The sequence below is a fragment of the Mesoplodon densirostris genome, chromosome 7, assembly GCF_025265405.1.
Source record: "Mesoplodon densirostris isolate mMesDen1 chromosome 7, mMesDen1 primary haplotype, whole genome shotgun sequence".
NCBI lineage: Eukaryota > Metazoa > Chordata > Mammalia > Artiodactyla > Ziphiidae > Mesoplodon > Mesoplodon densirostris.
Window position 1 is genome coordinate 24,953,328 of NC_082667.1, and position 144,179 is coordinate 25,097,506.

Consider the following 144,179-nt stretch of genomic DNA (forward strand, 5'->3'; position numbering starts at 1 on the left):
GAGACAGGACTATAAACTAAAGACACTGATTTTACTGCCTGGATGCCAAACTGAATATGTGTATGGACCACAGGTCTTTTTTTTTTAAGCCCTGGCTGGCAAATCCACTTCCTGCTCCTCCTATGCAGCCCACCTTGGTCCCTATGCAGCCATCAGTTCCTATCAAAGCAGAGTTCCAAGGCCCTCTAAGTATGGGAGTTCTGGCCACTGGCTATTTGTAATTTTGCCCTATGAAATCTTTGTGTCTCCTGAGTTTGCACATTGACTCTGGCATTATATTCTTAAACTATAAAGTCCTCCCCTTTATGCCCATTCAGAAAGCCTAAGCACACAAGACTAGTTAGTCTGAGAAATAGCCAGTTTACTCTATGGAAGTCTGATCCTCTCACCGTCCAAGAGCCATGGACCACTAAAAAGATGCCTCGGATGTCAGAGAGTCCAAATGCCAGTCCTCCCTCTATTCCTAACATCCATTTGACTTTAGGAAAGGCCTGTCTTTTCTTTGGATTTAAGTTTTCTCCTTTATTAAAAAAGAGAAGCTGTCTAGACAATCAGCCCTATCTCTTTCAGCTATAAATTCTATGTTTTGCAATGGCAAGGCTGATGATCTGAGAATCTGTGCCTGCCAGAAGGGCTTAAAAATAATAGTACCTAACATTCAAGTACTTTACATATATTAACTCATTTAATCCTCTCTAGAACCCTATGAGGAAGGTATTATAATGATGACCCCAATTTTTCAGACGGGGTAAAAGTCAGAGAGGTTGAGCAGCTTGCCCTGTGTTACACAGTAGTGGTGGAGTGGGGGTAGGAACTCAGGCAGTCTGGCTCTAAGTGCTTGTAACCATGGATACAGGATAACAGGCAGATTGGAGGACTCAGCTTCCCTCTTCTTTGCTTGCTTAGGAGGAAGTGTGAGAATCGCAGTTTACCTCAACAGCATGTACAAAGAGCCAAGACAAAAGGTAGACAGCACCCCCTCTATCACCTGCTGGATTTCCCTGCATTATTCAGCGCACACATCACCATAGACAAACACAAGCACTTCATGGCAATGGTGTAAATTAGGATGATTCTGGCAGTGAAGCCTAAAATCATTAAAAAATAAACTGATCAGCTTGGGATCTCTTTGCCACCTACTGACCTATCAGTGCATTGATGTGGTTTGGGGGAAACAGTCAAATGATATTAGACGAGGGAACACAAGAGGCCAGGCAAAGAGAGCTACTTTCAAGACTAGTTTAGAAAAATAAGCTGTCTCCAGGGGTCTTCCAAACAAAGCCACTGAGGTGCTAACTGCCCTATTCTGGACTCCTCGCTTTAGCCTCCTCAAAAGCAAGTGCCTTTCACTGAGCCCAACACCAGTCCCGCAAGATCTTCGCCGAGGAAAAGACAACATGCTTGATCATTTTTAAAGTACATCCGGTAAGAACCGCAAGACTCTCTACCAGGAAAGTTCTTGCCAATTCACTGAAGAAAGGTAGTGATGAAAATTTATCCTATCTGGAGTCTAAGCTCATAGCGTGAGGGCCCAAGATCCTGAATTGGGCCTCTTTTCAACGCTTAATTGCTGTAGAACAGTTTCGTTAAACGGAGTGTTGTTTATTTCTGTGCCCTTCGGGTTTTTCCATCATTAATCCTTTTGGAGCAGGGTGGGGCTGGGCTGGGAACACCACAATATAACTCTGGTTGCAGCTGTCCTTATGCAACCCAACACATCCACAAGTTAAAAACTACCTTTTGGGGGAAACCAACACAACTGTGCTGTTTTATGCAGCTTTAGGCTGCTAGTGGTCATTGATAGGTACTACCACCAACTTGGAAAAAGCCCTATATATTGATACTTTCTTTGACCTTATCAACCAAATGGCCATGTGGCATACATGCTATCATACTGAATGAAATACCTTTCTTCTCCTGAGCTAAAAGTACACTGTAATAAGAAGCTGTAGGTTCTTTGCTACCATGTCATTGATTTACCTCCTGTACTTTGTCAACTCAGGAGAGCTATGAATCACCCTGCTTCCCTTTCCAGCTAACGAAACAGGTTCCTTTTGATACAATCTCTTCTTTATCTAGATTTATTTGTTCTGAATCCTGATGAATTCTTAGGGCATGACTTCTTATCAAAGGCGGCTCTCCCTCAGTGTTTAATGATAATTTTTATTTCAAGCTCTTCCTGACTAGTGTGTTTGCCCTTTCTCAAGGTTTTCTACTCCTAGGAATACCTGAGTCACATGTTGTTAGACTGCCAGCACTCATCAGTCACAGGCGGGGGTCACTCCCACGGGTCACTGAACAGTGTTAAAATTCTGATGTCTTTTAGGAGTTGGGCTCAGAGATAATCTCTTATCTTTATTCTTTCTTTCCTCTCTTCATATTCATTAATTTTAATTCCCAGGTATGCAATAGGACATCATTTAGCCACTAGTTGAGGAATTACCACGTGTCTGGCACTTCTGCCTGGGTGCTGGAGATAGTTTAAAAAAACATGGTCTGCTTTTAGCAAGTTCACAATATGGTGAATAAGAAAGGTCATGATTAGACAAAGCAAGAAGGGCTCTAAGGAAAGATCCACAAGGCATTTATAGGTGTGCAGAGGACTGTTTGACTCCACCTGGAAGATCCCAGAAGAATACATCAAAGAGCCAAGAATTGATGCTTGCCTGAACTTTACTTTAAAAGGCAAGTAGTGGTCATTTCGGGGGAATCCAAAAAACAGATGGATCTATGTGGATGCAGCAGAGGGACATAATTAAGGGAGAAGCTGGAGAGTCATGGCCAGATCATGAAGGGCTTTGTCCCTTAGGCTAAGAAATTTTAACTTTATCTTAAAAAGGAGCCACGAAGGAAAGAGACAGCAGGATTGTAACACAGAATGGTATTATGAAAGGACAATATCCCTGCTAAGTTCATGATAAGATTCTGTGTCCCCATGTGCTTCATCTGGCATTGCTTCTTGGCCCCAGGGACAGCATACAGAGCATGTGGCGACTAGTCAGGACTTACCACCAGTTCATGACATCAGTCTACCTCTCCAAGAGTCTTGTAGCAATGACCTTCCTCAGGCTCGCAGACAGAGCTGTGCTTGTTCTGTAGTCTGGTCTGCAGAGGGTTACAGGATAGTGATTATCCTGGAAGCCTTCCTGGAACAAGATCTCTTTGCATAAGGTCATGAAATGAGGGATCCAGGTGGCAGAGAGCCGTTGTAGATGGGAAGACAGGGGATGCACAGAGGCAGAGACACAGGTCAGCAAGCCCCACGTGTGACATGTGAAATACAGAGGCGTAGGGGAAGAGGTAGGAAACGTGGTGAAAGGGATCAGATCTGTTGGCTCCCTTTGTCCCACGACCACATTGCTGCACAGAACATTACACATGTCCAAGTTGGAGCAGCTAAGGTAGAAGGAACTAGAGTAAAGGGTCTCAGCACAAATGCGAGGCACTAGCAAATCAGTAAAACCAGTCACATAGTTTGCTTGCTCTTGCTTCCAATCTGTTCTCCATTGCCCAAGAGCAGCCTGCCTGTCATATCAGGTTAGACGTTCTCCCTTTGAAATTATGCATTCACAGATCTTAAGGAAGCTTTTAGATAGAAATGTCATTACTTAAAAAAAAAAAAGTAATGCCCTAATCATCTCCTATTTTCGCTTCTATCCGTAGCATAGCTCATGTGCACTAATGTACTTAAGGCTCACCAGAGGACTTGGGAACTGATGAGGAAAACAATTTGACTCCTAATGGTCCTGGACAGATCACCCCCCGCCCCACCCCTGGACACTGGCTTTTTAAATTGTCCATGAGAGGTTTTGGGTAAAGTGAATTAATAAATAACAGAACTTTATGAGTACATGCAATTTTAGGTTTATCTGACTTCATGCACTGGCCTCCCTGCTCCACAACCCATAATCTTTTCCCTCATATATATGTTTTATGATGGATTTTTCAAGAATTTAAATGAAAAGTTTAAAACTTTCACTCAAGCTAAGGTTCCTTAATTGCATTAGTAATTTCATTGGCCAGGATGTGTTACAGGGACAAAAGCAGTTTCAAAATTGCTGGCTCAGTCTCGTTGCCTGCAAATAACTCTCAGCCTAGCAAAGAAGACGGTTTTGGTGGTGTGACTGTCTCCAAAGATACACTTATGCTAGTATGTAATTCCCCTATTCTCCCCCTTACCCCCACCCTGCCCCAACTGGACCATATTTTCTATTTCCCAGCTATAAGAAAACAGGTTCTGGATACTGTACAATGAACATAGGTTCAGTATGCTTAATGCTATAGTATTTCCACAAATATATACATTAGTGAGGATTTTGTAAGCACTGTTTAAAATTATCTGAAGGGTATTTTCTAGGTGACTTTCTCCTTTTCATAAAGCAAAAGCCCTTTTGAAACAATGACATCACTCCCTACTTCATGTGTTCTAATTTCAGGTTTTCATGAATTTCAAAAAAATGATGGAGGCCACCATTGTTTTACATTTGTTTGAGCAGGCTCCACGGCAACACAAGAGCCAATCACGCTTTGCTGTTAAACTTTACTAAACAAAGACATGAAAATGGGGGCTACTGAGACAGAACTTCCCCATGAGTCAGTAGCCAGCCAAAGATCTCATGGTTCCAACTAATTAGCCCACAGCCTTTCATATCTAGTTCTGCTTTTTGAGTATCTTTTAAGAGTCTAATTTCTGGCCAGGAACTGAGAAAGCGGGGTAGATTCTACTTCTGTAGGATCCATAGTGGTGCTAGCCAAGATACCCCGTGTTAACAGGGGAAGAAAAACTGGCTGAGCCCCAGAATCTCAAAAAAGAGAACTCGTTCTCCTCAGACCCCATTCTCCTCTCTCCCCGCTGAGGTTCCAAAGGGAAACAATATATGAGCAGAGAGCAAGGCCAGGCAAAGAAAGACATACTGTTAACGGGACTCCTGACTCAAGACTCTCCTGGTGAGCTGGCTTGAACTATAAGCACTCTTGCCAGAGGGACAGTTCTTAAATGTAGTCGCACATAGGTGTCACCCAGGGAGGTTTGGTTTTGTTCTGAACTGCAGTGTCAAGTCTCATCTCAGACTTATTTCCAGGGGTGGGGGCCAGGATTCTGTATTTTAAAAAGCATGGCATATTGGCATGTCTTCTCCTGCCCCCATCACCACTGGCATTAGGGGACCACTAATCTGAGTTGGAAGGTGTAAGGCCAGTAGTGTGCTGAAACTGGCTTGTACCAGCTCACAGAAGCCGACTGTTGAATTTTCAGGAATTTTGCAAACCCTTATCAAAAGTTAATTATATAAGCTTACTATTCAATAAATTATATCAAAAACAAAGCTAATATGCAAAGCTCATCATGTCCTAATCACTTACTACATTTTACTATTATCTATGTTCTTGAGGTTCTTACATCTGTTGTATATGCACTGGTGGGAAATGCTATATAATGGTGCATGGCCATGCATCTCTTCCCAACTCCATGTTCAGTGACAACACATTGGTGGTTTGAGATCAGAACATTTATATCATGGGAAATCAGCAAATGCTAAAAAATTGGGGCTTGATCTATTGTTGTCTATAGACTTAAAGTGATGGAAAAATATAAATAATGCAGATTAAACTTTAAAAGATGTCATGCCTGTAGCTGGTACATTGTGAATAGCACAAAATTTGAGGAAATGTTCTTTAAATATTTGAAAATTGTCTGATTTTAGAAAGGATGCTACTCTCTTCATTAACAAGTGAAATCCCAAAATATGACACCTTTGTTGTTTTAACTATCATCTTACTCTTTCATGTAAAGAAAAACATCAACCAACATTCATGTCAGGAATCAGACTTATTCATCAACTGCAATCATAGCTTGGCTACAGATACAAGGCTTCCATAAAATCAATGAAAGCATTCTTTGAGAATTGGTGAGCTATAAAAAATTTACAATAGAGTATTGTACATTCTATTGTGTGTGACTTGTATATTTTACTGAATTCTTACTGTATTTATAATATACTGTTTAATAGTATTGTATATTCCATTAAATTTGCAAATTGTATACATTACTTTTTGTATATTAGTAGAATTTCTAATAGACTTACATTTGATTATATATGTATATACATTTGTTTTCCAGAGAGCTGGTTGTTAAAACATTTACCAGCACACCACTGCCTAACCCAAGAACAAAAACAGGTTGAACAGCTTCTATGCCTTCTACCCTCCTATAGGTCCACGCCCTTATCTCAGCTCTTCAGTTTACCATTCCCCTGTCAAGAAAAACACAAAGAATTGTACAAGAACACAAATCAAAAGGAAAAGAGATTTTCCTGAAGATGCAAAGCACATAATTGAATCTGCCTAATCCAGCCTTTCCTAAGGAGGCTGTCTTCCAAGTAGGGACAGCTTTAGGCTGATCTGACCACACATGCCATGTGGAAAAAATAAAGAGAATCCTAACAGGTGGCAGGCAGTCTTGGCACCATAGCCTAATAAATGTCCTCCCCCTTGAATCCACATCAGTGGCTCCTTGGGAGCAGAGGAGAGGTGGGTAGAGGCGTCAAAGTAGTGAATAAGGAGTCTGATCTTTTGTCAAATTTGGAACATGTTTGGGGTACATAAGGGTCAGTGAGCATCTCCACCTTTCACCAAGCAAAGTGTACACGAATATTGTCATTGCTTATGATTTAAACATATCTTTCTAAAGGTGAAATAAAATGCAATTACCAAACCAAGATGTATAGAAATTTTAAAAATTTTGTTGCGTGGTAATCTTGTTTGAAACTTTAGGCCAATGCCAATAGCCAACACTAACTACTAAGGAGCTTCCTTTAGCGCTGGAAAAAAAAAATTGCAATGAAACTTTAAAGTTTTAACAAAATTTGTCCCTAATCAAATCAGATCTCTGACTGTCCATGTTACTGGTGTGTCCTAGTTCATGAATCTATTCAATATTATGAGTACTTTTACATTTGTCAGTCTTATCCTCTCTCCAACTTCTTAATTTTTCTTTAAAAACTAAAGAAGCAAAAGTCCACCAAATATCTGTTATTTTTATCTGAGTACCATGTGGTAGAAACTTCTACTAAAGAGCCATCCTCCAGGGCCTCCCTGGTGGCGCAGTGGTTGAGAGTCCGCCTGCCGATGCAGGGGATACGGGTTCGTGCCCCGGTCTGGGAGGATCCCATATGCCGCGGAGCAGCTGGGCCCGTGAGCCATGGCCGCTGGGCGTCCGCATCCGGAGCCTGTGCTCCGCAACGGGAGAGGCCACGACAGTGAGAGGCCCGCGTACCGCAAAAAAAAAAAAAAAAAAAAAAAAAGCCATCCTCCAACTAAAGTGTAATTTTTCAATTATGAAAAAACACAACTGATGCAGATAAGGAGTCTTCCGGTAAATTCCTTTTGAATGTCTTATGGTATTGCAAATATAAACGCACAAAAAGACTTCTCTAACCTCCTAATAAAAGGTGAGTCAATGCTACCATCATAAAAATGTTCACATATTTACCCACCATAAAAGGGAAACTGGCCTCAGAACATCTTAGAGAAAACACAACATTATGGGCTAGTCCTGACAAATGCTAATACTTCTACTTAATCGGCATGTTCTTGAAACCTAGGCACAGAACTGCTCCAACAAGATTCCTCAGGTCCTTAAAAAAGGAATGTGTTTGGTGAAGGTTAAACTGACACATTTAGAGGCTGCGAAAGATGAAGAGTGGGAGAAACCCAATCAGCCTGGCATCCTACAAGGTATGAGCCTTGTGTTATATTTTACAAACTAATAACTGCATTGGTGATAGTAAGGATGAGGGTGGAGGAGCAATACACTTCAAAGAAAAACATATTCAAGACATTTGCAAAACAATCTGGGGAAAATTGAGGAGATATTTCTACTTACCAAGCTCTGGTATCTGTATAGAAAGAACATGTACTTTCAACCACAGAGACATTTATTAAATTAAAATTTATTAGACATTTCTTTTTCCATAGCTCATTATCTCATAGCAAAACTAAAGAACTTTTTGGTCATCACCCAATAACTTGCCCTTTAAGTGAGAACACTGAGGTGTTTTCCTGTTGGACCCTTAATTATTAATCCACACCAGTTACCACCTCTTCGTGAATCAGAAGGCTAAAGGAATATATAATTCATTAATATTAAAATCTAGAGGACATTAGATTTCTGTGGCTTTAGCTACAGACTTATTTCTGTAATATTCTTATTTCTATAGTCCTGTAGCAGGTGCTACCGAGAAGTTCAGCAAGGTGTTTTCACTACATTAATAGAGAGGCATTTCCCCAACTCATAAGTCTTTTTAATGTGCTAACCTCCAGGATTTCCTATTAAATTGATGTTTTTAAAAGAAGAATCTCTTGTGAGGCTCTGGGACCAACCTGCTTGTCTGAATCCTGTCATCGTCGCTTGTTAGCTGTGTAATCTTAGACAAGTTACTTAACATGTCTTTTGTGAAATGCTGATAATACTAATACCTTTCTTACGAGGTTATGATGAAAACTTCTGAGTTAATAATACATCTAAAACATGGAGAACAGTGCCTGAAACCCACTAAGTTAGCTATTACTATTGTATTATTATGTTTTCATGGTCAGCATATGTATAGTTTGAAGAAAAGGTCTGTATCTACTTAGTGGGAACGAAGTTAACTCGAAAATTATATTGAAATACCTACCTAGAAAATAAGAGTACTGTAGAGAATTTCTCAAATGATACTTTAAAAACATTAATTTATTTTACCAGTTTTTCCATTTTTAAGGCTTTTTAGGAAGCTATTCCCAATATTTTCCAAAGTTGTGATGACTCATTCAGGAAACAAAACATACAAAAGCCCCGTGACCCCACTGAATATCAAGTTTCCAATTTTGCCTAATTCATAGGCTCATATACTCTCACCTGCAAGGAATAATGACTTTAAGCATTCTCTGAAAAATGACTGAAATTGAAATTTTAAAAGGACAGAGTTTGCTCTCAGGAACACTTACATCTATACATCTTAGCATCTATTTCCATTCTTCTAAAGTTGCATCAAAGCATAGGTATAAAGAGAATACCTGTAAACTCAACATCATATTCTAATTATTTAATTAACAGGTACTTAATTAACAGGTTGAGATAAGATACATTCTTATTAATTCATCAATAATTAATAGATGATTTGGCATCAAAATGGAATGCCCACAAATTATTTACTAAGTAATGAAACCTAGTTAACAGTGGTGGCTGTGTAGCACGGCAAGAGCTACATGTGCTCACTGCTGAGTAAAGTTGGCTTCCACTTCACAAGCATTCGTTCTCAACTAATAAATTTAAAGAACTAGCTTGATATTTAGCATTAGAAATACCGAATGGTAAAAGTAAAACTTGATTTTTACCTGCTCCTATAATTTTGCTCAGCTGGAGAACTCAAAAGATAGGATCCTGATTCTCTGAAAATAAATTCGACGGATAGTCCCTTGAGAAGCAAAACAATGGGTGTGAAGATTACCTAAAGAAGTGGCTGTCCTGGCAGATGACTTATTCTATTAACAAAATGCATTTGCACACACAAGACACCTTCAAAAAAGTAGGGCCTGGAGAAGAGGTAGGAGAGTGGAGGTATGAAACACATTTCCATCATACAAAGCATGACTGTTTCTTCCAAACTCAGCCTCTTTCTTTAGGCATGATGAGCTGGCAAAGAATATTTTCTTTGTGAGCAGTAGGGTGTAAAGCTCTCTCTGCCCATGCAACTTGCCACTAGGTAGCTTTCCTCCCAACTAAGTTTCTAAGCTTTGTTGGGATTAAAGTTATTATAGTAATAGGTACAGGTACTGAGTCAAGGTCATGGAAAATGAACTGCTGAGCTTGTATGACAAGTGCTAAATATTTGGTTACTAAAATTAGAGAAACCAGAAACCATAAGGAGCTGGTTATAACCAGTAATGTAAAAACCTGGTTCAAATGTTACCTCCTCTGTGACGCTGTCCTCTCAGCCCAGGTCCTATGCAGACTCTGATTACTGCAACTCTGAATTGCATTTATCTGTAGTTTAAGCTGCTTGAGGGTTAAGGGCCATTACTATGAATCCTCAGTGCCGACACACAGTAGATGCTCACCATTGTTGAATGAATAATATCTCAACATCTTCTTTTGTTTCACATTTTAATCAATGTTTCACCTAACAGGGGAATTTACTTGAAATAATTCCTACCCACAAAGTAGATCTAACATAGACTGCTACCCCTTACTAAGATGTCTTATCATTTGGAGTTATCCCAAATTACAAGATCACATTTTATTTCCCAGCCTGTCTGGTTGGGTTGTTGTGCCAGCCACTAATTAATTTCTCGGATTCAATTGTACCCTTCAATGCCTGCTCTGAACTTCTGCACTGATCGATGATTCTTCTAAGCATTTCTCCTTTACAGCAAGCACAGTAAGTTTCTCAGAAGGCGCCTGGGAGACATTGCCAATTCTAGCTCCTGCCAGACTGCTCAGTGGGCGTAGAACACACAGTGATGCTTTGCCCCTGCCTTGTGCCCAGAATGGCAGCCCCAGCTCAGCCTGATGACCACCTTCCCACATGGCCCTCCCCACACAAACAGCAGGTGCTCCAGGCCTCCCACCCGCAGTGGCACTGTGACCCTCTCAGCTGAGGCTGACCCGCGCCCTGGTGGGTGGCTTCATATTTCCCTGGCGACTGCAGACAGATCTGTCCTGGGCAATGCAATGAACTTCTCTGACACCCAGTGGGCTGCAAATATTGGATGCTGACTGATAAGGTGGTCAATATAGAAGGCTTGACCCTGGGATACAGCTGTCAAGATAGAAGCCTGGAGCTTCCAAAATAAAAACTGAGGTAATTAATTACCTTTGGCTCTGAACTCGGACCAAAGATATTTATTAAAGTAAAATGTCCTATATCATGTTTTTTATCCTTAGAGAAACCAAGCCCCTAATTTTTTTAAGCTTCTATTTTCCTAAGCCTTCTATTTGGAGGTAGAAGTTACAACACTTAACTTCAGCATTGCAGGTTAATAGTTGTCCATAATGAAAACAAAAATTCCTCAGCACTTTCTGCATCAATCACCAGAAAGGCACAAAGCGAACTACTACACTACAGAGAAATATGAGTTAAGAGTGGCCATGTAGTAGACACATTTTATTATTGAAGAACAGGACCTTCCAATTATTGCAAGTAGAAAATGCTATCTGTTAGTACAGAACTATACCTGCAGCAATAACACAACCTAGAAAGTTATATACTGCAGTGTGGTGAGCTTGAATTTTGGCACTTGCAAAGACCTAGGTTCAAATCCCAGTTGTGACACTTCTGAGCTGTGTGCCTTTGGCCAAATAACATAATCCCTGAGTTTCTTTCCTTATCCTGTCTTGTGATGATGGTTATAAAGTAAGATATACCTACCTTATAAAATTGAGAAGATTAAACAAGGTAAGCAACCATTAGTGTGATTAATTTTCCCTCCTGTTTCCTCATTTTATAGGTAAGAGAATACTGAGGCACAGAGATAAAGTTTTTACCAAAAGCACAGTAATTTACAGATAAAGTTGAAACTAGGCTTAAAATACTCTTGATTTAAGCATGCAAACTTGGGAAATGAACTATGTACTAAAGACCAGTAGCTCCATTAGATAAGGATAGTAATTTATTAAGTAAATAATAAATTATAGCTGCCTGACAAATGCCATAAGAAGTGTAGAACAAGTGCAATTTACGTGATTAAAAATTTAACATATTCATATAATACTTTATGCTTTATAAAGTGCTATGACTAATATAATTTAATCGGACCACAGTAGCCTTATCTTTAAAAGACCTATTTTTTTAGTTATAGGAGTAGTAATTTCATAGACTAAGGAATTTCAGAAAAAATAAATTACTTTAGGTGTGAATAAAGGAAAATCATGACTAATAATTTTGCTAATAATTTCTCAACTTTTAATAAAAGCCCAAGTTTCTCTTAACTGTATATATCATATATAGAAGAGGTTAAATTAGAGGTTTAAAAAGTAGCCACTTTGCTAGGAAGAATAAGGTTGCTTGGATTTGTTGCAAAAAATATAAGTAAGTAAATGTGAAAGTAAACTTTGTATGGTCAAAGAAATAAAAGACTGCCACTAACAGAGGCAAATGGTTTTTCAAAATACATCTTTGTACCCTACAATTTCAATTCAATGGTGTCTTCAATATTACAAGTCTAGACAAACCACACCTTCCTTCAGTTCTCCCCGTCCCCATCTCTTGAAATCAACAGACACTAGAAAATAAATTTTAAAAATTCACAAAACTATTTCAAATGATTAGAAAACTGTTGTGTTTCCCATTTACAAAAAGTTTAAATGTTTCCTGAAATATACCACTTGCTGTACATAACTTACCAGAATCTTAACCTTTTGTACACTGGTGATGGGGGCCATGGAGGGTGGTGTTTTGGACTGGGAAACTGCATCATTGTTGCTGCATTATCCTATAGCACACACCCACCCCACATATTCATAATATACACAGCAAATGAACATGTCGAATATTCTTAAGTTTCTCCCTTCTTTAAAGCCCCTGACCTGGTACAGAATCTAATCAATGGACACTTTCATTATAGCAAAAGCTTCCACCTGGTCCTGCTGACGGCTGTCCTCTCCATTTTGACCTACCTTGCATATTGTGGCCAGATTAACCTGAAAGTAATTCTGCCCTGTTACTTCCTTTTTCAAAAGTCAACAAAAGTTTCCCATTAATAACATCACATTTAAAATAATGGTTAATTCTTACCAGCAATACGCCTGGTCCTTTCATTTCCTCACTGCACCTGAGAAAAAGTCCATCATGATGCAATGAGTAATAAGGACAAATTTTCCTTGAAAACTGAGAATTGTCAGTTTTATTTTTCTCCCACACTCTAACTACAATATATTAACTCACAGCACCACCTATCTTTCAATAAAAGGTTAGGAAACTAGTTTTACTTTCAGCATAATGCCCCAATATCTGGCCTGTACAATTTTGTGTGAAATTAAGTTTAAATGCAGGAAGGAAAAAAAAAAATCTAAAAATAGAAGTTCCATTTGACATGTATATAAAACACTTATACCAGTATGTATCAATTTCTTAGTAATGCTTCAAACAAAGGAGTCTGGCCAGCAGTATACTGAAGATATTAATCTGCCACAAAATAGTCAGTGAACAAACTGTGCCTGAGGATGTTAACTCGAAGTCACAATCAGGGAGAAGTAGGGCCGTTTTGACTTATAAATTCTAATATTCATTGATATTTTCATGCCCAAGTGTTAACTAGAATGTGTGTTGCCTTTTCCTTAGAAGTCTTCCCAACATTTTGGTCATTTTCCGTGTTTAAATAAGAAAAAAAAAGGTATAAAATTTCATTTTCACATGCTCTCAGTGTGATCCCTATCAGTACTACAAGTAAGTATAAATTTATAACGTGGAAGACAGCTTGCTCATACAGCACACAGTTCACCTCTGTTTAAGGATCCCAGTCAAGACACCATACCCCTTTCTCAAATCAGTGTTATTCTATGACCTCGTGTTGCAACAGAACTATTTTTAGAAATGATGATTTTCTTACATAAACCTAAGCAGTATAGAAATATTATAGAAAATATTTTTTGGTCAGAATGAATGGGCATTTGTACCAACAGCTGAGAAGTCAAACCATGAAAAGTCAAACCATGAGAGGCAACTGATTATATGAAAAGCCTGGCTGTGATGTCCATGAAGAATTAAAATGTCTTGAATTTACAGAGCATTTCTCTTGTGTAGTCCATGTCAGCTCTGTAAGGCAGGCAGGGGCGGGTATCACCGCCCATTTCACCTACAGGGAAACAGATGCACTACAGTTTAAGCATGTCAGTCCGTTGGAAAAACAGAACTCCAAGCCAAGGGTGATTTACAGCTGTCTCACGTTCTATTCCTCAGATTTAAAAATTAGAAAAAAAAATACTAATTTCAGTTAAAACGGATTGAAAATAATTTAACTCATGAAAGTTATTTTGAAAACAGCATTTGGTTACAATTTTCAGTAATATGACAAAAGTTTTGAAGACTATTTTTAAAGAACAGCTTGTCAAAACTAATTGGATTAAGCAACTTCTTAGCAATTGATATACTGGGGCTCTAATTATTTTAGAAAGCTCTTTTGTTAGAGCATAAGTAGTTCATCATGTCATAGCATACAACTTGTATCACATAGTCTTTCTTCTGGTGATTCTCATCAGCAGAGAGTAACACGACTCTGTGACTAGTTAATTAAATCACCATCCAATTCCAGTTACAGTTAGCTTGTCAGTCGTAGCAGAGTTGTTAAAAGAGAGAAATAAGCTCTCCTAACCTTTACAACAATTAGTCAAATTTTCATATTATCAATGGAATAAAAAGGATAGTTCTCACCTGCTTCACAGGCCTTCTATTCTTTCTGAAGTTTTACATTTCACATCCATTTTTTCCTAATGTCATATTACAGTTGACCCTTGAAGGAGTTTGAACTGTGCATGTCCACTTAGACGTGGAGTTTTTTCAATAAACGCCTAGTATAGTACTACCTGATCCCCGGTTGATTGAATGCCCAGATGCAGAACCATGGATATGAGAACCAACTGTAAACTTAAACGCAGACTTTCAACTGCTTGGGATCAGCTCCCCTCACCCTCACAAGGGTTAACTGTGATTTTAAATTCCTTCTCTCCTCCTGCAGAATCCCTTTTAAGCTATTCCAGGGAAATTACTAATATACTTCCAGGTACTAAACTTCTGTGTCATAACATTTAAAATACAATAGAAATTTTTATATTTTCTCATATTTTATTGCACAGTATAAACTTGATTAAAATGCACTAAGTAACAACATGTGTTTAAATCAACACTAACATAAAATGTTAGGTAGGAAATAGCATAACTTACTTTAATATATTCCAACTCAGTATGAAGGTGAGCAGCTTATTTCTGAAGGTTCAGATATTTTAACTGTAGTTTATTATCAAAGCAAACAAAATATTTTGGTCTCTTTCTTCACCTTTGATTCTTTTTAATTCTTCTTTAGTTTACAGTGTCATAGAAGTGTAAAATAAGACTGATAGAAACCACTCTAAAACATATGGCTTTATATACATAAAAAATTCAATAATGTTGCTACAACCCCTATAGAGTGATTCTTATTTATCTACTAGTATCCAGAATAAACTTCTGTACATATTAAATTGTTCAAGTATATCTAGAGCAGTGCTTATAAAAGTGACGTCCCACTGCTACATTAATGGGCATCTCTTTGAAGACCACTTCTAATTTCAACACAATTAAGGTAGAGTTCTAAAATTTTTTGATTTTACAACTTATCATACATCCTTGAATATTCTAAAATGCTCCAATGAGCCAAACATCTAATTTAATTTACATCTAGCTGAACATCCCTTTTGTACAACACCAGTGGTTAAATTAAAAATGCATCTGACTGACCAAATGTTCTCTTCCTTTCATTAGTTACAGTTTGTTATTTATTTATATAACTCTGAACCCAAACTGAAAATGAAGACAACTCAGGTCAAACTCTTTCACCCTAAATAAACATTTCATTCACTTCACACTTAAATACCTAATTGTTTTCCTATAGTGTATGTTTCTCAGTAACAACGATACAATTAACTAAGCCAAAGACCAACGTCTCATCTTTGAGGATTAGGCAAGTCGAATAGGATTCTCCAGGTTTGCTTTAAAACTTTCCAGAAACCTGGTAGCCAGTTCATCATCTACCACTCGGCTGTCACTGGACATTGTGACCGTTATGAGCTGGTGCTGCTGAAGTTTGGCATTACCCTCTTCATCCTGAGTGAGCTTCAGCACAGGTCGGAATCTCCCAACAGCCAAAATGCAGGCCTGAGGGGGGTTGATCACTGCAGTAAATTCATCGATGCCAAACATCCCCAAGTTGGAAATACTAAGGGAAAACAAAAAGCTCTGAAGATGGCATGTCCTTGATCAAAGAACCCTTTTCCTGAGTCATATATTTTTACTTTATTAAAAAACTGTGCCATAGAACCTTATTCCAAGTTACTCAAAGACCAAAGACAAAGAATACCATTTACAGTAGGATCAAAAAAACAAGTATAAACACACAAATATTGTATCTAATGTAAACATTTATTCAGCATTGAACTCGAAATCCTAGGCAGAGGAATATGGCAAGGAAAAGAAATAGAAGGTATGAAGACTAGAAAAAAGAAATAAAACTTTATTATTCACAGATGAACTGATTGTGTACAAAGAAAATCTAAGCCTCTATAGATAAACTAGTAAGATTAATAAATGAATTTAGCTAAGTCACTAGATAATAAGTCAATATAAAAATTTATATCTATATACAAGTTGCTTTCATTAGAAAATAATACCATTTACAATAGTATACAAAATATCTAGGATTAAATCTAATGAAACATATATAAGACCTCTAAACAAAAAATTATAAAACACAACTGAAAGAAATCAAAGAACGAGTAAACAATGGTTTATACCATGCTCATTCACTGGAAGACTCAACGTTATAAGGATGTCAATTCTCCTTAAATTTAAATTGATCAAACAATTCAATGCAATCCCAATAAAAATCTGAGCAAGATTAGTGTGTGTGTGTGTGTGTGTGTGTGTGTGTATGAAAAATGACAAGCTGATTCTAAAATTTATTTGGAAGTGCAAAGCCAGGAAAGACAATCTTGATGGTGAACAAATTTGGAAGACTTTCATTATCATATATCAAAAGTTATAGTTTGCTGGTATTAAGCAAGGGAAGGACAAACAGGTCAATTGGAAAGGAGAGAGAATACAGAAAAGGACCAAACACACTTGGTTACCTTCTCAATGCTACAGAGAAGTAGTAATCTTTTCAATAATTGAGGCTTAGTCCATTAATTATCCACAAAGGGAAAAAAAGAGAATCATGACCTTTACCTCCATATCAAAGATGAAATCTAATTTCAGATGAATTGCAACCTACATGTGAAAAGTTACAAAGCTTCTGAAGATAACACAGAAGAATAACTTCATGACTCTGGGATAGACAATAATTCCTAGCAGAAAACAAAGAGTACTAACTATAAAGAAAAATACTGATAAATAGAATTTTATTAAAATTCAGAACTCCTGTTCATTAAAAAACACCATCAAGAAAGTTTCAAAGGCAAGGTAAAAAGTGGGAAAGGTATTTCAAATAATATATATCCTATAAAAGTCTGTGTATCAGGAAAAAGGAACTACTGTAAAACATTTTTAAAAACAGACACAAGACTTCAACAGGTATTTTATCCGATGAGTTACCCAGATGGCTGACAAGTAAATGAAACTAGTTACCAGATACCCAAATGGCTGACAGCTAAATGAAAACAGTATTCAACATCATTAATTTGCATTCCTCTGACCACAAAGAGTACCACTACACACACCAAGATTCATTAAAATTTAAAACCTAACAATATTAAGAGTTAACAAGAACATGAAGCAACGGGAATTCTTCATAGACTGCTGATGGAAGAAAAAAATGGTAGAACCATTTTGAAAAACTATCTGGCAGGATCTACTAAAGCTATAAACCCAGCAATTCTACTTTCAGGTCTTTACAACAAAAATATGTGCATATAGTCACCATAAGATACTAACAAAAATGTTCATGAGCACCAAACTGTAAACAACACAAATGCCCAACAGTGAAATGGACACTAGCATATTTATACAGCATACTACAGAATACTATAATGCAATAATAAATAAATGACTGCTTCACACAACAACATGCATGGTTCATCTCACAGACATTAATGTTGAGCAAAAGAAGTCAGACACTGAAAAATATGTATTTATGTAAAGATCAAAGTTGGCAAACCAAAGAACTTTGGTGTTAATTTTCAGAATCATGGCTACCCTCAAGGGGGTGAGAATTAGGAAAGGCAAAGGGAGGCTTATGGGATGCAGATAATATTCATTATCTTGCTTTGGTTGGTTACACAGCTTTCTTCACTTTATAAAACATTCCAGCTACACTCCGTGTACTGTACTGTAAGTTATACTTAAAACAAAAATAGAGCTGATAATAACTCAAGAGTTTATGTGTTAATATTTTACCCCAAAGGACCTTAAAATTAATCACAAGTAGAAAAAAAATAGTTGACGTTTATAAATCTATTGTATGTCAGACCCTGAATGTCATTCTATGAACATCTAAATGGGTTAACTAGCTAACCCTGATGGCTTCCTACTAGCTTTGATTCATATGAAAGACTAACTAGTCTGAAGAACATTTTCACATATTCTCTTGTCTAAATAAAGTATGATATTTAGCTTAAATTTTTAAAGAAATTCTTCAGAAAATAAATGAAAACAGGTTAACAAGGACTTCATAAGTCTTATGTCTGATGTTACAAATAATTAAGTTTAAATTTTACCTAAAAGATCCTCCTTGGTATTCTTCAGGTAACAATTTTCCATCTCTAGCTTTCTTTGATAGAGCCTGAGAAAAATACAAACAGAGCATGACAACCAACACTACATTATATGGCTGATCTTGTCACTTAAAAATATTTTTATAGGGTACACTCTCATCTTTGATATGCCTTGACCTGACTTTATAAGAGACTATATATACATACGTATGTATATATATATATTTTAAAATTATATATATAAAATTTTCTCTAACACACTTAAAAAAATGAGTAAGTTAGAGCACAGATAATCCAAGAAGCTATACACATGTGAATCAGAACTCTAGAAAAATCATTTCCCTTTAAAAATTCTTCAAATATTGGAATTACCTTGTACACTATGCAGAATATTTCAGTGTTTTTTATATATACAGTGAAATTTTCCATTTTGCCTATAAAATTTTTTCTTGTAAGACAAAGTATTAGAAGAACCCTTCTTGTTACTCTAGTAGCTTTTAAATAAATTATTCAACGGCAACAATCTCACAACCAACATGTCGATTTTCATTTCAGTGTTTGCTTCTTTTTCACCCATAACATATATATAACTTCAAACAGTTGTTAAAAAAAACAGAACTTTATAGTTACTTTTCAATATTATATGCATCGTCTGTATTGTTAGTCTTTACAACTGATTTTTAAATGTCTGTTTAACATTCTAAATACTGCATCTGCCACAATTTAGTCATTTTCCTAGTGTTGTAATTTGGTTCATTTGTTTCTTTTGGATTCCTTCATATAAATTCTCAGAAATGGAATTACAAAGCCCTCGAAAATGAACTTTTTTTTTTTTGTTCTTGATCCTATAGCTAAAACATTTCCTGTGAGCTAGTCTACCCTGCTACAAGGAATGTAAAAATGTAGTAATTTCATAACACCTTTGACAAAACTGATGTCTAAAAACTTACAGAGGGAAAGACAGATAACACTCTGAGAGCTATATGAGGAAAAGTAGTTGAGTTTCCCTCTATTTGCAATTAACCACACATCTTAATTTTTATTTTTCAATGCTTCAAAAGCAAGGGGTCAGAGACTGAGTCATTACATACGAAAAATTAATGAAGAATTACTTTATGAGGGGGAGAGTAGAGATAAGCTACTGTCATTGGGTAGATGATATAAATCTGGGGTTTACTTAATATTCTGTATTGTATAGCTAACAAAGGTACAATTACAATCCCCACTGAAAACTACTTAATTTTGAACCATAGATGATTTAATTTTTGAAAAATAAAACATTCTTTAAAAATCAAAAAATGATCTCAACATATCACTGTGACTTACTGCCAAATGAATCAATTACAGATTTATATTATTTGGATATAGTTACTCATAAAACTATTTAGATCCAGAATGAAAAAAAAAAGAGATGAATTTAGACTTGTATAGTCCTTGGAATATTAGTAGAGAGGACAATCTACAAATGCATTTCTCCTGCCTTAAGCAATATAACTTCACATGATTTGAACACGCACATATCACATGAACTCTAAAAGGCATCTCTCTAAAGGCAGATGATTGTAACACATCCTGATGAGTTACCAGGCTACAACAAATAAAAAACATATTCATAAAAAAAAAAACCAACAGATGATAAACACACGTAATACACTTTAAGAAAATCTCTATAGACCCAAAACATCAGCAGGATATTCCTGTCAATGAACTCCTAAGAGTGTGGAATAAGAATAGATTCTGATGAGGATAACTGGTTATGAAAGTAACTAATTCTCACTGGTATTTCCTGGGAATGTGAACTTAAAAATCAAAGCTTGTGTTTTCTGAACCATCCAGTTGACAAGACATAATACAAGCTGACTAGCAAATATTTCTAAAATATATCACATGCCTTACTAATATATTCAAAAAATTTACTGGGTATTAAGGAGCTAAACTTTGCCTCTGCCTCTTAAAAGCTGGCCTACTATTGAAGCTGGCCTACTGCCTGTGTTCCGCCTATTCAATGTGATGTTTTTGGTGAGAGCTGACTCTTCCATATTGGACCCCAGGAAAAAGAAAGCGTTTTTGCTTCTGGAATACCAAGTACTTCTAGTGGTCTCGACTGCAGAGAGGAAATTAATAAGCTTTTAAGAATAAAATGCTGTGAAAAGTGAGGTCTGTCCATTACCACACTGATAGAGATATAGTTTCAGCTTTAACTTTAAAATTTATCTAAAATACCATCTCTAGAGTTGCATTATAGACTTTGGGAAACAAAGCAGCCAACTTGAACACAGCTGGCCCTAACTTATACGCATGTTATTTCTGAATTTTTAAATGTTAAATGTTCTTAAAATGGGTTGTACCTGGATAAAAGCTTAAAAGTCTATATACGTAATTGATAAGCACTTGGCAATACCAAAAATATATATTATGCGCACACACACACACCTATCTCACAGTGTGGCAGAGTATGCTAACCTACCTTCACAGAGTCAGCAATCTCTGGCAGACCCTTAGCAGCAGCATCTTTGATGACTGGTGTAATTAACCCTTTATCTGTTGCCACAGCCACTGAAATGTCAATAAAGGGCAGTTGCTTTGGGCTCTCTCCATCCCAGCTTACATTAACACTCGGCATTTGCTAGAAAGCAGAAGTAGGGAAAAATGTTGCTAAAGAAGTAGCTTTAGACCAAAGTTGTTACGGAAAAATAACTAACATTATTATGTAGTTTTGAAAGTGAATATAGCTAGACTGAAGGAAATAAATAAAACTTTGAGTTGAAAAAAGTGGTTTGGACCTCTATATTAAATATCTTTTATGCTTGGGAAGAATAATTAAACATACCATCTTTTTTGAAGCAAGCTTGAGGAAATTCTGATGATGTACACATGTTTTGATCTCTTTATATCATGGTTAAGAAAAGGGCTTCCTTTGTTAAACCTAATTGCTAGGAAGTATTTAACGTTTGTTAACCTTCCTGTCTCATATGATGACCGACATGACCTTGAGGAGAAGAGGGGAGGGCAGAGGGGTAGTGACATCCAACCACATTACTTCTATGGCATGAGGATGCCTGACTTTCTAGTGCAGCCCTGGGAAATATTAGCAGGCCCTTAATAAATGACTGCCCTATTTAAGAGAGATTTCTTAGGCTTCATAAACATATGCTATATACTATATATGAGCATGTATATATTTAATATACATACAACTACACCGAGGATGAAAAAAACCAGAGGAGATGACTAAATGCCTGGAAACAGTGTGTATTGATAACATTGCCAGACATCACCGGAGAAAACGATGCTGAAAAACAGAAATCAAAAACTGATTTCTCTTCTCAAAAATTCACTGCTTTCTGCAGAGTAAGATCCAAGCCTCCCAGCATGTCATTTAAGCATGGCAATCCACAATTTGATTCCATCCAATCTAATTTTACTCCTGACCACTCCCCTAAGATGAATTTCCACTTTACTCAGGCTTCTCAGTCTTATGCTACACTCATTTCTATTTCACCACTGTTCAACTGCAATTTTCACTTCTTCTTTCAAGGCTTAACTCTTTCATTCAACAATGCCACTATGTCAAAATAATAAAGTCCCAATCTCCTAGAAGATTTTAAATTCTTCATGGACAATGAAGTAAAAGAAGAAAAGAAAAGAAAACAAACAAACCCTCACAAATGAAGAATGTCTGGCAAATAAATTTAATTAGAAAGTTATGTAACAAAAACCTCTAGGATAGGGCCTCCCTGGTGGCGCAAGTGGTTGAGAGTCCGCCTGCCGATGCAGGGGATACGGGTTCGTGCCCCGGTCTGGGAGGATCCCATATGCCGCGGAGTGGCTGGGCCCGTGAGCCATGGCCGCTGAGCCTGCGCGTCCGGAGCCTGCGCGTCCGGAGCCTGTGCTCCGCAACGGGGGAGGCCACAACAGTGAGAGGCCTGCATACCGCAAAAAAAAAAAAAAAACCTCTAGGATAAAGCCTAAATTGTATTCAAAGGAAAATTCATCTTAAACTTTCTTATTAATAAAAAATAATTATAATGAATTACACATTCAAGTTTTCTAACAAGATATTTCTAACCAAAATAAACCTAGGGAAATGAAGGAGGGAACACATAATGAAACAATGTAAAAGGAGTGATAAAGCTAATATGCAATAATAGAAGTGAGAGAGTTCAGAATAAACCCAGGCATTGAGGACATTAAAATAATTATAAGAAACAAATTCAAATAACTCTAGGCTAATAAGTTTAGAAATCCAGGTGAGATGAACGATTTCCTGGGAATATGTAAATTTCTAAAATTGATTCAAGAAAAAGCTGAGGGCCTCCCTGGTGGCGCAAGTGGTTGAGAGTCTGCCTGCCGATGCAGGGGATACGGGTTCGTGCCCCGGTCTGGGAGGATCCCATATGCCGCGGAGCGGCTGGGCCCATGAGCCATGGCCGCTGAGCCTGCGCGTCCGGAGCCTGCGCGTCCGGAGCCTGTGCTCCGCAACGGGGGAGGCCACAACAGTGAGAGGCCCGCATACCGCAAAAAAAAAAAAAAAAAAAAAAAAAAAAAAAAAAAAGAAAAAGCTGAAAACCAAACAGCTTGATAATTATAGGGGAAAAAAATGGGAAAGCTGCCAAAGCCCCTTCCTCAAAATAGAACTAGGCTCTGATATTTTTACTGGTGAATTCTATAAAACTTCAAGAAATACAAATCTTTGTAATACTGAAACAAGCACAGAGAAAGGAAAGGGAAAAATACAACCAAATTCATTTTATGAAGCAAATGATTTAGAAAAAAGAAAAGCCTGAAAAAGTGAGCACACAGTTTAAATTACACTTACTTACGGTTTCTGATACAAAATCGTAAAACGAAATCTTAACAAGTAGTTAATGGACCACTAGAGACTCACTTGAAGAAGGCAAGAATGATTCATGAGAAGACCGTTAATATAAATCAAAATATTATTTGGTCAAAAAAGAAAAACCATATGAACATTGAGATACCAAATGACTGAAAAGGCATGCCTTTAAAATTATCTATAGCTGTACTCTCCAAGAACTAAAAATAAATTCCTTATAAAAATACTTTAAATACAGCACTTAGTAAGCAGTGATGCAGAAAATAGCGTAGTTATAGAAAGAAGGCATGACAGCAAATGGTGCTGAGCAGGGATTCAGGAAGCCTGGGCTTTGGATTTACATCTCCAGTCGGACACCTCGCTGAACTGCAGGCTCTGATGTTCACCTGCCTTCCTGCCACCCCACTGGGATACTATGAGGCTTCCTGAACTTAACTTGTCCAAAACTGAAGTCTAGATTCCCTGCCTCAAACCTGCTCCTCTCCCACTCTTAGTACCTGGGAAATTCCATTCCTCCCACTGCTTGGACCAAAACCCTTGTCCTTCTTTCTCTCACATTCCACATCCAATCCACCAGCTAACCCTGGTGGTTCTGCCTTTGAAATGTAACCATTTCCACCCTTGCCTCTCCACAAGCTGAGTTCCACACAACGCAGCAGCAGGCTCTCCTTTTTCTTTTTAAAGTTTTAAGTCAGATCATGTTAATCCTTTGCTCAAAACCCTTCAAAGACTTCCTTCTCATTCGTAATAAAATTCCTCCTCCTTCCCATGGTCACCAAGGCCTCGTGTACTTCGGGACCCCCTTAGCCCCTCTCCCTCTTCTTTTATGTTTAATCTCATCTCTTACCCTCCTACTCTCACTAATTCCACTCCAGGCACACTTCATCCCCAGCACCATGTCTCTGGGTGACACGATCCACTCCTCACAGCCTCTGTGTTTGCTGTTCCCTCTGCCTGGAGCATCTTCTACCACATCTCTACATGGTTTTCTCCCTCTCTTTCCACAGGCCTTGTCTCAGTTATCATCCTGCCAGAGAAGCCTTCCTTGGCTAACTTTTGAAAAGAACACCTCTAGTTCTTCTGTTCCCTTAACCTGCTTTCTTTTTCTCCTCAGCACTTTCACTATCTGACATATATATTTGTTTGCCTCTCCCAACTAGAAATATAAGCCCCATGAGAGCATAAAATATGTAGGCTTTTGCTCACTACTATATCTCTAGTATTTAACACATGCTAGGGGATCAATTAGTATTTGTGGAATAAATGGTCTTTATTCTGCTGTAATTAGTTGTAAGCCTTTGTGATTCTCAGTTTCTCCATCTGCAAAACTGAGTGAGATTAAAAAACAGAATATTTTTAGCATTAAAATTATAAAGTTTTTTTCACTTAAAAATAAGGATTCTAGTTATTACATAAAATCCCAATTTGTGAGACTACTTTGGAAGCCAAAATTATCTGGGGTTTGCTACTTACTTTAAGGGTAACAGCTGCTGCCTTGATGATAAAATCGTTTACTGATACTTTGATGTCATCTGAAAGAAAAACAAGTGTATTAAAATTAGTGTTCATAATAAAACTTTTAAATTAACCATTATGATTTCAAACTTTTAAATTATGGACTGCACTGACAAACAATGATAAAAAATATTACAGGTTTTGTTCGCTTAGTCATGGTTCCTCTGAGTAGAAAAACTTGCATTACATGAGGTCCTGGATAAATAATATTAACCACGAATATAAAAGTTTTCTCCTGATCCTGATTACAGTTCTTTTAAACTGCTCAGATATCATACACAAAAACTTAAAAGATACATGACAACCATAATCAGAAAGAAAAGATCCAAGTCCCATGTCTTGAAAAAGACAAATGGTCTGTCCATGGCATAGTCAGGAAGTTTACAAGATGATTCATTTTTTTTCCACATCCTTTTCAAACGTCCATATTCTGTGTATTCTTTATAATACATGGATTATATTAGAACAGTGGTAGCTGTAGTCACTTTAAAGAAACAAACATAGATATATATATAGAGAGGGGATGTTCAGAAATTTCTTTTTACTAACAAAGTGTACAATGAAAAAATTTAAGATCACTGCATTAAGTAAGAGCTGCTTTTTAACTTAACAAAACAGGATATAGCAAATGCCAAAGATGAAGCAATGCTGGCGTGGGTCTTAATGCAATGCATAAAATGAGGTTCTCTGTCTAGTTTTATGGTGAATCCATTTAAATCAATTTTTTTCCAGTATAATGTTTTAAGATAAAGCTGGGGTCTCCTCCCTTCCCAAAGAGCTGATCTTAATGAAGGCATTTTGTTTATACCTCTGCTTTTCCCAGTGCATATGAAAGTGTTGAAAATGTAAACTACATTTGATTCTTTATTGCAAGGGCTTCTATAAAAAGACTTTAAGATCGGTATCTAGTCAGTTGATGGTATGTGGCAGGATACACAAATCCTGTTACTCTACTATGATGGAATTTTACATGAATGATATCTCATTCCAAAGGCATGCTAAGATTTCAGAAAGGGATTAGATGTATTACCATAAACCTAAACACCGTCAAACTGTCATGGTAACTGTCAGCTGCTCTTCTAATACACAGCTCTTACAATTCAGATTTCCAGAGACACAAACATTTTTGTTTGTTTAAAACTCCTTTGGGAGCAGAAAAACAAACAGATTTCCAGTGCTTAGAGACTTAATGATACCCACATACAGAAAATTTGGTCTGCATAAATTCAAACACGCAGACAGAATATTTTATGAGCACACTGTGCTTACCTCTCATGCCTCTCTCAGCCTCCTTCTCACTTTACCTACTATCCATAGGTGTCCACAATGAAGACTTCCCAAACCATTTACCAGCTGATGATTTCCAAATCTACTGCCCAAGTCCATAGTCCCCACTTAAAATTCCCTGCCCTCATCATACTCCTACATTTGACCACTTTCTTCATCTTGAAACACATTCTCTTTCTGACTTCTGTGTCACAGACTCTCCTAGTTTTATTCCACTCTCTGCTTACTTACTTTCAGTCCCTTTCTCTCAATGTTGACATCTCCCTAGGTGAGAACTTTCAGTTTGATACCATTTATATGATAATGATTCCTCCAAATTCTATCTTGAATCCTGGTGTATCTGGAGCTTCAGACTCATACACCCTCTTTCTCACATGACATTTTCTACTTACGTGTCTGATAGGCATCCCAAATCTAATATGTGCAAAGGAGGTTTTTTTCAAGTTCCTTTATTTTTAAATAAAATTTAAAACATACAGAAAAGGTTTTTTTTGCTTTTTTTTTTTTATTGTGGACATTTTCAAACATACAGAAAGACCACTGGTAACATTTATTAAGAAGAGAGTAGGAAATACATTGTCAGGGAATATCAAATATTCTCCTTTGCATATTGTTACAAAACAAAGTGTGGAACATACTTATAGAATGTTATATATTATAACCTTTAATGTGGGCCCTATGAAGACTCATCAAAAAATCCCTAATTGAAAGGACATACCAAACCTGGTCCATGCAAAGATACTACACTAATCCATACCTCCAATGAAATAGTACTGTTTCCTGCCTCATGAGAGGAAGGAACCAGGAAAAATTTTCCCACAATAACCTCTATATCATAACTAGCAAGTATGATTTGAAACCTGTAAGGGGAGCTTCCACGGTTAACTTTTTGAACATTGATCACTCTGTCTAAAATAGCTTTCCATTTAGTTCCTTGGACTATTAAAATCTGTCAGGTTTGAAAGCCTGTACCTATACTGATTTTTCAGTTCTGCTTTCACTTAGGATGTAGAAAGCCGTAAGAGAAAGTTGTGCCCATCCAAATAGGGTGGGAGGAAAAGCAACATAAACTACAAAATCATAACTTTCTTGAGCTTATTAGGGAGCTGAGGTTACATCTAAGCTTTACAATTATGTCTAACATTTATAATTAGAGTTCCAAGGAGAAAACACATGAAGCAGAAGATATAGTTAAAAATAACTGTATCTGGGAGTTTTCCAAAATTAATGAAAGACAACAAACCACAAATCCAAGAAGCTGAGAGAAACCCAGATAGGATAAATGCAATAGGGAAAAAACAAAAAACAAAACATGTTAGGCATATAATAGTCAAGCTGCTATTGGAGAAAATCTTGAAGGCAACCAGAGAGAAAGAAAACATCATATACAGGGAAACACAGATTAAGAATGGCAGCAGGTATTCTGCAAGTCAGAAGATAATGGAATGGTATCTTTAAGTAAAAATACTGGGGGAAAAAACCTGTTTACTCAAAATTCTATACCCAGCAAAAATATCTTTCAAAAATGAAGGAGACACACCCATTAGAATGACTACTATCAAAATCACAGAAATAAAAAGTGTTAGTGAGGATACAGAGCAACTGGGACCCTTGTGCACGGATGATAAGAATGTAAAATGATGCAGCCACAACAGAAAACAGTATGTTAGTTCCTCAAAAAGTTAGAGTTAGAATTACCATATGATTCAGCAGTAACACTTCTGGGGATATAACCAAAAGATCTGAAAGTAGAGATGCAAAGAGATATTTGTATATCCATGTTCACAGCAGCGTATTCATAAAAATCAAAAGGTGGAAGAAACCAAGTGTCCACTGACAGATAAATGAATACATAGAATGTGGTATATACATAAAATGGAATATCATTCAGTCTTAAAATGGAAGAAAATTCTAACATATGCTCATTGTGAATGAACCTTGAGAACAATATGCTAAGTGAAATAAGCCTGTCACAAAAGGACAAGTACTGTATGATTCCACTCAAATGAGATACAGAGTGGTCAAATTCATACAGACAGAGAGTAAAATAGTGGCTGCTAGAGGCTGAGGGGAAAGGGGAACAGGGAGTTACTGTTTAACAGGTACAGTGCTTCAGTTTTACACAATGAAGAGTTTTGTGAATATGCATGGTGGCAATGGCTGCACAACAATATGAATGTACTTAATACCCCAGAACTGTATACGTAAAAATGGTTAAGATGGTAAATTTTATGTTACGCATATCTTACCAGAATTCATAATTCAAGGTATGGAAAAAAAATGAAGGAGAAATAGACTTTTCCAGACAAAAACTGAAAGAATTTTTTGCCAGCCAACCTGTACCAAAAGAAACATTAAGAAAGTTCTTCAGGCAGAAGTATGATAGCAGATAGCTAGCACTCTGGTTCTGTACAAAGAAATGAAGAATGACAAAACTGGTAAAAATACATACAAGTATAAAAAGACATTTTTCCCCTCATTTTTAAAACTTTAAAATATAGTTGATTTGCTAAAGTAAAAAAAAAATTATACATATATTCTGCTGACATCATATGTAGAAGTAAAGCATAAGAATAACAGCATAAAGGATGAGGGAGGGAATACAGGCATACTGTAAGGTGCTTACATTATACATGAGGTAGTGCAATAAAAATATGAAGGTAGATGTGATAAAGAATTATACTGTAAACCCTAAAGGAACCACAAAAATAAATAAACACGAATAAATAAATAAATAATGAGGGAGAGGAGAGAGAGTAAAAAGAGAGAAATAAAATGGAATCATAAATAAACAAGTAATCCAAAATGAGATAAGAAACAGGAAAAACAGGAAGAATGATGGGACAAAAACAAAGGACAATAAATGGTACGAAAGAAAATTTTACAAAGGAAAAACAAAGAACAAATCATTAAATGTGAATAGTTTAAATCTTAATAAAAAGACAGAAACCACAGGATTGGATTAAAAAAGTGAGAACCGATTATATGCTGTCTGCAAGGAACCATCTAAATACAGGCATACCTCATTTTATCGTGCTTTGCTTTACTGCCCTTTGCAGATATTGTGGTGTTTGTTTTTTTTTTTAACAAATTGAAGGTTTGTGGCAACCCTGCTTCAAGGAAGTCTACTGGTGCCATTTTCTCAACAGCATTTGCTCACTTCATGTCTCTGTGTCATATTTTGGTGATTCTCTCAATATTTCAAACTTTTTCATTATTACTATATTTGTTATGGTGATCTGAGATCAGTGATCTTTGATGTTACTATTGTAATTGTTTCGGGGTGCCACGAACCACACACATAGAAGAAAGTGAACTTAATTGATAAATATTTGCGTGTGTTCTGACTACTCCACTGACTGTTCCCCTGTCTCTCCCCCTTTCCTCAGGTCTCTTTATTCCCTGAGATTCAACAATGTTGAAATTAGGCCAATTAATAACCATACAATGGCCTCTAAGTGCTCAAGTGAAAGGAAGAGTCACACATCTCTCACTTTAAATCAAGAGCAAAAAGTGATCAAGCTTCGTGAGGAAGGCATGTTGAAAGACAAGGTAGGCCGAAGGCTAGGCCTCTAGTGCTGAACAATTAGCCAAGTTGCAAATGAATGCAAAGGAAAAGTTCTTGAAGGAAATTAAAAGTGCTGCTCCAGAGAACACATGAATGATAAGAAAGCAAAACAGCCTTATTGCTGATAGGAAGAAAGTTTGAGTAGTCTGGATAGAAGATCAAACCAGCCACAACATTCCCTTAAGCCAAAGCCCAATCCAGAGCGAGGCCCTAACTCTTCAATTCTGTGAAGGCTGAGAGAGGTGAGGAAGCTGCAGAGGAAAGTCTGAAGCCAGCAGAGGTTGGTTCATGAGGTTTAAGGAAACAGCCATCTCTATAACATAAAGGTGCAGGGTGAAGCAGCAAGTGCTGGTGTAGAAGCTGTAGCAAGTTATCCAGAGGATCTAGCTAAGAACATTAAGGAAGATGGCTACATTAAACCACAGATTTTCAATGTAGATGAAACAGCCTTCTATTGAAAGATGTCATCTAAGACTTCATAGCTAGAGAAGAGTCAGTGCTGGACTCAAAACTTCAAAGGATAGGCTGACTCTCTGGTTAGGCAGCTGGTGACTTTAAGTTGAAGCCAGGGCTCATTTACCATTCCGAAAATCCTAGGGCCCTTAAGAATTATGCTAAATCTACTCTGTCTGTGCTCTATAAATGGAACAAAAAAGCCTGTATGACAGCATACAGTTTACATACTGTTTACAGAACAGTTTACTGAATATTTTAAGCTCCCTGTGGAGACCTACTGCTCAGAAAAAAAGATGCATTTTAAAATATGATTGCTCGCTGACAAGGCACCACGTCACCCAAGAGCTCTGACGGAGATGTACAACAAGATTAATGTTGTTTTCATGCCTGCTAACAATCAATTATGCAGCCCGTGGATCAAACATAATTTGGACTTTCAAGTCCTTGTAAGAAATACATTTCATACGGCTACAGCTGCCATATATAGTGATTCCTCTGATGGACTCGGGCAAAGTAGGTTGAAAAACTTTGGAAAGGATTCACTACTCTAGCTGCCATTAAGAACATTTGTAATTCACAGAAAGAGGTCAAAATATCAACATTAGCAGGAGTTTGGAAGTTGATTCCAATCCTCATGAATGACTTTGAGGGTTCAAGACTTCAGTGGAGGAAGTAACTGCAGATGTGGTAGAAACAGCAAGAAAACTAGAAGTAGAACCTGAAGATATGACTGAATTGCTGTAATCTCATGATAAAACTTGAACAGATGAGGAGTTGCTTTTTATTGATAAGGAAGGAAAGTGGTTTCTTGAGATGGAATCTACTGGTGAAGATGCTGTGAAGACTGTAGAAATGACAACAAAGGATTCAGAATATTACATAAACTTAGTTGATAAGCAGCAGCAGGGTTTGAGAAGACTGACTCCGCTTTTGAAAAAAGCTCCACTGTAGACAAAATGCTATCAAACAGCATCGCTGCTACATAGAGTCGTTTGTGAGAGGAGAGTCAGTCAATCAATGCAGCAAACTTCAATGCTGTCTTATTCTTTTAAAAATGCCCACAGCCACCCCACCCTTCAGCAACTCCCACCCTGATCAGTCCACAGCACTCAACATCAAGGCAAGACCCTCCACCAGCTGAAGGCTCAGATGGTGGTTAGCATTTTCAGCAATAAAGTATTGTTAGACATAATGCTACTGCACACTTAACAGACTATAGTATAGCGTAACATTACTTTTATATACACAGGAAAATCCCCCCCAAAAAAGTGTGACTTGCTTTATTGAAATATTTGCTTTATTGTGGTGGTCTGGAACTGAACTCATGATATCTGTGAGGTATAAAGATACACATACATTCAGAGTAAAAAGATCTAAAAAGACATAACATAAAAACATGAATCAGAGAAATCTGGAATGCCTATACAAATATCAGGCAAAGGAGGTTTGAGGCTAAGGAATAGTATACCAGGAACAGACAGGACATTACATGATGGGTCTATTCACCAAGAAAACATAAAAATCCTAAATGTGTATATGCCTAATAACAGACCTTCAAAATACATGAAGCAAAAACTGATAAAAACTAAGAGAGGAAACAGACAAATCTACAATTATAATTAGGGATTTTAATGCTCCTCTATCAAGAATTAATAAAACAAAGAGGAAATCAGTAAGTTTACAGAAGGTAAGAAAAATAGTATCAACCAACTTCACCTAACCAACATTCATAAAACACTCCTCAAAAGTAGACCACACGTTCTTTTCAAGGACACTAACCTTTGTGCTCCATTGCCTGTGCTTAGTCGTGCTGGCTCTGCACCTTTGTAAAAGAATACTGCCTATAGCCTGAAATATACATAATAGCCCTTTCTTTTTTTTTTTTTCCATTTTTTTTATTAGTTTCTGCTTTATAACAAAGTGAATCAGTCATACATATACATCTGTTCCCACATCCCCTCCCTCATGCATCTAATAGCCTTTTCTTAATGCTCTGCCCACAGAGGCTTGAACTTTTAAAGGTGTAACACTTTTTCATTCACATAGAGATAAAAAGTTGCAGAGCAGAAACCAATTGCTTTGTTGGAGGTTTACAGAAACATTGTGACCAGACCCACCCTGGCACTGTAAGAACAAAGGATTCCAGCACCAAAAAGACTGCAACAACCAGTCACATCCTCTACCCTTTTAGTATAAAAGAAGCCTGAATTCTAACTCGGGTAAGATGGTTCTTTGGGACACAGTCTGCCATCTTCTTGGTCTGCTGGCTTTCTGAATAAAGTGCTATTACTTGCCCTAACATCTCTTCTCTCAATTTATTGGCCTGTTGTGCAGTGAGCAGTATGAGCTTGGACCAGGTAACATTATGACTACAAAATAAGTCTCAACAAACTTAAAAAGATTTAAATCATACAAAGTGTGCTCTCTAAACACAGTGGAGTTAAACTAGAAATCATAAAAGAAAGAAAACCGAAAAGTCCCTAAATATTTGGAAATTAAACTTATACTTCTAAATAACTGATTAATTAAAGAAGAAATCACAAGGGAAATTCGAAAACATCTTCAATTGAGTAGGAAGGAAAATAAAACATGCCAAAATTTATGGGATACAAGCTGAAGCACTGCTTAAAGGGAACTTAAAAGTATCATATGCTTATGTTAGAAATAAAGTTTATTATATTATATTGACATCAATTTTCACCTTAAGAAACTCGGGGAAAAAAGGGCAAATTAAACCCAAAGCAAATAGAAAAAATGAAATAATAAAGATGAGTGTAAAAATTAATAAAAACAAAACTATAGAAATAGAAAAAGTTAGTAAAATCAAATAACTGATTCTTTGAAGAGATCAATAAAATTGATAAACCTCTAGCCAGACTGACCAAGAAAGTTAGAAGACAATTTACTCATATAAAAAATGGTAATCTCACTTCATTTACAGTCATCCCTCCATATCTGAGGGGAACTGGTTTCAGGACACCACTTGGATACCAAAATCCAAGAATGTTCAAGTCCCTTGCATGAAATGGTGTAGTATTTGCATATAGCCTTCATGCATCCTCCCGTAAACTTTAAATCTCTAGAATACTGGTAATACTTAATATGATGTAAATGCTATGTGAACAGTTACCAGTGCATGGCAAATTCAGGTTCTGCTTTTTGGAACTTTCAGGAATTTAAAAAATATATGGTTGGTTTAATTCACAGATGCAGAAGCTGTGAATATGAACGGCCAACTGTATACATAGATGTTAAATGTATAATAAGGTAATATGATCAACTTAATGCCAATAAATTTGATAACTTAGAAGACATAAACAAATTCCTTGAAAAACGCAAACTACCAAAGGTCATTCAGGAAAAAATAATAACTCTTAATCTATTTTAAAAGTTGAGGGCCTCCCTGGTGGCGCAGTGGTTAAGAGTCCGCCTGCCGATGCAGGGGATACGGGTTCGTGCCCCGGTCTGGGAGGATCCCATATGCCGCGGAGCGGCTGGGCCCGTGAGCCATGGCCGCTGGGCCTGCGCATCCGGAGCCTGTGCTCCGCAACGGGAGAGGCCACAACAGTGAGAGGCCCACATACCGCAAAAATCAAAAAAAAAAAAAAAAAAAAAAAAAAAAGTTGAATTTGTAGTTAAAAATCCCCATAAAGAAAACGGCAGCCCTAAAAAACTTCATTGGTAAATTCTACCGAACAATTAAAAAACAAGTAAAACCAATTCTACTCAAACTCTTCCAGAAAATAAAGGAGTAAGAAACATTTCCCAACTTATTCTGTGATAACAAACCCAGTAAAAAAAAAACTCAATAAAAGAAAAACGACAGATCAGTATTTCTCATGTGCACAGGTGTAAAGATTCTTAGCTAAATTTTAGAAAATGGGATCAAGCAATATATGAGAAAATTTTTAATGATTAAATGAATTTTAATCTCACTTACTAATGAGGAATCACTCATGTAAACAAAGGTGATTCAACATTTGAAATCAACCAATGTAATTCATCATATTAACAAGGAAAGAAAAGATTATTTCACAGGATACACAAAAAGTATTTTAAAAAACTTAACATCCATTCATGCTTAAAATTCTTGGCAAATTAGGAATACAAATTTCTTCAACATGAAGAAGGGAATCTTCCAAAAAATCAACAGCTAACATTAAAGACTGAATGCTTTCCCCCAAGATCAAGAACAAGGCAAGAATGTTTGCTTTTATCACATACTGATCACTGTAACAGAGGTCCTAGACAGTGCAATAAGGCAAGAAAATGAAATAAAGCCATACAGATTGGAAAGAAAAAAGTAAAACATCAGATCATTCTAAAAATTTATATGTCTCTTAGCAACCTTAGTTTTAATAGATTTGGAGAAGGAACATTACAAATTTAATAACATGAAAGTACATTTTGAAGAGGAACTAAAAATTAAAATGTATAAAGAGTGATATCTAAGATATATTTACAATCTAAAACATTCTTAAATCAGTTTAGGATTTTATGCTTTCTAAAATGTTAAGAACTGCTTCTTCACATATCATACCAAAATGTATGACGTATTCAATACTATGGAACCAATTTATTTCTTATAGGAAAAGAGAACCAATTCTCTTCTAGTGCTAAAATATGCACAGATGATGAAACTGACGGAAAAAGCTACACAATGTGCATTTCATAAATAAAGGATCTCATAATAGTTAGTTTAGCATGTGTATTACATTAAATAAACTCAACTTTACTAACCTCTGACCAGATTTTGCCTAACCTTTAAAACAGCTCCAAGGTCACAGTCAGTAGTAGCATATGCATGAGGTACAGTACGTTTAGATTCAGTTAACCTCTTGGCAATAACTCTTCTAATATTGCTAGTAGGGATTTCAGTGAACGTGCCCTGCAAAGAATAACATGTCTATTAAACCATAAATAGAATTGGAAAAAACAAGCAAACAAACTGTAACTGAAATCTAGTCTCAATGACCTAACTTATGAAAATAAAGATTAATACAGTAAAACTGTTATGAAAAATTCTTAGTATAAGAAGAAATATAAGAAATCTGAGGAATTTTAACTTTATAGCATATGACTGTAGAAAAAAAGCAGAAAAATTCATGTTTCAGTTGTGAATGGAACGTCTATGTTACCATGTTTAAGATGATTAAAAAGAAATGTACCGGGCTTCCCTGGTGGCGCAGTGGTTGAGAGTCCGCCTGCCGATGCAGGGGACATGGGTTCGTGCCCTGGTCCGGGAAGATCCCACGTGCCGCGGAGCGGCTGGGCCCGTGAGCCATGGCCGTTGGGCCTGTGCGTCCGGAGCCTGTGCTCCGCAACGGGAGAGGCCACAACAGTGAGACGCCCGCATACCGCAAAAAAAAAAAAAAAAAAAAAAAAAAAAGAAATGTACCAAATCATGAATAAACCCCTCACGGGTGTGCTTACTGAGATATCACCTACAAGCCTGTAAGTAGCTTCTGTTACAAACATCACTTCTTAATAAAACTCAAAGCAATCAATAAATCAACAATTACAGGCAATTTTTACTTATAAAAATGGCATACATGAGAAAAAGGTAATCCAAAATACTAGATAATCTGCCAAATTATTTCTATCTTGGTTTGTAATTAAAAATAAAAAATCACATGAGCATCTTATTTCCAAGAAACTCATAAACTATGAACAGGATAATAAAATCTTCCTGTAACTTTACTGTAGCTTTTCCATTCTGTTCCTTGAACCTCTAACAAAAACATGATGGACCTTAAATTTCGTCTAATTCCTTCTTTGTCCTTCACTCCATTCTGGGACTGGATTACGATCACTTAGGATAATACAAATCAGCCAAAAGTACAGCTGACTTCTTTTTTTATAAATGCTTTCTGTGGGAATTAAACATCTTATGTTAGCAAAATACTTGATCAAATAAAATAAATGCTGTCTACATACTGTAAGAATTTTAAAGGTTTATCTTTCAAATTTGAATAACTTACTTTTTAAAGAAATAAGATCTGATTACTCATAAACTTTTGTGTATGTAGCCACAAATCATTAATCTACATTTAAAAAATCTGTTTCTCATGAAACTTGTACTGTTTTTAATTCTTTTAAAATACTATATTGGAATATATTTCTCCATCAGAAAAAGCAGTGTAGGTTTATTTATTTATTTATTTCAGTGCCCACTCAGCTTTAAACAAACCTGATTATCCTGCATTTCTTCTGATGGGAAGCAAATGACATAAAAGGTACTAAGAAAGGGAGACAGAGGTAAAATGGAGTAATTTGAAAACAAAAAAGGGCTATTATATGTATCCAAGAAGGAAAGAATGATTAGCTATACAATCTCTATAGTTCTTCACAGTAAGACTATCAACTCCCTTAGTCAAAAAATAAAACATATCCACAAAAGGGAGCTGGTGTCAGCTACCAATTATTAGTATCACACCCAAGAAAAAAAAAGACATGAAAAGTATCACGATTATAGAGCATATATACATGGCACTGACATTGTGGAACTTGTGGCAAATTTAAATTGAATCATAATTCTATTTGGAAGTTAGCACTGTACAAACAAATCTGGTTTATGGAAATGTGCAAAACAAAACATTTAGCGAATTTCTGTCTTCATCACTTTGAGCTACTACTATAATGGACTGGTAAAAGAACTCATGAAACATAGAGTAATGGTTCTTATTTCCTCTCTCACTTAAACCTGAAAAATAAAAATCTACTCAGATGACATTACCGCTACATTAGGCTGTCCAGGAGTTGATACTGGAGGGATCATTGGCCGGGGATAAGATGGCCTGGCTGTGGCCGGTGGGGGTAAAGACGCTGTGGGAATGGTTGGCAGGGCTGGGGTGGGTCTGGATTCAGTGATCTTGCCCATCTGTTTCAACTGGACCAGTTTGAGAGCATCCCTGGAGATAAGAAGGGAGTTAGATACCATGATTAGCAACCAGGAATATAAGAACTTTCAGAAAATGGAGGCCAGATGTGAAGGGGAAATGAAGAAATATACTAATGTCAAGGCTATAACGCAAAACGATTTGAGCTAGACAAGAAAATCTTGTCTCTTACCTGTTCTACTGATTCATATTTATCCAATGGCTACAATATTTGCACATTTTAAAAACAAAACAACAAACAGATTTTATCAAAGCATTGGGTGTAGACAGTTATTTTTTAAAGGAAAATCAGTCTTTTTTTCTGGGGGCGGTGTCTTTTGGTAGATGAGCAATTCATAAATTAAGCCATACCCTTATTCATGGTATTTGTGAAATAATTTTCATATAGCATTCAGAAAGTGTCAAGCTTACTGTACCTATGACTTTCATTAGAATATTTACTAAAGCATTGTTTATCCTGGTGCAAATTAGCTTGTTTATGGCCAGAAAATCATACCTCAAATGCTATCAGCACAATCTAATGTAATAAACCTAACCCATAGCAGCATTTGGAATGAAAAATAACTAAACAAGTAACAGACTTGCCTTTGTATTACTCTGCAAAACAAAGGTGTCTTTGTTTATTAAAAGGATATAATTAGGCTACTATTCAAACTCTCAATCCATTCGAAGTTACAGTGGTATAAAGTCATGTACTTCCTTAAACAAAACAGCTTTTTCAAAAATTTTAATCTGACAATTCTAAAGTACTTAAAAATGTTTTATATTAAAAATGTTTTAAATCTAAAAATTTTTCAAATGAAAAAGGTTTTACATAATCTAAAAACAACTTCAGGGTAACACAAATCTAAAGGCAAATCATATTTTTAAAATTTCTTAAACACAGTTAATGATTTGATATTATCACATACCAGGCAGAACTCTGAGATGGCCCCAATATTCCTGTTCCTGGTGTACATACCCCATATAATCTCTCTTGAGTGTGGGTGGGCCTGTGAATATGATGGATGTCACTCCCATGATTAGGTGACATTACATGACAAAGGTGATGGATTTTGTAGACATAATTAAGGTCCCAAAGCAGTTGACACTGAGTTAATCAAAAGGCAAACTATCCTGAAAGGGTCAGACATATCAGATAAGTTCTTTAAAAGGAACAGGGAATTCCTAAAAGAAGAAATTTGAACGGCGATTCTCCTGCTTGCATTGGAGAAGCAAACAGGCATTTATGAACTGTCTATGGAGGTGACCTCGTGGCAAAGACCTGAAGGAGGCCTCCAGGAGGTGATAGCAATCCTTGGATGACAGCAAGCAAGAAAACAGGGCACAGAGTCCTACTACCCCAAGGAACTGAATTCTGCCAACAACCATGTGAACCTGGAAGAGTGCTCCAACCTTCAGATGAGACCCTAGACCTGGCTGACACCTTGATTTCAGCCTTGTGAGACCATGAGCTGGAAACCCAGCCGTGATGGACCAGGACTTCTGACCCACAGCACTGTTAGATAATAAGTGGGTATTGCTTTAAGCTACTAAGTTTGTTGCAATTTGTCATGCAGCAATAGAAAATTGACACAGGCAGGAATGCCCTAGCTTGGCGAGGCATCATGGGAGGGATCTCCCAATATGTACTGGTACATTTTTAAGGAAGGAGAGTCTATGATTTTTATATCAGGTCCAGAAAGGGATACATAAACTTAACATTAAGTGCAAGTAAGTCACTTGTTTCAAAATTAAAGATCTGACATTTAAGATAAGAGGTCAGACTGACAAAGAAATCTTAAAGGTTGTATCATCCTTGATCTTTAATTACTAAAAGAGGGAATAAAAGTGGAAAAGTGAGCCTCTTGTGTATGTACTGTGGTTATGTTAATGTAATCTTACACCAGCCATGTGAGGGAGGTATTATTACTCCCACTTTATAAATGAGTAAGTAGGTTCAAAGAGGTAAAATTCCATTTCTAAGTCAGTAGTTCTCAAGCACCTACTCTACTGTAGGTGTTGAAAATATAATGTTAAAACACTTCCCAACAAGGAGTGTTATTCTATAGGAGAGTCATACATTAATTAAGTAAACAAATGAATAGATAGTGAAGAAAATAAAGCAGAGTAATGAGATTGAGAGCCATGAGTGAGAGGAGGTGTTACTTTAAAACAGGGCAGTGAGGGAAGGCCTGAAGAAATAATATTTCTGTGGACGGACATGAAGGAGCAAGTCTCAAGAACAGCTGGGAAAAGCATGTTTCTAAGCAGAGAACAGCAAGTGTAAAGGCAGGGAAATTAGGGCTTCTAAGAACAGAAGGAAGCCCAGCATAGAAGGAGGGCAGTGAACAAAGTGGAGAGGGTTTAAAGATGAAGCTGAAGAGGTAGACAGCTAGGAGCTGCCAGGGCTGGGACCAAACCTGGGTATGGCCAACTCCAAAGCCTGTGTATTTCCTACTACCTTTCTAATACCTGTGCAGAGTATGCCAATTAAACTAGGCAGAGTCGGAAGAATTTTTTCTCAGAAGAAAAGGCTAGAATAGAATTTATCTATTCTATTAGATTAACATATCTCAGATTAACAGCAATTCCGTGATTGAATGAAGAATAGTTATCTACCCAGTTTGAAGTAGCTAAAAGTAGGACCTCCAGACAAAGGCCCTTCACCCACCGCACAAAAAGTAACAGGAACATAACTGGAGGCAAGGCTGGTTCTCTAAGGATGAGCCACAAACCTGATGGTAACGGCAGAAAGACTGAGTGTCCTGGGGAATGAGCTTATGTGCTCTTAAGGCTTTTTAACACCAAGCTTACTCCTATTTGAAAGTTAATTTTAAATTTACTTATGATATTTATAACCCAAAGCACCATTTTTCCAGTTAATTGTGATAACATTTACATGTGAAGTAAACGACTGCCCTACAATTCCTGGGGATTTATGTCATGAGTCAAAACCTTGGCCACATAGATAAAAGTGTGAGCATTGATATAAGATAAGGCCTTTTGTTTTAGAAAAATGCCTTCAACAAAAGATATTTAGCATTTAAGAGCTGTTACAAGCCACAATCTAACATTACTAGTCCCCTTTCATCATATAAGGTAATTAAATACACCTCTCTAACAAAATCTATTATTAATCTGGGTTTTAAAGTTTAGCATCAGGATGGCATATACAAAACACATTGATTTCTTTATACAGGGATCACTAGTGTACCCTCAGTAATCGGTTAAAAACCAACAAACCAACAAACAACAACAGAAAACAATGAACACTTGAGGAGACTAAAAAAATCTAAAATAATGCCTGAATACATTCTACTTAAAGGTTGGTCACACTAAATAGACATATTCTTATTTCACTATCAGCATTACTATTACTTACTATTTTTATCAAGAAAAGGCAGTTTAGGTTCATCCCTAAAAGTAAGTAGGAGTCATCAATCATAAACAAGCAGAAAATCAATTCTGGCCATGGGCTCACAGTAAACTTTTATTGCTGATTTTACACTTATATACCTCATAAAGTATGAATGTTAATTATTGTTTAATAACAGCCAATAATTTAGTTTCTGTAATGCAGAGAATGATTTCTAATGATTTCTGTCCCTTAAGTAATTAATCAGTCTAAGCTTGAAGAATCAGGTAGATATTAAAAGCTATAAAAATTAGAGAAAATCTGATACACCATTCACTTCTGCTTTGGGCATTCACTTAAGGCAGAACCTTCTCTACCAGATCCCTTAAGTCATTTGGGTGTGCTAAGAAGTAGTTTTAAAAAGAAGTAACACTGAAAACATACTAGACATGACTGTCATGCCTACTATATTTGTGATGCTGTGATACGAACACAAACATTAGCTACAAGTATGACTTAAGACGTAGATATGCCAAAGAAGTTAGGCTATAGGCCAAGAACCTCCAACAGTGTCCCTGGCACTTGTTTTCCTAAAACAGTTACATGTACCGGCAAAGCAAAGTCTACATGTTTTTGCACAACATACACTCTGAGCAATATGCTTGCTTTCATGCAACATTAAAATAGCAAACGTGACACTTATGGTTTTCTTCATAAACACAATGGGTCAGAGACACCTCCTCAGCTGTTGCAACTGACTTTTCTCTTCTACTTGCACATTTAGTTGACAAGGTAAGAAGGAAGGATGTCTCTCATTATTTCAAGAATGTGTGCTAAGGTATTTGGGGCACAGCTTATGCTGAAGGCTGCAATTTGTCAATCTTACCAGAAGATGACATTTCTGTAGATGACACGAGGACAAATTTTTTTCCAAAGCTCACCTCAGTGTTTACCTTAAAACAAGGTATCTTTAGTAGTATACAAAGTAAATATTCTCAACAATGCATGCTTTAAGGATCCACTTTCCTCATGAAATCTTTTGTAATACGTCATATTTTAAAGACCGAAGGTTGACCCTCTTATGGTAGGGAGTTAAAGGACTGGGTAATAGGCAGACAAAGATAGCAAAGATATCAAAAACATAACTCTGTAATAGTGCTTCCTTAGGGTATCCAAGAAGAGAACACCATTCTGTCCTCCTTAGGAGATGTCAGACGACTATGATCACTTTCAACTTGGGTTTAAAAAAGATACTTGTTCACCGTATATGTATTAAGCACATACGGAAAGAGAAGGGAAAGAAAAAGAAAACTCTACTTCTTTACCCCACTGCTGTCACACCACTGATCTGCCCTCTAAACGGTCACTAATCACCAACTTCAAGAGCCTTTTCTCAGATCCCTTCCTCCTTGACTTATATCCATCTCCTAGATATCCTCCAACACAGAAATTTTTGCCTTCTAAAATGTTTACCTACTGATGATCTCAACTGTAACTATCACTTTATTACCTATCAAACCTACCTCTCTAGTACCAAACTATCTCCCAAGATGCATCTTCACCTCACTGCTTCTAATATTTGGAATCTGGTTTGTCAGCACTGACAATAAGCTTCAAACCAAACACATTAGTTATTCCACCAAGACAAATGCTTCCGCAAATCCCTTGTTTCTACTTATGGGGCCAAAATGTCATCACCTGGAACAGATTCCCAAGTTCTTCCCTTGACTCGTTGCTATCCTGGTCTGTGCTCTACATTCTATCCTTTACAGGCTTCTGGATTTTCTCCTTATAATGCGGTATCCATCAGTGATCTCTCTTTTACGTTCCTACCCACATTCGAGTATTCATTCTCTCTTAGCTAGACTACTTTATGAGCCGATTAATTTACCTCCTTACCTCAAGTCTTTTTCTGCTCCAATTTATCTTTCACAAATTTGCAAAATTGATCTAAGTTACATCTATGATTATTTTACATTTCACCAAATCTTCAACAATTAATGAATTAAATATAGACTCTTTATCTTATCCCTCAGATATATATGGGTAAGTCTACCATGATATAAAGAAAGTTGTTTTCTCCCACTTTTACAGAGACTTTTTCATACGGTATGGACTGGTAGAAGATTAACAAAATTAAGATACAAGTAGTATATACTAAATAAGGATTAATGTGGGGAAAAAACTAGGCTTAACTACCTATCAGGATTCTTTATTTTAATTTTTTATGGCTAAGTGAAACTTTTAAGTCTTTTAATTAAAAATCCAGTCCAGGATGTTGCCTTTCAGCCAGGGGTCAGAATAGCTGATTTCCAACTCATGTGAGTATGTTGGCACAAACTTCACAGTATATGTTTAAGAAAACCACACACACCTGTCTGATTAACAAATCAGTAAGGCTGAAGTACAGATAAATGAGGATATCTAAGAATTAAAGTGTATTGCTTTCGTTAAAAGAAATATCCAACAATAAACCAATGCTTTAATGAAGAGTAAAATAATCCAATGAAAAGAGAGAAAAGTCACCTGGTCTGCCACTTAATAATTTCATAACTTAGCTCTACCTCAACTTGTAAAAATTTCTGGCCAATATTACTGATCACTTTTATCAATAGTAGATAAACAGGGAATAAGCATATTGCTTTAAAACATTAACTCAATTTGAAAATTTAATATTACTCTAGTAGAAATGTGGCAGACACCTCTATAGCAATTTCACATTAGTTCATATGCCTATTTGATTAACCTTTGTCTTCCTCACCAGACTAATTTTCAATAGAGCAGGGGTCATCTGTTTTAACACATTCTTGAAAGACACAAAAGTTAAACAAATAGAAACACATAGGTTCTTGAATAGGAAGACTCAACATCATAAAGATGTCACTTCTCCCAAAGTTAATTTAAAATGTGATACAATCCCAATAAAAAGAACATAGGCTTCCTGCCCAACCCCACCAGTAGGGCTAGACAAATTGTTTAAAATTCATTTGGAAGAATAGTAAAATAAAAATAAACCAAGAAAACTGGTTTACTGAAAAACAAGAGCAACGATAGCTCTATCAGACTTTAAAGCTTACTATAAAATATTTCTAATTAGGAGTGTGGTCCTAAAAAAGTGAGGTACTAATTCACAGACAGACTGATCAATGGAATAGAAAAGAAAATCTAAAATGAGACCCAACTGCATATGGAAATTGCTTTAATCATACACATGAGCAAAATCCAAATGGGTTAAGAATGAAATTTTTTCTTAAACTATGCTTCAGAAATTTAAATGTGATTGCATGATTATTTCATACAAACTTAAAAACAATATAAAGATTCACCATTCTGCACTCTAATTTTCTCCATTTATCATCATTTCTAAGGTTCTGGCTTAGTTATCAAATTAGAACTGTTTTTCAGTAATGCTGCAATTATTCAAAAAACAACCCTTGCATAAAATACATTTTATGCCGACAAAAGCAATTAAAAGTACAAAAGAACAGTGTATTTCCTTTTAAATCTTAACAGTGAATAAGCCCTTCTTTAAATACTTTTCAGAAAAAGATGATCATGATAAATAATGGAACTGGTTATTACAAAAAGTACACACATACTCTTTAGTGAATATCCCCCGAGGGCCAGTGGCTGTGCCCTGGTTAGCATCCAGTGAGTGTTTTTCCAGAATATTGCGGGCAGCTGGACTTAAACGGAACCTAAAGAAAACATGAAAATTAATGGAACCAATTAACACTTATATTTCATTCAAATATCTCTAAATGTCCACAGTTTTGCTGATAATTAGAAAAATTGAAACATAATAGAGCTAAAATGACTCCCATAGATAGTGACAGTCAAATAAATTAATCTGTACTAACCTGGTTTACTTTACTATGAAAACATTTTCATACAAATTTAACTAGTTATTATTTCAAAACACTCTTTTAATAAGAATAAATATTCATAGGGAGAAAGCTTCTATTTTGACTAATCACTTGTCACATGGCTCCTCACCACATACATTAATAAGAAACTATGTTGTTCCTTCATGTTTTTTTTATTATAGTAAAATATATGTAAAATTTACCATTTTAAGCATTTCTAGGTGTTAGAATTGAGTGGGATTAAGTACAATTACAATGTTGTACAACCATCACCACCACCCATCTCCAGAACTTTATCATTCTTCCAAAATGAAGCTCTGTACCAATTAAACAGTAACTCCCCATCCCTCCCTCCTCCCGGCCCCTGGCAACCATCATTCTACTCTCTGTCCTTACTAATTTGACTACTCTAGGTAACTCATATAAGTGAAATCATTCATCATGTGTCCTTTTGTGATTGGTTTATCTTACCTAGCATATCTTCAAGGTTCATCCATGTTACAGTATGTGTCAGCATTTCCTTCCTATTTAAGACTAACATTCTCTTGTATATATATAGCACATTTTAGACATATGGGATGTTTCCATCTTTTGGCAATTGTGAATGCTGATGCTATGAGCATGGGTATATAAATATCTCTTCAAGTCCCTGCTTTTAATTCTTTTGAGTATATCCAGAAAAGGAAGTGCTGGATAATATGGTAATTCTATTTTTAATATTTTGAGGAACTGCAATTCTGTTTTCCAGAGTGACTGCACCATTTTACATTCCCACCAACAGTGCACAGAAATAGTAATTTCTCTATATCCTCAGCAACACTTGTTATTTTCTGTTTTGGGTTTTTTTTTCTTGTTTTTAGATAACTGCCATTTTAATTAGTGCAAAGTGATATCTCACTGTGGTTTTGATTTGCAGTTCCCTAACATCTTTTTATGTGTTTACTGACCATCTGTACATCTTCTTTGGAAGAAATGCACACCTGAGTCCTCTGCCCATTTAAATTGGGTTGTTTTGTTGTTGTTGCTGAATTACATCTTAACATATTTTTTCAAGTCTTTAGTATTTACACGCAAGCATTTTTACTTCATATATAAAGAAGAGAGGCAAACACAATTATGTTGATTCTATAGACAAGGAAACTGAGACACACACCAAAAGGTCACATGACTAAGTGTCTACTCTTCAAATAAGACCTTTAAGCCTAATAGCAAACACAAATAACTACACAGTCAGATTTTTAAAAATGAGTAAAACGGGCTAGATCCAGAAGTTTATAACTCCAAAAAGGAGAGGAGCAAATGTGGCATTTTCTGCATTTCTGGGAAACAGCTCTAGCTGATATGGGCTCAGTGGTACCAAATCTTCAGATTTTTCAAGAGAAACTGAAATTTTAGATTTTAATGTAAGATTAACTAGTAACAAACAAACTGAAAAAAAAATTTTTAAATCACTACATGGGCCAACACTGTGCAGGTTCACAGGTCAGCTGGTTTTTAAACTACACCATGGGGTTTCAGACCCATGTAAATTTCTAACATTGGATATTAGCAAAATCACAGAGTATACTACCTTTGCAAAAGGGAAAAGAGCATTAAGTACAAAGCATCCATGAGCCTACCTTGTGATTTTCATGGAAAATAAAGAGGAGTCAAGGCAATGGAGTCAGAAATACTGTATGATAATGGAAAGTTAAAACTCAGTACTTCAAACACACTGGCAACTTCTAACAAGAACTGACAATGGTAAACGACTGGAAAAAAATATAAAAATGAAAGTGTCTGCATTTTTATTTACGCTCAAAAGCATTCTTAACAGGACCATTTTTCAAAAAGAACTTTTTTTACAAAAAAAAGGAATTTCATATAATTATAGAGAATATTAAAATAAAACATAATTTTCAGAGTCCATCAATTAAAGTTATGGAAAGCTAAAGTGAAACGATGTTTACAAAGTATCTGTGTTGTTACAGAACAACTGGACAAAACTGAGCTCTAATACATGTCAGAAACTCAAATGCAGGGTAGTTAGAAAAGGAATGCATATTAAAATGCTAATTTCATTTTATATCAGCTATACATTTGAAACTGTAATTCACATTACAGTAATTAGGATTCCATGAATGGGAACACAGTATGAAGTTTGGTACACTGAATTCCATTCTGGAATCCTAAAACCTAACACAAGCTCAGTGGGGACACAGACTATTTGTCTTTTTCTCCACAAGGTGTCCAGGGCCTTCACAGTACCTGGAATATAGTAGGTATTCAATACTATTTGTCTGTGGAATAAACAATGATGGTAAAATAATCATTCCTAGACCTCAGTTTCCTAAGAGAAAAAAAGGGAAGAGCAGCAACTTCCTACTTAATATACAAAGGTGTTTTAAAAAGGATAATGATTAAAATACTCAAAAAGTTGCTGTAACTTTTTTTTTTTTTTTTAAATAACATCATTCAAATAAACATACTCACTGCAGTTTTCCTGGTGTGTGTTCCTTTTTGACAGGGGTAGAAATCTGTGGTTCTGGTGAAGGGCAAGGCACTGATGGTTTTGAAGCTGGTGACGAAGGACCTATATCTTTGGGAATTTCAACATGTTTCCAATCTTCTCCTTCTTCAACCAGCAAACCAATTAGTGTACCTAGCCGTATATTTTTAGATCCTTCAGCAACCTATATTTTAAAAAGAAAATAATTGCAGAGATGGAAAGACTCATGACTTCATGAAGTAGTTTATCTCTTGGATAATTCTTTACCAGTCAGAAATCTCTCTTAACGTGAGCTAAATTCTACATCTGAGCTAGCCTGCCTCCGCCTTCCATGTGCCTTGCCTACCTTCCCGCACTTACCCCTTTCTTCACTACTCTCCTCCTTCCAGTTACTGATTCTACCTCCTGGAAAAAAAAAAAAAAAACCTAGAATCTCTCCTCTTTCTGACAGGCTTCAAATATATAAGAGCTACCATTACTATCTTCCTTTTGATGTCATTCAGTACAAATCCAAAACAGGAGTTGTAGTAACATATCTTAACTATTTGTCTTTCCCAGACAGTTTCCACAATGGCTTAGAGAATTCCAAGATTTCATAAGGGATTAACTCCTTCAAATAAGTCATATTTATGAAAGTTAATTTAAAGTAAGATCTTTTCAGTAAACTTAGTCTCTGGAAAAAAGGACGTCCCACTGTATAGACAGAATTGGTTAACTACTGTGGTTAATAATGTTAAATATACTTTCCACATTTCTCTATATTTAATTTCTTCCTTGTATTTATATTTGCAAGACCTAAGAAATAAAAACCTCATGAATTTTCTGTAAGTACATGAGAAACATGGTGGTGTCTCAGCTGACCAGTTTTTCATAGATATTGCTAACTAAAAACATAAATAAAATCGAAGATGGTTTTTTTAAACTCAAATATATTTTAAGCATTTCAGCAGCATTAATTTATAAAGAAAGAGTTGATTCTTATTTACTTATTAAAAGAAGTCCCTAGAGAACCTTCAGATGATAATATAAGTTCAGTACTGGAAGAAAATGTCATTCCTTCAAAGTTTTCTATTGTTCCCTTTTAATGACTTTAAATAAGGTTCATTAGAGATGTCATCTAATGAATAATAGAATGACAGACTGAAGGACAGTCACTAATATAGTAATTATAAGTAAAAGCGTAACTCTTAGAATGGGTTTGACATTTTCTAAGTAACAGTAATTTTCATGCTTATTACTATGTGCACTATTAAAATAATAAGCCATAAATTCTGAGAGTTAGGAAGCTTTCTAAGTTTACTAACTACTGATGGAGAAGAACAGTAAATATATATAAGAAATGGGTATATAAAACTAAATAAGGGGCTTTCCTGGTGGCGCAGTGGTTGAGAGTCCGCCTGCCGATGCAGGGGACACAGGTTCGTGCCCTGGTCCGGGAGGATCCCACATGCCGCGGAGCGGCTAGGCCCGTGAGCCATGGCCGCTGAGCCTGTGCGTCAGGAGCCTGTGCTCCACAACGGGAGAGGCCACAACAGTGAGAGGCCCGCGTACCGCAAAAAAAAAAAAAAAAAAAACCTAAATAAGGATGTTTAATGAATTGTGGCTGAGGAAAGAAAAATGCTGAACAACCCAAGAACAATTTGTTTAGTTGTTTGTCACATACTAAAAAGTTTCACTTCTGTGGTCTGCTCATTTTTCTTTACTATGTCAAAAAGATGAGTTAAGATTACTAATGGGTTAACACTTTTTCTTCTTCTGAAAATGTCTATTTACCTGCTTATGAACTGGTAACTCAAAATCACAAAGTAAAATGATCAATTTTCTTAAAAAATTGATAGAAAAAAGCATTAAGTGATATGAAGTACACTTGATGTTAATTCCTATCAAAATTGAACCAGAAATAGGATCAATATCCAAGTTCAAAGAACCTCACTCAAATAAAAAGCATTCTTTAAAAAAAAGGAAAGTTTTATTTTAAAAATATCAATAGGTTTCTAAAACCTGAATCAGATACTATATAGAATCTGAAACTGACACCTCACCTTGTTTCATTTACTACAATAAATCATATAAATGATTCCGTATATACCCTACTTATTGACACCTTCACAAGTGGGCAATAATGAGCATTTAGTATCATTTCCATTTTTACCATATCTAAATATCAAGTAAATTTTATTTTTAGGGGCTTCCCTGGTGGTGCAGTGGTTGAGAGTCCGCCTGCCGATGCAGGGGACACGGGTTCATGCCCCGGTCCGGGAAGATCCCACATGCCGCGGAGCGGCTAGGCCCGCGAGCCATGGCCGCTGAGCCTGCGCATCCGGAGCCTGTGCTCCGCAACGGTAGAGGCCACAGCAGTGAGAGGCCCGCGTACCACAAAATAATAATAATAATAATAATAATAATAATAATAATAATCAGTAAGTTAATAAATTATTTAAATATTTTTCTTCTTTAAAACAGAACAGTTTGAGAGCTGCTAAGTGAGTACTGAAGGAGCATGCACAATGGTTAGTGGAGATAAGCTGAGTCACATGACTGGCTTCGTTGGTTTGCAAACAGTACAGATTTTCCATCATAGTTTGAACCATTATACAGTTTTAACTTGTTTTTATTCTTTAATATATATATTTAACTTATATACACAATGAACTTTGGTTTAAAAGGAAGACACATAGAAACAATGAAGCAGAAAACAAATCAATGATAAGCTAAAATGCAGAGGGGAGAAGAGACATCCACTAAGTCCTTGAATACGAGTTTGACTGGTACTCAAGTGCCAGGCACTATTCTAGCACAGTATTAACTCATTTAATTATCTTATAAACCTTATGAAGTGCTATTATTATTCCCATTTACAGATAAGGAAACTGAGGCAGAGAAAGGTTAAATAACTTGCTCAAGATCACAGGGCTAGTTAGCAAGGAGTCAGTGCAGTGTGACACTAGAGACAACATTCAGTACGATCAGCACCAAATCTGTAAATTATATTCGCTCAATCAAAATGATCATACAGCACCTCAAGACAGTGCTACTATTTGTACAAAGAAGCTTAAAAAAGAAGAGTAGATTATAAATGATTTAGCTTTTAATTCATGGGGAACATAGACTCATTTACTACTTCAATGTCCTTTACCCATTTCAGTATAAAAAAATTAGAACTGAGAGTATCTCCCAATTAGTAGAATTTGCTCTGAGCTTTGAGAGGATATTTTCTTAGTTGAAAACATTATAGTCTACAGAGAAGAATCAACTGAAGGTCTTACAACTTCAAATTTCAACCATTAACTTTCAAACTACAAAATGCAACGCTGAAGGAGACTGCAGGCAATTTAATAAAAAATAATGGAGGGGAGGAGGGAATCTAACAAAAAAATAAAACCTTATCGAAAAAATCCATTCTTTCGAAAACACCAGTGACACAGTACTGGAGTGAGAAACAATCAAGAAATTGATTGAATTTGACGAACAATACCAAAAGTAATTATGATCTGTTGTTTTTGTAATATTCAGATGATCAATAGTTTTTTAAAAATCTGTTTTAATATGCATGGATGGTAGGTTTTAGAAAGAATTCTGTTTTTGAAAATTGTTTTGAAGAGTAACGGCCTACCAATAAAATAAAACTCTATCAATGAATGCATTGCCAGTCAATAAACTAAAATTTTCTAAAATTATGTAAGTTTAAATTTTTTTAATTATATAAGTTTAAATAATCCTAACATCCTACGCCCTCCTCACCCTCAAAAGTATCCTGACTTGTATGACAAATTATATAGTAACCCTAAATACATTTGAAGCCAAACTACACAATCTCTAATAAACTCTCCAAAAATGTCATCCTAATATTCTATATTACCATTTAAAACACCTGCTATCCAATGTGCTGAATAAATTTAAGACTAAACTTATGAACTGATATATGTGTAATAATTTAAGGTTTTTGCATGACAAGTTACTAGTGATTAAATGAGAATTTAACAACTCTCCAATTAACTTAATTGGAAATAAATCATAAAATTATCTACACTGATACCAATTATTCTTTATTAATATTATTAAGAGCTTCTAAGCTTTTTTTCTGGCTCTAACTGAAATGTAATAATATTATTTTACATTTAAAATGGAATTCAGATGTAAAAATTATGAGTACAAAGAAAAGAATAAAATTGGGAGGAGAGGGAGAGTATAAAAACCTCTCACAGACGATGGAAATAAATCCCTATGAAGAGCAAAATAGGTTATAATTCCTAATCTTTCAAAATGTGGGCAAACTAAAAACTAGAGTTTTATATCATCACTTGCCTTTTAACAAGCTCAATTATCCAACTCCTTGATTCTGAAAGTAAAAATCTCTTATATGTATCCCTTTAAAAATCATTTATTATGTGTGCTAAAATATGAGAATTATTCCACAATGAAAGACAAAGTTGTAACTTGCTAGTGGGGTGGTTGAGAATGGAGTGGGGTGAAAGGCTAAAAACAAAGACAAAGAAAAAACACTATCAGTAAAACCACCATAATTTTTTTCTCCATTTTTTCCCCATAAAATTGCACACACTGTGACATGAATATACTCCTATTCCTATTATCCAAAATGCATGTGGAATAATAATAAAGCACAAAGCCCTAAACTACATACAGTCTTTGGCAAGGAAATAGCTATTTGTGCCGCTAAAGCTGCTGTCAATCACACCCCCCACACCGCTTCAGAGCTCTGGGGCCAGATGAACAGTCACTACTGACCTATGACATCATTAGTAATCTGAAATGCATTACTAAGTAACTGAGTGGAAAATGCTGTCAATTCTGGAAGACTTTCACAGCCAAACAATCCAGAACTAGGGCCAAAAACACAGCTTGACAAAAGCACACACAATAAAATGTAGTTGCGTTTATTACATATGGTAATTCAAACAACCTTTTTCCGTTTCAAAATGCTGCATAAATTAGTGAAAGAAACTACCTCTGGTACGAACATTTATTTTTTCCTAGCTATAAAGGTACAGAAATTTTAGCCTTCCATTCATATTTCCTCCTAGGAAGTATGTTCAACAATGTGTTTTAACATGGCTATTAATATTGAAGATGACAAGTAAAGGAAGTTTGACAAATTAGAATGTAAAAAAATAAAATATCAAGTATGACATCCCAAGGTATGGTATTTGAATAGAATGTATGAAGGAAGGCATTATATGCATGGTCAAAGCAGAGGTAAGCTGGTAGTCCAGAATTAAAACCACATCAACAATGGACTACTAATAGACGTGCAGTTTATCTGTACAAATCAAACTACAGAGGCATAAATGGATGCTTAGTGTCTAGTCACAACCAACACAAATTATTAGACAAATATACAGACTGAAATGGGGGCTTATGGTCACCAAGACTGAATGAATAACTGTAATAATAATGGGAACAGTGATATTTATTGACACCTGGTGGGTGATAGGTCTTGTGACGAGTGTATATGCATTATCTCACTCAATCTCTACTACTACCCCATGACCTACCTAGGTATTATAGTTATCTCCACTTTATTATGAAGGTTAAAGAATTTGCCAATCATGACATAACTAGTAACCCGCAGAACTTATTAGCTATATGAATCAGGCAGCAGTGTGACTCCAGAGCTTACAATCTTAGCTGCTATACCATGCTGTCTATTAAATGCCCTACATGTTAAGAAACAAACATGCTCCATCAGTGAGTATACCATGTAACCTTAAACAGGCTTTAAGCATTTTATTTTACTTTACTTTTCACATAAATTCTAATATTCCATTATAAAAATAACATGCCTATTATAGAAAATGTAGAATATAGAGAAAAGCAGAAAAAAACAGAGCAGGAGAATCACTTAGTTCCACTACCCAAACACAAATACTCAAATTTTTGTAACACTTCTTTCTAATCTTTTCTGTATTTATGTTTTTATTTAAAGTTCTACAAGATTGTAATCACTGTCCACACACAATTGTAAAAGCATTTTTCCAAAAATTTTTTGAATTTTTGTTAACTTATAAAGAAATCACATTTTTTTCCCTAGAAACAATTTTTCATTGGCTACATGATATTCTGTATTTCCTTCCATTAATTAAGTAACCTCTCTTGTATTGCTACACATTTTGGTTGAAGGGTTGTACTAACTTCAGCTTGTAATAATGCCACTAAAGTATCCAAGTTACAGCTTCATATTTTTAATTAGTTATAAAGCAAAGTTTGTTCAGAGAAGAGCCTTCAAAATTACTGCAATGTATTAAAATTTAGATCTAAAAGGAAATGACTTTGGTTTTGCTAGACCCACAAGTATATTTCTTTTGCTCATGAAACAGAAAATATGCTATCAAAAGATAAGATTGTCAACTACATTCAAGTATATGAAATATTCCATACACATATCTTTTTATATAATTGTATTTTTAAATAATTATAAAAATGTAAAGGATGAATAAAACTGTAAGAAAGAGTAAGAAGTAGACCAGGACACTGAGTGTGGCTATGAAACCCACAAGCAAGACTATGCATAGGACGACTCCAAATAGTCTCATCTAGAGAAAGGAGCTGAGCAGACAGTCACTTTACACACTTTCCAGGTTTCAGAGTCCTGGGGATAGATGAAGACAGGGTTTCTTGCTTTCATGAGATTAGAGTAAAACATTTCTTTTTAAAAATTTTACCAACTATAAACTTGGAAATTACTAGCTCTAAGCTTTAACCTATTGCTTTCTTTGTCTTCAAATTCCACCTCAAATAGACTTCTCTCATCCCTCAGGCCAGAATGCTTCTCATTTTCCACTAGGGAACCCAAAACACTGAGTATCTTTACCATGGTTGAAATAGTTCTATGTTGTTTGATCATTACTGGCTACTATTAGACCTTAACACTAAAATATTTTAAACATCTGAATTTAAAATGTATTATGTATACTATAACACTATAAAGAAAGAGGTAAAAATAAACAGTAACTCAATTTCAAGGAACTTTACATTTAAGAAATCTTCATCCTGTTGAAGACAATCAAAATAAAAACTTACCACTATTTTGGCCAAGATGCCATCATCACTTGCATCTAAGGTAACCACAGCTTTGTCAGTCTCTATTTCACATAAGGCATCTCCAGTACTCACAGCTTCACCTAGAAAACAAGACTGGGTTTGTTTTGTTTTTTAAAATATGAATATTAGTTATGTGAGATGGTGTGTGTAAAATGTGTAAAACATGATAATAAGTACCAAAACACTCAATAGCTATTTCTGGGCTGTAGAATTACAAGTAATTCTCATATTGCATGTGTGTTTCTGTGGTGTATATGTGTATGCTTTGTTGCATTTTCCAAAAGCTCAATAATGGACCTAAATTATATCTGTTATAATAAAAAAGTGATTATAGAGATTATTAAGCAAACATTAAAAATGAAATCACATTTTATAGAGAATAGCAAGGGATGTGTATCTTCCTCCAAACAAATCAATTCCAGACCCCATATTTCTTCCTTTTTAATATATTTTGATTATTATTCCTTAAGAAGACAGTTCTACAATTAATAACACCTCTGGGTTAACACTGTAGGCGAGTTCAGAAACCCTGTCGGCACCACAGAGCACAAATGAATAAAAACATATTAAGCATAAAGAGAGAAAATCAAAGACACAGCTAAGGTCAAATAAATATTTCTGTGCAACAGAAACAGTATAGATATTCAAAAATGCTGAGCAGGACCTGACTTGCTGGTTTCTGGAGCTAAAAGCAGGTTGTGGGGAGGAAGGGTGAAGTACAGTAGTTTCCTTTGGAGCAAAGGGAACTAAAAGTGGCTTGCTGAAGCAGGGGACTCAAATCGATTCTCTGCTTAAAGCTAGGGCTGGCTGCAACCAAAACCTTTGACCAGAACTATGGCTTTATATCAGAAATGCGGGTCTAAGAAGGTAGGGAACAAAAACACTACCTCAATACCAGAACAGAGTCAAGCCACCCTCTGGTTCCATTACTTTATCTGCCAATATCCCAAATATCAATAGCAAAATCCCCAGATTGAGGGGTGGGGAAAGGGAGACTCAGGGGACAGGTGGGAAGACATCAAAACTAAAACAGAAACATTCCACTCAAAAGTAAATTGCAAAACAAAGTTCCAAAAGATGAAGAAATTTAATGCTAGGAAAGAAAACCACAAAAATCAGTAACTGGAACAGAAATGCATTTCAGATGCAATCTATTTAGTGCAACCCACCAAAGATTTTAAAATAAGTATCTTAAGGATGTTCAGATATCGAAATGAAGGTATAAGATCCATCACAAGAACAAGAGATAAAAAAGAAAAATAATGTACAGACATAAAGCACCATCAGGTTGAAAGGAAAAAAACTAATTAGAAATCTTGGAAATGAAAGATACAATGAATGAAATAACAAGAAACAATCAATGGGATATATTTTACAGTCGACATAGCGAAAGAATAATTTAGTAAATTAAAGATAGCTTCAATGAACTACCTGGAACTTAATATGGGCAGACAAAAGGACAAGCAGAAACGAGCAGTTAAGGGACATAAATTGAGGCTGCAGTGTTTGTCCAATGGAGTTCCAAGGGAAGAGATGGGAAAGAATAGTGGACAAGCAATACTTGAAGAGATAATTGCTGAGAATTTCCCAGAGTTGAAAAGAGAGATATATATCCTCAAAATGAAAGAGTACTGAACGAGTTTAGAGTGTGATTATCTATAGTGTATTGACTAGGAGGGGGCACAGGGAGCCTTGGAACTTGCTCGAAATATTCTGTATCTTGACTAGGTATTGGTAACCTGGATATATGTGTATGTAAAAATTAATTGAGCTTACACTTTGTGCAGGTAATACCTTGATAAAAAGAATTAAACAGAAAAAAAGAGTATTAGACTGTATAAACATGACTCTACATCATACACTGTATAGAAATTACATACTTTCAACAACTGAAACACAACCTTAAAAGCTATCAGAGGGAAAAAAATAGATTACCTCAATGGAATGACAGACTGAGAGCACACTTCTCAGCAGCTGCAATAGAGGTCAGAAGACAACGGAGTAATATCTTCAAAAAGCTGAGGAAAAATAACTGTCTAGAATTTTATATGCAGCCAAACCATCATTCAAGAACGAAGGAGAAGTTCAGACATATAAAAGCTAAGAAAATTTACCACTTATTGATGAGCTATTACAAAATGCAGTTTATCAAAAAGAAAGGTAGACGCAGAGGGGAACCATGGGCTACACAAGACAAGTTACCACAGAAACTGATAAAGGGTTAACTATTAATCATTTAAAAGGTAACTTCTGAGCGGTTAAAAAAGTTTACAACTCAAACATTAAAAAAAACAATAAGACGGATAAGGATATTTTTAGGTGATAAAACATGCTAAGAACTTTGATACAGATACGAGGAAAAAATACTGGGTAACTCTAGACTGCACTGGCAATATATAATTAAATATGTATCCTAAAAACTTAATGGTGTATACCAAAAAACATAAAAATGGAAACATAACCTACAGTATTCATAAAAGCAGGAAATACAGAAAATAACAAAAACTATTATCCAATTGAAGGCAGATGCATGAAAAGAAAAAAGCAAAGGATAAAAACAGAAAACACAAAAATGGTAGAAGTCCAAACATATCAGTAATTACAATTAACATAAATGGATTAAAACCACCAACTAAAAGTAAGAGATTATCAAAATGAGTAAAAAAAAAAATCTAGTTAAATGTTGCTTATAAGAGACAGACATAAACAAAAACAGAATAAAAAGTAAGATATAGAAAAATGTGAAGCATACAAATACACCCCCTCACATATACACACCAAAAACAGCTGGTACAGCAATATGAATAGGCACACTCAATAAAAGAACATGAAGGAAAATCTAAAACACTGACATAACAAATATGCTCTAAAAGTTCACTGTACTGAAACTCCTTCACTGTATATCAAGATTTTCACACAGAAGGTTATACTATATCTCAGTTAAAATAGTTCAGAACCACCAATACAAACTATTTTAATGAAATAAACTTATCTGTTAGATATTTATCAAACACCTGAAAGGTGCTCAGTCTAACCCCAAAGAGATTTTCCTACTCAACCAATATTTATTGAAAATGTATTAGAACACTGAGGATACAGCGGTGGGAGGAAAAAAGTGGTTAAGATTTCTGACCTCAAGAAGCATCCTTACTATCCTGTGATAAATTAATTGGAAATAACAGTGGAATTAGGTGAAGTCAGGATGGTATGGGAACACTCAGCAGGGGTATCTAATTCAGTTTTTGAAAGGTGAGAGCAGCCTTCCTTAAAAAAAAAAAAAAAAAAAAGACATCTAGTCTGAGCCTGAAAAGATGAGGAGGAGACAATCAAGTAAAGGGGCAAGTGATCCAGGCAGAAGGCACAACACACCCAAAGCTCTCAAGAAAGAAAACAGGAAACTTTGGAGGATGTGGCTAATACTACCTGAGAGAAGTGATGAGAGATTAGGCTGGTGAGGTAAGCAGAAATCCCACCCAAAAGGGAAACTTGTCTGTCATACAGAGAAAGCTACGGTGCCAGATTATACAATCTCACATCACTTCTTTATATGACAGATGTCCTAGGGCAGTTAAGACAGATTATATTTCAAAAGGAAAGGAATCACACCCTAATATGTTTCTGCTGTAACCATGGAAAAAACAATTGAACCAGGCAACCTAGCAATTAAATACCTCTTTTAGACACCTAGAAAAGAAATTCTGGCCATAGGAAAACAATAAAATAATGTTTTATCACTTGTGCTTGCCTATTTCAAATTCCAAACACCCTTTGAGAACGATTCACAAATTCTTCCTCAGCCATAGATTAACCTAGATGATTTTGTTCCTATTCCTGAATTCCTATAGTAATTGTAATTAATTTGAAATGAATCACAAATTGTACTATGAAATGTTATGTTAACTTCCATTAATTACTTTTTTAAAAATTGGTTTTCTTCTATTTACCAAACTATGAACTTCTTCATAATAGGAACAGGACACAGTTTAAGTGTTTTACATTCTACCTCATTCCCCAGGACTCCAGCTATTGCCTCATACATAATGAGTTTGAGATTAAAACACTTCAGAAAAAAATTGCAATAATATCACAAGTCCTCATTTCCTCATAAGGTATACATCCAACTGTCCTTTATGTTTCTTTCAGTTCTAACATTCGATTTGTAGCATGTTTCTGACATTTAAAAACTTAGGTATCCTGTTTCCTTTTTATTTTGTTTTAATTAAAGGTACACCTATTCACAAAACATATATATGTATTAGCTATATGAGAATCCTGAGAGAGAGATAAAATGTAAAGAAACATAGAGAAAAGCATCTATTGTGTGGTGAACCTTCCCCAGAAACCACAGCAAGGTTTAAAACACTGTATTATTATATAAGGCACATTACCCCTAATATCACAAAACTAGGGTTCTATCTATCAATAATCAAACATAATGTGAACGCCAAAGAAAAATTTTGAGACATAACGAGCCATGAAGATTCCAAATATACAGTTTCAGCCCTGGTCAACAATTTAGTGCTGTAACTTGGAAAACCTGCAAGGCACAGTAGTTACAAGGAGCTCTTCCAACTCAGACACAGGTTTATCCCAAGCTCTGACACTTACTGGTAATCTTGACCAAGTTACTTAATCTCTCTGACTCTAAGGAAAGTTTTGAATGTGCAGCTATTATAAAAAAAAAAATCATGGAACTGCAAATGTTAACTCTTCACAAACCTCTTCAAATAACACTTCACAACATCTTTAGATTAAAAAGTTAGGTATGTTATTAATAACCATTAAGAACCAAGACTCATTCTAGCTCCCTATTCCATACGCCATCATCTCAGACAGATCATTCATCATACATTAGTATATAAGGCATTTATAAGTAAGCACTGGGTATAAACAAAATAAGATAGGGTTCTGTTCACAACAAGTTCAGAGTCTAGAGGAGAAGACTTAGAAGCTAGCACAGAGCATCATGGCTGGTGTGAGGTGACAGACGGCTCCTCAGCTGCCACGTTGAGGGCTGACTGGTTGTAGAAGGAGATGGCAGCCTTGCCGTGTTCCTGCGTGTCCCTGTGCCATCTCCTCGTGGTGCGTGTCAGCAGCCGAGGTGGAGCGGGCCCGGAGCGAGAGTGCGGGCCCCAGGAGGGGCCAGAGCAGAGGCCCGCCCGGGGGCCGCTCCCCAGCACCGAAGCCAGCATCATCATCATCCTGTGCCTTTGTCCAGGTGGGCAGCTGCCAGAGCTGAGGACTGGAGTATACAGAGGCTTCCCTTTCTCTTTTGAATTCTGGGTATGAAATGTAGTCTTGATCAAACACAGTTAATGGTGATGTTTATCAACTAAACACATCCTATGACTTTCACAAAATAATCTTGTTCTGTCGAAAGTTAAGAATAAAAGTCTTTATTTAAAAGGTGTGTGTGGTGGTAATGGTGGGAGGCCAAGTCACATCTACATGAACGTTAAAGAAAGAAACCTCTTCTCAGTGCTAAGGTGAACCATAATGACACCTATGATTAGAGACAAAGATAATTCAATCGTATATCAACAAATATTTACTGGCTGCCCCTATGTGCATGACACTGTGCAAGACCCTATGGCAAAAATAATAATAAAATAAGACAGAGTCTGACTGAGGAAGAGTACAAACAAGCTGGCAATGCCAATCTCATCCAGTCAGTGCCTACGGCAGCGTGGGAGGATAGAGAAGGGGGCCCTAGTCAGTGTTTGCCAACTCTTTTCATCACACATGAAAAGATATTACTTGCATGGCCCAAGACCCCAGGCGACCCGGCTCCGAGGGCATTCTGCTCTGAGGACTCAAGGCAGGAGTAGTTGTTTGAGAAGGAAACTGCTAGGCAAAGTTAACCTCCCTTACATCCTTCTGGCTCTTAAATTTCACTGCATTACCCATTTCAAGTGCGCAACACACATGTGGCTAGTGGTTACTACACTGGACAGTGCAGACACGGAACATTTCTATCACTACAGGAAGCTCTATTGAATAATACTGTAATCTCACCAATTCCACTCACCAATTCTATAATTCTGACATAATAGAAATATTAACAATAAATGTAAAAAAGCCTAATGATGGAATGCTATTCAGCAACAAAAGGAATGAACTGTTGATACATGCTACAACATGGATCAACTGCAAAATCACGCTAAATCAAAGAAGCCAGTCACAAAAGAGTTCATAATACATGATTCTATTTACATTAAATGCCCAGAAAAGGCAAATTTTTAGAGATAGAAAGCAGATCAAGATAGGGATAAGAGAAAGAAGTGACTGCAATCAAGCACTAGGGAGTTTTGGGGGTGATATAAATGTTCTAAAGTTGTATTTTGGTGATGGCTGAAGAACTCTATATATTCACTAAAAAATCACTGAATTAAGCACTTAAAATAGGTGAATGTTATAGTGTGTAAATTATACCTCAAAAGCTGTTAAAATAGTAGTGTACTGAAAAAACACTGAAGTTATTTGTGAAATGCACACTTCAGAAGTTTTCCATTTTAGCATCCAAACATGTATACAAATCCCCAGAAATAACAGAAACCAAAGCCTCATCTACAATAGAAGCCAGAGACCCATTTAACTCTCTAGTAGCACCTGGTGATAACAATTCAAATAGCGATCAACACCTTTAAGACAGTTTTACTTCTGAATTTTACACACTGTATTAATTATACAATCTAAGATTTACACAAAAATTGTTTTAAATATTCAAGATTCCCAGTCCCATGAAAAAAGGAAAGCCCACATAAAGTGACAGTCTCTGAAGGATAACAAACACCAAGAGCGGTAACACGGCTAAGGAAGCAAGTTCTACGTCTGTTCCAGACAATGTGTGGCCAAGTACCTCAGGTAACTATCTCAGCCTAGTTTTGTTCCAGTGTTTCAGGATAAGCTCTTAAATATCTCAAGAAAGAAAACAATGTTTTTCATACCCTCAAATATTCTCTCACAAAAGGGTAGAACAAGAGTATTTTCTTCCTTTTTGTTATTTTAACAGATATGACCTTACAACTGATAAAAAAACAATCTATATACACTTTAATTAAACTAAAAATAATCTGACACATACTTCCCCCACCAAATAACAAGCTTGTAATAAAATTGTGGAATGTGGCTCAATTCACCTTTCAGGTTTTGAAACTGTACATGTTATCTGGCACTTTTGAACTGTTTTCCCTACTAACTTAATAATGCATATTCTTTACTTAATCCTCAGACTGAAATTAAGTATTCTAATATTCATTAAAAAACTACTTTTCTAACATTCATTAGATCAACAAAGATGGGAATAATTTATATGCTGTATTATTGCATGTTTCCATGTGATGAGACAGGTTATCAAGAGGACGTGACCACTTAGCTGGGCAAGAGTAACTGGAGGTCACTCACCCCTCCCCATCCGTGAAATGTGTGCTCCGCTTGCCTTCCCAGTGCTGGAAGCTGCCCAAGGACATAGCCTTGAGATAGTACTGTGGTGCTGAGACCACCTGGACAGAATACGTGATCAAGCCCAGTTAAGGCCTCTGTACACTTTTAAGATTCTGGCAGGCAGTGTGGGGATCTACCCATCTTGTGGCTGCCAGAGGCAAGCCTCACATGAAAGTCCCCTTGCTTATTAAACCTGCCACCTACCAACCTGGAGCCTCTTTCTTCCATCTCTCCCTACCCTCCATGTATGGGGCTGATTTCAGATTACACCCAGGAAGCTCCTGAGGAGGTTGTGATACAATGCTATGACTTCAAAAAAGAAAAGGAAACTGAGTTATCACAGAATTCTAAAGTCAAGGATATATCTTAGAAATCTAATTCAACTCACTCCCAGATATTTCACGACAGAGTGGGAACACCAAAGGACAAACCTAGACTAGAGTTCTTTTCACTGCACCCTTATTGCCTTGGCTTAAAACAGACACACACACACGCACACATCAGTAACAGTTGTGAATTACAGAGTCTCAGATTTTCAAGAAGCCTTAAAGGTTTGTAAGACCAAACTGCCATCCACTAAAGGTTATCAGATCATTAGCATTAGCTTAAAAATAAACTAGATTCAAAATCAGATACAACACTATTCTTTTTCATGAAAAAAATTTCAATCCCCTTAATGTTTGAAGGTCTAACAGTGACCATACAATAAAGATCTCAAGATAAAAAATTTTAAAAACATAGCTAATAAGAAAAAAGGTATATAAAAAGTTTTCTTGTAGAATATAAATGTTTTTAATACATAACGACTGAACCAAGTTATGTACCAAGCACCAAACATACTTAGACATATATAGTCATACCCATGTGTACAATACATAAATGTTAAAGAACTAAATTACGAGGGACGTCCCTGGTGGTCCAGTAGTTAAGACTCCCAATGCAGGGGGCCCGGGTTCGACCCCTGGTCAGGGAACTAGATCCTGCAACTAAAAGATTCCCGCATGCTGCAACTAAAGATCCCACACGCCACTACAAAGATGCCGTATGTGGCACTAAGACCCAGCGCAGCCAAATAAATAAATAAATATATATATTTTTTAAAATTCTTAAAAAAAACTAAATTGTGCTCAAAAAAATCACAAAGGTGATGAACTAAAAACAAAGCCAGTGAATTACGGACAGCTAACGATTTAGATTGCTCTCAATTACTTATGTGTACTGGTAAACAACATTTCTTCTGAGTTGGCAGAACACAGAATTTTAAAAGCAACCTTCAAGGAAACAGGCTCCAGGGCCTTAAAGTACACCCTGGCTTGTCCTGCATGAAAATAGCACATGTAATCAAAAGGAAAAAGAACAGAATGATGAAACCATTTGTCTCCTGGCTCTGCATTATACTCACCATATTCTAATGGGTGTGAATAACTTATCAGACTGCCAGCGAGCTAGAAGACTGAGAGATAAATGTGGTCCAGAGAATTCTCCTATCTACTTGCCTATCAAGGTCTCAAAGTGTGAAGAAATTTAATCTTTTTATAATAATCCTAAAAGGCTGGTCTGTGTCTGAATCATTCTTTAATGACACCAACACTCTGTCATACCGGATATGGAAAAAGCCAAAGCTCTGTAATTCATCAGGAAAAAGAAACTTAAAAATAGATTCCAACTGACTGCATTATTTATAAAGGTGAAACTTTCTTAGATACTGATAATTATTTTAGAAGACGGCAGCCGCCATGCAGAGCCGATTACTCAAAATGCTTCCTAATGAAGCACTGTCTCTTTCATTTATATGACATATGTCTTTCTCAAATTCTAGAAAACTCTGCCATTTTTTTTTTGTTGAATATTACCTCTTCCTCATTCTCTCTTTTTTCTCCTGGAATTCTTCCTATTGGGTTAGTAGAGGATTCTCATTTTATTCTTCGTGTCTTAGCTGCTCTTTTAAATCCTCTACTGCTTTATCTATTGCTACTGCATGCAGGCTAACAGGTTGGACTTCACGAATCCTTTTGTAAGACACGTCTAATCACACCTTAACCCAACCTTGAGTTTTTCATTTTCTAATTTGAGAGACAACATTTTTCATTCCTAGAAGTTCTATTTGTTCTTTTCAAATCTGTCGGACTTTTTGGACAGCGTTTGTCTTTTTTCATATTTTCAGTTCCTTCTCTTACACGTTTTGTCGTTTCAAACATACGTTTTTATGTATCTAGTAATTCCAACTAGCTGACGTTCCTGGAGGTCTAATCCTGTTGCTTGTTAGGCCTAATAACGTTTGCCCCTAAAGGGCAGCTTCCATGTCAATTATTAAATTTGGAACTGTGAATTTGTGGTTAAGTGGGACTTTATCTGGGAATCTTGTGTGAGTTGAATTAGAGACTATGTTCTTCCAGAATAATGGTTTCTGCCAAGTAACCAAGGAAGAGATTATCAGCCCAGGACCACTTTACCTCTACATATGGGTTCCCAGAAAATGCAAATACTACAAATCTGAACCCCAAAGCCTCATGAAGAAATGCCTATGAGAGAACATTTTCAACAAGGTAAGCATTTTTATTCCAAGAAAAATAAATATATTTGTCTGTTAGCCCTTTTATGGCATTAAATTCCATCTATATGGTGGTGACTCTAAAATGTCTATCAAGTCAGACTTCACTCCTAAACTTTAACTCCTATAACCGTCTATTGAATACATTCCCTTGAATATCTAATAAGGAACTCAAACTTTACCACATCCAAACCTGAACCTAATTCTTTTTTTCCTCCAGCTTTGTTTTTTTTTAAATATACAGCAGGTTCTTATTAGTCACCCATTTTATACACATCAGTGTATACATGTCAATACTAATCGCCCAATTCATCCCACCACCACCACCACCCCCTGCCGCTTTCCCCTACTGGTGTCCATACGGTTATTCTCTACATCGGTTTCTCAATTTCTACTCTGCAAATTGGTTCATCTGTACCATTTTCCTAGGTTCCACATATACGCATTAATATGCAATATCTGTTTTTCTCTCTCTCACTTACTTCACTCTGTATGACAGTCTCTAGACTTATCCACGTCTCTACAAATGACCCAATTTCATTCCTTTTTATGGATGAGTAAAATTCCATTGTACATATGTACCACATCTTCTTTATCCATTCATCTGTCGATGGGCATTTAGGTTGCTTCCATGACCTGGCTATTGTAAATAGTGCTGCAATGAACATGGGGGTGCATGTGTCTTTTTGAATTATGGTTTTCTCTGGGTATATGCCCAGTAGTGGGATTGCTGGATCATATGGTAATTCTATTTTTAGTTCTTTAAGGAACCTCCATACTGTTCTCCATAGTGGCTGTATGAATTTACATTCTCACAAACAGTGCAAGAGGGTTCCCTTTTCTCCACACCCTCTCCAGAATTTGTTGTTTGCAGATTTTCTGATGATGGCCATTCTAACTGGTGTGAGGTGATACCTCATTGTAGTTTTTTGTTTTGTTTTTTTTTGTTTTTTTCCGGTACGTGGGCATCTCACTGATGTGGCCTCTCCCGTCATGGAGCACAGGCTCCGGAGGCGCAGGCCCAGCGGCCATTGCCCACGGGCCCATCCTCTCTGCGGCATGCGGGATCCTCCTGGACCGGGGCACGAACCCGTGTCCCCTGCATCGGCAGGTGGACTCTCAACCACTGCGCCACCAGGGAAGCCCCCTTATTGTAGTTTTGATTTGCATTTCTCTAATAATTAGTGATGTTGAGCAGCATTTAATGTGCTTCTTGACCATCTGTATGTCCTCTTTGGAGAAATGTCTATTTAGGTCTTCTGCCCATTTTTTGATTGCATTGTTTGTTTTCTGAATATTAAGCTACATGAGCTATTTATATATTTTGGAGATTAAACCTTTGTCCATTGATTTGTTTGCAAATATTTTTTCCCATTCTGAGGGGTGTCTTTTCGTCTTGTTTGTAGTTTCCTTTGTTTTGCAAAAGATTTTAAGTTTCATTAGTACCCATCTGTTTATTTTTGTTTTTATTTCCATTACTCTAGGAGGTGGATCAAAAAAGATCTTGCTGTGATTTATGTCAAAGAGTGTTCTTCCTATGTTTTCCTCTAAGAGCTTTATGGTGTCCAGTCTTACAATTAGGTGTCTAATCCATTTTGAGTTTATTTTTGTGTATGGTGTTAGGGAGTGTTCTAATTTCAGTCTTTTACATGTAGCTATCCAGTTTTCACAGCAACACTTACTGAAGAGACTGTCTTTTCTCCATTGTATAACTTTGCATCCTTTGTCATAGATTGAATGACCATAGGTGCGTGGGTTTATCTCTGGGCTTTCTATCCTGTTCCATTGATTCATATTTCTGTTTTTGTGCCACTACCATATTGTCTTGATTACTTTAGCTTTGTAGTATAGTCTGAAGCCAGGGAGTCTGATTCCTCCAACTCTGTTTTTTTCCCTCAAGACTGTTTTGGCTATTCGGGGTCTTCTGTGTCTCCACACAAATTTTAAGATTTTTTGTTCTAGTTCCGTAAAAAATGCCATTGCTACTTTGATAGGGATTGCATGAACCTGTAGATTGCTTTGGGTAGTATAGTCATACTCACAATATTGATTCTTCCAATCCAAGAACATGGTGTATCTCTCTATCTGTTGGTATCATCTTTAATTTCTTTCAACAGTGTCTAATAGTTTTCTGAATACAGATCTTTTGTCTCCTCAGATAGGTTTATTCCTAGGTATTTTATTCTTTTTGTTGCAATGGTAAATGGGAGTGTTTCTTTAATTTCCCTTTCAGATTTTTCATTATCAGTGTATAGGAATGCAAGAGAGTTCTGTGCATTAATTTTATACCCTGCAACTTTACCAAATTCATTGATTAGCTCTAGTAGTTTTCTGGTGGAAATCTTTAGGATTCTCTATGTATAGTATCATATCATCTGCAAACAGTGACAGTTTTACTTCTTCTTTTCCAATTTGTATTCCTTTTATTTCTTTTCCTTCTTTGACTGCCGTGGCTAGGACTTCCAAAACTATGTTGAATAACAGTGGCTAGAGGGGACATCCTTGTCTTGTTCCTGATCTTAGAGGAAATGCTTTCAGTTTTTCACCATTGAGAATGATGGTTGCTGTGGGTTTTTCGTATATGGCCTTTATTATGTTGAGGTAGGTTCCCTCTATGCCCACTTTCGGGAGAGTTTTTTTTTTTTTTAATCATAAATGGGTGTTGAATTTTGTCAAAACGTTTTTCTGCATCTATTGAGAGGATCATATGGTTTTTCTTCTTCAATTTGTTAATATGGTGTATCACATTGATTGATCTGCATATATTGAAGAATGTTTGCATCCCTGGGATAAATCCCACTTGATCATGGTGTATGATCCTTTTAATGTGTCATTGGATTCTGTTTGCTAGTATCTTGTTGAGGATTTTTGCATCTACATTCATCAGTGATATTGGCGTGTAATTTTCTTTTTTGTAGTATCTTTGGTTTTGGTATCAAGTGATGGTGGCCTCATAGAATGAGTTTGGGAGTGTTCCTTCCTCTGCAATTTTTGGAAGAGTTTGAGAAGGATGGGTGTTAGGTCTTCTCTAAATGTTTGACAGAATTGATCTGTGAAGCCATCTGGTCCTGGACTTTTGTTTGTTGGAAGATTTTTAATCACAGTTTCAATTTCATTACTTGTGATTGGTCTGTTCATATTTTCTATTTCTTCCTGGTTCAGTCTTGGAAAGTTATACCTTTCTAAGAATTTGTCCATTTCTTCCAGGTTGTCCATTTTATTGGCATAGAGTTGCCTGTAGTAGTCTCTTAAGATGCTTTGTATTTCTGCAGTGTCTGTTGTAACTTCTTTTTCATTTCTAATTTTAATGATTTGAGTCCTCTCCCTCTTTTTCTTGATGAGTCTGGCTAATAGTTTATCAATTTTGTTTATCCTCTCAAAGAACCAGCTTTTAGTTTAACTGATCTTTGCTACTGTTTTCTTTGTTTCTATTTCATTTATTTCTGCTCTGATCTTTATGATTTCTTTCCCTCTGCTAACTTTGGGTTTTGTTTCTTCTTATTTCTCTAGTTCCTTTAGATGTAAGGTTAGATTGTTTGAGATTTTTCTTGTTTCTTGAGGTAGACTTGTACAGCTATAAACTTCCCTCTTAGAACTGCTTTTGCTGCATCCCACAGGTTTTGTGTCACCGTGTTTTCATTATCATTTGTCTCTAGGTATTTAATTTCCACTTTGATTTCCTCAGTGATCTCTTATTTAGTAACATATTGTTTAGCCTCAATGTGTTTGTGTTTTTTACGTTTTTTACCCCGTACCTGATTTCTAATCTCATAGCATTGTGGTCAGAAAAGATCCTTGATACAATTTCAATTTTCTTAAATTTACTGAGGCTTGATTTGTGACCCAGGATGTGATCTATCCTGGAGAATGTTCCATGCACACTTAGGAAGAAAGTGTAATCTGCTGTTCTTGGATGGAATGTCCTATAAATATCAACTAAATCTATCTGGTCTATTGTGTCATTTAAAGCTTGTTTCTTTTTTTTTTTTTTTTTTTTTTCTTTTTGCGGTATGCGGGCCTCTCACTGTTGTGGCCTCTCCCGTTGCGGAGCACAGGCTCCGGATGCGTAGGCCCAGCGGCCATGGCTCACGGGCCCAGCCGCTCCGCGGCACATGGGATCCTCCCAGACCGGGGCACGAACCCGTATCCCCCGCATCGGCAGGCGGACTCTCAACCACTGCGCCACCAGGGAGGCCCTAAAGCTTGTTTCTTATTAATTTTCTGTTTGGATGATCTGTCCATTGGTGTAAGTGAGGTGTTAAAGTCTTGTGTTACTATCTATTTCCTCTTTTAGAGCTCTTAGCAGTTGCCTTATCTATTGAGGTGCTTCTATGTTGGGTGCATATATATTTATAATTGTTGTATCTTCTTCTTGGATTGATCCCTTGATCATTATGTAGTGTCCTTCCTTGTCTCTTATAACATTCTTTATTTTAAAGTTTATTTTATCTGATATGAGTATTGTTACTCCAGCTTTCTTTTGATTTCCATTTGCATGGAATATCTTTTTCCATCCCCTCACTTCCAGTCTGAATGTGTCCCTAGGTCTGAAGTGGGTGTCTTGTAGACAGCATATATATGGGTCTTGTTTTTGTATCCATTCAGCGAACCTCTGTCTTTTGGTTGGAGCATTTAATCCATTCACGTTTAGGGTAATTATCGATATGTATGTTCCTATGACCATTTTCTTAATTGTTTTGGGTTTATTTTGTAGGTCCTTTTCTTCTCTTGTGTTTCCCACTTAGAGAAGTTCCTTTAGTATTTGTTGTAGAGCTGGTTTGATGGTGCTGAATTCTCTTAGCTTTTGCTTCTCTGTAAAGCTTTTGATTTCTCCATCGTATATGAATGAGATCCTTGTCGGGTAGAGTAATCTTGGTTGTAGGTTCTTCCCTTTCATCACTTTAAGTATATTATGCCACCCCCTTCTGGCTTGTAGAGTTTCTGCTGAGAAATCAGCTGTTAACCATATGGGAGTTCCCTTGTATGTTATTTGTTGTTTTTCCCTTGTTGCTTTCAATAATTTTTCTTTGTCTTTAGTTTTTGTCAATTTGATTACTATGTGTCTCAGTGTGTTTCTCCTTGGGTTTATCCTGTATGGGACTCTCTGTGCTTCCTGGACTTGGGTGGCTATTTCCTTTCCCATGTTAGGAAAGTTTTTGACTATAATCTCTTCAAATATTTTCTCGGGTCCTTTCTCTCTCTCTTCTCCTTCTGGGACCCCTATAATGCGAATGTTGTTGCATTTAATGTTGTCTCAGAAGTCTCTTAGGCTGTCTTCATTACTTTCCATTCTTTTTTCTTTATTCTGTTCCACAGCAGTAAATTCCACCATTCTGTCTTCCAGGTCATTTATCTGTTCTTCTGCCTCAGTGATTCTGCTCTTGATTCCTTCTAGTGTATTTTTTATTTCAGTTATTGTATTGTTCATCTCTGTTTGTTCTTTATTTCTTCTAGGTCTTTGTTAAACAATTCTTGTATCTTCTCGATCTTTGCCTCCATTCTTTTTCCGAGGTCCTGGATCATCTTCACTATCATTATTCTGAATTCTTTTTCTGGAAGGTTGCCTATCTCCACTTCATTTAGTTGTTTTTCTGGGGTTTTATCTTGTTCCTTCATCTGGTACATAGCCCTCTGCCTTTTCACCTTGTCTATCTTTCTGTGAATGTGGTTTTTGTTCCCCAGGCTGCAGAATTTGAGTTCTTCTTTCTTCTGCTCTCTGCCCTCTGGTGGATGAGGCTAAGAGGCTTGTGCAAGTTTCCTCCTGAACCTAATTCTCAATTTCCCCGCCTGCCCACAAAAAAACACCCCTGTTTCCCAATCTCAGTTATTCTACCCTTCCAGCTCAGGCCCAGCAGGGCATGTAGTCAACTCCTGCTCACCATTCTGGATATTGTTGGATTTGGTGATTCCTCTTTCCTGTGTTTAAGTTCAACTTACATTTAAAAAATCTGTCTTATCATTTTCTACCCAGAAGTGAGGAGAACCCTGACCGCATCTGTTTAGATGGTCATACTGACTAGAAGTCCTCAGGACTGGCCTTTCCAATGTGAGCCTGTAAAGGGAGCTATTTAAATTGCCTACAGGTAGCTCTTGATACCAGAGCACTCCTAGGGCCTGTTCCATTCAGTGCATGGCTACCGTCAGGGCTCAAGAAAGCACGTAAAGACGACTTCCTACAAAATAACCATGAGTGCCGTTACCTCTTGGCTTTAGGATAAGGACACTCACAGACTCATAAACTGCAGCGTGATATTCAAGATCCTTCCTGTAACCTATCTTATCTGACATCCACCATGCCCTTAATGTAGCCAGAACTACCTACGGTTGCCAAAATACATGTCATGACATCTTACTTCCAAGATTTTGACAAATTGTTTACATTACTTATAATGTCCTTCATTTTTTTTTAAAAAAAGCCCATGTATTATATAAGGACCAACTCAAATAGTACCCCATCTGTAAAGCCTTCTCGATGCCTGTCACATCTCCTGCTCTTGCCTTACTCTCCCCTCTGCCAATATATTTACTGATCAGCCACATACAGTGCTGCTGGGTCTGTTCTATTGATTATTACTATGCTAGTCATAACCACAAAAGGAAACATATCAACATGTTTGCCACTAAGGAACAGAATTAAGTTGTGCTTCCAATCAGAGGTGGTACATAGCACATCAAGGACCAGTCATGGTCATCTGGATAGCCTCATTGTGCCATACGTCCTATCCTCTATATTGGCCCAATCCACAGTCCCAAACTCCTGCTGTGAGGCCCATTCTGTAATTTCTCTTGTTGACTTTCCTAGCACCCCAGCCCTGCCCACCCCACCTGCAAGAACTGAGGCCTTCTCTCAAACTCCCAAGCTACTAAATACTTGCAGCCTTCTTCCCGACGCCCAACACCTGTCCTCACTGCCGTGAATGGCTCATCTCGTAGAATCACAGCATAACTGTGTCAGACTCTGAACTCTTACTCACTGCCTAAGTTCTTTCTATACAATTTTTAAAACATCTTTATTGGAGTATAATTGCTTTACAACATTGTGTTAGTTTCTGCTATATAACAAAGTGAATCAGCTATATGCATACATATATCCCCATATCCCCTCCCTCTTGCGTCTCCCTCCCACTCTCCCTATCCCACCCCTCTAGGTGGTCACAAAGCACCGAGCTGATCTCCCTGTGCTACGTGGTTGCTTCCCACTAGCTATCTGTTTTACGTTTGGTAGTGTATATATGTCCATGCCACTCTCTCACTTTGTCCCAGCTTACCCTGCCCCCTCCCCGTGTCCTCAGATCCATTCTCTACGTCTGCGTCTTTATTCCTGTCCTGCCCCTAGGTTCATCAGAACCACTTTTTTTGTTTGTTTTTTAGATTCCCTATATATGTGTTAGCATATGGTATTTGTTTTTCTCTTTCTGACTTACTTCACTCTGTATGACAGTCTGTAGGTCCACCCACCTCACTACAAATAACTCAATTTAGTTTCTTTTCATGGCTGAGTAATATTCCATTGTATATATGTGCCACAACTTCTTCATCCATTCATCTGCCAATGGACACTTAAGTTGCTTCCATGTCCTGGCTATTGTAAATAGTGCTGCAATGAACATTGTGGTAAATGTCTCTTCTTGAACTATGGTTTTCTCAGGATATATGCACAGTAGTGGGATTGCTCAGTCGTATGGTAGTTCTATTTGTAGTTTTTTAAGGAAACTTCATACTGTTTTCCATGGCGGCTATATCAATTTACATTCCCAACAACAGTGCAAGAGGGTTCCCTTTTCTCCACACCCTCTCCAGCATGTATTCTTTGTAGATTTTTTGATGATGGCCATTCTGACTGGTGTGAGGTGATGCCTCATTGTAGTTTACATTTGTATTTCTCTAATGATTAGTGATGTTGAACATGCTTTTGTGTGTTTGTTGGCAATCTGTATATCTTCTTTGGAGAAATGTCTATTTAATCTTCTGCCCATTTTTTGATTGGGTTGTTTGTTTTTTTGATATTGAGCTGCATGAGCTGCTTGTCAATTTTTGAGATTAATCCTTGTCAGTTCCTTCGTTTGAAAATATTTTCTCCCATTCTGAGGGTTGTCTTTTCATCTTGTTTTTGGTTTCCTTTGCTGTGCAAAAGCTTTTAATCTATACAATTTTATAAGCGCTAGCCCGGACCACTCAATACCAACATTTGCCTGGATGACCCCCCATGCCCACCGAATCACATATAGAGACCCCAGAAGTCCTTGCCAGGGCTAGTCTCTGGAATCAGTCAAATCCTCCCAGACCATGTCCTTCATTCTCAACTCACTCTTCCCTCTTCTCTTTCCATTTTTAACACTTCGTTTACCGTTTCTCACGCTGAAGCATAATAATGGCCATGGGGAACTCATCTGGTCAATTTCTCTGTGCATCTGTCCAACAAGCCCTAATAAGGGACTGGAGATTCATCTCCCCAAAAGTTTAACATGTTGCAGAATGAGTAAAGCATAGGGAGATGGCTAAAAGAATCCATCCCACAGTCAGTACCTGGTTACTCTACAGACACATATGGCAATGACCAGAGGACGGAAAAAGGAAAAGAAAGCAGCTGCCAGAAAAATAAAAAGTCTCCTTCTTCAGCTTCCTTCACAGTAATTTTTCCTCTGTCCTCATTCTGTACCATGAGCGCTGTAGCATCCTCATCTCTTTGGCCTTCATATCCTTAGTCTTATTTTTTAAGCACCATACTAACTATTAAAATCTGGCAAAATAATTATTTACAATAGCATACAATTTACATATAATAGGTATGGAAACAGCCTAACTGTCCATCAATGGATAAATGGATAAAGATGTGAGAGATATGCATATATATAATGGAATACTACTCAGCCATAAAAAAGATGAAAATTTCGCTATTTGCAAAGACATGGATGGACCTTGAGGGTATTATGCTAGATGACATAAGTCAAAGAAAGACAAATACTGTAGAATTTCACGATATGTAGAATATAACAAACAAAACAAAAGAAATGAACAAAGCAAACCAAACAGAAACAAACACATAGCTACAGAGAACAGAGTAGTGGTTACCAGAGCAGAAGGGCCAGGGGAAGGAGGGGAGGACAAAATGGGCAAAGAGGACCAACTGTATGGTGATAGACGGAAACTAAGTTTTTGGTGGTGAGCATGCTATAGCATATACAGAAGTAGAAATATAAGGTTGTACACATGAAACAGACAATGTTATAAACCAATGTTACCTCAGTAAAAAAATAAATTTAAAAAAATCTGGCAAAATGGTTACTAGAAACAATAGATTAATATAGCTTTGTAGGTAGTATTGTAGCAAGTATTTTCTTAGTAACAGCAAGATTCAAATTCACTTGGAGCTTATAAAAAGCTGAGGAAAGAGTAGTTTCTCACTCCAAGTTATATCCCAAAGGCTACTGATTGGACAACTTTACAAAATATATATTAGTACAAAAAGTTCAAACATACACAAAATTTATAAGGAAAGTTAATGAACCAACTTTTACAACTATTACAGCTGTCAACTCACTCATGAATACTTATACTCTTATCCTCCCACCAGAGGTACTGTGAAGTTAAGGCCAGACATACTATCACTTCATACATAAATATTTCAACTCATATCTCTTATAGATAAGATTTTAAAAATTACTAGCATAGTATCATTAAACATCTAAAATGATTAATTCCTTAATGTAATTAAACATATAACTTTCAAATTCCCCAAATGTTTTTATTTGCTTGAATCATAAACAAAATAAGGTCCCTACATTGGAACCAGTCTCTTAAATCTCCTTGAAGCTACAGGTTCCCCTACCTCCTTCCTTTCCCCATCTTCCCATTCCTTGACATTTATTTGTTGATGAAATTGGCCTGTAGAAATCCCCACAGTCTGGGTTATGCTGATATACTCCTCATGGTGTCATTGGATACATGCCTCTTTCCCCTATATTTCCTGGAAATTGGTAGCAAGAACTACAGGCTTGATCAATTCAGCTCCATTTTCCGGCAAGACAACCTTATAGCTGGTGGTACTATCTGGTTTTCTCTCTTTTTGTGATATTAGCAACCATTGATGGTCACTGGCTATATCCCTTAATTCATTAGAGATTGCAAAATTGTGAGACAGTGACATTCTATCATTCCTCCATCTTTTAAGAGTTGGAATATGCCAATAATTAGAAACTTATCATCACCAACTACTTGGTTACTCTTAAGCTACAGTTCATATAGGAAAGGTAGGGAAAAATACTTGAGTCTTTCTACTTATTACCAGTTTTCAAAATGAGTTAATTTACTAGCATCCCCCAAAGCAGACCAACTATTAGTATTTTTCTTTAGTATTGTGAGCTTCAAATTTAAATGTATTTAATATGTTTCAATACACTGTAGATATTATTCTTACTGATCCTCAAATTGTCCCATTTTTGGCTCCTGAGTCCTTTAAGACACCCTTAGGAGTTTTTATAACTGTTTTCCTTTCTAAATTGACAAGATGTTCCAAGCTCATCTTGTACATTTCCTGCCCCAGACCTGGAAGTAGCTATTTTCCAAGGAGCTTTGGTTTACTTTAGTAGGAAATGGTATTTAGATACTATAGTCTCATTGTTAGGGGTGCTCATTGCTAGTGGGTTTGTCATTTTTCCAGGCCCTGCCATGAAAAAGAGCTAGAAAATTTACCATCACAGGATCTTTCCTTAACCTTAGCTATCTTTCATCTGTTTTTCCTTTAAACCACACTCAAAGGCTGGATTCCCAATAATATCTTAATCACTCATTTGCTTTATCCCATAAAATACATTTTTAAAAAACCTTAGAATAAGAATACCAACATAACCACTATAATACTATTACTCTCAACAGTTTAAGATATTTTTAGAGATGTCATTGTCCTTTAATAACAATCTAGTAGCGATAGATAGTCAAGTTTGTTGACATTTGAAATAGCCCCTCCCTGCATGGTTGTTATATCAGCAACTCAATTATAATTAGGTGCTTCTGTTTCAATTGGTTTCCATTTTTAGGGATCTTTGAAAATTAAATTCTGTGTTAAAATTATGCAAAATATGTATATGGTTCCAAGTTAAGGAGACAAAACAAGATGTATTCAGAGAAGTCTAGCTTCTACTCCTCTCTCCACCCACCACACTGTTTCCTCCATCACACTACAAATAACCATTTTTTTGTTGTTAAATTTTTGTTTTATCCTTTTTTAAAAAAAATTTCCAAATATTAGTATTCCCATTCCTTTCTTCAGTGAATGATACACACTATATCTATTAGTCACCACCCTGCTTTTTTCCCCTGAAAGTCACTCTACAACAGTATAGAGACACTCTCCATTCCTTTCTATAGTTGTGGATGTAGTATATGTTATTCATCAAATTGTGTACTGACCAACAGATGGATTGTTTCTAACTTTTGCTATTACAAACACCACTGCAATAAATAGCCTCATATGTGCATCTTTTCTTATTTTTGCCTTGAGATAGGATCTCTAGAAATAGAACTGCCTGGCGAAAGGGTAAACAGAAATGTAATTTTTCTAGGTATTGACAAATTCTCTCCCCTAGGGCTTATATCATTTTGCATTTCCTACAGCAATGTTTGAGAGTGCCTGCTTCCCCCCATTCCCTCCACAGTCTCATCAACAGAATAACTTGTCAAACTTTTTAATTTCTGTCAATATGATTGGTAAAAAATGATGTATCAGTGTAGTATTAATCTGCATATTTATTAGTACAAATATTAAATAGCTTTTCATATGTTAGAGGCAATTTGCAGTTCTTTTTCTGCAAACCATCTTATATCTTCTTATATCTTGCCCATTTTCTTGCTGAGTTGATAGTTTTCTTATTCTCTATTTTTTAGAAATACTAACCCTTTGTGATTAAAAACTGAAAATATCCTTCTCCAATTTGTCACTTCTTTACTTTATTTATTATGTTTTCAGCTATAATAAAGTTATTATTTTTACCATAAAATTTATCTATATTTCCCTTATTGCATCTGGATTTTGAGTTATAGAGTGTTTATCCACTTCCAGGTTCAGAAGAATTCACCAGCCTTTTTCCTAGTACTTGTCTGGCTTCATTTTTGTATATTAAGTGACTGATTCACTTGTAATTTATCATTGGGATAGCACAAAGACTAAATCTAATATCATCTTCCTTCATTATTTAAACACTATTCATGTCTATTTCTTCATTTTCCACTCAGTTCTGTTAGTCTGTCTTTTCAAGCACCAATACCACAGTTTTTATTAATAAAGGCTTAATAAAATGTTTCAATATCTAGTAGGTCTACAACTCTCCTCTGCTGCTCTTCTTTAATGAGAGTTTTTCTTATTATTCTTACTTATTTATTCTTTCCAATGAAATTTATAATCAGCTTGCCTAGTCACAGGAAGCACACACAAAGAATCATTATAAAGTCACAAATTAACTTTAGGGGATTGACAAATTTATGATGTTGAAACTAAAAGCTAAGAATAAGAACTAAAACTTGGAAAAAAGCATTAAAATAGTTTACCATTCTCTGCTTGTGAAAAGATACAGGCTGAACCCAGAAAACCTTGGCTACATTACCATGAGAAATTTTTATTTAAACAATTAAGATTAATAAGCAAAGGAACCAATCATTTCATGTATATCATGTATTGTGTAAACCAGCTGATTAGGAAAAAAACAAAATGATCAAATAACACAGGTGTTAGAAATGCATTGCTCACCTTCCTTTTTCAGCCATTTCACAATGTTCCCTTCTTCCATTGTAGGAGACAGTGATGGCATGAGTATCGTGATAGGATCAGCTGAAACTGAAAAAAGGAAAAAAGATTAAACACAAAAAATAATGCACCTCATGAGGCAGCAACAAAAAGTTCAAGTAAATTAATATCGAATCCAATTTGAGAAAAAAAAATATTCCAGTCTGAAAGACACCCAACTGGTCAAACTAAGTGCTCAGTAATCTTTTCTGGAATATTTTCAACTCCTTTTTCATAGTTCCCCAAGCCCTCTATGCATATTTTCAAGCCAGGTGCTTACAGGATTAAAAAAAAGAAAAGCTGATTTATGTTTCATCTTCTTTTCCTTCCCTTTTGTTGCTGCAAGAAATATTTACAAGTAGAATGACCAAAGGAAAAGACAAAAAAAAAAAAAAACTAGAGTTCTGATCAACGACAACAGAAGAATTAAGATTAGACTTACAACAGAATAATCAAGATTAAACTTTAGAAACTTGTTGTGTTTTTACTTTAATCTAATATTACACTATTCAGAAATCAAAGGTTCTTGCTGCTAAGTGTGAAAAGCAGAGGTTTGCTTTGTCAAGAATGACAGGGCAAGTGAACTTAAGTAGTTAAATTAATCTCAGATTGTGTTTCATACCACAATTCAGCTAGGGATCCAAAAAGATAGACTCAAATCAGGTGACCTCTCAATAAAGCATAGCTACTTTTCCCTTAGATATCAAAAAAGGAGACACGCTATATATTGGGCCAGATGTGCTTCCCGATAATTCCACTGTCCAGGACCATACTTAAAGAGCGCACAGCTGTTAGATTACAATTTACATAAAGTTTATACTAATAAAATAGTTCACAGAGTGCTCCAGTGCTTATTTAGCAGTAGCCATAGTAACAAATTACATTGCCTGAAATCTTCCACAAAACCTATTCTCCCCTCAGATTATTAAACTCTCTGACCCAAAAAAGCAAAACACACCACATCTGACATAATTCAAATGTGGAAAAGGGTAGAATAAGGCTTTTTTTTTTCCCATTGATGTTTTAGGGTTAAAAATAAGGGAATTGATATCAAAAAAACAAACAACCTAATCCAAAAATGAGCAGAAGACCTAAACAGACATTTCTCCAAAGAAGATATACAGATTGCCAACAAACACATGAAAGGATGCTGAACATCACTAATCATTAGAGAAATGCAAATCAAAACCCAATGAGGTATCACCTCACACTGGTCAGAATGGCCATCATCAAAATATCTACAAACAATAAATGTTGGAGAGGGTATGGAGAAAAAGGAACCCTCTTGCACTGTTGGTGGGAATGTAAATTGATGCAGCCACTATGGAGAACAGTATGGAGGTTCCTTAAAAAACTAAAAATAGAACTACCATATGACCCAGTAATCCCACTACTGGGCATATACCCTGAGAAAGCCATAGTTCAAAAAGAGACATGTATCACAATGTTCAATGCAGCACTATTTACAATAGCCAGGACATGGAAGCAACCTAAGTGTCCATCGACAGACGAGTGGATAAAGAAGATGTGGCACATATATACAATGGAATATTACTCAGCCATAAAAGGAAACGAAATTGAGTTATTTGTAGTGAGGTGGATGGACCTAGAGTCTGTCATACAGAGTGAAGTAAGTCAGAAAGAGAAAAACAAAAACCGCGTGCTAACACATATATATGGAATCTAAAAAAAAAAAAGGTTCTGATGAACCTAGGGGCAGGACAGGAATAAAGACGCAGACGTAGAGAATGGACTTGAGGACATGGGGGTGGGGGGGAGGGTATGCTGGGAGGAAGTGAGACAGCAGCATGGACATATATACACAACCCAATATAAAATAGCTAGTGGGAAGCAGCCCCATAACACAGGGAGATCAGCTCGGTGCTTTGTGACCACCTAGAGGGGTGGGATAGGGAGAGTGGGAGGGAGGTGCAAGAGGGAGGAGATATGGGGATGTATGTATACATATAGCTGATTCACTTTGTTATACAGCAGAATCTAACACAATTGTAAAGCAATTATACTCCAATAAAGATGTGTTAAAAAATAAAGGAATTGAATACTAATGTTAAATGTAGTTAAATATTTCCTTTGGGAAACTGAACTAATGTTATTGTAATTTCAAATGGAGAGTTCCTATGGCTTCATGGTAAAGAAGTGCCATTTCTGAAGCATTTGGAAGGAAGCTTCTATCCTCCCATCACTGTTCATTCACTCCCCTCTAAAGGACTGGGAAAAGGATCCAGGCAAAGACATCTGCCTCAGCCTTTTCCTCATTTTAAGACCTGCCTGCCTATAGGGAACCTGTATTTTCCTTTCAGTTCTTCTATGCACTAGGCATAAATGGACCTGCCTTTCAAAGGCAGGTAGTAAGCCCACCTCTCTCTATTCCTGCCATCAGGGCCCAGTGGGTGCTGGGAAGCAATTCAGGATGTGTGTTTGCTTTGTATATACAAACTGTCTCTCTCAAACAAAAGCCCAAAGTCTAAACAGGGGTTGTACTGAGGAGTCCAACTGTAAAAGGCCACAGATTTAAGTCACATTTTCCAATACAATAAAACCATCAACATTAAAACTGTTACTTTGATCTTCATCTGTCTGGTTTTTGCCTTCTCAATTGGTACCAATCTACAAGGATAGAAATGTAGAATCATCACTCTCAATACCCCAACAATGATAGAGCCCGAACCAAATTCTAAGTCAACATGCCCATTTCATCAATGAGAAAACTACAATCCACTGATTACGGGATTTGAATTCTGCCTAACTCTCAAGGCTGTCCTCTCCTACACTGTACTACTGCTCATCAATAATTGATGATCCTTACCATTATGGATTATCAACTAATTAATCATTGGTTATTTATAGCCTATTCATCCAGAAATTCATACAGAACAAACCAGACATATCAAATCTATGTGAGCATTCTTCACGTGTCCAATCAAGCAGCCTAACAATCCCTCTCTATCAAAAAGTTCAAGCCTGGCATTACGAGATGCAATATTTCAAAATCATATACACAGTAAATTTATACATCAAATAGAGTTCCACTACAAAGAAGCAAAATAAATGAACTTCTGTGATTCTATGTCCAGATTCCAATTTGTGACAAATATCAACTCAGTTCTCTCAAAACAAAGTCTCTCTTCAATATGTTTATACCTTGGTTCTAGTTACCATGATACAATTAATATTTATTTTATGATTCTCTCTCCTATTATAATCTCTCACCTACAAGACCTTCACATTTTTCCTGACACTAAGTACTTCATTATGAAACTTTTTGCATTTTATGAATTACCACATCAAGAACCTTAAAAATTTTCATATTTTAAAAATAAAAAGAACATAATCACTCCTCATACAGCCACCCTTCATAGATGAACTGAAATCGCTTCTCTGAATAATGACTGAAAAATATAAAAATTCTGTAATAGATCACTATCCTTACTCTGAAATGAAGGTGACAAAAACCAGAGACAGACATTTTGGACATTTCCATTATTCGGTACTATCTCTTGATTGCTTATACTGACTTATATGGAGAGTACAATGTGCAATGTATTTTCTTTTTCTTTTTTTTTTTTTTTTTGCGATACGCGTGCCTCTCACTGTTGTGGCCTCTCCCGTTGCGGAGCACAGGCTCCGCGGCCATGGCTCACGGGTCTAGCCGCTCCGAGGCATGTGGGATCTTCCCGGACCGGGGCACGAACCCGTGTCCCCTGCATCGGCAGGCGGACTCTCAACCACTGCGCCACCAGGGAAGCCCTGCAATGTATTTTCTGATTAATCTAACTAACCTATCCTCAGATGCTCATGCTAGAAAATGATTTTTAAAAGGTAGCATTAATTTATTAATAATAATGCATATTTCTTTCTAGTGGATCCTCTTTCAACCTGAACATTACATACATCTTTTCCAAATATATTTTTTCCAGTGGGAAGGTAATTATATAATCATAATATCAGTTTTGAATGACAGGGCTGCATATAACTAATATCTGGCCTTTATGGCTGCCATCAATTCTACTGAAGATAGTGTTGGCTTTTCTAGACTCCTTGGAATTTTAACCTACACATAATGTTGTTTAATTTCATTAGGAATTATATGTAGCTTCCCTTCTCATTCCAATAAGCAGTACATTCTACCTTTTTCCTGTCAAACTGAGGAGGCCTTGAAATGGGCACCAATTACAGTTCCTACTCGTAACTGGGCACAACTATAGTAAGAATAAAGGAAATGCAGTTTTTTACTCCACTGGTCATACAGGTTATTTCAATTAGTACTCAAAAAATACCCCAAATTTTGTTAGACTTTAACCCTTTTGTAGTCATTTTAGTGTTCTATTTCTTTTCATCAAGCTAACAAAGTATACCTAATGGTCTAAGTATACCTATAAAGTCTGCCCTTCTATAGCATTTAAAAACCGTATTTAAAACTTTTAAGGTAACTACCGTAATGTACATTGTTCCAGTTTATATTTAAATATACTGATTTTAACAGCAGAGTCTCACAAATCCATCACAACTGTCTTAATCTCTTTTTTTTTTTGCCTCAATATAATGACACAATAAGTTGAAATTTTTCACTCAGTATATTGCTGCTTTACTTTACCTTCCTTATCAGGCACATGAGCAATTGATCAATCAGCGAATCTTACAGCAATCTACACTAATCTAATTTCTTGTTCTCTAGAGTATTTCTTTTATCTCAAAACACTCGTACTTTAGCAAAACCTATAAGAGCTTTAAATTGATGATGTATACATCAATTCTAAAAGGTTTCCAGATTTTTTAAAAAAAGATTAATATAAGCAAACTCTTAAAATACAAATGCAGAACAAACAGCTTTGTGGCTAATAATGAAGCAGATCTAAGCTCCATTACTCTGACTGAAGTAATTAAGGAAATTCCACAATTTACTTATGGTACTGCTTGGACGTCATGCTCTAGTCCATTAATACGACTATAATCCAAACACAAAAATCATGAAATGAAGACAGACAAATTGAAGAAATAAATTACCCTGTACTTTTTTAGTGCAGCTCTCTGTTCCTTACATTAATTTGCTTCTTTTTAAATAGGAAGAGATGCTGCTCATTTAATCACCTCTCTTTCCAATGCAAGAACTCATTAAATAAAATTGACCTTTAAAATTTCTGCTTAAATTAAACAATTCTGCCATCTGCAGGCTGGATGAAATAAAGCCATAAGACGTAAAGGTAATTTCAAAATCAATACCAGGGCATAGAATAATATTAATACTGCAGTTTTGAATAAAGGTAAAGCAATTTTTTAAAAGATAAGTGCTTGTCATATGGGTCTTCTTTGTTCAAATACTTATTTTGGCATAAGAATAGATTGAAAATGTCACAAATACTTACTTTGGTATAAGAATAGATTGAAAATGTCACAAATACATTTTGGTATAAGAATACATTGAAAATGTCAAAGAACAACAATAGAAAATGTATGCATAGTAGTTTGTGAGAAAATAGCATTTAGAGTAATAAATGTAATGAAAGATGCCCACAAACAGTATACATGGCATAATCCAATTTCTACCTGCTTAGCTTGTATGTACACAAAGACTGAAAGGATATACTCGAAAATGACAATAGTACCTATCTCTAGTTGATGGTTTTATTATACCTGCTTTTTATTTCTTTGTTTCTTGCTACTTTTAAACAAAAACCCACAAGAACAGGGAGAAAAGAAGGAACAATAGAACACAATTTTGGAAGCAGAAAAGTAAATAATGTAGATAGTAATAATTGACTAAAGAGAGACTAGAAAGCTGAATGCTAAACTAGAAGTGGAGAAAGCTGAGATAATCAACCTGGTTTATACAAGAATTTCCCAAAGGCCCAAGAACTGGCAGTACGGAGGACCTCTGGAAATACTGGGGGCGGTGCGGTGGGAGGTTTGGGTGAATGCTATTTAAGTGCTGGGTAACACCACCCTCATTCAACCGAAGACTGGAGGTTGTTTCCTCTGCAGAGGTAAAAGAGAAGACCTTTGGAACAGAGGATGAACCTACACACCTGGAGATACTGTATATAGAAACTGCAAAAGTAAGTTAACTGAGAGATCAGCTGAAGTGACTGACAATACCAGAAATAGTGCTAAAAAGATATTAGATGGTGTGGGATGAATTAGTAATAGTTACAGAGAAAACTGAAGGAAAAATTTTAAAGGCAACGACTTGAAAAAAGCAAAAAGTAAGAAAGGTAACAATCATAATATGGGACGATATAGGACAATTCTCAGTTAAGCATTATTTGTTTGCTGTAAGCACTGAATATAGATTTAATTAAGAATTGCAAAATATCCTACTTTACAATTCCTTCCTCAGGTAATGAGCGATGGATTCACAGGTTCCTTTCACCTTCCCAATCTAAACATGAAAGTTTCCTTTCTACTCTTTACCTTATCCAGCCTTGTCCTCATTGCTAAAGTACACTAACTCTTGAACTCTCTTTTAACTGTATTGCACATTTGAAAACCAAACTCTCATTAATGTCATTGGCAAATGTTTTACTTTCTGTGGTACTGTCATATTGACTACCAAAGCTAAAGGGTAAATGTAGGCATTCAACAAATGCTTTCTGAGCTCCTGCTATCCTAGCCTTAGACCCACATAAGACCAGAATCTTGACCTCAAAGGATTATAGTTTAAATGGGAAGTCAAGACAAATACACAAGTACTAGAGGGTAGCATATAAACATGCCGTGAGAATGCCAAAGAGCTGAGAGTCGAGATTCTAGCTGTTCAAAAAAGGAAATCTTGATTTGTGTGCTAGTACCACTTTATACTCATTAGAATGGCTATTATCAAAAAAACAAGGTGTTGGCAAGATGTGGAGAAATTAGAGCCCTTGTGCACTGTTGGTGGAAAAGTAAAACAATGCAGCTTCTGTGGAAAAACAACCCAATGGTTCCTCAAAAAATTAAACACTGAATGACCATTTATTTGATCAAGCCACCTCACTTCTGGGTATACACCCAAAATAACTGAAAGCGGGAACTCGAACAGGAGTTTGCACAACCATGTTCACGGCAGCATTATTCACAATGGCCAAAAGGTGAAAACAGCCCAAGTGTCCATGGATAGATGAATGCATAGACAAAATATTGTGGTATATACATCCAATAAAATGTGATTCGGCCTTAAAAAGGGATGAGATTCAGATAACTGCAACAACATGGATGAAACTTGAAGACATTATGCTAAGTGAAATAAGCCAGACACAAAAAGACAAATATTTTATGATTCTGCTTTTATGAGGTACCTAGAAGAGGCAAATTCACAGAGAAAGCAGAACAGTGGTTACCAGGGGCTAGGGAGAGGGGACAATGGGGAGTTGTTGTTTAATGGGTACAGAGTTTCAGTTTGGGATTATGAAAAAGTTCTGGAGACAGTGGTAATAGCTGCACACAATGTGAGCACTCTTAATGCCCTGGAACTAAACACTTAAAAATAGTTAAAATGGTAGATTTTATATATATTTTACAATAAAAAATAACTTTTAATTTTAAAAATCTGCTGAGCAAATAAAACAAGGTGAGGGACCAGCAGAGATATTCCAGGTGAGGGAGACATCATATGCTAATAAAGAGGTGGGAATTACAGCTTAGTCTGGCTAAAGAGTAGAACGTAATGAAAATGAAAAGTAGGCCATGTAAGTTAGAAAAAGTATGTTGGGACTACTGCCTTATAGTAGGTAGCCATAGTACCTTCTAATACACTCTAACACCTAGTTAATGGGTTTGACATTATTTAAATACCAATGGAAAGACATGAAAAAAATTTCGAGCAAGTAAAAGAAATAATAACAATAAAAAATTGAACTTGTTTGCAGTTCCACAGACATAGCCATGTTCACAAGGCTATAATTTACAAAAAAGAAACGAAGAAAAACTGCACATGCTTTGAGACGGTCACAACTATAAACCCTGCAGAAAAGCTAAAATAATGGGATTTTAAATACAAAGTGAAGATACCCATGAACATGTTACCTGTTCTCCTTTACTGACTTAGAACACTTGTCCTGAGAGACTAAAAAGGCACGTAAGGACCAGATCCTTCTAAGAAAAGAAAGGAAAGGAAGGGGACCCAGTTGCAGTAGAGGAACTATTTTATTGTTTGATCAGAGAAGGCGTCCTCTGACAAAGTGAGTAGAGCTGAATGGAGGTAGCCATGCAAATCTCTGATGGAGAGCCTTCGAAATGGAGGAAACAGCAAGCACAAGAATGAGCAGAGGGCTTCCCTGGTGGTGCAGTGGGAATCTGCCTGCCAATGCAGGGGACACAGGTTCAAGCCCTGGTCCGGGATGATCCCACATGCTGCAGAGCAGCTAAACCCATGTGCCACAACTACTGAGCCCGTGCTCTAGAGCCCACAAGCCACAACTACTGAGTCCACGTGCTACAACTACTGAAGCCCACACACCTAGAGCCCATGCTCCACAACAAGAGAAGCCACCGTAATGAGAAGCCTGCACACCGCAATGAAGAGTAGCCCCTGCTCGCCACAACTAGAGAATGCCCACATGCAGCAACGAAGACCCAATGCAGCCAAAAATAAATAAATTAAAAATATTAAAAAATAAGAACATAGAAAAAATAAATTGTATGTTTACCCACATAAGAAAAATAAATTAAAAATAAATAATTTTTTTTAAGTTTAAAAAAAAAAAAAAAAGAATGTGCAGAGAGCATGCTTGGTATGTTCAGAACTCACCCAGGGAACCTGTGTGCTGGAGTGGAGTGAGTGTGAGGTGAGGCATGGTCAGAGCTGAACTCAGAGAGGTGGAGGATTCATATCATATTGTGCTTTGCAAACCACAGTTAAGGACTTCAGATTTCATTCTGAGTTTAATGAGAAGCTCTTGGAGGGTTTTCAGCAGAGGAGTAACATGATCTCATTTATAATTTAAAAGCAGCACTCTGAAAGCTGCACGGAGAATGGCCTGTACTGGGCCAAGGGTGGTGGTAGAGACATCTATTGGGACACTCCTGCAATAATCTAGATTGGAGGTGGTGGTAGCTTGCACCAGTCTAGTTGGTAGCAGAGGTGGTGAGGAGTGGTCAGATTACATTTAAAAGGTAGAGTCAACAAGAATTTCTGATAGTTTGGATGTGGCATATGAAAGTCAGGAGTCAAGGATGACTTGAGTTAGGAGTACAAGTAGAAAAAACCCAAAAATCCAAATTAGATGCCATAGCTCCAAAAGGAACATTTTTCTTTCTATAAAAAGTGCCCCAGGGGCTTCCCTGGTGGCGCAGTAGTTGAGAGTCCGCCTGCAGACGCAGGGAACACGGGTTCATGCCCCAGTCCGGGAAGATCCCACATGCCGCGGAGCGGTGGGGCCCGTGAGCCATGGCCGCTGAGCTTGCGCGTCCGGAGCCTGTGCTCCGCAACGGGAGAGGCCGCAACAGAGAGAGGCCCGCCTACCTCAAAAAGCAAAAAACAAAAAACAGCCCATTAGTACAGCACCATCTCTACACCCTATATTCACAAAAATAGTCACTTATAAAACTCTCGTCAAATTACCCCTTTCTAGAGTGTCATCGATTCCCTTGCCAGGAGCCTGTAAAAAGATTTAAGCGGGTGGCATTGAAGTAACAAGAAAAATTTCAAACCACAAGGAAGGTCACTCCATTTGAAGGAACAACATGAGCAAAGAAAGGAAAGATAAGTACAGATGTTTAGGTAAAGGTGAATGATCGGATGAGCCTAAATGCACAAACTTAGCCCAAACCCAGATCTGAACCAAAATTTCCAAATTACTGCCTTTGTTGTAGTCACTTGGGTAAATGTATCGAAGAGTCATTTGTTTATAGTTCGAACCCCTATATTAAAATGCACCTTTCTTGTTCTCAGATATGGCAAATACCCTTGCAAAGTAGCACAATTATTTTCTGTAGGAAATGACCAAAATGTTCATGGTAATAGCCTGGAGACTAGGTGGCATTTATAGATAAATTACAGGGAGATCTACAAGTTCCCTGGAATCACATACAAAATTTTGCATGTATGCATTTTTCTGAAGAAGTGGTATAGTTTTTATCAGTTTTCAAATAGGTTTATGCCTCTCTAAAAGTCAGTGCTAGTAGATTCCCAAAGAAACTCTCCTGAATTTAAATTTACCAACCTTAATTCTTCCCTAGAAATGTTTCATTAACACAAGAAGGACCTTGATTGAAAAAAAGTATCCAGTAGATCACCAGCTATAGTAAACTGCTTACCAAGTACAAAAAATAAAAAGAGTCACCATACACTCCATTTTGTTTACAGAATCTGTTGATTCCTTCATACACTTAGTACTGAATGATACATTTACAAAGACCCTGCTGGAATTGTAAGGTATGTCAGAATGGCTGCAGAACTATTTTCTCTGGGTGAAATAAACCGAACACTTCAGAAGAGGTTTCAGCTTGCAATATCAGTCTTCTTGGTATTAAACTATAAAATTTAAATTCTACATGAATCCCAGTTTATTCTGCAATCTTGGAACAAGGGCAAAAAGAAATCACCACTCAAGAGTGTAGGAAAAGAATGAACACGTGCATAACAGTTTAGGGATTTATACATTTTTTCGTAAAGGCAAATGATGCTCAAGACAACAATAAGGTGTATTTAAGAGTATATCATCTTAGAAACTTACAGAGAGGTCAGTGACATATACTTTAACTCTTAAATGGTCTTACCATCCTTTATACACAGTCTGGAATTTTAGTATCTTATTTAAAATAATGATATCATGACTGTCGCTGAAATACCATTTCACAATGTAGATATTACCAGAATATATCATCTCTTTAAAAAAAAAAGAAGTTTCATCACTGGATCGTAAAATCTCAGTGCACTCATCTTAACATTAACTTCGTGTAACATTTTTTTCTGAGCCTAAAGTAGCTCAGAATATGTAGGCAATGCCTACTGCACCTAATTTTTTATATTACAATTCATCCTGTGGAGTGACTGAATGATGCGCAGGTAATAATACACTCAGTACCTGCCCGCCACCCATGTGAAGAAAAATAATGCCGGGCACACTATATTACATGGTATCAAACACTGTAAGAATTATGTTAATTGTGTCAATACCACTCTTTAATGACGACTTTCTATAATAAATTTTGTGAACAAACAAGAATTTCAATGACTATCCAGTTCTACAAGGGTTAAGTCATAACCCACTCAAGTTGCCCAGCCACAGTGCGACCCGAGAGGAATTCAGGATGAAGCACTCTGCTTTGGATAAACAGGCCCTTAGATAGTTCGAAGCATATCTCAGGAAGAACTTCAATGACCCTGGATTCTTACATCTTCCTATTCGTAGAAATATACTAAAACCATTAACATGAGTTATCTGTTCTTTGTGATTAGCAGTAATCTTTTACCAAGATATATGCTTGACTGTATGTATTTCCTAGACAAAAAAAAATTCATATACAATCTGGCTTCCCCCCTACCTCTGCAGAGCAGTGCCTCGGACCTGAGTGGCTGTCTCCCGTGCTATAACCGTCAGTAAGCCGCTGAATAAAACTTAAACTCACAACTCTTATGTTGTATGTCTTTAAGTCGACACCTTCTTGGTAAGATTCCCCTCCTAAATTTTCACTCTTTCAGGCTCATGTTTTGGTTAAACATTCTTCCCGACCTATGTCTAATGGCTGGACATTTACAAATTAGGTCCTTTACCATAGTGGTCGCGTGGAGCAACCCAAGTGGCCTCGAAGGTCTCCAACAAAGACAGGTCAGGAGAATGAATAAAAACTGCTAACGGTGACGTCTGAATCTCAACAAACTTGGTCAACCTAACAACTCTAAAGAAACCTGAAATGTGACTGGGAAAAGGCCTAAGAGATGCCTCACAACCCAAATTCCAAGGCAAGGTCACAGAGAAGCCGTATCAACCAGGTGGGCAGGGACGGAATCAAGTTCTCCTACTTTCCCCAAAAGCCCTTTGCGGCATGCAGTAGGACAAGTCAGCAGACTCCTCCCCAAGAAAAAGCCAAGGGAACAGTGAGCCCCTGGCAACTCACACCCAGATACAGGCCTTCAATCAAAAAGCTCCAGCCCCAGCCCCATTGCTCAGATACACAGAAGCTGAGCGAGCCCCAGACACTCACCCCGCAGCCACTGCGTGCTGTGAAACCATCTCCAACTAGCTCCACGGCCGGCAGACCACCCAGAAGCCCCCTTAACCAGCCTTGGGCTTCGGCAGAAGCCCAGGAGGCAACGCAGCAACCGCTGATCACAGCCGCGCCTCCAGGAGGCCGCCATCTTCCCGGCCTTCTCCCGGGCTGCCCTCTGCACTGCCTGATCGCCCAGTCATCAAGGCCCTCTCAGGCCCCGCCTCCCACCCTGTTGGACGTGCCCCCTGGACTCCAGCCGCCCCTCTGAGCCTTGGAATCAAGCTCTTCTAGCCCCGCCTCCAACCGCTTGGCCCCGCCTCCCGGTCAGGCGGCTCCGCGGTTGGGTCTCCAGGCAGCGAGGCCCTCCCAGACCCGCCTTTCGCCTTGTCCGCCCCGCCCCCGGGGTGCCCTCATGGCCGCCTGATTGCAATTCGGCCCTTGCCGCGTCAACCCAGGCGGAGCGCCAGAAGCAAAGCCGTGAGAAGGTTGGAGGGCGCGGGTACCCCTCGTCCGGGCCATGTCTAGCTGTCACGCTCCGGAGGGAGGCTGTTGCTCACTGCAGTGTCGCGCGCAGGTAGGGGCGGGGCCACCGATGCACTCTATTCCCAGGAGACGAGGTGCAGGTCGGGTGGGGCTTCAGGCCGGTCCGGATGCGACCGCCGCGCGCCGCCGCTCCAGTTCCTCGTGCAGACCTGAGGCCCCGGGCCCCGAGGCGGGCCTCCTTCCAGCGCTGGGATTCTTTGATGGCGGGGGTTGGGCACCAGACTTTGAAAAGGGAAAAATAACGGAAGAGAGCGTCGGGCGTCTTTCGTGTGTGTTTCAAAACAACTTAACATGAAGACAGACCAAGTTGGGAAACGTGAAGCTCTGGAGTGGAAATGAAGCTAAGACTGTGCTCTCGAGCTTCTTTTCTGCTCCCTGGCGACCAGCCCGACGTTTGCCGCCTAGTAGATACTCGGACACGTACGCAGAGCCAGATCTGCGGACTGTAGCCGGCACTTTTCATCTGCACAGTTGCTCTTTGCCTGTCTCGGTTTATATTGATTATGGGATGATCGTAAAAAGGATTTTTCCTTAAGCAGAAGTCAAAGGAAAATCCACCCTCTGGCTGCACATAACTTTTCATTCACTTCTGCGCTCTAAGAATTTTATGGAACACCCACGTGCTCAGGGTGGTGATTAAGACAATGGCCTGGGGTCTGGAGGAGAGCTAGACGAATAAACAATTACAATGTGAGAAGCCTTGCTTAGGAGACAGGGAGAGTCCTTATTCCTCCTGTTATTCTCTTTCGGGGCTGAACGCCCCAATTAAAAAGTAGTAACATGACAGATTTTATTGGGAAATACTTGTCAACCACTATCTTGTGTGAATAAGTGACAACACAGATTAGCAAGGTTCCTTGTTTGTTTCCTTTTTCCCACTTATTACAGCTTATTTATTTTTTCCTCTTTTCACTGCCAACTAAAAATTGTCGCACACTGTTTGCCTCTACAAGGTTTAGGTCACTATCTACTGGAGTGGTTGACCTTAAACACACCCTGAAAGGAGTTCAGAGAGGAGGTAGGAATGAGATATTCGAGGAAGAACAGGACTTCAGATAGTTATTTTTAAGAGAACATATTATGAGCCCAATTTCTTGCATCTTATATCTAGAAAAGCACTAAAAGGATTAAAGGAGACATCTCGTGACCAGCGGCAGACTTCTTGTGATTAATAGCAGGCATCTGCCAAAATGTGTGCTTGATTCCATGTAACCCCCTTCACTAAAACCACGTCTCTACTGACCTCCCCACCACCCCACCGCTTTAGAGCAGTTCCTCAGAGCTGAGAGGCTTCCTCCCGGGTTATGGTCCTCAATTTGCCCCCAATTAAACTTAACTGTCACATTGTGCATTTTTTTTCAGTCGACATCGTTTTTTTTTTAAACTACCCCCTAGCGTATAAACTCCTTTAGTGCAGAGACTTTGTCTTGTTCATGGCTGAATTCCCAGGAAGTGCTTGGTACATCGACACTCAAGGAATACTTATGACTGATATCACTACCCACTTAGCTACTCAGCCAACTGAAACTTAGAATTCCTCTAAGCCTTCCTTTTTTTCAGTCTTCTTACCCAAAGCCCATCCTTTCTTTTTAACTTCTTAATTATCTTCCAAATCCATCACCACCTTACAATTTCATTTTGAAATTATTTCCACAGCGTTCTTCTGGTCTGGTCTTTTGCTTCCTTGGTTGTCATGCTTCAGCCTCTTTATTGCCACTGTAGATACGTTTCAAAAACAAAGTATGATCCTATCATCTTCTACTTAAAACTACTCAGCAGTTATCAAACATCTATAGCATAAAGTGCAAACTCCTGTGCATGGCATGAAAGGTCCTTACAGTCTTTTTCCTTCCCCCCTCCATCCCATAGAACCTAATTCCGGTTCCAGCTACTCAGAGTTCTCTCTGACTGAAATGCCCTTTCTCCTCTTCACCTACCTGCATGCTCGGCCATCCTTCATTAAAACTTAGCTCAGCATCCCTTCCTCTATGAAGCTTTTCCCAACTCCTGCCCCCTCCCACCAGTAGCTTCTGTTACCATAATGCCCTGGATCATCTTGTTTTATATATTGCTTTGTCGTTTCACAGCTGTTAACTTCTTTACTAGAGTTTGAGCCCTCAAGGGTAAGGATTTTCTCTTACTCGTATTTATTTCTTCAGGGCCTTCAGTAAAGGTTTGTTGAATGAATGAATGAATGAGAGGGCTATATAATAGATACCAAAAAAAGGTACACCATGCAAATGCCATGGCACAGAGTTTGAGGAAGGATCACTTCCTGCGGAGATGAGAGAAGGAATCATAGGGGAAGTGGGTAGGAAGCCTGGTGTAAAGACTGACAAGCAAGAGTTTGATAGCTAGAGGTGGGATAATTGGAGATCCAGCATGAGCATTAACAGTGCAAAGAGAAAAAGATGTATTCTTGGCTGGCAAGAAAATGTGTCTTAGTCATCTATTGCTGCACAGCTAGTATCCCAAAACTTAGGCTTAATGCACAATCATTGTCCCACAGTTTCTGATGATTAGGAATCCAGGAGAGTTTAGCTCAGGGTTCTGGCTCAAGGTTTCTCATGAGTTGGCCGTCAAGCTGTCAGCTGGAGCTGCAGGCATCTGAAAGCTTGACTGCAGCTGGGATCTGCTTCCAAGCTTACAAAGTTATTGGCAGGCCTCTGTTCCTCACATTTTATTGGCTGGAGGCCTCAGTTCTTCGCTCTATGGCCTTCTGCATAGGCTGAGTACCCTTACATCATGGCAGCTGGATTCCCCCAGAGCAGGTGATCCAAGAGAGAGCAACCAAGACAGAAGCTGTAGGCTTTAGTAACCTGCCATCAGAAGTGACATACTGTCACGTCTTAGTCTGTCTTCACACAGACCAGCCTGGTACAATGTGGGATGGAACTCTACACGAGGATGCGAATACCAGGAAGCAGGGATCATTAAGAGCCATCCTGGAGTTGATTACCACAACTAGGTTGACTAGAACTGAGAGATGTATGTAAAAAAGTGAAAGAAAATATGTGAAAAATTAAATTGGAGCAAGAATGCAGATGGACTTAAATATTTGAGACCCAGGGGGTGATATTTGAACATTAAATGATTTGAGGAAGGGAGTTCAGCGATCAAAGTGTGTTATTATTTTAGTACTAATAATAGAGTGAAGGGTAAGCTGGAGAAGAGAGAGAAGAAAAAGGAGAAATTGTAGGCAAGGAGACCAAATAGGAAAAAATAACTTTAATCCTCCCCAAATATGTGTCCGTGAGAGCTTTTACTCAATTCTGGCAAAATAAGAAAAATAAGGAGGATGGTAAATTGAATTTCACAGAATTAATTGCATTCATTTAAAGGACTATGTTTCATTCCGACCTTACCCTTCCTGCTCTTTTTATGTAAAAAATGCACTTTCCTTTTTGAAAAATGTGATAATGGATGGTTAAATATAACCAATGTCATTAACTGGTAACCTTATGTCAGTCCCTAAAATTTAAAAAACAGCAACAAAAACTACCGGTCTTGAAATTCAGAAGTCTAGGAATCACTGATCGAGATTATTAAAATAAGGACACTGATAGCCAGAAAGGGTCACAGACTCGCTGTAGTGGGGGTCAAAGCTAAAGCCAGCCTCCTTGTCTTCTGATTTCTAGTCAGTGCTTAACTGGTAAGAGTTTTTGGTTTTTTTGTTTTTTTGCGGTACGCGGGCCTCTCACTGTTGTGGCCTCTCCCGTTGCGGAGCACAGGCTCCGGACGCGCAGGCTCAGCGGCCATGGCTCACGGGCCCAGCCACTTCGAGACATGTGGGATCTTCCCGGACCGGGGCACGAACCCGTGTTCTCTGCATCGGCAGGCGGACTCTCAACCACTGCACCACCAGGGAAGCCCCGTAAGAAGAGTTTTTAAGTGTAATGAAGGTAGGAGGGAGAAATAGGGCTTTGAGTGGAGGTGAAGTTGCAAAGAAAACCAGTGTGCAGAAAGGAGAATGAATCAGAAGTGCAGAAGGAAACAAAGACCAGAGACAGAGAAAATGCTGACACCTTGACTGTGCCTGTATCCAGTCCATTCTTAGGCCAGTGCGAGGAAAAATTCTGCAAGACTGAAATGATCAAAAAAGACTACTAGGTGTCTTGGGGCTATCTTTACGCTATTTTACAGGTCTGTGAATTGTAGAATGCTGACAGTAATGCAGATGATTATTTATCATAGAAATGCAAGTCGTGTTATAGAGATTCAACTTATTGCTGCAGCGGATATTGTCCAGTTTTTCTATATCATTTATTTGTAAATCCAGGATTCCTGATTAGTTTTATGTGTGTGTTTTGAATTCTCTTTGGACACCGTTGTATCATCTTTTTGGTTCCCTCATTTAGCTGATGGGCTAAATACATTTGACACGTGTTCATTTTATGTTTGTAAGAGTCCCTTGGGAAAACCTCTGAGGAATAATGCCTCTATTATGCTTAAATTGAAAGAAAAGGTGGGGGAGGGGATTAGAGCCATTGTTGGCTGTGAGCAGGTATCTCAGTGACATTCGAGGCTGATTTCCTTAAAATAACTAGATTGAAAAATTGGGGAAATGAAGTATTGATTCAAAAACTGTTTAGGCTTTAGTGTTTTGAAAGTATATTCAAAATACTGTTAAATGTTTCTTCCTCACTGTATGGAACCTCTACTGTAAGAAGTTGATTGTAATCCATCTTTAGATATGTCTTTCAAAAGTCTTATTCTAGCAGACCTAACAATAACAGACAAGTAATATTGATATTCAGGGAAGAGCTAAATACTAACTAAACCTTTTCTTTCTTGTGAATTCTTATTAAAATACATATTTTAATTTTTATTTTTCTTATCATTCTGGATAACTTAAATGACTGCATTTTTACTAAATATATCTCTGTTGGTTCCTGCTGCTAAGTGATTATTTTTCTTGAAATTGTAATTTTGTGGGTTTGAACGATTGAATGAAACTTTACTAACAACAGCTGCCTTACTATTGTTATTCCTGTAGCATGAAGCAGGCTAATTGTTCTAATACCTCAGTACTGGAAAGACAAAAGGGAAAGGGGAGGCCCTTAATAACAGACTGTTTTCTATAATGTTTGCAACGTGCCCTGCAAGTTGATGGTTAAGGATTGGAAAACTGCAGGAGTCTTCTCATTAGCTGTAATTTAATATGTAATTAAATATCGTATCCCTAAAAAAGGAAATAGCAAATTATACAGGGCATGGGTAATTTTGGCTAGATTTCATAAGGAAAGATATAATAAAGACCAATATAACTTTATTTTTAATTTTAATTCAGGAATTTTTAACTCGTTAAAATGGGAAGGAAACGAATGTTGACTGTGTCACACATTGTGCTTCATGCTTTGTATCCATTATATCTCATTTTAATCCTCATAAAGTTCTTATTTATTGGATGAGTAAACTGAGGCCCAAGGTCACGTAAGCAATAAATGGTGTAATATGGATTTGCCTTTGTGTCCATTAACTCCTAAGCCTGTGTTCAATCAGAACTTTTAAAAAATGTCAACATTCCCATGTTTTTAATTTTATATTTTTAAGTCTACTCCATCAAATGATCATTCGTAGTACTTATCTAAAATAAAATGTCTATGTAAAATATTAACAGTGAATTTGGGAAAATATCATAACTTCAGAAATCCAATTAAATAGCTGAAAATTTAATCTGTTCAATAATAATCCCTCTTTGGACTCAAAGATGTTTTTTTCCCCTTTACCCAGTGCCAAGATTTATATATGCAGGTTTGCTAGCTGTGCTTCTCTGCACAGTGTGACTACTTGTTCACTTTGACCTGGAGGGTATAGCCCCTTGGGGTCCCATGCATATGTAGGGATTTTCTATTAGATACCCTATTTTGAGCACACCCTAGGTTTTATCTTGTGTTTCTAGTGACATGCATAGCTATCAAAATTGAAGAGGTCACCAGAGATTTGCAAATACCTTCAGGGAAATTAGGGCTTTGGATCTCACTTTCCTCCCAGGTAGACTCACTGTTGTTTCTTTTATGGCTGTGAAACCTTATTTTCTTGCCAGCTCAGCAGTATATTTTGAAATATTTTTTGAATGACTTATTCAACAGTTTTACTTGTTTTCAAGGTAAGGGTTGTATATTATACTGCCAAAATGGAATTCATTGTATTTCTTTATTATAGTTTTTGTTTTCATTAATTTTAGCTTTATAAAAGAGGGGGAAATGCCTTGTTTTGTTTTCTAAAGAAGTAATCATTAGACATTTAAAAGTAAAGCTCTTATTTCAACTAGATTTATCGTACTGATCATTTCACCATTTATACAAATATGGAATCATTATATTGTACACCTGAAACTAATATAATGTTCTATGTCAATTATACCTCAGTATAAATAAATAAATAAATAAGGCTCAGTGTTTATCCCAACATATATCTTCATAGGATTGGGCCTAGAAAGTATTATGATTGTTTCTGAGTGCTTTTTATATTATTTTCTTGACTTTATAATTCCATAATAAGTATATATTGCTTTTGTAATAAGAGAAAACAATACAAGTGCTATGAAACAAAGGACATTTTTAGAATAAAAATAAAATTGAACCAACGCAGATAATAAACAAATAACTATGATAGTATATCATGTATATCATGCCTTAATTGAATAAGATGTTATGTGTAAAGAAATTTTCTGGACAGACTGAAGCATGTTCCTTTCAGCACTAGATCCTATTTTATTTCAGCCATTTCAGGAGATACTTTGTAATATAATCTGGGCATTTCTCCACCTTGTTCTTGCAGTCTGTTCCATAATATTAGACTGTATGGCCCTGAATAATTCTGGTTGCAAAATAATATAGTAGATCCACATTCCAAACATTAAAAACAAAATATATTTTGTAATAATTTTCTCCCTCACCGTACCCCCTCTATGGTAGATTTTCTTAAACTTCCTTAAATTGGTTTCTTAATAGAGATAGCATCTAGAGTAGTCATTTGATAAAATAATGTCTATTTTAGAAATCATTATCTTCTTTTTAAGGACAAGGAACATCCAAAATACCTGATCCCAGAGCTCTGCAAACAGTTTTATCATTTGGGCTGGGTCACTGGGACTGGAGGAGGAATTAGCTTGAAGCATGGGTAAGTTTCTGGCTGATTTCATTTCTGAGAATTCTCCATATAAGTAGACCACAGAAAGCCTAACATGTATTATGTACAAAGAACAACCGATGATCAGTTTTATGATACTGATGGTATTTAGTTTCTAAATAGAGAAATAGGTATTTGCATAACTGAATGGAATAAGTGTGCAGATGTTGCAGATATAATAAATATCTAAGGATTTAAGAACCATAATTTCTAATCAGAATAATTTGGTCCCCAGTCCATGGAGTACCAAAGTTAAATAACATGTTGCTGGGTATGTTCATATGTCTGGAACTATGAAGGGTCCCCTCTAGATAGACAGGATTTGTTTCAAAGGTTCAGATACATATTTTAAAGTCACTTAAATACAGATTACTAACCACCTAAAATTCTAAAAATTACATTTTTTTGAGTCCAAAAAAAGGCAATATGCCTTTCTAAATACATGTATCATTATTAATGGACATAGCACCTGCAGGTCCATGTTGTTCACAGGACAAAACAAGAGGTACTGGCCTTGAAACAGAAGGAATGAATAGTAGTTAATTGTTCTTTAGACTTACTCACCGTCTTTCCTTTAAGAGGGTGAAGAAATAAGTAACCTACTAACAATGAAAATAGAGGTTGTAGAATCTCACTCTCTTAAGTGTTTCTGGAACAGGATTAATGTATTTGCTCCTGAAATATTTTAGGAATAATATTGTCTGGAGGCTGAATGTTAAAACTGAGTAACTTGATTTATTTCTTTATCCTAATTCACTTTCTTTAACAAAATTGGATTACTACAATATTTATGTAATGTTGAATTGTTTAGAAAAGAATGGAATGTAAAATGTAATCAGAACATTTTGAACAAAGGGGATTTTATAACATACCACAAGATGATGCCATTGAAATTTCATCTGCTTCAAATTACCAAGGAATTCATGAAATATTAATTAAACTGTGGGAAATGACAGGAGAGCCCTTAGTCAACAAATGTCACAGTTCATGTGTAGGGAGGCTCTCAGTCTGGAAACGTCCTGTTCCACATGGTATCAATACATGGGACATCCGTCACGTGCATCCTCTCTTACCATCAACCCAGTGCTAATGTGTCAATCAGCATTTTGCAGGTTTTCAAGTTATCTTGCCAAAACTTTCAAGTTGATCTGTTCACAGCAAAGTCCTATAATAACAACACTTGTTATCATTTCATTTATTCATTTAGGAGTTGAGTCCTAGTAATTTGGTTTCTCGCCTGTATTACTTATAATAAATTATATTCTAAATATTGCCTTCAGTTAACTGCTTTTTTTTTTGCATTTGCAGAAATAGTTTGTATATGTACAAAAGAGAGCTTTTTACCAAACTGAGTTAAAATAACTTTTCCAACTGGCTCAAAAAAACAGCTAAGTTAAAAATAGAATGCAGGTAAGGGACCACTGCAGATCTCAAGACGGAATTTTTTTGATCATAAAGACATAAAAGACTATGTTCTTTGTAAAACTAAAATTCTTTGTAGAACCATGCACTAAAATTACGTGTGGTCACTCTAAAACACTCACTGGCACCTCTTAAAATTAATTGGCTTTATGGCACTACAGTCAATTTATAGGGAAGTTGCATTGTGTTTGTAAAATGCTTTTTCCTCAGCTTCTTAATTGGTGTGGAGCCTCCTGGAGGTCACAGGTGAAAACAGCCACAGTTTTATGGCACTGTATTTGGAATCTTACTAAATTTTTGCTTTACAGAGTAAAATGGGTAATTTGTAGTAACATGTTGAATTTTCTCCCTAATATTTAAATGACTTCATAGACCCATATCAGTAATTTTATCAGCAATATTATTCTCATGTTAGTGAAAGTTTGGTTTTCTTTATCTGATGCTTAGAGCGGATAAATTTGGAATGAAGCACAAACCCAATAGGTTGTGTTTCCAGAATAATTCTAACATTAAGCCCTTTAGGGAATATGAAATTATTTACTGATTCCAAGGTTTGGCTACTATCAGTTCAGCTTATGCTACTGGTGTATGGTGCCAAAAATGTACATAATAAAAGATAGCTTAAGACACATATAAGAGTTAAATCAGAAGGAAGAAATGGAAGACCAAGAAAATAACAGTAATCAAGGCAATTCCAGGATACTGAGCAGCCATTGTGCTTAGGCTAGATTCCTGTCTTTCACAGCATTATATTTTTATGTGTCAGAGACACTAATCCTGTTGTATGCTATTAGAATTAAAATTAATAAATCTATATTATAGACAAGTTAATTGAATCATAGTAAGGTTTAAAGGATTTTTTTAAGTAAATAAAAATAGAACATGTATTATAAACTCTTGTGTTTTGTTCCCCTGCTCACCACATTGTGAAAGATCAGGGAGTATGGAGAAAATAAATTCTAAAACTTAATACCTTGAAACTCAAAATGCTTTTGTTTGTGGCTTAGAGTACCAAGTAAATACTTCACTTTTAGTCTTTGGCATGTTTCCCTCCTAAAATAAAAGCTCTGTCATCTTTGTATTAATATTTTTATCCACGTATCTCCTTCTTTGTAGGTATAGTTTTTTCTAAAACCTGTTCAGCTAATCTTTTCATTACTCAAAGTTGATCAAAGTCTCAACTGATTTCCATTTTATAAAGGCAGTAATAAAAGTAGGTTTAGCATACCAGGGAATTCCCTAGCGGTCCAATGGTTAGGACTCCACTATTTCACTGCTGAGGGCACAGGTTCAATCCCTGGTCGAGGAACTAAGATCCCACAAGCCATGCAGCATGGCCAAAAAAAAAAAGAAAAGACATTTAGCGTACCAAATTATTTGAACAAACTGAATAAAAACCCTGGATTTTCCCACTTTGTAGGTGGAGTTTATTTACCAGCAGACTGTTTCGAACTTTATTTGAGTCTGTTCCCAGGACTGCATAAATATCTCCGCACACAAGAAGACCTACAAGTCCACTTACCAGCGGAGGTGACTGGACTAGGTACCACACATGATTCTAGAGTCTCTTTCAGGTTACCATGTTACATGAGGACAAAAGATTTGGATCCCTGGTATTTATAAGGGGCCGTTTTAACAGTAATGATCCCTATGCATTCCCACTGGTTCCAGAGGAGTGCCACTTTATGGTTTTCTTATGCAACAAAGTTCTAAAGCAATAGCTACTTTGTGAAAATGAATGCTTGAACAAAGCTTACTGCTTTGGATTTCATTCCCATTATCAGGCATTTATTTTCTAGACCTTAATTTACCAATAGATCCTTAAAGGAACTTTCTTAAATTTTTGTCAGTTCCAAGTCTATAGGTTTATTAGTAACCCCAACTTTGACAGCTCAATTCAATATAGGCAGTCATCCTCATTTTCACTGGGAAACAATATTTATTCAGTGTCCCTACGTCCATGCCTCAGTGGCAGAAGCTGGAGCGTGCAGGTGCTGGTATTTCATTCATTTGCATTATGTGGCAGTTCTTTAACACCCTCTGTCAGCAACTGAAACTGATACATGAGCCAAAGGACCTTTGTTGAGGGTGGAGAGAATTTAGAGAAGATTTTAGATTAATTTCCAAAGCAAGTTTGAAAGCACCTTGTGGTAAGTGGTACTGCTATAGCATCTCCCTTAGCACAATGTGCTGTGTAACAGAGAGATCTCCAGATGTAGCCATGCCTTTTATATTTCTAACTTTCTGCAATTGTTCTGGCTTTGTTAGCAAATATTTTCACAAGATAGAAGTGTTTTTCAATTAGGAAGCATATACTGTTCCACCCAAAAAGTAGCTCAGTGTTAATGCTGTAATTTAACAAACCATCCAGCAGAGGTCTCTGAGCGTCATGTTTTATAATAAGAGCATTTCAAACAATAAAATTAACCCTGATTTCTTGCAAGCAGAGATCTACTCCAAGTGAGCATATTTCCGCTGATTGGACTTTAGAATAACTGTGTTCCATGTATAGTAAGATAAACTCTGCTTATTCGTGCTTAAAGATGCTAAAGACTTATGTTTTCAGATTTTTATTTCCCCTAACCACATAAAAGCCTGGTTACCATTGATTTTGCACCATAAAAGGAAATAAAGAAATATATATGAAAATGTAACAAAAGCAACTATCAACATTTTACTGTGTCACCAGCATTATAAAGAAATTAATTTGGTATTCTTTCTATACAGCCTACACCATTAATTAAATAAAGCAGCTATTTGTATGACTTGATTTATAAAGATAATTAATGATTGGACTGCAAGAGTACACTTGTCTTTTTGCAAAAGCAGAACATTCGAGTTAAATAAATACCAATTTCTGTATTTTGTGTTACCAGCAATGAAATCTACATTGCTCCTTCAGGAGTGCAAAAGGAACGGATTCAGGTATGGTAAAGGGATACTTCTTAAACCCAAATGTCTGTTCTTCTCTACTTGATTATTGTTTTGTGAAATGGAATTAATATTAAAAGAAATCTGAGTTTTGAAGGGAGGTTATATTGTGATAATTTAAATAACTAATCAAGAAACATTTGTTGGGCTTCCCTGGTGGCGCAGTGGTTGAGAGTCCGCCTGCCGATGCAGGGGACACGGGTTCGTGCCCCGATCCCGGAAGATCCCACATGCCGCGGAGCGGCTGGGCCCGCGAGCCATGGCCGCGGAGCCTGTGTGTCCGGAGCCTGTGCTCCGCAACAGGAGAGGCCACAGCAGTGAGAGGCCCGCGTACAGCAAAAAAAATAAAAAATAAATTTAAAAAAAAAAAAAAAAAAAAGAAACATTTGTTAAGTAACTATTAAATTTTTTTAAGGTGGTAAGTATCCTGCTTGCAACCCTGTGTTTTGAATTCTCATTCAGCCTCTAGAGGGCAAAAGTGAACAGTGCAATCTTAAGTCATAATAAAAAATGATTCTAACTTTGCAGCATTATAACACCACCTTTATCAGGCTAATAGGGTAATCAGATTGGTGGTCTCAGATGGACCAAACTGATTCATATTTAATAATGGCAAAGCTCTTTCAATTTAAAGTTATAAAACTTTGTTTCAACATTTTGAGAAGACCCATTCTGTATTAATGCTAGAATAATACCCAGAATAGAGTTAAAACAAGCACATAATACTTAATTCTGTCTAAGGCATAGTGCTTCATTAATAAAACATTTATATTGTAGTTTGTAATAAACCCTGGCAAACGAAAGTTACATGTCAGAGATATGCATGTATTACTAGGAAAAACCTGTGGATCTACATAATTCCTTAGAACTTTAAAAATAGAGTACGTCATCCAGATTAACATTTCTGAGTACCAGTTAAGTTTCTCAAGGGATAAGAAAATTTTACTCTGTATTTTTTTACTCTGTATTTTTCCTCTTATATTATGAAATGTGAAAAAAATTATAACACCCATCATACAAAATGATGATTATATAGTCTCTCTGAAATATAGTTGTGAAATTACATGGCAAAGCTGAGAAACTAAGTTGATAAAATGACATCAACATCATTACATGCATATTAAATTTTCCATATCACTTTTTTCTTCAAATTCTAAAGGTCGATTTTTTTTAGCTTTCTTGAGATGATTTTTATTAGTAGAAAACATTTTTTTATTTCTCAAAATGGCTAAAAAATTTTGAGAGAGAAACTATAATTATATAAATATTTAAAATATAGTTAAATATGTATATATATTAGCACTGTTTATATATACTATATATAAATGGAATTGTGTATATATATATATGTGTGTGTGGATATATATACATATATATATATGTATATATATATATATACACACACACAAGAAAGGGGACATTTCTAATTGATATTGTATAAGCCTTCTTTTTTTCTTTTTCCCCCTCTAAATAGCCTGAAGACATGTTTGTTTGTGACATCAATGAACAGGACATAAGTGGACCTCCGCCATATAAGAATCTTAAGAAAAGCCAGTGTACTCCTCTTTTCATGAATGCTTACACAATGAGAGGTAGGCAGAAAATGTATTCAACCTAAAGAATATTTGCAGAGTAGGCTCCTGTAAATAATGGCAATTATTGTTGTAGTTCACAGTTCTTGAATACCTGCTATGTGCAAGGGCTTTAAATATGTTAACTCATTCAGTCCTCACATTAGCCTCTGTGGGAGGTCCATTATTACTTCATTTTATATATGAGAGGACAGAGGCTCTGGGAAGATTTTCCCAAAATAACCAGCCAGTGAGTATTGGGGCCAAAATTCCAACCTAGATCAATATGATTCCACTAGATTGTCAAATTAGCCAACTAAATATTATATTTACAATCCAATTCCTACTCTTAGTTCAGAGTTATATCTCTGGGAACTTGTAGTAGAAGTTAATCAAAATACAAATGAGGGAAAATCATGCCCTTCACTTCAGTGGGAGTGATCCTCTTTTTTGAAAAATTTACTTTATGATAAAAATAGGACTCTTACTTTAATTCCCAGAAATTGTGGTAGAAAACCAACCTGGAAAGGTTGATCCTAGAGGACAATGTAAGAATAGGAAAGTATAACTGAAGTACTGGCTCAGCCTTAGCAATGGAGTCATTAGAACCATGCTTTAGTATAGCCCCTGAATAGAATCAATATAGAGTTAGTAATCATGCCATGTGCTGTTCCCAGACATTATCAGCTACTACTGAAAGGATGAAACTTCAGCAACAGGTTCTAACAGCATGATGAATCTTTCCTAGCAAAAAGCTAAATAAACTTCCCATTGCAAAAATAGCCATTACTGAGTTTTATAGCATACAAGTTATTTTTTAGGTAAATCCCTTGCATCTATATCTTAAAATCCCTACCATCCCCTTATGTTATTAAGATATGGCCTACACTGAAGCATATCTTGATGATTAAGGGTCAGACTAAACTGGGTTCAAATCCAAGTTCTTCAACTACTATCTGCAGTTGGACAACGTAGTTAAATAACCATGGACAAATTATTTAACATCTCTGAACCTCATGTCCTTGACCATTAAATGGGGGAGATGGTTGTTGTGATGATATGAAGAGATAACATCTATAAAGGGGATTTGCCCAGTGCCTGGCACATAGGAATCCCTAACTGAGTGGTAGTAGTAGTATGATTATGATCTCCACAGTCATTATAGTTGTACTTCAGACTATCTAAAGGATATTTCTTGAGCATGTATAAAGTATCGTGCATTGTCCTGATGCTGGATAAAGCTTAATTTTTTTTCCTTTTGCTTTCTGACTTCTCTATCAGTAGTTCTCTTTCCTATCTTCCTTTCTCCCCTCCTACCCGCTGCCAACTTATTATTCCATGCCAAGAAAAACAAGTCCAAAGCCATATACAAATAAGTGTGTGTGTTTATGTGTATATATTTTTTTCTTTAAAAGGTGCAATTTAGTTTTCACTGAGCATGTAACTGTATTCTTCCCCCTCCAGGAGCAGGTGCTGTGATTCATACCCACTCTAAAGCTGCTGTCATGGCCACCCTTCTCTTCCCAGGAAGGGAGTTTAAAATTACACATCAAGAGATGATCAAAGGAATAAAGAAATGTATCTCGGGAGGGTATTACAGGTATTTTCCCCTATTTTTTGCTTAACTAATTTGAACAGTATTTCTCCTTCTTATAATAAACAGGATACTGATCCTTTTATGTAGTTAATGAAATGTTGTAGATCTATGTTAGACAGTACCCCCCCTCAATATTATACTTCCAGATCTATTCTCAGTGACACAAATCAGATGCCTTCCCTCCTTTTCCCCATCCCCAACCCAGCCTTGGTAGGTTATTGCCAACATGAATAATTAAATGTTTGTCAGAGTAAAATGCAAAAATCCTGGCTGAGATATCTACAGAGATGGAAAGAGTGTGTTCGTCTATTGAAGAACCCCAAGAGCCAGCTCTCCTCACCTTCACTTTGTCTTCAGGAAGTTTCAGCTCTGACTAAGTCTTGTGCTTCATTTTGATCTCATGTAGTATTTCTGGAATATTTTCATTTTTAAAAAAGTTTTATAATTATTTTAATTAAGTAGATCTCTATACATTTATAATTTTTCAGTGTGGAAACTGGCATAGATAGTATAGAACAGAGGCCTTCTGGATAAAATCAGCTAAACCCACCAGCCCACAAAAATGTAGCAATTATTCGTCAATCTAGAATACAGTGACATGAAGAAACACGTTCCCAGGGCTCAGGGACAGGCTCGGCATTTTGTTTGAGTATACAAGCATTCTTTTTCCTGAGCCTTCACCCTTCCCAGTTTCCTAAAGGGGCTGAATCCACTTTGCCTTGTTTAGAGGAAAAGGGTGCCAGTTTTTCTAAAGTGTTCTTGCAGCAATATCTTACTGTTGCTGCACATAATAGACTGTATGTGTTTAAACTAGTGTGCTGAGAAGTTAATTGGACTTGATTTTAGTTAATATTTATTGTGTGCCTAAAGCATTCCTCAGTGCTGGGAAACACCTATTTACAAAAGTTAAATATTTAAATTATGAAAGTGTACATACTAAAAAAAGCATAGCCGCATATTGCCTTTTCCATATCTGGGTCTTGAAGGAGAGGCATTATGTGTGCTATCAGTTTCATCGGCATTTGATTGCTTTGGTGAAGAAATAAAAATAGGTCAGAAGAACGTGTGAGATGGTGGGTAGAGGAGCGGAGCACAATAGAGAGCCTTTGGAATTTTGTGGAAAAACAAATGACATGAATGAAAAGATGTCATTTGTTATGCATCACAACGTATACACTTTATATATTATTTTGAATGTCTCAGAATTTAAAGAGTACAAAGTTTTTTGACATGCTTTTGTAATTCTGTTTGAACCTGGCTGGGAAATCAGTAACAGGGTCATTATCACAGCTCAGGGGCAGTGATACTTCATCAGTATTTGGGGAGAATCCTATAAGTGTCCAGTTAAAAGAAGGGGCAATAAAAGGTGGATGAGTAAGAAAGGATGGAGTTTTTACATTTTTTATTCTACTTTTTAAATTTTTAAGTCCATCTTTAAAAAAATTACAATAACTTTCAAATGCCTAATTCTTATCGGGGGAGGTTACCATGTTAAATATAGCTGTTGTACCTTTTGGATGCAACATGCCTATGGTAGAGTGAAAAGAATACTGTTTGATGGTCAAAGGACTACCCTGGCTCTGTTCCTCAGGTCTTATTTTGCACCTGGAGATATTTCTGACTGTTCGGTATATGGTAGAGGAAAATATAAGTTTGTGGTTCTCCTCGCCAATACTAGGAAAGATTTGGGACTAGCAATTTATTCCCTCCACATTTAAGGATATTTTATAATTACCTCTATTTTACTTAAGTGAAATAATGGGCAACCTCATACTGTTCCTGAAAATGGTTGGCCAGGTTCTTTATCACATGACAGCTACTCAGTCGGTACCTTCCCTAAAGTAGTAACCTCTGATAATATATGGATAGAACTTATTTTGGTTAAGTTTAGCCATCACAAAGATAGTGAAAAAGCAGATGTAACATTAACAAAGCAAGAGAAATTCATGTTAAAAGGAAAACATGTCTGAGTTTTGATTGGTTGTAAATGACCTCACAAATAGACATAGTTTTACCAGTAACAAGCTTAAATATTACTGCAGAAGCAAAAATGAAAAATGCATATTCTGATTTCATCACATGTACTTACTAAAAATAAGGTAAAGAGGTTCTAATGTCACAGATTTGAGAACGTTCTGAAAATATTGTCATACCTTTAATAGTTAGCTCCAAAAGGTTTTTGCTATCCCAGGGCCATAAACCACACCTGCATTTATTTATTTGTCTATCCAAGACACTTTTGGGTCCTGCAGAGATAGAATAGAATGATTTTGTAGCGTTGGGAAATTCCTGCTTTAATAAGTAGTTCAATTGTTAATCCTTCCTATGCTTCTAATTCTGAAATTTATCATTTCTTATCTCCTGTTAAAACTACTGTGATTCTCTATCCTTCAGGGAAATACTTGTATGATCTTGATAATTTCTTTGTTAGGTTTTGGTATCCTGTACAAATTTCTGCCACTTATACTTAGGATTGGAACAATGCCTGCCAAATTCCCAAGGCGTCTCTTGATACAGTTGTTTATACAAGATACACAGAATAACATGCAACGTCCTGTTCCTAATTTGGAGTGGCTTTTCAGATATAAAGAGAACGTCTAACTTGTTATTTGAAAAAATTATAAATTTTATATATGAATGTCTTTATTTGTTTTAAAAAGGAAAGCAAATGACTAAGTTTTGTCTTAATAGATATGATGATATGTTAGTAGTACCCATTATTGAGAATACACCTGAGGAGAAAGACCTCGAAGAGCGAATGGCCCGAGCAATGAATGATTACCCAGACTCCTGTGCAGTACTAGTCAGACGGCATGGAGTCTACGTCTGGGGAGAGACGTGGGAGAAGGCTAAGAGCATGTAAGTGTAAACCGAAACCAAAGAACGTCTGGGGCAAGTCACCACACTCTAAAAGAGAATGAAATATGTTTTATGATTGAAAACAGAGTATGATTTTTTTGTGTGTTACTGGTCAAATTGGTTTAAATTTAAATAGTTTATCATTAATTATTTCTAGATATTTTATTTGTATTATATATTCTTTTGTTAAGAAATATTTTTCAGATTAGCTGTTAGTTGGCAAGGCACTGTGCTCTTTGATACAAAGAAGGAGATACAGATCTTGTTCTCTGAGTTGAGGGCTAGAATAAAGCTAACCCAAGTCGCATAAAGATTTGCTGTATTTATTTCAAAAAATGGCACATAATAAAAAATTTTAATTTACATAAGTAGTATATTTTAAACTCCCTTTTATTTCCTGAGAAGTGTATAGTATGGTGGCATGATTCAGTGTGATTCCATGTTTTAATAATGTTGGAGACAAACTAAGAAACTTTGCCTAGAATTGAGGAAAGAAAAAAAAATCTGCTAGGAACAGGGTTAACTTGATGCAGAAGAAAAATGTGATTGTTAGGATTGGAGAACTCTCTTTTCACTGAACACTTTTAGTTCTTTTTGCTTTTATTTATTTATTTTTTAACAGGTGTGAGTGTTATGACTATTTATTTGATGTTGCCGTATCAATGAAGAAGGTAGGACTGGATCCTACACAGCTTCCCGTTGGAGAAAATGGAATTGTATAAGCCAAGTGGAAGTTTATTATATGTAGAGACAAAGCTCATCTTAATTATTACTTAAATGACTCAGGTATTTTTTTAAATGAATTGAAAATTTCCATGAAGCTATTGATTTGTCACTAAATGCTGCAGATCTTCTGACACTGGATGATATTTGCTTATATTCTTGTATTTTAAATGGCAATACAATGGAGTAAAAATTTTATAGTGAATGTTTTTTGTGTTTATTTCTAAACCCCTTAACAGCAAAATATTTTCCTTTAATTTTTTTATATATACTCCCAGAGAATTCCTATTACTCTTTAAAGTTGTTAGGATAATAGAATTCATTGGAAAATGTCCACTTAATTACAGGATGAGCATTTTCTTATTTTAATATTGGTATCATAAATTTACATGAAAAGTCAAGGACATATATATCCCTCAATGTTGATGTCAAAACAATTTTATAGATTTCCCCTATATGCTGTAGTGCTTCCCTATATTGTAACACAGGGCACTCATCTTATATTGGGATCGGTTGTAAAATTCAAATCAAGTGATATTAACTCAAACTCTCCTAGCCAAATAAACTGTGACCAACCCAGAGATGTAATCAGAAAGTGCTTTTTTTTTAATGCAGCCAAAAGCAACATCATCTTGATCTTAAGGTTTTATTTGGTTAATGCTTTTATTTAATTGGGAGAGAAAATAATACACCATCTCCTAAATTATAACCTCATACACCCCCTTCTTGGTTTATCGTCTTGAACCATTTGAGTTCATTTACCCCAGTTCTTTCACTCCAGCAAGTCTTTAACCTCATCCAGACTTCCAGTCCCTTGATTTTACCATTTGTCATTGTTCATGACTCCTTTCGTATCCTTGCTTCCTTATGAAGCATAGATGATGGCCCAGCATTTTCACCACTTTATTGGAAACATCCTAACCCCCTTGTATCTTAGCCCCCATCATACTCACCTGGCAAAACCCACAGTCCTTGTGAGCCAGTTACTTGGCACCTGTACCAAAGCAGCAAGGCCTGATGGGGAAAAGTACCCAACTATGTTGACTGATCTGACTTCAGATTTATGACCACACCGCTTAGGTGGGCACTCCATGCTGCCAAACAAACCTACTACACTTCCCTAGTAAGTTCGTTTTCCCTACCTGGTGACCATTTCTCCTCACAGCTTTATTTATCTGACATCAAATACCCAATCTTCCTCCCCCCATCACTTCTCAGATGGTAACCTCCTCATACTTTCAGAGATAAGTAGATTCATTCCCAAGAACTAACAAATCTTCCCATTTCACGTTTCCATCAACCTTCCTGCTTTCAGCCTTCTTTGCCTCTTTCCTTCTACCGAATTCTAAGTTCGTTCTTCCACTTATGCCTTGGATCCAATGTCCGCTGACCATCTCAAGGGCTTTGCTTTCTTCAAAGATCCCCACATTTACCCCATTTCTTTCTTGCACTGTTAATTGTTTACCCTCTTCCACTGGTATAAAAACATGCTGTAATACCTTTCACGTTAAAATACACACAGAAACCTTGCCTTCAACCACCCTTCAGCTAACCCCAGCACCTTTAGAGCAAAGCTTTTTGAAACGGTTATCTGCTTTTCTGTCAGCTTCTGTTCTCTCCCTTGCTCCTTGACCCACTCCGATCCAGCCGCATCAGGGCCACTGAAACTGCTTTACCAAGAATAAGAAATCCTCCGCATTCTCATCCTTTTGAACACTTCCTTTGCTTTCTTTGCTCTGAGTGAAACCTGTCTCTCACCTGGGGATACAGTTTCCCCTGAAGCTGTCAGTGGTGGTGGTTTTCACTTCCTCTCTTACCCCTGGCAGTGAGGTGAGTGAATTCCTTGGACACTAAATGTCTTTCCCCTCCTCCTTGTTCTGTTGTACTCAGCAAACCGTCAGTCACAGATGATTCCAGCTCTCTTCTGACTCCAGACCCATACCTGTGCACCTTAATATGGCTGAAGGGATACACAACCATGTCAAGGTCAAGTGGGCCTTTTAATGCTGCTTGTGAATTTTACTTTGTTACCCTGGTTTCTTCATTCCCCTCCTCCCCTCGACAACGGTGTCTCTCTTCAAACTTCACACACCTCCCTGCCTATTCCCTCTTGGCTGATGACCTTGACTGCTATGTCACTGAAAAAAATAGAAACCACCAAGAAAGAACTTGCTTTCTTCTCTGCCTGCATATACTCTTGTGAAGAACTGTCCATGACTCCCACTGAGGCCAGCCTCTCCCCTTAAGCAGTAGATCTCCTCCCAATTCCAAAAACAATTCCCAGTTTCCTGGTGTCTTCCCCACCTTAACTCCATCCTTCCAGTCACCCAGGCAGATAATCTTAGCATCCTGCTTGGCAGTTTCTTTCACAGGCCACATCCAGCTAATCAGCAAATCCCATCAGCTTTAACATTGAGACTAGTCTCTAAGCCAGTGGTCCCCAACAGTTTTGGCACCAGGACCGGTTTTGTGGAAGACAATTTTTCCACGGACAGGGGCGGCAGGAAGTCGGGGTGTGGGAGATGGTTCAGGCCGCTGTAAGGCGAGCGATGGGGAGCAGCAGATGACGCTTCCATCGCTTGCCCACCGCTCACCGCCTGCTGCGTGGCCCAGTTGCCTAACAGGCTGCGGACTGGAACCAGGGTTGGGGACCCGACCCCTGCTCTAAACTTCTCACTGCATTCACTTACTACCTGGCCCAAGGCCCACCATTTCTCACCTAAATTATAGCAATTGCCTCTAAACTAATTTCCCTGCTTTGGCCTTTGCTCCCCACCCTCATCTCTGGTCCCAACAGTGCCTGCTCAACACAGTAGCCTGCATGGCACTCCTCTGCTCAAAACCCAGGCTTCCTGTCTCACAATGAAGGCTCCAATCCCCTCTCACCTCATTCAGTCACTCTCCTCATCATCTACTCTGCTGCAGCCACTCTGGCATCCTCCTGAGTCTTTACAACTTTCCAGGCACTTTCACACGTGTTCTACCCTCTTTAAACCTCTTCCTCCAGACACCTGCCTTGCTCATTCCCTCTGCTTGTTCAGGACTTCACAGATCACCTCTGTGCTGTCTTCCCTGATTATTTTATTTTATTTTATTTTATTTTTATTTTTTTAAATGCTCCATAGCTTTGGAGTCTTTGCCCTTGCTGGGCCCTCTTCCTGGGATGCTCTTCCCATGTGTGGCTCCGCACTTATCTTCTAAAGGTCTTCCTTGTGTGAATTGGATCCTCTGCTGACCGCCAGCGACACAACGAGGAGGGCTTGCCCTCCCAGCACTATAGGCAAGATTCCATTTGCTAAGTTTGAATCTTTCAAGTAGGGCCCCAGTAAGGGTCCTTCCCCACTCCACACACGCCGCCTGCTCCCCCAACCCCGGTGTCCTTCAAGTCAATTGAAGGAGACCGAGTGCCGTTCAGAAGCAAAGGGAAGCTTCCTTCCTTGATGTAACAACAGACAGGTGCCAGCTCCGGGTCCAGAGCCTGATTGTGCTTATTTGACATTGCAGCCCCACTCTCCATACCCAGAGCGCTCGCCTCTGCCTGCGTTTCCTGTAAAGGGCTCAGAATCAACTAGCATACTATAATTTAATTGTTTATCTTTTTCCTCCCTCACTAGAATGTGAATTCCATGAGGACAGGGATTTTCCTTTGTTTTATTCACAGGTGTATCTCTAGTCCCTTGAGCAGTATCTAGTACGGAGTTGGTACTCAATAAATATCTGTTCAGTGAAAGGCAAAATGAGTGGCCAGTTCTCTGTATTTTATGCGCCTTTACGGTAGCTTTTTGCCAAAATGAGTGGCCAGTTCTCTGAATTTTATGCACCTTTACAGTAGCTTCACTGGTGAAGACTCCCTCCTTGAAACTTTTCTCTAGGCTTCCATGACCCCGAACTCATGCGATTTTCTACTTACCTCATTAGTCACGTCTGTGGTTCTTGAATACTTTTCATCTGTCAGATGACTAAATGTTGGAGGGCCTCGGGACTCTCTGCCCTTAACTGTGTTCTCCACCTACACTTTTTTCCCAGGAAATCTCATTCAGCACCATAGCTTTAAACATTATCTAGGTGCTGATGACTCACAGTGTTTTATCTCTAGCCCAGATGTCTCCCTTACATTCCAGACTATCTCTCCACCTCCTACGCCTCACCCGTTGGATGTCTAATAGGCATCTGAAACCTACCTTGGCCCAAAACAGAGCCACTGATTTTTCTTCTGTATGAGCCATTATCTGCCCCCTCTCATCCCCAAACATTTTCTGGATGAGTACGCCACACCTCTTTGAGGCAGACCTCTATCTTGTTCACTACAACCAAGAAAAATGCCTGACACATTGTAAGCACTTCATAAATATGTGTTTTCTGGGTTCTTGGTGAAGGTTCCTCTACTGGGGAAAAATAATTTTGGTCACTTCTGCTTAACCTCATTTTCCTCATTCTTGAGATGGAGCTAATGAAAGAGATAAAGTATGTGAAGGAACAAACTGCAGGGCTTGACCCATAGTAGTTATTCAATAAATATTAATTACCCCTTCCTTTCTATAAGTCCCATTTAATCCTCCTGAGAGGGTTTTGAAGTATTATCCCATTTTTTTAGATGAGGATATTGAGCTCAGATAGGAATAATAAATATGTAGAATTTAAGAGAAAGGATGTAAACTTCTTACCACAGTGCCTATCATATACTAGAAGTGCATTCAAACTATAAAGTTCCTTGCCTAAACACCCCTCACTTAGCTGCCCTCGCGGTAATTGTAATACAGGTAAGTCATTTAAGCTGTGCTGTAGTACAGCCCGTCTCTAATGCAGGTAAGTCATTTAAGATGTGCTGTAGTACAGCCTGTCTCCGACTGTATTTTTTTTTTACTACTAGACACACCGAAAAGATGAGCAAAACCTGATTTAGAGGTGGGGGGGACACGTAGCTGGTGGAAGTCTGTATCTCCTAGTTAGTTGTTGTTGTTGTTGTTGTTAAAGAAGAATATGATCCCTATAATGTGATCATTAGAAGCTGAGGTCCAAAGGTGATACACATACCGCTCAGGGAGGGCTTATTCTCAGCGTCTGGCACATGCGTGTTCAGTGAATATTTGTGGAAGGGAGCAACAGACATTCTTTGCATGCCCTTGTGACTGTTTTTCTCTCAATTATCCCCACTTCTTTAAATAAGGAGGAGAAAGGTGGGTTATGAATGAAAGATTAAACTGGTAAGAGATCTAGGTCAAACACTTTTATTTCATTAAGTGCAGGACATTCCATTCACTCCCAGATTGAATAAGGAATTAACATTTTAGTCAAGAGTGTATTATTTGTTTCTCAAATGATTTTAGAGCCTTCTGGTCCAACCCAGTTCTCTTTTGTGAGAAGCAACTCAAAATACTATAGTTCCCCAAAGAATGTCCCAAACAATCAGAACGGTAAAGTCATAACCTTGAGAGTTTCATCTTATATTTCAACTGGCTCAAATACTTCCCTTTTGATGAAGAAAACTGCCATATCTCATCAGCAATTCCAGTCAAGGTAGTCAGATATGGGACTTATAACATCAATATCACTTTTCAAGAAGCAATAAGAATTCTCCCACCAAAGTTCTTTAAAACAGGACTACAAGACAAACAGAATTTGGTTTTCATTTCATTGCCCTATAATCTATAATCACTGAGTCATCACGTTTTGGATGATAATCACTGAACTAAGTATTCTTCTTTTGTGGTTTTAAGTTATAAGCTGTGTTCATCTCTTTGTCATAGTTGTCGCTAATCATGTAATTTTATTGTTTGAAAGTATATTTTCTGAAAATTAAGTAAACCTGACTAAAGAAAAAAAATAGTTTTCCTCCATTTATTTTCTTCTTGTTTAAAATTCTATAATTTTTTATTATTGGAATTTTAGAAACCAGAGAATAAGCAAGACAATTAAATATTGCATTAATTAATACTGTATCAATCTCTATGATTGTTCTTGAAACTTTCTGATTTAGAAGTAAAGGTTGTGAATGAATTTCAAGTCATCATATTGGTGCCCAGCCCAGGCCAGGTGTTAATGTAATAATCATAGCAGTCTCTATTTTTTAGGAGCCCAAGCACTATGGTAAGGACCTTTAAATACATTACATCCAATTCTTATAATAGCCCTTCAAGGTATTATTACTCCCATTTAATTGATGAGGTAAATTAAATTCAGAGGTTAAACTACCCAAGTAAAAAAGTTACCAAGACCACCCAGCAAGCCCTCTGCACTTTCCCACATCAACTCACTTTTATCTCATCAATACGATACTAATTGCTCTTATGGGTGTAAAGAGAGTTTTCCTCTTTAAGCATATGTAGCTTCTGAGATAGGCATTAGGGACTTAGGAAAAGAAGCTTCTCTGGCTTTACTGACCTAATAGTTCCCAAAATTTCTTTGGGGACCATTTATTATTATTATTTTTTTTTTTTTTTTTTTTTTTTTGCGATAGGCAGGCCTCTCACTGTTGTGGCCTCTCCCGTTGCGGAGCACAGGCTCCGGATGCGCAGGCTCAGCGACCATGGCTCACGGGCCCAGCCGCTCCGCGGCATGCAGGATCTTCCCGGACCAGGGCACGAACCCACGTCCCCTGCATCGGCAGGCAGACTCTCAACCACTGCGCCACCAGGGAAGCCCGGGGACCATTTATTAATCATGCATTGGGTTTCCATTTATTATTCAACTGTATGATTAACTTTTACCCTTTAAAATATAAAATATTCTCTTTCTTCTATTATTTTACTTATAATTTTACTAAGTACCTTTTATTTTCATGCTTGATATTATTTTTTATTGCAATTAGAGCCACATCTTTGAAAACGAAACCAAGAAACTGGTTTGTTTTTTGCTTGTATTGGTATACATCAGAGCTTTATCTTAGGTTTGAAGGTTAATGAGTAAAGTAAAAATCTCCAATAGTCAAAATTACCTTTAAAAATCCTTTAAATCACCCATATAGTCTTATACGTGTAATTTGTGAATTTAACCTAGTTTCTTTCATTCTTTCAATAGTACGTGTTTATCGATGGCCCTCAGTCCTACTTGTTTCCTTTCTTAAGGATATTGATCAAGCCATCACCAAACATTTATCTACTACTTGAACACTGTGTCTTAAAACTACTCACATGGACTTCCCTGGTGGTGCAGTGGTTGAGAGTCTGCCTGCTGATGCAGGGAACGTGGGTTCGTGCCCCGGTCTGGGAAGATCCCACATGCCACGGAGTGGCTGGGCCCGTGAGCCATGGCCGCTGAGCCTGCGTGTCCAGAGCCCGTGCTCTGCAATGGGAGAGGCCACAACAGTGAGAGGCCCGCGTACCGCAAAAAAAAACCCAAAGAAACAGAACTACTCACAAATATTTCCACTGGTTTCACAAATGTTCATTCTTGGTTTCACATTTCATTGCATCCATCACTTTTAATATAAGTAAGGAAAAGGGGGGATTGCCCTGGTGTATGACCCCTTTAAGTCAACTTTAACATGATTCAATACCACTGTAATTGGAACTCACTGGCTAGCTAAGATCCGTCCTCTTCCCTTATGCATGCTTTCCAATTAATAAACTTTTCTTTCCCATGCTCTACATACAAAAATCTTATGCTCATTTAGGCTTATATTATTTTATAAAAACTGGGTCAAAACCAAAATACCATATCCCAAGGAAATAACAACATATTAGGGTAGCAAGTACTCTCTTGAAGCAGGCAGTTGTTTTGGTGTCAAATGTAAGGTTCCTAGTCAAAGCACTGATGACCATCTGTGAGCTTATAAGCTTGATATAAATGATCTAAAAGATGCCACAAGAATATACCATGGACAAGAGAATGGAATACACATCCCCAGGGCACTGAGTGTTCCTGCCCAAATGGGAAATTGTTACCCCTCAAATGATATTGCTGCAAACCTAGGATAGTAAGTAGATGTGAAGAGATATTGAATGAATGACTCTGGGCCTCCCAGCAATATTAAAGCAGATGGTAATTAGGAGTAAGATGAAATGTCTGCCTCACCTCCTCCTCCCAATTCCACAGAGAAAGAATTGAGCCTGGGAAGAATGAATGTCATGTTAGCTTTTATATTATGGACATAGTTGGTCATGGTGGTTAATGGAGTAGGATTGGGAAAGTCTTAAATCCCTGTTTGGAACAGAATTGAAAGGGAGAGTTATAAATAAACAAATCAGTATTATATTACATTGCAAAGGAAGGGGTTGGGAAGAACAGGATTATAAAATCTTGTGAGGCAATAAAGTTTATCTAACATTTCTTTATTAAATGCCTAATTTTTATGTCTTCCCATTAGCAAACTATGAATCACTTTATTCATTAATAACAATTGCATAAAATCTTATAGTTTAACAAACACTTTCACTCTTCTAGTCATCTCAGCAATCCTGTGATTTCAGTGTTATCACCATCTGCCAAAGAATACAAGCTTCTGGCAAACCAACGTCATGTTTTGTGGATTTCCATATCCTTGAGCCCACAGGTAGTAAGGCGATCAAAAATATTTGTTTCTTGAAGAATTCCCCGTGTTACAAATGAAAACATAAGTTCCAAACAGTTAACTTGTCCAAGCCCTGTGAGTGGTAGAGGTGGGAATTTGTCCTAGGCCTTTGACTCTAAATTCTGTGACATTTGCCCAACCTGGATGAACAAATATCTCTCAGCAAATGTAGATATATGCATTTGATTCCTAAATTTTTTAATTGTTCAAGATAATGTACATAGGGACATTTTCAGATTGACATCTGTTTTTTTTTAACCTTTTTTTAATTGAATAGTTATTTACAATGTTGTGTTAGTTTCAGGTGTACAGCACAGTGATTCATTTATACATATATAGGATATCATTAAAAAAGCAATTATTTCCCTATCTCCCTCTGCAATTCTTAAGAATGAACTTATACAAGTTGATGAACCTGTTTATTTCTTCCCTTTCTATTTTCTTCTAATAGTTCTTCATGGGTATGAGGATCCTGATAACCTCTGTCTCATGTAACCTAGAAATGTGTTCATTCTCTTCTAAATTCCAACCTCTAAGGATTTGCACCTAAGTGACACTTTCCAATGACACTTTCAAAGCCATTCATTTTACAGGATGTCAGGTAGAATTCTACCCTTTCAATTCCCTTGTTTTTAGCAATTTTGTATTTAATTTAATTGCATGGCATCTCTAACTTGTGAGTGATCTTATCACAAAATAGAATGAATAAACTCATTTCAATCTATATTCATCAATGTCATATCAGCAATCACATGTGCTTTTTATAGAAAGTCTCTGAAAAAAACTTCTTTCCTCCATTTTCCTAAATTTCAGAACCTATTGTAATTTTCTCCTTTACTTCTTTTTATCCAGAAAGCAAAATTGAATTCTTACTTCCAGTGATTTCCCTTCCCAGCCAAGAATTCCTATTAAAACCTTGCTGTGTTATGTGAGGGATAATACTTTTTCCCCAGGTAGCTTAATAAGAATTACCATTTAGCAATTACAGTGATTCTGACTCACCAAACTTACAAATAAGAGTGAAGGCTTCAGACTGGATCAGATTTCTAAATTTGTTGAAAACAGGGTCTTTCAGAAGCACATGCTCTCTAAGGCCTATGTCTTAAAGGAAGAAGAGCAACCCCATGGAATTGTAAGGAAGTAAATGATTAACAGTGATGCTTGGTGCAAATACTGGAAGCAAGTTAACTGCTAGCATTTTTATTATTAGTAGTATTGCTTTTACTGGTGTTCTGGTTACACGGCACCATAAATTTTTAGTGTTCTGCTTCAACCTTGTTGATCCCATATGCCTTATTATATTCAGCACAGCATGGACAATAAATACGGTGTTAGAGCATTTGTATTTCATTTATATATACCCACACTCATTCTGAAAAGATTCAGGACCATATAAAATTTACATAATAAGATGATTTGGGGGAACAGGGAGGGAAAGGAAGAAATAGAAACACAGGCATTAACATCAAAGGTTAATGTTAAAGCTAAAACTGAATGTTGTAAAACACTGTGTTGTGGATATACTCTTTGGATTTTGTGTAAAATCAGGTGGCAATTCTATAACAAACCAGTTTATTAATATTACTATTCATCTCATACAACCCAAATGGATATGTTGGTTTGGATTGAAAAATAAGAATATAAACTTGGTAGAATTAAATATTTGTACCCATTTGGTTAACTAAGGATGTGGTATATTTTTAGATCCATAAGAACAGGGGTTTTGTCTATATTTCACTTTTGGGTCTCCAGGATCCTGGCATGTAATAGGTATTCCATAAATATCTGCCAAATGAAAGTATTTTAAAAAACAAAGCATTTTATTTCCTTAGATTCTGAATTATTTCTTTATTTATTTTAGTTTTTATTTATTTACTGATATTTCAACTCAAGCTCATGTTTGCAATGTACATATACATTTAACATGATAGAAAAATTCAAACTGTACAAAGGACTATCTCCTTAGAGCATTTCCTCTTTCTACGTTGCTCTCCTGGTCACCTATATCCTTTCTTTGGAGGTAACAACTGATACCAATTTCCTGTGCATTCCTCCACAGATAGTCTATGCAAATATAAGAATATATCTACATACATCTGTATTAGACACAGGGATGCAACACATAGATCCCTTTTCATGGAAGGGCTTGTGGCCCGGACTCCTAGAAGTGCTGTCAGCAGATAGCCTTTAGCTGTCAGTCCCATTCAGAGACTGTCCACCCAAGGCCATGCCCTTCCCAGGGCAGCACACATTCAATGTCTGAGGCAACAGGAGTATAAATGCCTGGCCATTTTAGCCTGATGCCGGACATGTCTGAAGGGCAAATTTAATTCCAGAATTCTTTGTCTATGGGGTTAGCTGAGGCCATCAGGCCTGGATTACAGCTTGGCTTCTCCCTTCATTCAACCCTGTTTTTGTCCCCTCTCTACCACAGGTAGGGTTACCAACAGTCCCAGTTTTCCAAGGACTGAGGGAGTTCTCAGGATGCTGGATTTTCAGTGCTAAAATAAAAAATGTCCCAGGAAAACCAGGATGAATTTGTCACCCTAACCGCATGTGTTGATCCTGAAGACACCACCTAATAAATATCCTGTACACCAAACTCAGTCTCCGAGTCTGCTTCCTGCGGTACTCAGCCTGTGACAGTTAGTAGCAAGGGTGATCTGAGAAAGTAGGTATAAGAGAGTTTTAGAGCTGAATCTCTTACCACCACATTGGCATTGCTGACCCCATCGAGTGATAGTTGGAGCAAATAGCCCCTGACACAAGGGGACAGTCCAATTGTGAACTTTCACCAATGGTAAAGTAGGATTGCTGCATACCAAGGAAGAGAAAACAGTAGCACACACGGTATATCAGGCATTTGAAAATTATGGAGGAAATAGTCACCATAACAATGGGACTAGGTGGCTATGGTGATTATTGCTTCAGTGAAAGATAACAAAAGGCTGACAGTGATTAATAGACAATTGAAAGCCAACGGTGAAAGCCAGAGGGTTTCTTTGGTAGCCAGGAGACTCTCATCTCCTGCAGTAGCAAAACAAAGCAAGCTGAAGAACAGGTCCAGGTTTTAATTATCATAGTATCTCAGATTCAAAGAATGTTCAACACTCAATGAAGGCCAGTCTGCCATAACAAGGTCAAGACTCTTTTTAGGAAAGAATGGGACCTCAACACATTCAGTGGAGAAGTCAATAATGATGTCCCTGAAAATCTTTAATTCCCAGATACCCAGACCGTTCTGCGCCTGAAGAAGTGAACACTCCTCCCTATTAGGAGCTGGCACTCCTCCCTTGCCTCTCCCCACTCAAGACAGCATCCCCCAGGATCTGTCCCTACCTCCCCTCCTGGCCACGAGGCACATAAGTAGGGTTAAGTCACAGAATAACCCAGCCAGGGTTTTTGCTAGGTCAGGTTAGAGAGGAAATGGATGCCCAAGGAGTTGCAACACATAGCTACAGATACTAGCAGGAGCCAGCGGAGTTTTGTGGGAATGAATTTCAAGGGTCCTTGACAAAGAAAGCTGGGATGTAAGACTGGTTATGGGAGAGTTGGTTTATTTTGTAGGAGAAGGGGGAATACTCAAGCACTTAACTACGGTTGGACACAGGGTCTGAGGTAACATTGGTAGCTAGAGACCCAAAGTATCATGGCCTCTCTTACAGTGGGTTCAGAAGAGCCGGTTACAAACAGACTGTTGACCAGGTTCTGGCTGACTGTGGGCCCATTGTATATTCAGATGTATAGTTGGAACAGACATAGTTGGGAGATGATACAGCCCTCACATTGGATCCTTGGCCTATGGGGTAAAAACCATCTATCAGAGTAGAGGAGACCAAGTAGAAGCCTTTGAAACTGTTACCTACTCCCATCCTGCTCCCAGCCAAGATATTAAATAAAAAACAAATTCATATCCTCAGAGAGATGACAGAAATTAATGCCACCCTTAAGGATCTAAAGGAGATGGTAGAGATCCCCATTTCATCTCCACCTAATTCATCCATTGGGACCCCTACAGAAATCAGTCATATGTCCTGGAGGATGACAATAGACTATCACAAACCCAACTGCAGCTGCCATGACAGATATGGCATCTTTGCTAAAGAAGATTAATGTGGCCTCAAATACATGTTATGGAGCCATCAATTTCTATATCAGAAAAGAGGATCACAAACAGTTTGCCTTCATGTGACATAGGCAATAGTTTTCCCCCAGGGCTGTGTTAGTGCTCACTCTCAATATATAGTCCAAAGAGATTTGGACTTTCTGTATATCTCACAGAACATCATGTTGACCCACTACATTGATGACATTATGCTAAATGAGCCAGGTGAGCAAGAACTAGCTAACTAGCATCTGCTCCAGTGGTGCAAGGTAAATCTCACGAAGATTCAGGAGCTTACCACATGAGGAAAAATGCTAAAGGTCCAATGGTCAGAGGCATGCTAGCATATTCCATCCAAAGTGAAAGACAATTTTTTGCATCTTATACCTCCCACTAGGAAGAAGGAAACACAATGCCTCATAGATCTCTTTGGGTTCTGGAGGCAACGTATTCCACACTTGGGAATACTGCTCCAGCATATACACTTGTTGCCTTGCAAGGCTGCCAGCTTTGAGTGATACCCAGAGCAGGAAAGAATTCTGCAGCAGCTCCAGCTTGTGGTGGAAGCAGCCCTGCTACTTGGGCCATAGGACCCACAGGACCCTATGATATTTGAGAATTCGTGGTGGAAAAAGTTATCATGTGTAGTTTATGGCAAGTCCCAGGGGGAGAATCACTATGCAGGTCCCGGGCTTCTGCAATGGAGGATTATTTGCCTTCTGAAAAACCACAGTGTGCTCCTGGGTGTGTCTCATAGAGACACCAGGGATGATGGTTAATTTTATGTGTCAACTTGGTCATAGGCTGTGGTGCTCAGAGGGCTGGGAAAATAGTAGTCTACATGTTGCTCTGAGGGTAATTTTTAGATGTGATGAACATTTAACTCAGTAGACTGGGCTTCCCTGGTGGCGCAGTGGTTGAGAGTCGGCCTGCCAATACAGGGGACGCAGGTTCGTGCCCTGGTCTGGGAAGATCCCACATGCTGCAGAGAGGCTAGGCCTCGTGAGCCATGGCCGCTGAGCCTGCGCGTCTGGAGCCTGTGCTCCGCAACGGGAGAGGCTACAACAGTGAGAGGCCCGCGTAGCGCGAAAAAAAAAAAAATCAGTAGACTTTGAGTAAAGCAGATGACCCTCCACATAAGGGTGGGCCTCATCCAATCAGTTGAAGGCCTTAAGGGAAAAGACTGAAGTGCTTTAAAGAGAAATTCTGCCTCCAGAGACCTTTGGCCTCAAGATTGCAACACTGGCTTTAGCCGGTGTCTCCAGCTGACTGGCCTGCATTGCAGAGTTTGGACATGACAGACCCACAATTGTGTGAGACAGTTCCTTAAAATGAACCTCTCTCTCCACGTCCATATATGTGTGTGTATATGTATAAAATGTATATACATATATGTGTGTGTATTGTATATATGTGTGTGTGCGTATATATATATATATGCACACACACACACACATTCTATTGGTTCTCTTCCTCTACAGAACCCTGACTGATACATCAGGTGACCATGCACCCAGAACACCCATCATCATCACAAGCTGGGTTTCATCAGACCCACCAAGTCGTCGCTTAGGCACATCCACAGTTCATAAGGTGGCAGTGGTACCCCTGGAGTCAAGCATGAGTTGGGCCAGAGGTCACAGGGCAGTTGCAGTAGCAGAGAGCTCAGGCTTTTATACATTCGTTGTTGCACAAGCACTTCTCCCTTATCTCATACCTATGGTCATGTGGTGAGTTACGTAACCAGCTGACAGAGGAGGAAAAAGCCTGGGCTTGACTTATGGATGGTTAAGTTAGCATGTGCGTACAAGTCAAAAATAGCCATAGGCTGCACTATATCCTCACCCAGGGGTAACCTAGAAAAATAGTGGTGAGGCAAAGATTCTTCCCCTGGGGAGAGTGTCAGGTGATGAATGTGGTCACCCACTTTGCTTGGACAAAAGAAGTGGCTTAACATTAAAATATATACAGACTCACTGGCAGTGGCAAATGGCCTGGCTGGCTGCTCAGGTGCCTGAAGCAGGAAGACTGAAAAACTGGGATCAAATTGGTCTGAGGTAGAAGCATGAGGAGAGACCTATGACAGCAGCATGAAGTGTAAAGAGCTTTGAATCACATGTTAATGCCAACCACAGGGCACGTACTGTAGAACAGGTATGAGACAATTAAGTGGACAGGACAACTCAGGCAGTAGATGTCATCCAGCTTCTATGTGCTTCTCTGATAGCACCTCCCACAAGTCATTTGATTAATTATTTCAGACTAAACAAATCTTCAGTTGATTGCACCTGTAATAACTAAGGACAGCCACCAACTTTGGCACTCATAGCCAAGTTTTACAGGAATATTTGAGGACTTGTAGCAGGAAGAGGAACCAAGAGTCAGATCTGAAGGCCCTGATAGGATCATGACTCTTCATGGCTATAAGCTCATTGTTCTTCCATGCCTAGACTTGACCTGGCATTAAGTCTCCCTGGGCGCTGAACACAAAGATGCATTTACCCAATGAGTGTAGTGATATTGTCACCTTTAAATGAGCTACAAGTGGCTTCAGATACAGCAATCTTTCTCCATCCATGTCTACTTAGCAAGGACTCCACCCAGCAGCTGCACTGCGGCCTTCCCCAAGGAGCCCAAACCCACATCATTGGAAGGAACCAAGCTTCTATTCTCCCCTGTAGAAAGTCTATAACCCAGTATGGTAATATGGCTGCCTCCAATGGTAAACCATGAGAGAGTCCAATTAGTGTGGCTGCCCCAGAAAATTGTTTAAACCCTCAGTGGCTCCACCAAACTCTTACTGCCATTTCATAGCAATGGCAGGAAACTATAGTGAAAATATCCACTAGGTAGCTGGAGATATGGGTCTAGACATTGGGAAAAAGAATATGGAAGAATTTTCAGCAAATCAGTGATTCTTCCATCCATTCATTTATTCAACAATATTTATTGAACATCTACTGTGTGTCAAGCACTCTGCAGGATCCTCGAGATTTTCTGGTGAATAAGACAGATCTTGTCTCTCTTATCCTGGTATTTAGACTCTGATGGTATCATGGAAGTGTTCTTTGAAGCCATAAATATAGATGATCTTTCCAAGGGTGTGGAGAAACACCAAACTTCGGGGCACATTCTAGAGTGTAAAAGAGAGAAGAGAAACCAGAAAAAGAAATAGAAAAAGAGGAAGTAAGTAGAAAACCAGAAGAGCATAACATTTAGTTTAAGATGTGAGAGTTTCAAAGGGAGAGAAAAGGTAAAATATCTTCTGCTAAAAAATAGTGTAGGTAGGGCTTCCCTGGTGGCTCAGTGGTTGAGAGTCCGCCTGCCAATGCAGGGGACACGGGTTTGTGCCCTGGTCCGGGAATATCCCACGTGCCGCGGAGTGGCTGGGCTCGTGAGCCATGGCTGCTGAGCCTGCGTGTCCGGAGCCTGTGCTCCGCAATGGGAAAGGCCAGGGCAGTGAGAGGCCCGTGTACCACAAAAAAAAAAAAAAAAAAGTGTAGGTAGTATTATTAAAAACATGAACTCTAGCCTCAGAGATACATAACTCTGAGTCTTACCTCCACCATTTATTGGTGATGTGCCTTTGGTAGGGATGGAAATGCCTCCTTTAAGGACTGAATAAATGAGATCACGTATGCAAAGTGTCAAGTATACTGCTTAATAAATAGTAGTTTGGTTTTTTATTTTGCTTTTTGGGGGCACTTTTGAATTTGGCAAAAAGAATTGGCGCATTCTAGGAAATTTGACTAAAGTCCTTAAGCTTCAAAATTCAATATGCTCTTCCTCATAAGCCCTTCCAGTGTCTATGTACTTCAGAGTGAGAATCTCCCACTATGCACCCGTCTGGTAAGATGTAGGAAGAAGGGCAATAAAAGGGACATTTGTAATAACAATTTAGGTCCCCCATTCAGTGCCCAAATGCCTCAACCTTTTAACTTTGGGGATGTGCTCAGTCACGGCGCTGGGAATTTAAGCAAAGTAGCCCTCACAACTCAGAACTTGGGGCTGAATGGGACTCTGGCTCTCATAACCAGAGCAGCATATGAATAAATCAAGCATCAGACTCACCTCAATTTAGAAGGCTACAAAATATTTTTATCTTGCCCTTACTTAGACTTTGGAGGCAGGGAACCATTAAGAGAAACAGCAGAGGCAAGTGTAGAAAGAACCAACAAACCTGGATCCAAATGAGGAGATGTTCAAACTTGGGGAAGACTGAAAAATAGAAGGCTAACGTCAGAGGGTCAAGGAGAAGACCTTGAGAAGCAGGCATAGACCACTAATTGGAGAAGTTCAGTAGTAAAAAGACAGAGACAGAGAATTCTGGCTGTGCTGCTGTCAAATTCAACCTAAACTTAGACCAATTACTTAAACCAAGTCCTGTTTGATGAGTTGGCTTCTCAAGCAAGCAATCTGTCTCTGTTTTTCAGGGCCTGGCTTTCTCATGTTCCAGAAGCAGAGTGGGTCATAAGCCCTGCTGAGATGTCAGTGGAAAGACATCTAGTATGCCCAGCCCACAGATCCTGCTCGTAAGTAGAAGATTACAAGGTGGTTAAGAGTAGTTATGGTGCAAGGTCACACTGTCCTTGTTCCAGCTGGGGAAAGATCATTCTTTCTATGCCTTAGCTTAGGCAAATTAACAATCACTAAAAGTCTCTGCAGTGACACCAGGTTTCACGTCAGGTCCTACTCTGGAATGCAGGTATGTCAACATCTAGGTTATTTGTGTGGATTTGGCCTTCTAAATCACTGACATGCTTTGGATTAACTCTAGGGTAAGATCATTTTCTCAAAGAAAGGCTAGACAGTAATGGGCTCCCATCCCAAATCTATTCCAGAGCATCTTCCACTGTGCCCCAGTTGGCCTAACTCCACTGAGGGAGACTGGACCTTCCATTTCTCCTCCTCTCACTTCCAACCCTGCCCTTGTTTGCTGGAGAGGCTCTACCAGCCCGTGTCTACATAGCTGGATTTACCACAGGGTCTGCCTTTTACCTGCTGTGCGTGCATATGTGCCAGTCAGGGTGGTGAGAGATGTTGCCAGAATATTCGTCCCAATGGTGAGAAAGCATCATGACCAAATGTTTGTGGTTGTGTCTAGCTGATGGGTTTTAAAGCCCTCTGAAGCTTGAGATCCACATTTTAAGTTAAATCTACATACTAGCTTCATGGCCATACAAAGAAATTTCAAGGGGTGTCTTTTCCAGGGCTGCCTTCTGCATACATTGATATCTGGTATAGGTCATTGGCTGGCATGGGACAGGTGAGCCTCTCAAAGTATCAAGATGGGATCTTCCTATAGATTTCCACTGTTGGATTTAAATTTAAATAAAACATTCTAACATTAGGTTGCTGGATGATGAGGACAGGAATAAAACAAAGTATTATGGCTTTATTTTTGTTTATTCATTCGTTCAACATGTATTTGTTGAGCACCTACTATGTGCTGTGCACTGTGCTAAGTGCTAGAGGTGCAGAATGAACAAAACCAGTCAGGTTCCTACCCTTACGGAGGTGGAAGAAATTTGTCACATCATCTCACAAGCAAATGGAAGAGTGCTACAAAAGAGAGCTATGGTGCTATGAGAATGTATGATAAAGAAGCTTTACCTGGTTTTGGTGGTCATGATGGTGGAGTGAAGAAATATCTTAAAGTTTAATTGCCAGGAACACAGAGGCTATTAATGGCTCATCACACTTGGTAGCCTTGGGCAAGTCCTACCTATGATGACCCTCCTCTCTTGTCTCAAGTTGTTACATGTTTCTTTCTGGATGGAAAAGAAAGACTAGAAAGTATTCACATAGGTTTAGGGGATGCCTTTGGACAAAGAAGTAATTCAATAAGAGAATATGATTTCTTGATGTACTAAGTTCAAGGCAGACTAGGCTAGTTGCTACTTTCTCAGTGAAAAACCATCAAGTAGAATCTTAAGAGGCTGACTAAATTCAATCTTTTTGAATCATAAAAGCAGCAAATTCATGTGGATTGGGCTGCCAATATAGAAACTTCAGATAAGGAACAGTAATGTGCAATGTTGAGGAACACACTGACCTTAAACCATACAGTGAGGAACCAGGCCCACACAGTATTTTTGTAGGACAAGAGTCAGGAAAACTCTGTGGAAGTGTAAAAGAAAGACCCCCTATGCTGGGTGTCAGGAGACTTTAGCTTTAAGTCCAGCAAGGCCACTAATATTTCCTCTGTGACTTTGTATAAGTTGCTTTCTGTCCCTGAAACATTAGTTCCTCATCTGTGAAACTGTGGGGTTTGGCTTATGATATTTAAGGTTCCATCCCTTAAGATTCTCCTTGCTCCTGTAAGACAGCGAGACTTAAAATAAATTTCTGTAATCCCCAGCTCAGAATACAATTGTCTCCCATTTCCAATTACCCTCTGTGTGGACAGGTACAGACAAATAGCCATACGGCCCATTTCTGTCTGTCCACAGCAAGTGCTAGGTTCCACGTGGACCAAGACAAGAATAGATTCACCTTCCTTGGTCACATGATTTGTGAGTTAAGAGCTCAGGTCTGGATCTCAGCTAGTTAGCATTAACCATTAACTACCTGTGTGACCTGGGTAACTTATTTAAACTTTCTGAGGCTCTATTTGCCCACTTGCAAAATGGGGATGACAATCATCACCTCTCAGGGTTGTCATGTGCCTGGCATATAATAAATGATGGTAGATAGCTTTGCGGTTATGTGCTAAAATGCTAAACACAGACTCTTGGGTTCGAATTCCACATCCACCACTTACTAGCCCTGAGCTCTTGGTCAGGTTACTTAACTTTCCCTGTATTTCACTTTCCAATCTGTAAAATAGACATGATAATTACAGTGGTGGGCATCAAAGCAATAATCCATGTATGCACATAGAACAGTACGTGACTCTTAGAACTCAATAAAATTTAGCTATTATTAGTAATAAACGGTAGCTAATACTTTTTATATCAGGGTGCATATTACATATCAAAAATGCAAACATTCATCAGGAAATCATCATTGAGAGCACTACCCAAAGAATCAGAAAAATACTTGACTTCACTACTAGCTAACACAAGCACAAATTAATTACTGAGCATTTTTTTAACCCTTGATGAAAATAGAGGTAGTATCGCTCAGCCATTAGATGCTGAATCCAAAGGAATCAGAAGGGAAATGCTTTCTGAAGTCCAGCCTGGCTGCTGGCACACACCATCTCTGCCCCGTTGACCTGTGTGACCGCAAGCCAATCAGCTGAAGCCTCGCAGCGTTCAGCAGAGGGGCAAGTGGTAACCACACAGAATTTAGGCCTGTCGAGAGTGAGGTTGTGATTCAGGAGTTTGACTCTGTCAAACAGTGCTGACAAAGACACACTGCTTTCCCTGACAGTACAGAATCATATTACTGCACACACAAGTGTCTCACACCTGGGAAAGATGAAATTACACTAAACTTAATCCTCTGAAACCAGATCAACAAGAAGTCGCTTAAACATTTAGGATAGGAGTTGTCTCCTGGCAAAGAAAATATTGCAAGGAAGTTGGGCAGTTTTCACTAATTAGAAGGGCCTGGCCTTGTCAGTTGCAAATCACCTTTGATCCTTTATTCTCTTTATTAATTGTACCTTGAGAGGTCTAAACACAGTCTCTGGGCACTTGGGTCTTCTGCACTCGTTCTTATTTGCTGAGGAAATCAGTCCTTTGGTGAGGTGACATAAGCATATGAAAGCAAAGCAGATTGATACCAGATACTTCACTCAGACTGATACCAGATACTTCACTAAAAAATAGATATATAAATTCATTCCTTTCAGCAAAATTGAGCTTTGCTCCAGTTAAGGTTAGTGAAGATTATGTCCATGCTGGAATGTGTCAGTGAACACAAACCCAGGGTTGTAACCAAAACCGAAGCCAGACAGGAGTTTCACAATCTTTGTCTCTGGGGTTAAGTAACCAGAAAGCCAGGGTTTGGAAAAGTGTTTAAACCAAAGACTCCCAGTGAACTCTGGTGCACACCTTCCCCCCCGACCCCGACGCCCGACACATGATCTTTCTCACTTGCCCCACCTGCAAGGGAGGCCGAGGATCTGGCCTCACACCAAGTAGACAGAAGCAGCCAACTCCCCGAGACATCTTCAACCTGCAGCTCCAGCTTATTGAGGCCAGGCTCTTCCGTCTGCTCCCTCCTGCAAGGAGATAACTTAGCTTGGAGTTTTATGGAAAATTAAACTATGAAACATATATCTCAATTGATCGTCCTACCAAATGCAAAACAATGTAATGGTGAAGGGTGGGAGTCGGTCAACCAAAATCTTAAAACTTCACTGTTAAAAATCAGATAAGATATGCAAAAAAAAAAAAACCCTAAAAATAAGAAACACAGACATAGAGAACAAACATATGGATATCAAGGGGGAAGGGGGGGTGGGAGGAATTGGGAGATTGGGATTGACATATATACACTACTGATACTATGTATAAAATAAATAACTAATGAGAACCTACTGTATAGCACAGGCAACTCTACTCATTGCTCTGTGGTGACCTAAATGGGAAGGAAATCCAAAACAGAGACGATATATGTATACGTATAGCTGATTCACTTTGCTGTACAGTAGAAACTAACCCAACATTGTAAAGCAACTATACACCAGTAAAAATTAAAAAAAAAAAAAGAAACACACTGCAAAAAAATGCCAAAGACACCACAACTGTACAAAAAAAAGTAGATCTTAATAATTCCTCTCTCCCCATCTACCTATTTTCCTTTCCTAGAGGCAACTGGTGTTATAAATTTCTTTTGATTCCTCTAGAAGTGTTTAATGCACATTCAAGCCTACGTGCACATATATTTCCTTCAACACACATGTACATACAAATGGTAATAAATCTAACCCACTGCTCTGTACCTTGCTTTTTTCACTATATGTTAAAGATTCTGCCACATCAATACATACAGGACAGACTTGCTCTTTTTAAAGACATCAAAGAATTCTATGGTATGGATGCGTCATAATGGACTTAACCAGTTCCTTAGTGAAGGACACTTAGGTTTTTTCTCCCAACCTTTTGCCATTACAAAAAATGTTGTAATATATGTGTCCTTGTATGTACAACATCATATCCATGTGTGAACATACCTGCAGAATAAATTTCTCAGAGTGGAATTGTTAGGTTAAAAAATACGCACTTAAAAAAAAAACGCACTTGTGTAATTTGGATACATATTGCCCAATTATCCTCATAGAAGCTGTGCCAGTTTACCCTCCTACCAGCAGTGTATGAGAGGGGCTGCTTCCCCAAACCCTGGCAGGGCCGGTGTTTGCCAAACTTTTTGATTTTTGCCAAGCCAACAATGACAATTATATCTTACTCTTGATTTCATTTGATTTTTTCTTATTGTAAGCAGGCAGAGCACCTTTACAAATGTTTAGATGTCTTTTCTTTAAACCGTCTCTTCGGGTCTTTGCCTCGATGTGTTGGTCTTTTTTTCTTTCCTTATTTTTTTTTTAATCGGGGTATAACTGACACATAACATTATATCAGCTTCAGGTGTACAAGATAATGACTCGATATTTGTATATATTGTGGAATAATCACCACAATAAATCTAGTTAACATCCATCACCACACGTAGTTCTCTTGCTGATTTGTAAACATACTTAGTATGTTAGAAAAATCATTCTGTGCAGTACAAATATTTTATCCTAGTTTGTTGTTTGACTTTGTGTCATTTTTTTCCGAGCATATTAAAAACATTTCTTTTGCATATTGAATTTACCAAGTTTTTCTTTCGTGGTTTTGAATGGGTGGAAGCGGGGAGAGGCCATCAACATTTAACTGACCAAAGGCAAAACTGAACAAAAGCCAAGCTCCTCAAAATAACCAAGTCTGTGTTTCCCTTGCTTCTTTTTAAAACCCCATCTCTGTAAAGCCTCTCCAAGCACATAAAGTTCCAGCCAAATAAGCTATTTGCATTTCCCAAAACAAGTCTTCAGATCTGTTTGGGGATTTTTTATACATATAGATGATGAATAGGCTCTTCTTTCTACTTGGAAAACATTTCTCAATCCCGTACTCCAAATTTATCTGATGGGCAAATTGCTGTTTCATACAAAGCGATTCAAATATCATCTCCTTTGTGAAGAATTCCCTGCCTGTTTCATCCTTCCTGTGCATGATTAGTTATGTAGCATTTTCTACGAACCCCTCTGGTGCTGATCTCACCTGGTTCAGTTCATACCCCAGACAGTAGCGTGGGCTCTGGAGCCAGGCTGTCTGGGTTCACATCCTGGCTCGGCTGCTTATTTGCTGTGCAACTGACCTTGAGCAAATTACTTCACTTCTCTGTGCTTTAATATCCTCATCTGTAAAGTGGGGATAATAATAATGCCTCATAGGATTGCTTTAAAAATTAAATAGGTTAATAGTTGAAAAAGGGTTAAGAGTACCTGTGTTGAGAACAGTACCTGACACACAGAAAATGTTTATTATATAAATAAAAACATATTGAACCCAGTTCCAGTCTCAGCAACAGAGAGAAAAACACCAGGAGGGAGCCGTGCTAACATTTATCTGTTTTCCTGTCTTCTTTCCTAGACTGTGAGCGTGGAGAAGGAAGGGGTCAGATATTGCGCTTCATTCAATTTTGTCTCCCAAGCAACCAACACATGGTGGCTTCTCTGAATGAGTAAATGAATGAATAAATGCTTTCCCTTCCAAGGCTCTCATTTTAGTTGAAATACAGCATCAATACATAAAATAAATTTTAAAAGCCCTCAAAATAAAAATAAAGAAATATAAGTTTTCTGTAACACAAGCAAGCACAAAGTCCTTCTGTCTGTGATTGTTGAAGAAATAGTCAAGGAGACCAGTGGCGCTGAACAAAGAACAGTTCTTGAGGGAATTTCCTTTAAAGATTTAAATCAGAGAAAGAACAAGGATTGCAGAGACGGTGGAAGAGTATCCCAGGCAGGGGAAATGACCCACATACGGGGCCGCTTGAGGATCCTCTTAAGTCCTAGGCAGCTCCACATACATCTTATCAAACCTTCAAAGAGACTTATGTCTACCCTAATTTGGGGACAAAAAAATTGAAAGATATTTTCTACTTTGGCTTTTGAAATTCTTTTCTATGAGTAACTCCTTTGATTCACACTTGATTATGATTTCTCAGCCATCATTGGGTACCCATGAGAAATTTTAAGTAATAAAATCTAATCCACAAGTAAGTTTTAATTGTAATGAGATGCTTATGAATACTGAATTTAATTACCAAAGTTGACATATGCTGTAATTTGCAGTAATGTCACTAAACATTTTAAAATTCTGATTTCACAGTTGCCATATTTTGGAAGCAAAACATTTCTTTCTTACTTTTCCTTTTTTTCCCCCTGGTCTCAGCTATTTTAATCAGCTCTTGAAATGTTCTTGGGCCGCAGCCTAGGCACTATGCCTCTGGTGCCTATGGGCAAAACAGCCTGGCTTGTTCAAAGGCCTGGAGGCAAGTGCAGTCAAGTTTTATGCTGAATATGACAAACTTATTTTCTCTGTTGAAGCCAAGTATTTATGTGGAGGATTAGTTGGATGCATACTTCCTAAGGGAACCAACTGCTTTTGTAAGTAAAGTCCTGTTGCAAAAATAACAAAAAACCTATTTCCGTTGGGAGGTGTGGGTGAGGAGGACACAGTGTTTATCTCATCACCTGCCAGGAACACCATGCCCGCATTTCATGTCAAAGTCTATGAACACTCGGTACCAGATGCAGGATCTAAGATATTAGTTTCTATCACAGAGCCAATTCTTACACCTTTTCGAGAACAAAGTCTCCTAACTTTTCTAGGTTCTTTGGAGCAACTTAGAACCTTTTCTCTTTTTCACCCCTCAACCTCCCTTGTGCTAGATGTTGTGTATCACATCCCTTGGTATGGAGGAAAGGTCCCATCTTTTTTTTTTTTTTTTTTTTTTGCGGTACGCGGGGTTGTGGCCTCTCCCATTGCAGAGCACAGGCTCCGGACGTGCAGGCTCAGTGGCCATGGCTCACGGGCCCAGCCGCTCCGCGGCATGTGGGATCCTCCCAGATCGGGGCACGAACCCGTGTCCCCTGCATCGGCAGGTGGACTCTCAACCACTGCGCCACCAGGGAAGCCCAAAGGTCCCATCTTTGAATGACGCACAGGAAAAAAAAAAAAAACAGACTAAGGCTAAAGACATCATTTAACCTGAACGAGGCCATGAGAAAAGAATAGTGGAATGGAATATCCAGCAGGAATGAACGCCATTTTTGCAGGTGGTAGTATGAATGGCTCCATTACAAAGGAATTGAGGTTGGCATTTTGCACAGCTCTAGGGGGCAACATTCACATAAGGTCACAGTGCCCCCTGGAGTTGGGCAACCCTGTGGGTCTGAAAGCAATGGATCACAGGCCTTTCATTTCCAGGGAAATGAGGAACAAAATGGTCCAGGAGAAGAGAGAATATTCTACCAAGTCGCGCATATGTTACGAACATTCCAACACTGCAATTGATTTCATGCCCAACTCTTGCTACACCTAAGATTTGCATACAGTACTAGGGAGGTTTGGGGGGAAAACCAGGATTCCACCCATGAACCCAAGCCAAACCTTCAGTGACTGGAACCTGGGAAAACTGCACTTTTCAATTTTAATCTAGTTTCTCTTTCCCAATAGCATTTAAAGGACAAACGTGTTCTGTTGTGCAGCCCTGGAACTCACTATTCATGGCTAAGTCATTACCTGTGAGGACTTTATAAGGGTTATTGGAAGTTTAGCTTTACAGTAAATGTACTATAATTTACACAATAAAATGCAGTCCCTTGCTTAATTACTTACCTCACCTGTCGGGAGTTTTTCTCGTTTCTCGGGTCAAGGTTTTTACTTAGGGCCATGACTACAGAGTTGACATTGCTGTGAAACACTTTTGAATCTCTCAGAATAAGACTTCTTGACAAGAGCAGCTCGCCAAAAACAATGAATGGTGTTTCACAATCTGAGTGGGTGTACTTCATCTAACTAATATGTAAATAAAGGAGTGGTGAGTTAACAGCTCAATACTGGAGGGACCTCTCAAGAAAGCTGAGATACTAGAAATCAAGGGCAACTTCACTCAAATCCTGTGACACTGTGGAATTTAGGCTCAGCAAGGTCACTGGGCCCGGACCAAGGGGAGGACAAAGGGCTCGTTTCTCTCTCTGGAGCTCACTCATGCCCATAGCTATGGGACGCCAGGAGGTGGGCTCCAGAGCTGATTCTGAATCCTCCCATGTCATTTCTATTCCCCACACCTCTTTTTTCCTGTTTAAGAGCACTAGAGCATTACACATTACATATAGTTCCAGAGAGGACAAGATCAATGATGAACTTTTGTCGTGCCCTCTGGTTCACATCAGGGTGAAAGCCCAATAGACCAGCATGACCTGAGGGAGTAGAACCCCCGAGGTCCAGCCAGACAAAGGAAAACAGGGACCTTAGAAGAGGAAAAATAATATTTGTAGGTACTGATGGAATCACTGTAACAATAATAATTCAATCGTAGGTAGCTAGCACTTGCCCACACTTACTTAAACATGGGACCTCAGACCCTAGCAAATGCTGCCCACCTTCCAAGTTTTTCTGGGAGCCCCCAGGGGATGTTCCATAGGCATCTGCATACAGTTCTGTTGTTCTCCATCCAGTCTTTGTGTTGATGATGTCCAGTTCCCAAGATTCCCTCCATGGGCTCCATGCAATCTCGGCATCTGGGCCAAGGCTTTGTCTCATGGTGCTGTCAGAGCTGCTAACCTGAAAGGGGCCAAATGGTTAGTACCTTTTTATCTGGGCAACAAAACATCCCAGGTGTCACTGAGCCCCTGTGAAAACAACTCCTTCTTCCAGCTCTCTGGGAGGGTTCAGACAAGAGTCCCAAGGGGTCAGACTGGTCCATTCTGGAACTGATATCTGAGACAGATGTGCTTTTTTTTCTCTCCACCTCCTCCCTTTTCCTACCTTTTATTCTCCTCCAGCCCTCCCTCACTCATTCTGTTTCAATGTATCAGAGTGAACCCCAATTATCTGCATTTTAATAAGTCACCACAAGGCCAGATACCACCTTCCGAGAAGCAACACTGTATTCATTAAAAGGCTGTATAGCCTGGTGGCTGAAGCCATGAGTCATACCTAGATCTGAATACAGGCTCTACCACTTACTATGTCCTTAAGCAAGTGGCTTAATGTCTTCGTGGCCAAGTCTCCTCAATTACTAAATGGAGATAATAATAGGACTTAGTTCACAGGGCTGTGGTTGGAATTCCACGAGATCATTCATTTATATTTTCCTTGTTTAAATACTTTATTGAGGGACTGTTCTAATGTTAGGGATACAGAACAGAACAAAATACCCAAAACCTTTGTCCTCATGGAGCTTAAATTCTAGCTGGGGAAATAAACAATAAGCAGAAAAATAATATAATGTTGGGGAGAGATACATTCTATAAAGCATAAAGCCTGATTAGGATATGGAGAGCAACAGGGAAACAATTTGATATAGGATAGTAAGGAAAGACTTCTTTGAGGAGATGGCCTATGAGTGAAGACCTGATTGTAAAATATTTAGCATAGTTCAAGCATAGAGTGTTCCATTAATGGAATCATTAATAATATTACTTTCCAGGTTCTCATCTTCTAGATGCTCTTAAGTTATATGGCTGAAAATGCAGTAGGTGCCTTGTTTTATTTTTTAAAAATACATCTATTAAATGACACTCAAAAAAATCAACTCATTTCACAAACAAAACCACTGTTATTTTAATTATTGTATCTCATTCATTCTTAGTCTCTAACCCCTGGTCACCTTTCTACTGGGTGCCAGAGCAAGGTCCAGAACTGGGTATTTTGACCGCTGGTACATTACCCCACAAATATCTGTCAGAGGGGTAGCAATACACTTTCTAGAGTGGATCTACTATTTGTTTTTATGGAATCTGGACTACACATGTGGAAGGAAGTAACGGGAAGGGCAGTGAAGCACATTTAGTAGACAGCACTGTATATCACTCAGGAGCATCATTCTTTTGGTGGTGGGTAAGCCAGCGCAGATGGTATCACTGCAGAAGTATCTCAGACTACTTGGGAGCCATTGAAACCTGGTATGGCTGTAGGACAGACTTTTCCAAAGTGTGTTCCTGGAAACATCCATTCTATGAAGTTCCATGTTCAAAATCTTTGGGAAACACTGCAAACTAAATTTCTCTCCTGGAGATTCACAAGACATATTAACAAATTAGATGAAAGGACTTGAGAAGTTCTGCAGTAAAGAAATCTTATTATCCCTAATTGGCCCAAAATTCTCTGATCACAGAACCGTTTTCTCTCTTAACACTTATTAATTTGTACTTTCTAACACTTAACATTGTACTTTTTGCAATGTTACTATAAAGACACTAAATTTTAATCAACTCATCACAATGTAGACTTCTAGAGTCCTAGAAATAGCACAAGAGTAAGCAATTAGTAAATATGGGGTGAATGACTCCATATAAGGGTCACAATAGGTGAAGCTCCTATTAAATGTCCATTCAACTTATATTCAAATTTTTATATACAAATGAGGGCTCTTGCTTCAAGTATCAGAAAGGCACAGACATAGAAACATAGTTTTGGAAGTCTGTTTTTTGGGACTCATTTTCAGAATCTAAAAGTTTGGAGGTGGAAAGTAATCTTAAAGAGCATTTTTTAACCACCAGTCCTGAACCATGTTGTCAAGACATTGTGAAATTTGTTGAAAATATTTTAAAAACACATTAAAGTACTATAGATTGTGAATAATGTTTTTAAAAACCAATTAGAACAGGGCTTCCCTGGTGGCGCAGTGGTTGAGAGTCCGCCTGCCAATGCAGGGGACATGGGTTCGTGCCCCGGTCTGGGAGGATCGCACATGCCGCAGAGTGGCTGGGCCCATGAGCCATGGCTGCTGAGTCTGCGCGTCTGGAGCCTGTGCTCCGCAACGCGAAAGGCCACAACAGTGAGAGGCCCACATACTGCAAAAAACAAAACAAACAAACAAAATATCAGTGAGGATGAAGTGAGATAAATTCTCTTCAGGTATCTAGGGTGCAAGTGTGAATGAGCACAGACTTTTTGGAAGATAAATTTGTCAATATGTATCAAAATTTTGAAAATATTGATACACATCCCTCCCCTGACCCAATAATTCTACTTCTAAGAACTGATCACAGGGGAATAATCAGTGATCCCAGAAAAGCTGTATGTTCAAGGATATTCACGTGATATTATTTTATGTTAGTGAAAAATTGAAAACAGTTGAAAACTTAAATGTCCAAAAATTATGGAATGAGTGCATAAATTCTGCAACATTCAGATGATGAACTACTGTACATGAGACTGGCCTAAGTTTGAATTCCAATTTTGTCTTTCCCTAGCTCTATAACCCTGGGAGAGTTAATTAACATTAATTATTTTTTTTAAAATGGAGATTATAACTGTTCCTATCTCAGAGGGTTGTTATGTAAAGAACTTAGAACAGTGCCCGGCTCATAGAAGTGTTATTGTTTAGGAGATACAACATAAAGCTATGTTAATGTCTTATGTAAATATATAATATATTAGCTAAGTGAAAAAGCAGGATACATAGTACATATAATATGATGCCAATTTTTTTTATGATTAGACATATTCATAGGCCAAGGACTGGAAAAAAATCACTAAACCACAAACATTTTGCTCTCAGGATCCCTTTATTCTCTTGAAAATTATCACAAAGAACTTTTGTTTTTGTGAGTTATATCTATGGTTGGTTATTATATTCAAAGTTAAAATTAGAAAATTTAAAAGCATAGGTATGCACCAGCACATAAGCTTATAGAGTGATGATGTCATTACATGTCCTGTAGTTTCGGGAAAGCTCCACTATACACTCAAGAGAGAATAAGAGTAAAACAAACAAATAATGGTTCGGTGTTATTATTATTAAAAGAATTCTGCCTCTGTGGACCTCCTAAAAGAATCTCAGGGGCCCGCAGAGGGTCTTTGGACCACACTTTGAGAATATTGCACCAAACCACTAATTGTTAGTATAAATCATTTATACATTTTTTTGTATTCTGTATTTTTCAACCATTCTACCATGAGCATGTATGGTTTTATAATCACAAAATGTAAGAATAATTTTTAAATGTATTTATTATAATTATGCCAGGTGAACACGAATTCAATTAGATCAGAGATTCTTTTACCTAAATGACAGTCCTGCATTTTCCTGAGCTCCGAGGAGTGTGTTTCTCAATTTTGTGAGACATCTAAGAACACAGGAACCAATGGTTCTATGTAATTGAACTTATTTAGAATGCTTTTCATGTATCCAAGAATCTATTGAAGAAAAGGCTGTAGAAACTCTCAGGAGGAAGCCAGATCAGTCTGGGAGAGTCACTGATGGGCAGACTTTCTCTTATGTGCTTATGCACAGAGTAAGGGCATTCACTCATATAAGCAATTTAGCCACAGAGGCACAGAGGCCTATTCCCAGTGTCTTCATCCATTGTGATCATATGGTCACAATCAATGGTCATTTTATTGTGTTCACGCCTATGTTCTCAGGGCCTAGTACAGCACCTGATGCACAGTAGGCATTCAGCATTTGCTAAATGAATCAATATATGAGTGCAAGCCGTCTACAAGCTGGCAAGAGGTGCTATAATAATAGTTTCCATGTCAAGTGTTTTATATACATGGTCTCACCTCATCCACCTGTAAGTCACTGAAGTGGAACTCTTATCACCCCCACTTTCCAGACAAGAATACAGAAGCTTAGAGAGTTTCAGTCACTTGCTCAAGGATACCCAGGTATGATATAGCAGAGCACAGGTTTGAACTCAGTTTTGTGCTAGGGCAGAGCCCATGTTCTTGACTTTATATACCTTCTTGACAGGCTTCTATTATTTCAGCGGTGTCTAAAGAGGCCACCAGCCCAGAAAATGCCTGGAAAGATCACCCAGAACTCTGGCAGTAAAATCCCACCCTTGGAAATTCCTGCTTCTGACTGAAGCCTATAAGATATAATTTTCTGAATATAGGTTACAACGTGTGTGGGGATGACACAGGTGGGAAGAGGTAAGAAGGAACCTGGAGTAAGCTGAGAAGGGGATGTAGAGAGTTTAGGACCCACCATGGATGTGCGGAGAAGCCATAGCAACATGAAGCTGGAGGAATTGAAGACCCAGACAGCCATCTCTCCCTCAGGTGTCCTGGCAACTGAAATCTGGGAACCAATAGAAGGCAAAGCTCTCTTAATGAGGTGAGCGGACACCAGAGCTCCCTGGAAACCACGTTTGAGAAGGATGGAGGAAGCAGATGGGCTCCATCTTTCTTAAGTCAGTCAAAGTCCCTGCGAAAACCTTGCTCACCCAAGGTGGAAGCTTTCATTCTCCCAACATCTCAGCAGAACCCCAAGCAGTACACTATCTATTCGGCTTCCAGTGAATGCAAGCAAGATGGAGTCCCAGGAACCAGACAAAAAAATGTCTGCTGGTGAAAAAGAACACTTTCCATAAGGAACTAGGGAGTGGGGGGAGGAGGTGGAAGTAGGAGCCTGGCCAACAGGTGAAAAATTCAAGAAGAACGTGACCGACAAATCAACTGAGTGACTGGAAAGGTTTTCTTCAGGCACTGTAGGAGGAAAATGGATTTATTTGGTGAACAATATTTACTGAGTGTGTGGTAGAATGCTACACAGAGCCAATACCTATAGGGCATGTGCCTGGAATGTTATGTTGGCCCTACCTCCTGACCTTTGCATGTGTTGTGCCCTCTGCCTGACCTTTCCACTCTTAACCTGGCTACATCAAACTCACCCTTTAAGACTCAACTCAGAGATTACGCCCTCCAGGCAGCCTTCCATGATTCCTACCACCCCCTACCCCTTAAATACCCAGCCAGGTATAGATTATGCTGTGAGGTATCAATAATATCCTGTGCTATAGTTTTGACCTTAATAAACTGACTCCAAATAATCTGTATCTATGACTGTCTCCCTGGCTAAGCTGACATTCCTTGAGGAGCTGTGTCTATTTTTTTGGCCATGCCACGTGGCTTGTGGGATCTTAGTTCCCAGACCAGGGATCGAACCCGGGCCCTCGGCAGTGAAAGTGCGGAGTCCTAACAACTGAACCGCCAGGGAATTCCCTCTGTGTCTTACTCTTCTTTGTCTCCCCAATGCCTGGCACTTAGGAGTAGCTCAGTAAATATAAGTTGCATTAATTTAGTTGATTCTCCACCCCCCACACCACTGACTAATCAAATGCATTTAAGTAACAGGCAACTCTTACTGGACTGGAGAACATAGTCTGGAATCAGACCAGAGTTCTAGTCCTGACCCCACCACTTTCGAGACCTATATATAGCCTTAGGTGAGTTACTCAACCTCTCTGAGCTTTGGTTTCCTCATTTATGAGTGGAGTTAAAATCCTCCATCTCAAAAAACTGTTGTAAGGATTCAATGAACTGATTTAAGTCCCTGGCACAGTTCCTGGCACATAGTGGATACCCAGTAACAATTAGTCTCCTGTAGTAATAAATTATTGGAAAAGGTCATTCAAAGGTTGGCAGGACCAGGGACTTGCCTGGACCTTGATAAGGAATAAAGTTTACTGCCCTCTGGGGGTTTCTTGGGTAACTTGGGCCATGCTAGCACCATACGCTCAGCTCTCAGCTGGAGTCCTCAGTGGTCCCTGAAAGGGGGTGTGGGGAACCTGTTCCAGGACACAGCTGGGAACACCCCACCACATCCTCCTGGGGCAGGTGAACATCAAGGCACGCCAACGAGAGGGGACTTTTGTCAAAAGGACCTCAAGGTAGAGAAGAGACTGAGACTACCCTGAATGACAACCGGAGGGGCTGTAGGAGACAGCCCCCATCGTCAGGTTTGCCTCATCCCCGGCCTAAGGCCTCTCCAGCCCCAGCCTGAGAGAACAACCACAACACTGAAAACCAGCTTACAGGCCAAAGAAGGGAAAAGGTGGGATGAGGAAGAGAGCAGATGTATTTAGGGGTCCAGGGCCCTTGGGTGGGGGGTGATATGTGACTAGAGAGGTCCCCAAAAGAGTGAGTTTCCCTGCAGGGCAAGGAGAGGAGATGCCCTTCAACTGGTGGCCCAGGCAGAATCCATTCCTGGGCTCTGAGGGATCACAGCTGTCAGCTTCAGACCAAAGGAAAGAACAGCTCTATGTGTCCTGGATTCACTGTTAGTCATCAGTGAAATATTGCGGGTAATGGGCTGTGCCTTCCTGCCCTTCCAATGTTAAGAGCAAAGTCGGGACATTTGGCAGAGACTGCTAGTTGTTCCCTGATATCCATTCTCTCCTTCTTCCTAAGCAGAAGACCACTCTCCACATTTTACCTGAGCATGCAGCTACCCAGAATAAAGACTACATTTCCCAGCCTCCCTTGCATCTAAGGCTGGCCGTGAGACTAAGTTCTGGCCTACAGGATAGGTGCAGAAGCCAGTGTGCAACTTCCATGATATGTTCTTAAAGGTAGGGGATGTGCCCTCCTCCTTCCAATTGGCTTGGAATGTAGACGTGATGGTTGGGGCTTGAGCATCTATACCAGACTATGAGGTAGGATCTTCAGGCTGAAGGTAAAGGAGCAACAAGCTAGAAAAATTCTTGGTCTCTGAAAACCATGGAGTTGCCATACTAGGTGGCAATGCATACCATGAAAGAGAAATAAACTTCTACCTCTTACTTTGGGTTCTTTGTCACGCACTGTTGAGCCTAATCTTAACTGATACAAGGGCCTCCTCAATAGTTTCAAAAGCCAAAATCCTCCATTTCCCTGGGAAAAAAAACCATGCAGGTTCATGATATTAACATCTGTTGAGGGTTTACTATGTCTCAGACTTTGTCTTAAGCACTTTGAATGCATTAGTTCATTTAATCCTCACAATAATCCCATGAAGTAAGTGTTATGTTATTCTTGTTTTGTAGATAAAGAAGCAGGAATGAGGCAATTTAACTCACTCAAGTTCACAGGGTAAGTAGTAGAACTGGTATGTGAACTCAGATAGTCAGGCTCCAAACCCAGACTCTTAACCACTATAATAGCCAAAAATTAATCATATCAGAGTCCAAATCAGGTTGCCTTTGGTGTTGCCTCTCTTGGTTTCTATCACCCAGCGTTGTTTCCATTTATCATTAATTTCAAAATGGAGAAGTAAATGCATTACTTAGCACAGCAGTTTGGGAGGAGATTTTCTGAAACACAGGACCCATGATAGAAATGGAAGTGCGGGGGTAAACAGATAAAAAGGGGGCATTTTATCAATTGGGTACCCCTACTCTAAATTGGTGGTCTTCAAACTTTCTGAGTGGCATGAACCTATCAACATAACACACAATTTGGGGGCACACAATCCCCAAAGCATGAGTGTATGTGTGTGTCTGCCTGTCTGTGTGAAATTCACATGTATGGCTCTGTGATTAGATTCTTGTGGTGGGTACTGTCGTGATCTGTCCAGATCCCCTCTTTAGAGCTGACGCCTCCATCTCCTAGAAGTGGGAAGGTCAGTTGCTAAAGCCTCACAGCTGCAGTCCTCACTGGAAACCGCCCTCCGCTGAAGGAAACTGCTCATCCAAGGTCATGATCTCCCAGGGTGTGGCCTGCAGCCAGTGACTGATGGGGGTGAAAAAGCCCAACTCCTTTGCCTTAATTCAGGACTGCTCTGAGGGCCATCCCAGCTCCAGAGCTCTCTGTACGATGGCTGAGGCCTCTGTCACTTGTGCATTCAGGTCAGCTTCCCTCACTGCCCAGCCCTGCCGTCCTCACTTCATCACAGGTGTATCACCTGAGACCACTCCCCAATAAACCTGCACGCAGCTTTACATTTCAGAGTCTGTTTCCAGAGACCCAATCAAATAGACCTCCAAATTAAAACTCAAACAAGGGTGAGTTGAAAATAAATATTAAAAGCTGTAACATTTTCTATTTACACCCAGCAGTTGTCTTGTGCACCCTTGGGCTGTGCCTACAAGCTTTAGAGATAATTCCTGAGGCTTATAATTTAACACATTATTCACATTAATCCCAGCCCAGGGATAGATACAGAGGTCTGGGAGGAGGAGGAAGAGAAAAAGGGAGTCCTTGCCTGATCCTTCCCACCCAGTTCAGATTCTCCTGGCATGGACACTCATGGCCCTATTCCCTTCTCCTTTGGGACATTCATCGCACTTGTGTAAACTTGTTTAACGACTGTCTTCTCAAAAGACTAGCAATCAATGAAGTCAAGTTCTGTGTCTGTCTTGTTCATTGTTGTATACTCAATACCTAATAGTTCCTGATATTCAGTAGTTGCTCAATAAATATTTGCCTATTGGGAGGGAAAGCGGGAGAGGAAGAAGAGGAGGAGAGGGAGAAGGAGAGGATGGAAGGGTCAGGAAGAGGGAGAGGCTTAATCAAGATCTGTTCACCCCTCATTGTCAGCAACCAGTGTTACACAGAGGCTGAGCCCTTTCCCAGCTATTTCAGCCCAGCAGGTCTTAAGGACTGCCTTGAACCTGGAGGGTCCTTCACAGGGAATACAGAAGGAATATGTATCCATTGGTTCATCCAATAAATCCCATAGAACCTACCATGTATCAAGCAACCTGCTCTGCTCTGGGGATGCAGAGGTGCGTGAACATAGACAAGGGCCCTGAGCTTGTGCAGCTTGAGCCTGGGAGTAGATATTAATCAAACAAACGCACAAAAATATATTGACAAATTATGGTAAGTACTCTAAAGGAAAGTAGGGGCATGCCCTGAAAATGGCAGAGTCTGGTGTGCATTTGGGGTGGGGGTGGGTTGAGGATGGCAGGGAAGACTGGTCAGAGATGGCTTCCCCATCGGAGCAGGTGATGCTTGAGCTGCGATTGATGGATCTGGTTAGTTGGGCCAGTGTTCCTTGACCTCGGGACTATTGACATTGGGGGCCAGATAATTCTTGCTGTGGGGCGGGGGTGTCCTGGGCACTTTAGCAGCAGCCTAGACCTCTACTCACCAGACATTAGTAGCACCGCCCCCAATGCCCCATCTATGACAGTTGCAATGTCTCTGGACGTTGCCAAATGTCCCTGGGAAGGCAAGATGGGTCCCAGTTGAGAACTGCTGAACAACCGGAATAGTTGAGGTGTTCGGGGAAGGGAGAAGGGCAGGAAGGGGAAAGGTATGTCAGATGGGAGGAGTCACATCTGCAGGGACCCCAGGGTGAGAAAGCAGTGTGGCTGGAGGTGCTGGCCGACAGGGCCAGGCCCTGCAGGCTGAGAAAGAAAGAAATGAGTTGTCTGCTCCCTGGTAAAGAAAACAGAAAATCACAGAGAGAGAGAGAGGGTGTGGGCCTACAAGGCTACTGACAGGATCTCATGACTCTAATCACCGGGATCCAAATAAGCCTCGGGCTTCCCTGGTGGCTCAGTGGTTAAGAATCCGCCTGCCAGTGCAGGGGACTCGAGTTCAAGCCCTGGTCCGGGAAGATCCCACATGCCGTGGAGCAGCTAAGCCCGTGCGACACAACTACTGACCCTGCACTCTAGAGCCCGCGAGCCACAACTACTGAGCCCACACACCACAACGGCTGAAGCCCGTGCGCCCAGAGCCCGCGCACCATAACGAAGAGTAGCCCCCTCTTGCCGCAACTGGAGAAAGCCCACGCGCAGCAACGAAGACCCACCGCAGCCAAAAATAAATAAATAAATTTTAAAAAAAGAAAAGAAATAAGCCTCCATAAATCCTGAGCACTGAGACAATATTAATTGAGCTGGGTTAGCACATGTAACGCATGCACCCGGCTCCCAGGGCTGATGAGGGGATGACAGATGAACCCAAGTGGGGCAAGAGGACGTGCCAAGGGCTCCATTTAATACATCAGCTGACACTCCCCGGCATTTGCATTGCCAATGGCGGTACCTAAACCCCAGGTGTTGCTGCAGAAACTTGTCCGGCTGCTGCCTCCCCATCTGCAACTCCCAAGGGAGTTGGCAAAGGGTAGCTGGGCGCTGGGTGGTGAGGTCTGAAACAGATTTTAAAATCAGCCTGGAGCTGGCAGATAACGACATGTCCAAAATATCTGGCCGCACATGTGTAGG

At 38.1% G+C, this 144,179-nt stretch overlaps 2 protein-coding genes across 2 annotated transcripts; one reads left to right on the plus strand and one right to left on the minus strand.

Moving 5' to 3' along the window:
• Positions 1–14,818: 14,818 nt before the first annotated feature.
• On the minus strand, positions 14,819–88,866 carry PDHX (pyruvate dehydrogenase complex component X). The gene is made up of 11 exons (XM_060103565.1): positions 88,665–88,866; positions 76,488–76,574; positions 53,731–53,831; positions 46,677–46,876; positions 43,938–44,036; positions 36,839–37,013; positions 34,843–34,990; positions 24,750–24,808; positions 20,907–21,065; positions 18,443–18,507; positions 14,819–15,948 (listed from the first exon to the last, which is right to left on the minus strand). Exons 1-11 carry the CDS (start codon positions 88,816–88,818, stop codon positions 15,690–15,692), a joined length of 1,506 nt encoding a protein of 501 aa, XP_059959548.1. The 5' UTR covers positions 88,819–88,866; the 3' UTR covers positions 14,819–15,689.
• A 203-nt stretch (positions 88,867–89,069) lies between these two features.
• On the plus strand, positions 89,070–107,640 carry APIP (APAF1 interacting protein). Its single transcript, XM_060104033.1, has 7 exons — positions 89,070–89,244; positions 96,238–96,338; positions 100,646–100,694; positions 102,175–102,292; positions 103,736–103,871; positions 106,560–106,727; positions 107,350–107,640. The coding sequence occupies exons 1-7, from the start codon at positions 89,188–89,190 to the stop codon at positions 107,447–107,449; spliced, it is 729 nt and encodes a 242-aa protein (XP_059960016.1). The 5' UTR covers positions 89,070–89,187; the 3' UTR covers positions 107,450–107,640.
• Positions 107,641–144,179: the final 36,539 nt, after the last annotated feature.

Excerpts from the sequence above, each read along its gene's own strand:
- PDHX (XM_060103565.1), bottom strand. The coding sequence starts at position 88,818 with ATGGCGGCCTCCTGGAGGCGCGGCTGTGATCAGCGGTTGCTGCGTTGC. Across the intron at positions 53,832-76,487 it reads GAAATGGCTGAAAAAGGAAG|GTGAAGCTGTGAGTACTGGA; the intron begins GTGAGCAATGCA and ends CTTGTTTTCTAG. Across the intron at positions 18,508-20,906 it reads AGATTGCTGACTCTGTGAAG|GCTCTATCAAAGAAAGCTAG; the intron begins GTAGGTTAGCAT and ends TATTTTTCTCAG.
- APIP (XM_060104033.1), top strand. The coding sequence starts at position 89,188 with ATGTCTAGCTGTCACGCTCCGGAGGGAGGCTGTTGCTCACTGCAGTGT. Across the intron at positions 102,293-103,735 it reads GAATGCTTACACAATGAGAG|GAGCAGGTGCTGTGATTCAT; the intron begins GTAGGCAGAAAA and ends TTCCCCCTCCAG. Across the intron at positions 106,728-107,349 it reads TGGGAGAAGGCTAAGAGCAT|GTGTGAGTGTTATGACTATT; the intron begins GTAAGTGTAAAC and ends ATTTTTTAACAG.